The 144,179-nt window shown below is 39.7% G+C and overlaps 2 protein-coding genes and 1 non-coding gene across 3 annotated transcripts; 1 reads left to right on the forward strand and 2 right to left on the reverse strand.

Moving 5' to 3' along the window:
- Window positions 1-36,068: 36,068 nt before the first annotated feature.
- LOC128133990 (small nucleolar RNA R71) lies at window positions 36,069-36,175 on the reverse strand. The gene has a single exon (XR_008232315.1). It is a non-coding gene; the product is annotated as a small nucleolar RNA R71 (small nucleolar RNA).
- A 14,536-nt stretch (window positions 36,176-50,711) lies between these two features.
- On the reverse strand, window positions 50,712-54,185 carry LOC111879879 (probable LRR receptor-like serine/threonine-protein kinase At1g14390). The gene is made up of 6 exons (XM_023876315.3): window positions 52,645-54,185; window positions 52,076-52,209; window positions 51,750-51,993; window positions 51,425-51,674; window positions 51,226-51,337; window positions 50,712-51,125 (listed from the first exon to the last, which is right to left on the reverse strand). The coding sequence occupies exons 1-6, from the start codon at window positions 53,849-53,851 to the stop codon at window positions 50,892-50,894; spliced, it is 2,181 nt and encodes a 726-aa protein (XP_023732083.1). The 5' UTR covers window positions 53,852-54,185; the 3' UTR covers window positions 50,712-50,891.
- Window positions 54,186-61,104: 6,919 nt separating this feature from the next.
- LOC111880315 (uncharacterized) lies at window positions 61,105-62,340 on the forward strand. The gene is made up of 3 exons (XM_023876738.1): window positions 61,105-61,253; window positions 61,387-61,684; window positions 61,834-62,340. The coding sequence occupies exons 1-3, from the start codon at window positions 61,105-61,107 to the stop codon at window positions 62,338-62,340; spliced, it is 954 nt and encodes a 317-aa protein (XP_023732506.1).
- The last annotated feature ends 81,839 nt before the right edge of the window (window positions 62,341-144,179 follow it).

Below are 144,179 nucleotides of genomic sequence, written 5' to 3' on the forward strand. Positions count from 1 at the left end.
CGGGCTCGAGTCTTGATACCGAGGCTTTAGGGGTTGTATATGAGCTTATGGAAGTGGAAAATATGAAAGAGGGTGAAAAGTGTAAAAAAAAATTGGAACCCTCGCATGCCTTATATAGGCCGAAGCCTCGGATCCGAGGCTTATGCGAGGCTATGCGAGGCTGATAGCTTGCGAAGGGAGGCAGCTTCCGTTTGGAGGTGGTAGGCTCAGATTGGACCAGACCTCGGTCCAATGGGAAGAAGACACGTGCGAAGGGGGCATCCGAGGGTGAGGTCCGGTGTGTCTCATGCGAGGTTGTCCGAGTGGGATTGGTCCGCGGAGTTGGTCGAATTAGGAGGTGACACGCGAGGCTGTTGTCCAATCAGAAGATGCCACGTGGAGGCTCGCATGCGAGGGTGACATGGCAGTTACTGTTCATGCGAAATTTCCCGGTTTTTTCTTATTTTTCTTTATTTTTGTGCCAAAAACTTGTAAAATTCATAACTTTTGCATACGAACTTCATTTTTGACGTTCTTTATATGCACGCGTAGGTAAAATTATACTCTACGACTTTCGTTTAGACTTCGTTAGCTAATTTCGAATTTATTTTTAATATTATTATTTTTAACAGACCGGGACACGAAAATCCGTTAAAAATTCAAAACTTCTTCATCCGACGTCCATTTTGTCTGTCTTTTTACCGTTGTACTACTAATGACGAGACCTTCATTTCTCGTTTAGGTTGTGTCGGCTAAAAACCACTCGATCTTTATTTCGAGTTGTTAGTTGTACACTGCTATACTGTAACTTAGAGAAATCATAATTTCCTCATACGAAGTCAGATTTTGGCGTTCATTTTATGAAAGTTCTCAGTTTAACATAAACTACAACTTTCATTTAGATTGTTAAGGCTAAAAAGTCTTTTATTAAAAATTCAGTTTTTACACTGAATAGTGTTTTGCCGGTTTTGTCACGGATTTTCGATTGGTCATAACTTCTTCGTTATAACTCGGATTTTAGTGTTCTTTATATTTTTGGAAACCTTGTTACAATCTCTATCACTTGGTTCATCCCAATTGAGATTATTTTATAATTTATTTTTGAGGGTCAATTATGTAAATATACACAGTATGCCAAAATTTCTCTTTATTAATTTAAAAAGAAGTATAAATTGACCTACACTATTACATAGGTTTGAAATAACAATTTGTTACATTATCCCCCCGTTAGAGAGAATTTCGTCCCGAAATTTACATTACAGATAGACTAGGGAAAAAGATGTGGGTATTTCTGTTGCATTTGATCCTCCCGCTCCCAAGTGAATTCAGGTACCCGCTTTGCATTCCAACGAACCTTCATTATCGGGATGCGGCTTTGTTTGGTTTTCTTAACTTCCTTGTCTAGTATCTCTATGGGTTCTTCCAAAAAATTGAGGCTCTCGTTTAACTCGATTTCCTCGAGTGGTATCACAAGAGTCTCGTCGGATAGACACTTTTTCAAGTTCGAAACGTAGAAGGTAGGATGAATGTTACTTAGTTCTTGGGGTAATCGAAGTTTGTAAGCTACATGGCCGATTCGGGCAAGAATCTCGAATGGTCCTATGTACCTTAGATTTAGTTTGTCATGCTTTCCAAAGCGTATCATGCCATTCCAGGGAGAGACCTTTAACAAAACGCGGTCACCAACCTGGAATTCCAAGGGTTTTCTCCTTTTGTCTGCATAGGTTTTCTGTCTATCTCTGGAAGCTTTTAGTCGCTCCCAAATTTGTACGATCCTATCAGTAGTTTCTCGAATAATTTCTGGACCAGTGAGAGCGCTGTCAGGAGTTTGACCTTTAGCTAGCTGCGTGTCACCCACTTCAGCCCAGCACAGAGGGGATCTGCACTTGCGGCCATAGAGGGCTTCGAATGGAGCAGCTTTTATGCTAGTGTGATAATTGTTGTTATAAGAGAACTCAACAAGGGGTAAATGAATATTCCATGCCTTTCCAAAGTCTATCACGCAAGCTCGTAACATATCTTCTAACGTTTGAATCTTCCTCTCACTTTGTCCATCGGTTTGCGGATTGTAGGCTGTACTCATGTCTAGCCTAGTTCCCAGAGAGTTTTGTAAAGACTGCCAAAAACGAGAGGTGAATCTACTATCTCGGTCCGAAATAATAGATATTGGCACACCATGCAGTCTAACAATCTCCTTGAGGTATGTTCTTGTTAGCTTCTCCATCTTGTCAGTCTCCTTGATTGGTAAGAAGTGTGCAGATTTGGTTAATCTATCGACGATTACCCAAATAGTATCATAACCACTTGATGTCTTGGGTAACTTGGTTTTGAAATCCATTGTAATCCACTCCCACTTCCATTCAAGGATTTCAGGTTGTTGTAATAAACCTGAAGGTTTCTGGTACTCTACCTTAACTTTGGCGCAAGTAAGGAACTTGCCCACAAAGGTAGCGATTTCGGCCTTCATGTTAGGCCACCAATATAGTTTCTTAAGGTCCAGATACATCTTGTATGAACTTGGGTGGATGGGGTATCGGGTTTTGTGTGCTTCATTCATAACTACATCTCTGTAACCACCAAACTTTGGTGTCCAGATTCGGTTCATGAAATAATAGACTCCATCATCCCTGACTTCGAAGTTCTTATCCATTCCTCTCAGGGTTTCACCTGCCACGTTTTCGGGTTTCAAGGCTTCAAGTTGAGCTTCCTTGATCTGCGTGGACAAATGCGAATGGATTGTCATGGTCAACGACTTTACCCGGCGTCCCGAGTATTCTTTTCTACTAAGGGCATCTGCTACTACGTTTGCTTTACCAGGGTGATAAAGAATTTCACACTTGTAATCGTTCAGTAGCTCCACCCATCGTCTTTGTCTCATATTTAGTTCTTTCTGATCGAAGATGTGTTGGAGACTTTTATGGTCCGTGAATATTGTGCATTTCATGCCATATAAGTAATGTCTCCAGATTTTCAGAGCAAACACCACTGCTCCTAGTTCAAGGTCATGTGTTGTATAGTTGACTTCATGTGTCTTTAGCTGTCTTGAGGCATAGGATATAACCTTTCCTCTTTGCATAATAACACATCCAAGCCCTTGATTAGAAGCATCACAGTACTCTACGAAATCCTCTGTCCCTTCAGGGAGAGACATGATCGGTGCACTGCACAAGGCTCGCTTCAGTGTTTGGAACATTGTTTCTTGCTTTTGTCCCCAGCTAAAGGTTACACCCTTGATGAGTTTATAAAACTCTTGATCGATTAGATCTTATAACAGGTGAATCAAGAAAGTAATAACAGTTAGACAAAAACACAAGAATGGATCTGAATGAGTCGAATGATTTGATTAACTCAATCCTCAGCAGAGCTCGATGAAGAACTTCCGCTGTAGAGGATTCTAGGGTTACAAAAGATAAGAACTTGAACGCTTATAAAAATCTATATCAAATCTTTTCTAATATTACGTTAAAGAATGCATGCAAGCATCTATATATAATAACCCTACAAAGAACTCACGGATGGACAGGCCCATACCGGAGACAAAACTGGACTAGCTAACGAGCCCAAAGACGCAACCCTAATCTGGACCTAACAATCTCCCCCTTTGCGTCAATTGGAGCGAGACTATCACTTCTTCTTGCTGGGTCCAGCTGCCGGAACCTTCTTGGTGGTATCAAACAGACGAGGGATAAGAGCGAGGATTGTGTGTCTGAAGCGAATATACCACTGGATCATATCATCAAAGTACTTCTTGTCATCAGCTGAGTTCTGCTTGCAACGATGAATAATCCCTAAGACATGTTCCAGGCATGCAGTGGTGTAGAGATGTTTGTCTGCCAAAGCGAACAGACATTTTTGGCCTTCGTTTCTGGTAAACATAACAGAATTTCTCTTCGGATCTATCTTCCCCATCTGCATCATGTTGAGATCACTTGCCGAGCCAACAGGAGAAATAGTAGGTTTTTTCTTGAAGACACTAGCTATCTCCTGATCCATCTTGGCGACTTCCATGATGTAGCAGACAAGCATCCTCTTGAAGTGGTCAATGATCGGACCATATTCTGCTTCATTTGTAAGAAGGATGTTGTGCAAAATAATCCATTCGTGTGGATTCAAGTTGGGAAGATCGGCAAGCGAAATGGCATGTTCGGTCTTGGCAGAACCTCTCAGCACCTTAAACCGAACGTTGGTGAAGTTCCCTTCCCGATACGGCTTGAGGACCCGAACATTGACTATCTTCTGAGTGCTCCATGTTTGATATTGTGGTTGAGCAGCCCTCAGATAGAATTCGACCAAATCCCTGTCAACCTTTGGATAAGGATAAGGGAACTCAACAATGTTGTCAAAGGCATGGAAGACGAACGCCTTTCGGGTCAGTGGCATGTCGAACTGATAATTGACAGAATTAACGCGATCTAGTGAGATCACTAGTTCGAGCCACAAGATGCTTGGAGTTTTAATTGCTTCTTTCAGCAACTTCTCAAGAGTCCAAGGAGGAAAAAGAGTTTTCCTACTCTCAAGAAGGTCGTGAGCTTCTTTCTGTTTTCTTTCAGCTTCTTCAGCCTCTCTAGCAACTCGAGCACTTATATCAGCATCCTTGTCGCGACCTTTCTTTTTCAAGAGATCAGCAATCGTCTCTTTGTCGTCGTCACTATCTTCAGCAATTTGTTTCCCTTTGTCTTTTACACCCGAACCTCAGGATTGGCCTGTTGGAGGAGGTTCGGTTGTTTTGGTTGCTGTAGAAGTGGGAGGCGGTTGAGATACATTCTCTCCCCCTTGTTTCGGAATGGACACGAAGTCAAGGAGTCCTTCAATATTGCTCAAGAGAGAAATGGCAGGAGCAAGCCTTTCTGCAAGATCACGCCTCACAGAGTAGTTCAGTATCGGGTCATGTGCTTCCAGGATGTTTGAAATGGCTATGTGGACATCTGAAACACACGAAGACACAATCTCTCGTTCAGATAGAAGAGATTCAATCTCCTTTTGAGAATTGGAGAGTTGAAGACTCTTGACCTTAAGAGCAGTGGTCTTTCTAGAAAGAGCGTCCATGAGGGAGTTCTCAGCAGCTAGATCTTCTTGAAGCTTGGTGAGGCGCTCCTCAATGGTCGCCTTAAAAGCGGAGTTGTCGTCGGAGAGAGTTTGATGAAGAGCGGAAAATGACTTCAGTTCAGAGGCAACTGAGGTAGCCAGCGTGTTGACGATGGGGTCAAGCTTCATTTTGGTGGCTTCGGCAGTTTCCTGTAAAGACTTCAATGGAGAGGAAGCATTAGTAAATAGTTTTTCAACTTTTTCGGTCGCAGCCACACAGGCTTTGGTGGATGCATCAATGGCGGCAGTAGCTGAGTTTAGAGAGACTTCATGAGCTTTTTGAAAAAGCATCAACAATCTTCTGAATGGCAGCTTCAAAAATGGTGGACTGTGATGAAGAAGAGGAGGCAATGAGCGAATCTATCTTCTCGTGATGCTCCCGGTGAAGCTCCTTTAGATGCTTTTTGGTGACGGGAGCATCATCATCGTCTTCACTATGCACTTGATGCAGACTGTAATAGACCGAATCAAATGTCATGTCCTCCCCACCAAGAAACGGTTCTTCGTCCTCTGCTGCCTGAGCAGGAGATAAGGGTGGAGGTGAGGGTGGAGGCTCGGTAGTGGAAGTAGGTTCGGGTTGTGATGTAGGTTCGGTAGTGGGAGTGGGTTCAGGTGCTTTAGTAGGAGCCCCCGTATCAGATACGTTGGTTCTTACTTCATCGGTTGTGGTGGTAGCTTCTGTAAAAATGGGAAGGGGTACTGGGATAGAGGTATGTGGTATTTGAGTGGTGGAGGTTATGGGGGGAATGGAAATGGGAATGGTGACGGGTGGAGAAGAGATAGGTGAACTGGAAAAATGTACTTCTGGGGTAGGCGATCGTGGAGGAGTGTTACCACGAGGAGACTCGTCAGAGTCTGAATTGTCTTCCTCAGATTCACTTGAGGAGGAAGCTAATATCAGCTTTCGCCTGGGTTGGGTTTTTCTCTTCTTCAGCGGAGGGGATTGGGCAGCCTTGGTGGTTTTACGTTTCTTGGGAGAAGGGCCTTTCACTCCCTTGCCAACCTGCTTGTCTTTACCTTTTTCATTCTTCTTTCCCCTTGCGGCAGGCTTGTCAGCTTCGTGAATGGATTTGATCATCTCAGGAGTTAGCTCTCTAGGACCAGAGCGACGAAACTTCTTGTAGGTTCGGATGATACGACTGTCAGCGGGAACGTCTCCATACATTGACTCAGGGATGGAGCCAATAAACTGAAATTTTGATGCATCAGAGACGATGATCTTCGTGGTATGGAAAGTACCAATCGAAGATAGTGGAGAACCAGCAACAATGGGGATGTGATACTTGTCCATCACCCATTTTGTGACCAACGTCCAGAATCAAGTGTAGGAGATCTCAAAGTGTCGAGATGTAGAGGCCAGACTCTGAATCAGTTGCTGCCATAACACCGGCCCATAATCCAGGTTGATACCATTGTAAACCCCATACAGAATCGTGATAAACAGACAACTCGCTCCGTCCGACCCAACACTGCGTTCAGATAACCCCTTGAACAGCACAGTAAATAACCCATTCCACTGAGGAGGCAGGCACGATTTCTTGAACTTAGTGACCGTTGTCAGCACCTCAGTATACCCCATATTGTAGAACATAGAAAACATGTGACCCACTGGAATGGATTCAGGGTTAACCCTAGATGAATCGGGTTCAAACCTTAAAAGTGAGCAGAACCGCTGCTTGGAGATTGACGCCTTGTGATCAAGAATGTTGAAGAAAATCCTGTCGACAGACTTGTCGTAATGAGCAGTGGCAAAGATTTGGGATAAAAACTTCATTGGAACAGCCTCTGCTTTAGTGAGAGCAGGAGCAAGCGGCGAGTATTTGAGGCATTCGATGATCGGGAACATGAAGGCATCATAAACCTGAGCAGTAAGATCGATGATCAAACTCTGTTGGGGACGAATCGGCAGGATGTGGGAAGTGGCATGAACAGATGAAGAATCCGCCATTGAAGTGAAGAAGTTGGGAGAGATGATGAACTGTAGAATACTTGAAGCTTTTCTTGCTCTCTGAATTTTGGGTGCAGTAAAGAGGTAAATAATTGTGAAGATTACCTTTTATACTATGGCTAAAGGAGAGAGAAGAATCCGGTACCAAATCTTCGAGGGAAATACGAAGGGTTTTTCGGAGGTGATTGATAGGTGACAGTTGGTATCCCCGATGATTACGCATGAGAGAGAAAACTGTCCCAATTCACATGCTTTCCCATCAGGCGCCGTTTTTAAACGAAACGGTTCCACTTCGCACGCCTGTCATTTAAGCGCCATTTGAAAATCAAATCGATTGGACTCCTGCCTGAGTTAGCATCTTATCCCTTTAGAGTTAACGTCATTTTAAAGCAAAAATTTCCACGTGGATCAATATGAGCCACAACTCTTTTATAACTTCAAATCCCATTAAAAATGGCTTGTAACAAATGAAATCAGAATTTTGGAAAATCAAAAAAAAGATTTTCGTGCTTAGTGTGTAAAAGATAAGGAAATAAAGCAACACATATAAGGGAATTTGTGATGTCAGTAAAGACACGAAACAATGGATCCCGGGCACGAATCTCTTCCTTCAAAGTCAAGAGAGACTTTAAAGTGTTTGTATGGTTTCCCGTTTAATAACGATCAGACACTTATTGAGAAGTGTTGAAAGGCTTCTTTTAATTAGGCTTATTTGGGTGGCTTTCGATTCAGTTCAGAATTCCTGATCTTGATATAAGACAGAAATCGAACGAAGTACTTGTGAGACCAATGTAGTCTGTTGAACAAGTAGGTTTGAAATATTTTAAGTGGCAATGTAAAATAGTTTATTGTAAACTCTCAAAAAAAAATTAAAACTGGATTTCAAGGGAAGAAATGTTATGGGATTTAACAATTTCATAGGAATCACACAAAAGGAAATTAGAGATTTCACTTTCCATCCCCATGGATAAGTCCGTCAATTCGTTAGTGAAAGCTAGAGCAAAGTTGATCGTTCACCGTCAATGCATAGTAGGTATTGAATTGTGGGTTTCACTTAGTACGTAGTGGCACGAAGCTAAGATCATAAACACAAAAATTGTGTAACCATAAACCTCAGTGGTAATTTCTGAGAGTCTCAAGGGTTACGTTTATGAAGCGAATGAGATGGAGAAAAGTAGTGTGGATGGTGTAAAGAAACCAAAGTACCTCTGCTATAAAATAAGGACCAAGCAGAAAACTCTTATCTCATGTGAGAAGAGAGTTAGGTAGCTCCTGATCAGAATAAATTTGAAAGCCTAATTGGGAAGACAAGGTTTGTATGTACCAAGTCAGTAAGGCTATTATTCAGAATCAGGTGAGGCTTTGGACACATACAGCAACATGCTTCTAGGGACACTTAACTAATGAAAGAATTTCCACATCAATAGCCACACAAAAATATGAGATAAAAAAAACAAAAACAAAAAAATATCGAATAAAAAAATAAAAAAAAATGTTTTTGGAGTTTTTGATTTCAAAAAAATAAGAAAAAGGTTTTGGAATTTATGATTTAAAAAAAATGAGACACAAAAAATTTGGAACCGAACCCGAGCGTTCGGTCTATTTCGGTTAAAAAAAATTTGAACCGAACCCGAGCGTTCGGTTTATTTCGGTTGCAAAAAAAATAAGTTTGAAAAAGAAAAGAACTTTGAAAATAAGAGAGATGAATTTGAGAAAATGATACAAAAGGTTTATAACCAAAGAAACTACCTTTGAGTGATAGGCGAAGATAAGAGAATAGGACCGAACCCGAGCGTTCGGTTCATTTCGGTACACATGTGAACCGAACCCGAACATTCGGTTTATTTCGCCTCCAACTTTTAGTTTTGAGAAGTAGTTTTTGGTACTGACTCCGATTCCATCATTCCAAGCCCTTGTAGAATTTTATTGAAACTCGCTTCAGGAAGAGCTTTGGTGAAGATGTCAGCCAGTTGATTAGTGGTTCGAACAAAGTGAATTTCGACGTTCCCATCTTCCACATGATCCTTAATAAAGTGATACCTCAGTGCTATATGCTTGGTCTTGGAATGTTGCACTAGGTTATGACAGATCCTAATTGCACTTTCTGAATCGCAATATAGTGGGATCTTTTTCATATTGAGTCCGTAGTCCCGGAGCTGGCTTTGGATCCAAATCACTTGAGATGTACAGGAGGCAGCTGCGATGTACTCTGCTTCAGCTGTAGACAAAGAAACACATGTCTGTTTCTTTGATTGCCAGCTAACCAACTTCCCGTATAGGAATTGGCAGCCTCCAGTAGTGCTTTTCCTGTCTAAACCACATCCTCCAAGGTCTGCATCTGAGTAGGCTTGAACGAAGAAACCTGAGTTTGATGGATACCATAGACCGAGAGAGGTGGTTCATTTCAGATACCGAAGTATGTTTTTCACTGCAAGCATATGTGCTTCACGAGGATTTGCTTGAAACCTAGCACAGTAACACACAGAAAACATTATATCAGGCATGCTAGCAGTAAGGTACATTAAAGACCCAATCATCTGGCGGTATAACGTAATATCGACTGCCGGTTTTTCCAAGGATGGTGTGAGCTTGGTGCCGAACGCCATTGGAACTTTGACCTTTGAGTCTCCCATCATGCCAAATTTAGCAAGAAGAGTCTTGGTGTATGCTTCCTGGTTGATAAAGATGTCATCGGGTCCCTGTCTAATATTTAAACCAAGGAAAAATTTAATCGGACCCATTGAGCTCATTTCAAATTGAGTCTCCATCAACTTTCTGAATTCAGCTGTTAAGCTAGGATTCGTTGAGCCAAAGATGATATCATCGACATAGATTTGAACTATCATAAGGTGGTTACCTCCTGTCACACCCCCGAACCAGACGGCGGAAACGTCCGAGGGCTGTCGTGACTTAATTGAATACCATAACATTGAATATATATGAAACATAACATCATTCGTCACCATGCATTAATATAGTACAACTGATAAGGTTTACACTGAGTACATTGTTTAGCATTACATTCCCAAAAATAAATTGTTCGGTTCATAGATAAACAAACGGCAAGCCATCACTGAGTACGTTTTTCCTTTGGTTCACTTGTTACCTGAGAATACAAGTATTTTGAAAAACGTCAACATATGAAATGTTGGTGAGTTCATAAGCGGTATTTGAAAAGCAATGTTTTGTGTTGTTTTGAAAAACTACCAGAAAATCCGATATTTTCTGAAAAGAGTTTATGAAAAAGTTTGTGAAGATCCATAAGTATGCTTGTTTGTTTCTATAGTTGTAAAAATTGTTCATTAAACTTGTGTACATTTCGAAACCGTATGTATTGAAAAACCCTAGGAAAACCCGATGTTTTCCTAACACTTTGAATTCCATGTAGTCGTTGTACTATCGCGGCGTGTGAAGTCATTGATTCCAGGCGACGTCGGATTATTGCGCATGGTGAATTGCTATAAACACGCGTTACACAAACGACCAGTTTACAACTATACTAACGATCCCATAGGCGTCGTCCGTACTATTCACGTAATCCAACCGCCCTGACTTCTTGTAGTCCCACATCCGAAGAGAAAGAGGGCACGAAGACCTCGATAACTCCGTTAGTCGGTTGGGGATAACTAAAGAGTGCGAAGGGCCCTTGACCCGACTTGCATTAGAATAACCGACTTTACTAGCAGTACCAAAGGACCCTTGGGGACCAATAGTATAAAAGCCATTGAAAGTCCTTTTACGTTGTGTTGGATCATGTAAGACCCAACAACTCGTAAGGTTGAAGTCTTCGGGCCTAAAGATCAAGCCATTGGGCTAGCTAGGCCCAACAAACAAGATTTTACACTTTTGGGCCCAAAGGTGGTGCGTCGACGTCTGTGCACTCTCACGTGTGTATTGAATTCCCAAATTTTTCGTGTACGAATCGAGTTGTCGTCGTGTTAGTAGTTTCGGGTTTGTTATTGATTCGAGACCGAATCAATTCGTTAGATAACGATTTTTGGTGTTGATGTGTATTGTAATTCGTCGGTAGTCGCAGTGCCAATATTTGATCACAACGGATGTATCGAATTGCCATTGAAAATTTTCTGTTTTCAGCCCCTCTTTATTTTGTAAATTTACTTTTTCAACCCTTTGCGTAAATAAATTTCCGGTTTAGTCCTTAAACTATTTTTCTTGGCATTTTAACATCAAAACTTATTGGAATTGATATTTTTCAGCACATTTTTAGTTGAAAACAGTTTTAGTCCTTGAAAATACAGTTTTCTCGGTTGAAACCTTCCTTTTTCGCAATTTTACACTTTTGGCCCAAGTTGGAAAATTTTTGCAACTTTGGTCCTTTTTGATTATGAAAAGCATTTTTAACCATAGAAAAGGACTTGGGACACTAGTAGTCCACTGTTTTACAGAAAAACACAGTTTTGGCCCTTCAAAACAGAAAATTTCGCATATTGGGCCCTATTGGGCCAAAAATGTCATTTTTAGCCCATTAAGCTTGAAATTTATATTTTTAACCCTCCAAAAGAGTATATTTCTAGAAAATACTTAATTGAAACTGTTTTGACTCTCCTCATCCATCAGAATTCGTAATATGTCATTTTGGGCCCTTTAACTTTATTTTTTTAACATTTTGTGTAAAAAAAAATGAGTTTTTAGCCCAAAGGAGATGTTATTAAGCCACTTAGCAATTTTTCTTGGAATACTTTGTATGTAATAATAAAGTTTATGCTAGTATCATTTAACATAAAATATATCTCGATTTTTAGGAGATTATGGCTAGATCCAACATCATAAACACACAAAAACGCACATATAAGCATAGAAATCATACAAGGCATACAAAACACATATAGATCTACACTTTCACTTGTATTCCCCCCCCCCCCCCACAAAACTTATAAAACAGAAAAATAGGGAGTATGAAGCTCACCTTAGGGTGTGGTTTCGGTTTTTGAAGAAAAGATGGAAGAAAGCTTGGTGATTTTTGGCCTTAGCACCCTTTTATTGAAGATCTCGAGTTTGAGGTGGTTCTAGGATGCAAGATCATGATTTTTGCATGGATTAGGAAGAGATTTTTGATAAAACAAAGAATCTAAGTCATAGATCCAAGCATAACCTTACCTTAGATGAAGAGTTTGTGGAAATATCCTCTTGAAAACCTCCTAATTTTTCAAGATCTTGATGAAAGATGGAGGGAGTTTTCTTGAGAGAGAGTTGTGAGAGAATTGTGTGTGTGTGTGTGTTTCGGCCGAGAGTGAGAGAGGGAGAGAAGAAATGGACCTTGAGTTGATGTATTCATAGAAGTATGAGATGTTGCATGGAGATATGTGGGATATTAGTGAGGTGGCATGCATTAAGTCAACCCCTCCTATTTTCTTCTTGGATTTGGGCCTTGGGCCGAGAGTGTGAAAGGAAAAAGGAAAATTTGGGCTTTTATGCCCTCTAGCCCATGTAGAAGTTAGGTTGGATGAGTTTTAATCTAAAAGAAATATAATATGATTTTTACACTTTGTTGGACTAGTTTAGGTTATTCATGGTTCAAAACTCTTAATTTATTTCATTCTAGGCCCAATATGGCCCATAATGTTGAAATAAATTAATGTGGGTCCAATTAGAGCCCATTTAAGGGTTCTAAGCCCATGATAGTCAAATTGGAAGCTTATTGGTCCATTGAGTCCAATAAGGAAGTCCTAGTCCAAAATGGACCTAAACAAGAACTTCTAGGATTTCCAATTGCTTGATGACCATTTGTAGTATTTGTATGATGTATTTGATTGAAGTTTTTGATGTCACAATAATAGGTATCACACATGCTCTTAAGTTTCTGATTCAACATTTACTTGAGTATAGTGATTACAAGACACAAAATTTCTAGTTGTGACATCATCCCCCCATTAGAGGGAATTTCGTCCCGAAATTCTGTTTGAAAGCTAGATTTGAGAATGCTAAAATAGGTGAGGGTACTTTAGCTTCATTTGGTCTTTGCGTTCCCACGTGAATTCTGGCTCACGCTTTGCGTTCCACCGTACTTTCACGATCGGGATGCGACTTTGCTTAGTACGCTTCACCTCCCTGTCCATGATTTCAGTTGGTTCTTCAATGAACAGGAGATTCTCGTTGATTTCAATTTCGTCAAGAGGAATGACGAGGGTTTCATCTGATAGGCACTTTTTCAGATTAGAGACATGAAACACGGGGTGTACACCGTTTAGCTCCGTGGGTAGTTGCAGTCTGTATGCTACCGGACCTATTCGGGCGATGATCTCGAAAGGTCCAATGTATCGTGGGTTCAATTTTCCCCGCTTCCCAAAACGAATAACTCCTTTCCAGGGCGAGATTTTTAACAGTACTCGATCTCCGACTTGAAATTCTAAGGGCTTTCGCCGTTTATCGGCATAGCTCTTTTGTCGGTCGCGCGATGCTTGCAATCGAGCTCTGATTTGAATGATCTTTTCCGTGGTTTCACGAATGATCTCCGGTCCCGTTAGCGCCTGATCCGACGTGAGTGCTTTTGCTAGCTGGGTGTCACCTACTTCAGCCCAACATAACGGTGATCTACACTTATGCCCGTACAGTGCTTCGAAAGGAGCGATCTTAATGCTTGAATGATAACTGTTGTTATACGAGAATTCGACTAAAGGTAGATGGGTTTCCCATGACTTCCCAAAGTCTATCACACATGCGCGAAGCATGTCTTCAAGCGTTTGAATGGTTCGTTCACTTTGACCATCTGTTTGCGGATGATAGGCGGTGCTCATGTCGAGATGAGTTCCTAGTGCCTTATGGAGAGATTTCCAAAAACGCGAAGTGAATCTACTGTCCCTATCCGAGATAATAGACACTGGTACTCCGTGGAGTCTCACGATCTCTCGAATGTACAAACGTGTCAATCTTTCCATCTTGTAGGATTCTTTTATGGGCAGGAAATGGGCAGACTTCGTCAGTCGGTCGACTATTACCCATATGGTGTCCAGTCCGTCTGACGTCTTGGGTAGCTTGGTCACGAAGTCCATAGAAATCCCCTCCCATTTCCACTCAGGGATTACCGGTTGTTGTAACAATCCTGAGGGTTTCTGGTACTCCACCTTTACCTTGGCGCACGTAAGGCACTTACTAACATAGGTCGCAATTTCCGCCTTCATGTTAGGCCACCAATAGTGTTGTTTAATGTCCAAATACATCTTTTCTGAACCGGGATGAATGAAGTATCGTGTCTTGTGGGCTTCCTTCATAACAACCTCCCTAAATCCTCCGATTTTTGGGACCCAAATACGGTTCATGAAGTAGTATACTCCATTCTCCTTTGCCTCTAGGTTCTTCTCCATCCCGCGTAATGCTTCGCTTGCTCTATTTTCCGTCTTCATGGCCTCTGACTGGACTGCTGCAATTTGAGTGGCCAGATGAGATTGAATGGTTATCGAGAGGGTTTTCGCACGACAATTAGAGTACTCCTTCCGACTTAATGCGTCAGCTACCACGTTGGCCTTGCCTGGGTGGTACTTGATCTCGCACTCATAATCGTTTAGCAATTCAACCCATCTTCGTTGCCTCATGTTCAGCTCCTTCTGGTCCAGGATGTGTTGGAGACTCTTGTGATCCATGAATACGGTGCACTTCGTACCATACAGGTAGTGCCTCCAAATTTTCAGAGCGAAGACCACGGTTCCCAATTCCAAATCATGGGTCGTATAATTTACTTCGTGCGTCTTTAGTTGGAGAGATGCGTAAGCTATCACCCTTCCACGCTGCATGAGAATGCAACCTAAACCTTGGTTTGACGCGTCACAGTAGACTACAAAGTTATCCGTGCCTTCTGGTAGAGATAGTACAGGAGCACTACAGAGAGCTTGCTTCAAGGTCCGAAACGCAATTTCTTGTTTGTCCGTCCATTTGAATGGTACGCCCTTCTGCGTAAGCGAGGTAAGTGGCTTGGCGATCTTAGAGAAGTTTTGAATGAATCTCCTATAGTAGCCTGCTAGACCTAAGAATTGACGAATTTCTGTGGGCGTTGTCGGGGTTGCCCATCCTTCAACAGCTTTGACCTTAGAGGGATCCACATGAATTCCATCTTGGCTAACTACGTGACCTAGGAAGTTCACACTCCGGAGCCAGAACTCACACTTGGAGAGTTTTGCGTATAGCTTCTCCGATCGCAGCGTTTCTAGGATTTGTCGGAGGTGTTGGCCATGCTCTTCTTTGCTTCTAGAATAAACGAGAATGTCGTCAATGAAGACAATGACAAAGTTGTCGAGGAATGGTAGACAGATTCGGTTCATTAGGTCCATAAATGCTGCAGGGGCATTTGTCAGACCGAAGGGCATTACAACAAATTCATAATGTCCGTAGCGGGTTCGGAAAGCGGTTTTTGGAATATCCTCTTCCCGGACTTTGAGTTGGTGGTATCCGGACCGTAGATCTATTTTAGAAAAATAACTAGCTCCTTGGAGCTGGTCGAATAGATCATCGATTCATGGGAGTGGGTAGCGATTCTTGACAGTGAGTTTATTTAAATCTCTGTAATCGATGCACATTCTAAAAGATCCATCCTTCTTTTTGACAAAAAGGACTGGAGCTCCCCATGGCGAGTAACTAGGTCGGATAAATCCCTTGTCCAGAAGCTCACTGAGTTGGCTGGACAATTCCTGCATTTCAGCAGGAGCCAGCCGATAGGGTGATTTAGCGAGAGGAGTTGCTCCTGGAACGAGGTCGATTCGAAACTCAACCTGTCTCTTTGGGGGTACTCCCGGAAGATCTTCAGGAAACACGTCTGGAAATTCACACGCTACCGGAATATCTTGAATGTTAGTTTCTTCCTTGGTTTTATCCACTATGTGAGCCAGAAATGCTGAATCCTTCTTTCGTAGGTTCTTTTGTGCCTTGATGCACGAGATGAGGCGAAGGTTCATGCTAGGTTTGTCTCTGTAAATTACTAGGATTTCGTGATTTGGGAGACGAAGGTGAACGGCCTTCTCGTGACACATAATTTCAGCATGGTGGGGGCTTAACCAGTCCATGCCAATAATCACATCGAAACTCCTAATTGATACAGGCATTAAGTCTATTCGAAAGACGTGTTGATTAAGGGTTAGGGTACATCCGATGTAGATTTCCCCAGTGGATTCGGTTTTCCCATTGGCCATTTCCACCGTAAAGGTTTCATTTAGCTTTTGGGGCTGTTGTTTTAATAAATGCTTAAATTTATCGCTTACGAAACTTCGCTCCGCTCCGGTGTCAAATAAGATGCATGCATAAGTGTTGTTTAGGGGAAACGTACCGGTAACAACAGAGGGGTCCGGAATAGCCTCACCCTGACCCATGGTCAGCATCCTTCCTGTCCCTCCGTTTCCTGAATTGTTGTTGTTAGGGCAGTCTCGGCGGAAATGCCCCGTCCTTCCACACCCATAGCAGGTGTGGCTAGGTCCTGCATTGCTACTGCCGGTGATGATGTTGCTGTTGTTGCGATGGTTGTTATTGTTGTTTCCCTGATTTTGGTTCTGGGAAGGGTAAGTCCTGCAGTACCTTGCAGTGTGTCCCCTTCGATTGCAACTGGTGCACTGAAAATCCTTGCATTCTCTATTATGATGGAGACCGCACTTATTGCACTTGGGAAGATTACCGGAATAAGGTCTTGAAGCATTTGAAGTAGCTGAGGCTGGAGCATGTGGTGCGGCTGGAACTGGTGTGGTGACAGCGTTAACCGCCACTGTTTGCTGCTTTTTAGAGGTCTCGGGGCCCTGGCACCCCTTCCTCTTATTATTCTTTCCCTTCTTGCCATCACCTTCCTTCTTTTTCTCAGCCTCCACTGGCTTCTCGCCCTTCTTGTTGTTATGGTCATACAGCTTCTTTGCCAATCTTTTTGCACTATCAAACGTTTCAGGGTTCGTAGCTATCACATTCCCTTGAATTGGTGCTGTTAGTCCCCAGATGAATCGCTCAATCTTCTTTCCTTCCGAGGTGATCATACCCGGGCACAACAGAGATAGTTCACTAAATCTCGATATGTAGGCATCGATATTCACATTCTGCACAGTGAGGTTCCATAGCTCTTGCTCCATCTTCTGTATCTCCCCTCGTGGGCAGTACTCAGCCATTAACATTTCTTTCATCTCTGCCCACGGCATAGAGTTGGCTACAGGGAGCGTCATGGCTTCCACATGTCCGTTCCACCAAGTGAGTGCTTGATCCACAAAAGTGCAGGCCGCGAACTTCACTTTCATCTGCTCAGGGCAATCGCATATCTCGAATACCGACTCCACCTTCTCGATCCATCGCTTCAGGGCGATCACTCCTCCAGTGTCGTTAAAAGTTCGTGGTTTGGCGTTCGTAAAGTCCTTGTAGGTACATGTTTTGGTAGGTCCTTGATTCATCCCGTTGTTCGAACTCCCTGCCCCTTGCCCCTTGCCTCCTCCATTATTCCCCTGATGGAGTTGTGCCATAGCTGCGGTGACCGCAGCAGACACGGCTGCCTGGAATGCAGTGGAGTCAACTCCGAGTGGAGTTGGTCCTGGGTTTCCGCGAGTAGGTCGAAGAGGCATCTTTCTGTCACGAAACGGAAAGATGTTGAGTGTATGTGGCTTCTGTGAGGTTGTGATCCTACTAACTAGGTGCATGGTACGAACTTAAACACTACTACCATTGAACATACATTCATAACTTCTCAACACATAGAATTTGTAATATCATAACAAAGCACATAAAAGTTTATTAATATTATCCGCATTTGATACAAGAAAATTTTGCTCGTAAGAGCATACATGAGTGACACTAATTCGACAGCATAACGGCTCTATGAGTAGTGTAGTCACTTAAACATAGAGTCGGGGTACATAGCATAGTTCCTAATGATCTGCTAAGATAAGCCTAACCCTAGTCGCGATGAGATGCGTCCGGAGGTGGTGCCGAGGATGTGGATGCTCCCTGAAGACGGGCCACCAATCGTTCAGCGTCCTGAAGTCGAGACTCCCACCTTACCTGCCTCATGTGAAACTCCCGAATGACGTCACGTGTCTCCTGTTCCGCACACTCGACCCTAGTCCACAGCTGGCGTACCTGATCAGCAGTGCCCTGAGCAAGATCGCCGGTGTCCCGTAATCGTCTCACGATGACCGGTAGGGCTCGGTCGGCCGGTCCTCCATCCCTCAGGTCAAAGAACTCACGTGACATGCCGAACGGAGGTCGCTGTCCCTGATGTCTGCTCCATCTCCAAAGATCAATACCCCAAGGAGGGGTAGGACCAGTGGGGCCCACACGATAAGCAGGCACCCTGATCGGGTAAGGGGGTTGATGACTTCAGACTCTGCGTCCGAATCACCCCCTTCGCTGTCATCGGGTTCCTCTTCGAAATTCTCTTCGTCTTCTTCGGGTTCGGCAGGCTCGCCTTCATCTCCAGCCTCCGGTTCCCCGTTAGATTCCTCTTCGGGGTCTTCCTCAGGCTCTTCCTCTAACCATCCGTTATTCCCCTGATTAGGGAAATAAGGGTCTCCAGGGTGATGAAAACCAGCCATGCTGTCTGCGCGAGTATGTGAATATGCTAACATTATTCCTAGGAGGCTACAACTATTGTACAGACTAAACAAGCGTTCTCTTTTTGGTGATAAAGGGGTATAGTTTTAGGTTCCCTAGCTATCCCGATCTCACCAAAACGTGTGTTAGTTGTACTTTGGAGAGAATGTAGTTGATCAGGCTACATCCACTCCTTGGTACCACTAAGAACAACCCTGAATTAACCGAGATACTAGCATTATTTTGTTTGGTTCGGCGTTATGTTCTTATTCCTAATGCAAGCAAGGGTGTTTTATTTACTCGTTTTGTTCAGAGTTATGTTAGTCCCTCTTTTTGGTTTATAGTTGCATATCAATGTGTGGCTAGATATGCTAGTTCACTATAAAGAAAGCTCTGATACCAACCTGTCACACCCCCGAACCAGACGGCGGAAACGTCCGAGGGCTGTCGTGACTTAATTGAATACCATAACATTGAATATATATGAAACATAACATCATTCGTCACCATGCATTAATATAGTACAACTGATAAGGTTTACACTGAGTACATTGTTTAGCATTACATTCCCAAAAATAAATTGTTCGGTTCATAGATAAACAAACGGCAAGCCATCACTGAGTACGTTTTTCCTTTGGTTCACTTGTTACCTGAGAATACAAGTATTTTGAAAAACGTCAACATATGAAATGTTGGTGAGTTCATAAGCGGTATTTGAAAAGCAATGTTTTGTGTTGTTTTGAAAAACTACCAGAAAATCCGATATTTTCTGAAAAGAGTTTATGAAAAAGTTTGTGAAGATCCATAAGTATGCTTGTTTGTTTCTATAGTTGTAAAAATTGTTCATTAAACTTGTGTACATTTCGAAACCGTATGTATTGAAAAACCCTAGGAAAACCCGATGTTTTCCTAACACTTTGAATTCCATGTAGTCGTTGTACTATCGCGGCGTGTGAAGTCATTGATTCCAGGCGACGTCGGATTATTGCGCATGGTGAATTGCTATAAACACGCGTTACACAAACGACCAGTTTACAACTATACTAACGATCCCATAGGCGTCGTCCGTACTATTCACGTAATCCAACCGCCCTGACTTCTTGTAGTCCCACATCCGAAGAGAAAGAGGGCACGAAGACCTCGATAACTCCGTTAGTCGGTTGGGGATAAATAAAGAGTGCGAAGGGCCCTTGACCCGACTCGCATTCGAATAACCGACTTTACTAGCAGTACCAAAGGACCCTTGGGGACCAATAGTATAAAAGCCATTGAAAGTCCTTTTACGCTGTGTTGGATCATGTAAGACCCAACAACTCGTAAGGTTGAAGTCTTCGGGCCTAAAGATCAAGCCATTGGGCTAGCTAGGCCCAACAAACAAGATTTTACACTTTTGGGCCCAAAGGTGGTGCGTCGACGTCTGTGCACTCTCATGTGTGTATTGAATTCCCAAATTTTTCGTGTACGAATCGAGTTGTCGTCGTGTTATTAGTTTCGGGTTTGTTATTGATTCGAGACCGAATCAATTCGTTAGATAACGATTTTTGGTGTTGATGTGTATTGTAATTCGTCGGTAGTCACAGTGCCAATATTTGATCACAACGGATGTATCGAATTGCCATTGAAATTTTTCTGTTTTCAGCCCCTCTTTATTTTGTAAATTTACTTTTTCAACCCTTTGCGTAAATAAATTTCCGGTTTAGTCCTTAAACTATTTTTCTTGGCATTTTAACATCAAAACTTATTGGAATTGATATTTTTCAGCACATTTTTAGTTGAAAACAGTTTTAGTCCCTGAAAATACAGTTTTCTCGATTGAAACCTTCCTTTTTCGCAATTTTACACTTTTGGCCCAAGTTGGAAAATTTTTGCAACTTTGGTCCTTTTTTATTATGAAAAGCATTTTTAACCATAGAAAAGGACTTGGGACACTAGTAGTCCACTGTTTTACAGAAAAACACAGTTTTGGCCCTTCAAAACAGAAAATTTCGCATATTGGGCCCTATTGGGCCAAAAATGTTATTTTTAGCCCATTAAGCTTGAAATTTATATTTTTAACCCTCCAAAAGAGTATATTTCCAGAAAATACTTAATTGAAACTGTTTTGACTCTCCTCATCCATCAGAATTCATAATATGTCATTTTGGGCCCTTTAACTTTATTTTTTTAACATTTTGTGTCAAAAAAAAAAAATGAGTTTTTAGCCCAAAAGAGATGTTATTAAGCCACTTAGCAATTTTTCTTGGAATACTTTGTATGTAATAATAAAGTTTATGCTAGTATCATTTAACATAAAATATATCTCGATTTTTAGGAGATTATGGCTAGATCCAACATCATAAACACACAAAAACACACATATAAGCATATAAATCATACAAGGCATACAAAACACATATAGATCTACACTTTCACTTATATTCCCCCCCCCCCCCCCCACAAAACTTATAAAACAGAAAAATAGGGAGTATGAAGCTCACCTTAGGGTGTGGTTTCGGTTTCTGAAGAAAAGATGGAAGAAAGCTTGGTGATTTTTGGCCTTAGCACCCTTTTCTTGAAGATCTTGAGTTTGAGGTGGTTCTAGGATGCAAGATCACGATTTTTGCATGGATTAGGAAGAGATTTTTGAAAAAACAAAGAATCTAAGTCATAGATCCAAGCATAACCTTACCTTAGATGAAGAGTTTGTGGAAATATCCTCTTGAAAACCTCCTAATTTTTCGAGATGTTGATGAAAGATGGAGGGAGTTTTCTTGAGAGAGAGTTGTGAGAGAATTGTGTGTGTGTGTGTTTCGGCCGAGAGTGAGAGAGGGAGAGAAGAAATGGACCTTGAGTTGATGTATTCATATAAGTATGAGATGTTGCATGGAGATATGTGGGATATTAGTGAGGTGGCATGCATTAAGTTAACCCCTCCTCTTTTCTTCTTGGATTTGGGCCTTGGGCCGAGAATGTGAAAGGAAAAAAGGAAAATTTGGGCTTTTATGCCCTCTAGCCCATGTAGAAGTTAGGTTGGATGAGTTTTAATCTAAAAGAAATATAATATGATTTTTACACTTTGTTGGACTAGTTTAGGTTATTCATGGTTCAAAACTCTTAATTTATTTCATTCTAGGCCCAATATGGCCCATAATGTTGAAATAAATTAATGTGGGTCCAATTAGAGCCCATTTAAGGGTTCTAAGCCCATGATAGTCAAATTGGACTTATTGGTCCATTGAGTCCAATAAGGAAGTCCTAGTCCAAAATGGACCTAAACAAGAACTTCTAGGATTTCCAATTGCTTGATGACCATTTGTAGTATTTGTATGATGTATTTGATTGAAGTTTTTGATGTCACAATAATAGGTATCACACATGCTCTTAAGTTTCTGATTCAACATTTACTTGACTATAGTGATTACAAGACGCAAAATTTCTAGTTGTGACACCTTCCTTCTTACGAAAGAAGGTTGGGTCAACTGAACCTTGTTTGAATTTTGACATCTTTAAAAATTTAGTTAGCATTTCATACCATGCCCTAGGTGCTTGTTTCAGACCATAAACTGCTTTGTCCAGAATATAACAGTGATTTGGGTACTTTTCATTGACAAAACCAGGAGGTTGCTCCACGTAAACCGTTTCTTCAAGTTCTCCATTCAGAAAGGCGCATTTCACGTCCATTTGGTAGACCTCAAAGTTCTTGTGTGCAGCATAGGCTAGAAATATTCGAACAGATTCCAGCCTCGCTACCGGAGCAAAAGTTTCCTCATAATCAATTCCTTCTTCCTGGCAGTATCCTTTCACCAAGAGACGAGCTTTGTTTCGAATTACGTTGCCTTCCTTGTCCATCTTGTTTCTGAATACCCATTTGAGACCAACAACTGAGGCATCTTTAGGAGTTGGAATGAGGCGCCATACCTTGTTTCTTTCGAACTCGTTGAGTTCATCTTGCATAGCTTGAACCCAATCAAAATGATCAAGAGCAGTATTTACTGTCTTCGGTTCAACTTTTGATACGAAAGAATTATATATGCAGAACTCTACTTTGGAGAATAGAGATGATTGCTTTGCCTTTAGTTGAGATCGGGTGAGGACCTTTTCAGAGACATTACCCACTATCTGAGATACAGGATGATCTCTGGTCCATTTAACAAGAGGAGGTAATTTGGATCATAGGATGGATCCAATTCAGCATTGACCATTTCTTCCAATTCAGATTGACTATTGTCACCGTAGAACATGTCGTAGTTCTCCCCCTCGACTGATGAGCTTTCAGGTGTAGCTGGACTTTCTGGTGCTACAGGACTTTCGGGTGTTGTTGAGCTTTCGGGTGCTACATGTCTTGCGGGTGCTAGTGAGCTTTCGGGTGGAACTGGAATAGAATTCTCCCCCTGAAAGTGTGAGCTCGGTTGTTTTGAAGAAAGTGGATTCTCCCCCTCAGATGAAGCGCCTTGCTGAGGAGGTTCGTTTGGAACTTGTTCTCCTTCACCCATTCGTTTGGCTGTAACTGCGACAATTTGCTTCAGATGATCGACTTTGTTGTGTGCTGCCTTGGCTTCCGAAAGAGTAGCTTTCTCAGGTTCATCGAATAATTCCACAAACTGATCGAACAGATTAGCAATTGAGGCCGTGACTTGACCTGTTTGAGAGAAAATCTCTCCAATTGCTTCTTCAGTAGCCTTTAGCTTTTTGACGAAGTTATCATCGAAAGTCACATAATATGTTTCTTCGATTTTTCTGGAACGCTTATTTAAAACCCGGTAAGCTTTTGAAATAAGAGAATATCCTAGAAAAATTCCTTCATCAGCCTTAACGTCAAACTTGTTATGATGGTCTTTGGAGTTGAAGATGAAACATCGTGAGCCGAACACATGGAAGAATTTTACGTTCGACTTCCTATTGTTGATGATCTCATAAGGAGTAAGAGAGAAACATTTGTTGAGATAAGACCTGTTCTGCGTAAAACATGTTGCAGCAATAGCATCAGCCCAGAAATATAAAGGAAGAGAAGCGAAACTTAGCATCGTTCGGGCCGCCTCACACAAGGATCGGTTTCGTCTTTCGACAATTCCGTTCTGTTGAGGTGTGTAGGGGGCTGAGAAATTGTGACTGGTTCCTTTTTCTGCCAAAAAGTCTTCAAATTCTTTGTTCTTGAACTCCAGTCCAATATCGCTCCTCATGTTGCGAACGACTTTTCTCAGTTGCACTTCAACCTGCTTAATAAACATCTTTAGCTTAAGAGTAGCCTCAAATTTATGCTTCAGAAAGAACACCCATGTAAAATGAGAGAAATCATCAACAATAACAAGAATATACTTGCTACCGCCAATGCTTTCGATTGATGATGGACCACACAAGTCAATGTGAAGCAAATCAAGTGGTTCAACAACTTTTGTGTTTATAATGGATGGGTGACTTTGACGACTTTGCTTCCCCATTTCACACGCAGCACACAAATGTTCTCGATCAAACTTGAGCAATGGGAGACCCCTAACATGACCTCCTGTGACAAGCTTGTTGATGTCTTTGAAGTTGAGATGTGAGAGCCTTCGGTGCCACAACCAGCTTTCGTCAGAATGAGCTTTGGATAAAAGACATATAGCTGGATTTCTTTTGATCGGTTTGATATTGAGAGGAAACATTTCGCCTTTGCGTTCTGATTTGAGAATCACCCTTTTTGATTTCTTCTCTATGATTTCTAAACCTTCATCGTCGAATGAAACTTTAAGACCGGTACCTCCTACCAGTTGAGACACACTGATGAGATTATGTTGTAGCCCTTCAACGTACGCGACCTTTCTTATTGTGAAGTCTCCATTAGTTATCATACCATAACCCTTTATCGTTCCATAAGAGTTGTTGCCGAACTTGACATTCCCACCATTCTGAAGAGATCGAAACTCCCTTAGCTCTTCCTTCCTCCCTGTCATGTGACGTGAGCAGCCACTGTCAATGTACCATTCTTCGTCGAACTTCTCGTCACTAATAACCTGCAAAAATTAAGCAGATTTAGGAACCCAAAGTTTCTTGGGTCCACGTGAGCCTTTCACAGGAACAGGAATAGTAAGAGAAACATCAACAAGATATGTTCTTTTTATTAATGTTGTTTCATCTTTTCTCTTAATAGTGAAAACTTTGATTTTGTTAGGGTTAGTTACAGAACTTTTGGTTTCAGATTTTGGTGGTTGGGCATTAGTCTGCTTTCGGTTTTCCTGGACTGAGGAAATCTTCGATTTTCCTTTCAAGTTCGTTGAAGAATTTGAATTTTGTGCACGAACGGAATTGGGTTTAGAAGAGAATTGAGAATGAGAAGAATTAGAATGGGAATTTCTTCTGACTTGTGGTTCGAAATGACCCTTTTGTTTATGGTCATTGGAGGGACCGAACCTGGACATTCGGTAGCTATTGCTTTCGGGACCGAACTTGTCCTTTCGGTTGCTATTGCTTTCTGAACCGACCCTGTCCTTTCGGTTCTTGTTGCTTTCATGACCGAACCTAACCTTTCGGTTTTGTTCCTCATGTGGCCCGAAAGCCTTTTTCTCTGACTTTGAATTTGTATCATGATAAGAGAAATGATTGTTTTGAGAGCGCCAAAACTGCTTTCGCTCAGAGAGATTCTTTTTGTATCTCAGATTCCTCTGCTGCTTTTGATCTTTCACTTGTTTCGGCTGTCTGTGGATGTTAGCCTTTTGTTTCAGCTTCTTGAGAGCCGGTTCACTTTTCACAGATGATGTTTCGCTTGTGGAAGGGACTTCTTCTACAGCTATTTCTTTTGTGCCACTTGTGCTTGGCACGTCAAAGTTGTCAGGCTTATTCAGCGGCTTTGGTACATATCTTCCTTTTGTTTTCCAGGACGTTCGCTCTGACAAACCAACTGTTTCGTCGGCATTATCTATAGGAGCTGACCAGAAGAACTCATCACAGCCATCTGCGTTATCTTCGTTCACTATGGCAGTGAGTTCGGCTGTTTGATGTTCGGTTACTCTTGTGACTTTGTACACCTGATTTGGAGTAGTTCTAACCTTCTGGTACACAACAACCTTTTCTTCAAGAATCGGGGACTTATTTTGGGTCAAACGAGCAAACTCCACAGAATTTTCAGAAATCAGATTTTTGTGGTTTTCGGGTTCGCTCTTGACAAACTCAGAACAGTCAACTACATCCTTTACAGAAATTTCACTCATATCATCGTCCTCATTAAGTTCAAATGCGTTTTCAACATCAATTTTATTTTCTGAACTTAAATTAGAACTCAATGAGTCGAATTTTTGTATGGTTTCGGTCCTTAGTTTCAGCTTATCGTTTTCATCCAAAAGATTTTTCAGCATGTCCTTATGGTCTTTGGACTTTATAAAAGATTCTATTTTGTCTAGACCGTACATGTAAGTGGGATTCACATCATCAGACGATACAACACTTTCACAGTTGTATGCTTCAGCATCGATTTCATCCTCCTTAAACTCAAGGAAGGTAAAACCGTGAGATGTATTTTCTGCCCTATCTCACAATTCAGATGCAGTTGAGTAATGTTAGCATAAAGTCTTTTAGCAATCAAACAAAAAACATTTCTTTGTTTTAAAAGTTTCAAATTGTCTCTTTGCAAATAATGTTTTCATCCTTAGACTTTATCAGCTCTGACTCCTTCTGCTCAATCCACATCCTTCGCTCCTCACTCTTGGATGACACCCTGCTTATTTGGTCGGTTAGGTTAGAATTGGTGACCCGCGTTTGAGTTAAACAACTATCCAGATTTGAGATTCTTGAATTTAAGTTATTTAATTCCTTTTCATATGATTTCTGTGGAACTTTGAACGAGATAAAAAGAGATTGTACCTTCTTGATCAATTCATCAAGCTCATTGATCTGCACACTGAGAGGTTTTGCTGTGAAGCATAAGTCCTCTCGCTCCTTGGTGTCCTCATTTCCACCATCTGTATTGTATCCTCTCATGTGAGATACGTCAGTCACCATCAGACACTTTCCACTGCTTTCACCACCTCTTGCGACATACGTCTTTCCATGCGAAGGCTTTCTCACCTCATCATCTTCTGAGTCGGTTGACCACACCTGCACGCCACCGAACTCGTCATCTTCTGCCGAATCCTATACAATAAGAGCATTCATAGAAGGATTAGTAGCAGCTTTCTTCCTCTTAATCTCTTCCAGCTTTTTCATCAAGATAGCCTCTTCATCTTTCTCTGCCATTTTCTTCAGAACACAAACTTTGGCATAATGATTCTTTCCTTCACAGTAGTATCAGTTGACACCAGAATCTCCTTCAACCTTCGCCTCTTTCTTTGGTTCCTCAGTCTTCGGCTCCTCCCTTACTTTTTCTAAGCTGTAGCTTCCCTGCCAATTTCGGTTCTTATTGGTGGGAAACCTCTTCTTGATGAACCTTTTTGGATTGGACACCATCATAGCATAATCTTCTGAAGTAAGATCGTAGTCCTCCAGGTTCAGATCTTCATCTTCTACTACATTCTTGCTTTTGGACAGGAGGGCCAAGGACCCCAAGTTTGAGACCACACTCTTCTCTTGCATCACAATCTTTTCTTGGGATTTCAGAATTCCCACCAGTTTCGCCAGCGAATATGACTTGAACTGCTCGTGAGCTTTAACTGTAGACACAACAGCTCTCCATTCAGATCTTAAGTCATTCAAAAAGGTGACCTTCTGTTCAATCAACTTCCTTTCGATATCATGTTTGATCATCTTGCTAAGAAGATTATTGAAGCGATCAAACGTCTGAGTGACGGATTCATCGGAATTTTGCTTAAATTCTCCAAACTCAGACAAAAGCAAAGTCTGAATAGAGTGCTCCAAATCTTCATCTGTAGAATACAGCTCTCGTAGCCGATCCCAGATTTCTTTAGCTGTACTGCAGGAACTCACCAACCTAAACGTGTCAGACTGAAGAGCGAATCGGATCACTCTCAATGCTTTGATGTTGCACTGAAACTTCTCCTTTTCGTCTTGAGCCACATCTTTCACATCTTTTAACAGATCATTATACTCTTTCTGAGTTTTAATGATTCTGGATGTTCCTGAATGAGCAAATGGTCCAGACACAATAGCTTCCCATATAAGATACCCATTATCTTCATATCCGATGACATAGTCTTCAAAATGATGCGCCCAAACTTCGTAATCCTGAGTGTAAAGAATAGGAATCTTTGTTGTTGATCCAATACTGTTTGAGATGTTGATAGGATTAGATTGAGAATCGTCCATGCTTGATCGGTTTACCTGTTTGAAAGATTAGACTTGTAATATGTAATATTAGGGCAAAACGAATAAATACTAAGATACGTCAATTATGGAGTGACGGCTCAATAAATATCAGTTAATGCGGAATAAACCCTAATCACTTCTTTCACAGAAGAGATGTGTATGAATTACAAAGCCTCCTGCTCTGATACCAATTGATGAGTTTATAAAACTCTTGATCAATTAGATCTTATAACAGGCGAATCAAGAAAGTAATAACAGTTAGACAAAAACACAAGAATGGATCTGAATGAGTCGAATGATTTGATTAACTCAATCCTCAACAAAGCTCGATGAAGAACTTCCGCTGTAGAGGATTCTAAGGTTACAAAAGATAAGAACTTGAACGCTTATAAAAATCTATATAAAATCTTTTCTAATCTTACGTTAAAGAATGCATGCAAGCATCTATATATAATAACCCTACAAAGAACTCACGGATGGACAGGCCCATACCGGAGACAAAACTGGACTAGCTAACGAGCCCAAAGACGCAACCCTAATCTGGACCTAACAACCCTTTTAGGTCAGGGTAGTAAGAGGCTTAGCTATTCGAGAGAAATTTTGAATGAATCTGCGATAATAGCCAACAAGACCTAAGAATTGACGGATTTATGTAGGTGTTTTGGGTGCTGACCAGTTTTCATTTGCCTTTATTTTGGAAGGGTCGACGTGTATGCCTTCTGAACTGACCACGTGACCTAGGAAATCTACCTTCCTGATCCAAAATTCACACTTTGAAAACTTCACATAGAGCTTCTCCGATCTAAGAGTTTGTAATATTTGACGAAGATGTTGGCCATGTTCCTCTTTGCTTTTTGAGTAGATAAGGATATCGTCAATGAAGACTATAACGAATTTGTCCAAGAATGGACTACACACTCTGTTCATTAGGTCCATGAACACTACAGGTGCATTCGTCAATCCGAATGGCATCACTATAAACTCGTAATGACCATAACGAGTTCTGAACGCGGTTTTGGGAACGTCTTCCTCCAAAATTCGTAATTGGTGATACCCGGATCTTAAGTCTATCTTCGAGAAGTAGTTCGCCCCTTGAAGTTGGTCGATAGATCGTCAATGCGAGGCAGAGGGTATCGATTCTTGATGGTAAGTTTATTCAGCTCGCGGTAGTCTATACACATGCAGAATGATCCATCCTTCTTCTTTACGAACAAAAACGAGTGCTCCCCAAGGTGAGAAGCTTGGTCTTATGAAACCTTTGCTTAGGAGTTTGTTAAGCTGGCTGGATAATTCCTGCATTTCAGAAGGTGCAAGATGATAGGGGGATTTGGCTACGGGGGTAGCTCCAGGGATTAAGTCGATTCGGAATTCGACTTGTCGTTCAGGAGGCACCCCTGGAAGATCATCGGGAAATACATCGGGAAAGTTGCAAACCTCGGGAATGCTCGCGATGTCTTTTACTTCTTGCTTTTTGTCTACCACGTGAGCTAAGAATGCACAGTACTCATTGCGAAGGTATTTCTGTGCCTTGATGCAAGAAATGATCTGAAGGTTCGTTCCGGGTTTGTCGCCATAGATAATAAGAGTTTCGTTAGTTGGCAAGTTCAAACGAATAGCTCTTTCATAACATAGGATGTCGGCATGGTTGGGGCACAACCAATCCATACCTATTATGATGTCAAAACTTTTGATAGAGATAGGCATAAAGTCTATTGGGAAAGACAAGTCATTTAAGGTAAGGGTACATCCTATGTATATATCGTTGGTGGATTCGGATTTCCCATTAGCCATTTCTACTGTGAAAGTTTCATTTAGTGGTTGAGAGTTTTGATTTAGTAGATGTTTAAAGTTATGGATCACGAAGCTCCTCTCAGCACCACAATCAAAAAGAATGCATGCATAAGTGTTGTTGCGAAGGAACGTACCCGTGACCACTGCAGGGTCTGCCACCGCTTCTTCGTGACCCAGTGCTAGAATTCTCCTAACCCCACCAGAATTTCCAGCTTTTGGACAATCTCTCTTGAAATGCCCCACATCACCGCAATGGTAGCATGCTCGACCTACTCCAGCGGCAGGTACTTGGTTAAGGGGTTGAGGTGGTGTTCTATAGAATTGGGCAGTATGCCCTTTCCTGTTATAGTTACGGCACTGCATCTATGGGCAATTTCCAGTGTGGTGAAAATTTCACTTGCTGCATTTAGGGAGGTTACCAGCATATGGTTTAGTTGGTGTTGGGTTGTTAGGGGCAACAGCAGGCACATTAGTAGGTATGGTAGCAGGTACAGTAGTAGCATGGACTGCTACTATTTGTTGCTTCTTTGAAGGTTCCAGAGGAGATTTGCCCTTCCTTTTGTTCCAACCCTTCTTCTTGTTGTTGTTGTTGTTCTCCCTAGGTTGTTCTGGGGCAGTAACCACAGAGTTTTGACGGTTTCCGTGGTCAATAAGCGACTGTGCCAGTTCCTTGGCACTGTCAAAGGTGACAGGCCTAAATGCAATGAAACTTGCCTGTATCTGGGGCGACAGTCCCCAAATATACCTTTCAATCTTTTTGCTCTCTAGAGCAACCATTTTCGGACACAGAATCGCCAAGTCACAGAACCGATTTGTGTAAGTTGTTATGTCTGCACCGGCCATGGTAAGACCCCAGAGTTCTTGTTCTAGTTTCTGAATTTCCCCTCACGGGCAATATTCCTGCATCAACATGGTTTTTAGGTTCTCCCAGCTTATAGTATTAGCCACTATCAAAGTCAGTGACTTAACATGGCCATTCCACCATGTTAGGGCCCTATCTGAGAAAGTACATGCAGCAAATTTAACTTTGCTACCATCTGAAAAGGAGCAATTTTCAAAGATTGCTTATGTCTTCTCAATCCACTGCCTTAAAACCATCACTCCTCCAGTTCCATTAAAGGTCTTGGGATTGGCATTCGAGAAGTCTGTATAAGTGCACTCTCGCGAGTGCTCATGACCCTCGATATGGTTAGATGGATGTGCACCAGCTCCCGACCCACTAGCACCAGGATCATTGATATGAGATAAGGCAGCCGCTACAACTGTCGTGACTGTTGCTTGGAACAAAGCAGCATCGAATTGAGGAGGTGGTGGTGGAGGTGGCGTCGTTGCTTCAGTTTAATTGTTACGTCTTGGATTTCTACGAGGGGGCATCTTTTTCTATAAAAGTCAATAAAAAGATATTGAGATATCAAGAGTGAATATGAATTTGATATCTCTGAACTTAAACACTTAATTCAGAAGAAGCTTGTAAAGAATTGGAAATAGATGTCCAGTGCAAGTACAACTTGCAATAGGATAATATAAAATGGAGTGGTTATTTTTCAAAGAGTATGAAAATACATGTCGATTGTGTTGGTATATATGTAATCTGTATACTTGACCTTAAAGCAGGTCTACAATATACCACAATATTGCGACGAAAGTATCGACATCAAACTGACCTACCGAAAATAAAAATTTTCGCGGTCGTATTGAAAAGTATGAAAAATAACACTGGAACATATCCATAATCCCAAAACTTTGGAATGGAATGTTTTTGAAAATTGTAATAACTCTTGTTGAAGTAAAGTGCTTATTATTTTATTGATACTTGATTTTGTACATATCCTGAAAGTAGTCTATACATTTAGTATATTAAACTAGAAAGTAGTGTAAACATTACTTGCGGCGGTTGCTACGATGGTTACTGGGTTCTGCTTCGTCTTGCGATTTCCAGCGCCTTTCTTGGGCATCTTGATGCTCCCTTAGTTCTCTGATCTCTGAGGTGCCGACCTACCCGTGCTGCCATTCTGGGGTGCCGACCTACCCGTGCGGCCATTCTGGGGTGCCGTCCTACCCGTGTCAAGCCATTCTGGGGTGCTGACCTACCCATGTCAGGCTATTCTGGGGTGCTGACCTACCCGTCGGTCCTAACAACCGCACTTGGGGACTATTCCCCTCCTAATACCCCTATCACATATAACATATCATGCCAACATACAAACATACCATCACATACTGTCAGACATATCTGGGGTGCCTGACCTACCCTTCGGTCCTAACAACCGAACTCTATTACTATCACATATAACATATCAGGCCAGCATATAACACATCAGGTAGTAGCAAACCTAGATGATATCACAAACACAATCATCTAACATACAACTCCTACTGGTGGGCCATTGTGGTCGTAGACCCACCGCTACTGGAAGGTAACTCACCTCGAAAAGTAGCTGCTGAAAGTCTGCTTGCTAGACGACTGACTGCTGCACCGACAATCCTCCAGCTATAAATCCATAAACATAGATTATTCACTCCTAAATACCCTTAGGTCAAATGACTGACCTACCCCTGGCCAAAGGTTAACTCCTTGGTCAAAGTCAACTTCCAGTTGACTGGACTCGCCGAGTCATGGCACAGACTCGCCGAGTCCCTCTCCTACTCGCTTCCAAATCCTCACCAGAGCATCCATCTTGAGGATTTGGAGTTTCTGGGACTATTGCTACATGTTAAATTGCTCATCCCGCGTGCAGCTATGAAGGGTTGGACCTTCTACACTTAAACCCCTCTTAACTTAGTAACAGTTCATATGACTTGCCGAGTTTGAAGAACAACTCGTCGAGTTCCAGGCAATATTCAAAGGACTCACCGAGTTGTTCATCCAACTCGTCGAGTCTAAGACCATCTTCATAGAACTCGTCGAGTCCACTTTGGAACTCGCCGAGTCCCTACAACCCTTCTCCCATACAGACCAAGTCTGAGACATGCAACGGTTCCAAACCATAGATCTAAGCTCCTAGGGTATGCTTATCACGTAAAGTTGCAAACTTTACGTGCATGCGGCCCTAAGAGCTCTAAAATGCAATTCAAAGCTCTTTAGGAGGTCATACACTCAATAGGGACCTCAATCACTTCAACCACATAAACTTTACACTTCTAAGGTGTCCATAAGGTCCAGATCTGAAGTCCTTTCAGAACATAGAGCATAACTACATGGAGTTTGTGGTTTTAGGGATTGAAACCATCAATTAGGAACAAAAGGGGACCTAATGAACTAGTGATCAAGGTAGGAACTTTTCTACCTGAATGGAAGCTTCTCACAGTGTAGATTTTGGATCTAATTCCCTCCTTGCACTCTTCAACCTCCTCCTCCTTCTTCTAAGCTCCAAACTTGCTTTACCAAGCCAAAAATCACTCACAAGAACAATATGGGGGCTAGGGTTTCGCTCTACAACTCTCTGGAAGTGTTAGGGAAAAGGGAGGCCGAGTTAGAGTGTTTAAATAGGGTGCAAACACTCGGGTTAGGGTTTTACTCGTCCAGCATGACTCGTCGAGTTTGGGACCCGAGTCGTCGAGTCCCTCACTTAAATCCCATGCAAAAATCGCTCCTACTCGGCAAGTCGGGCCTCCAACTCGCCGAGTCCAAGGCAAAATGAGAAAAATACCTAAACAGGAATCGTACCAGGAATCCGGTGTTACAAATCTCCCCCACTTATCTTAGACTTCGTCCTCGAAGTTTGTTGCCCGTTCCCGAAACAATTTCGGGTAATGCTCCATCATTTCATCCACCGGCTCCCAAGTCCATTCCGAGCCCTTCTGGTACTGCCATTGCACCTTCACCAGCTACACTCTCTTGTTCCTCAGATCCTTCGACTTCCTGTCGAGGATAGCCACAGGCCGCTCGATGTAATTCAGGCTGTCATCAACCTAAATGTCCTCCAAGGGTATCACCGCTGAGTCGTCCACCAAGCACTTCCGCAGCTGGGAGACGTGGAAAGTGTTGTGGATCTGACTGAGTTCGGCTGGAAGATCCAGTCGGTACGCCACCTTGCCCACCCGGGCTATAACCCTAAATGGTCCAATAAACCTAGGAACCAACTTGCGCCGCTTCCTGAATCGGATGACGCCCTTCCAAGGTGACACTTTCAGGAGAACCATATCCCCAACCTGGAACTCCAGGTCTAATCGGCGCTTATCGGCATAACTTTTCTGTCGACTCTGAGCAATCTGAAGCCTGCTCCGGACCTGTTGAATCTTCTTTGTCTTCTTGAGCATTACTTCAGTGCTCCCCGTGACCCTCTGGTCAACCTCGCCCCAGCATATCGGGGTCCTGCACCTCCTCCCATACAACATCTCGAAGGGAGGACGGTCGATACTCACATGATAGTTGTTATTATACCAAAACTCCGCCAATGGAAGGTAGGTATCCCAACTACCTCTAAAGTCTAAAACACTTGCCCGCAGCATGTCCTCCAGAGTCTGGATGGTCCGCTCACTCTGACCATTCGTCTGCGGGTAAAAGGCGGTGTTGAAATGCATATGAGTACCCAACTCGTCGTGGAATTTCTTCCAAAACCTGGATGTGAACCGCACATCCCTATCTGAAATCACCGAAACTCGCACTCCGTGTCGTGCCACCACCTCCCTGATATAGATATCGGCCAATTTCTCGGCCGAGATGCTCTCCTGAATCGGGATAAAGTGGGCACTCTTGGTCAATCGATCGACGATGACCCAGATCGAATCCACCCCCTGCGCGGTCCTAGGAAGCTTGGTGATAAAATCCATCGTGATGTCTTCTCATTTCCAAAGCGGAATATCCAACGGCTGCATCTTGTCATGAGCAGCTGAATCTAGCTACTCTTGTTTAGCTAGATGAAGCTTTGAACTTATGAATAGTTATATGATTATGGATTAAGCTTAGTTGGTGAAAATTTGCTTGTGTTTGATTTGTATGACCTAGCATGTTAATATTTGTTTATCTAATTGTTTAATTACATGTTCTGTGTAGCTTAGTGACCATTAAACTGCATGAACCTGTTTACCTAATAATTTAGTGAACATTGAATTGTTAGAGCTAGGATTGACCAATCTTAGTTAATAATTAGAATAAATAAAGTTTAGCTGTGCTAGAGAACGAGAATTGTGATCATAATTGCGTTTACACAACAAATCTTATATAGCATATTTTCAACTATAATTAGTTCTGTGTTTAATTATGTGTGAACATACATGGTTTAACATGAATTAGTTAAATATTAGTAAGATAGAACTAAATTACTAATATAATTAAAAACCAACTTAGTAATCCGTAATTGTTAGCTAACCATAAGGGAAAAGTGGATTCAATCTAAACAAGAGTGTGTGTTTTTACTTATTGAATTGGATTTAAGTTCATCTGATCTTGTAAAATCAGATAAAACCCTTTATTAAATCTGTTAATAAATTAGGTTAATTTAATAGTAAGTAAATTAATTAGAACACCGTTCCCTGTGATCGACACCCAACTTACCTAAGCTATACTGTAATCTGACTAGGTACACTGCCTATAAGTGCATAGATAGTCTAAGTTTGTTAGGTTATAAATATTAAAATTAGTGGGTACTTTTGTGCACATCAAGTTTTTGGCGCCGTTGCCGGGGAACGGCTTAGTTTGTAGTTTAATTATTTGCATTAAATTAATCGATCCTTCTTGTGGAATCACAGCCACAAAAAGTTAATTTTTCAGCAAAAAATAAAAAAAATAAAAAAATAAAAAATAAAAAAATAAAAAAATAAAAAAAAAATTTTATAGAATCCACGACGTGGCCGCATACTTGCCACGACGTGGACAGGCAAAATTTTTAAATTTTTATTTGGTAGTTAGTTTTTCTTATTTTAGTTCAGTTTTACGTTTTAGTTTAGCAAGTTGCAGGAGTTCATGACCAGAAGCTCAAACACACACTTGGTGCCACCACTGGAAGACCCCGAATCTGCACTTCACAAGAAAAAGACACCCTTGCAAGAATTGAAGTCAGCCTTTTCTAGGAAGTCGGGAAAGAAGACAGGAGAGTCCAGCTCATCAGCGAAGCACAAGAGCAATTTTGAGCATTTGGAACACACACCCGTGCAAACCGAGTCCGAAAGCGATACCGAGCCAGAATTTGAAGAACACACAAGTGAACCCGAGCACGAGCCAAGGAACGAGATGGCAGCGATTGAAGAAATGTCCATGGGAGCATACAAAAAGCGGATCCGAGATGACATGGGTCCTGGGTTAGTCCAACCCGCAATTCCTGCCACTGCCACATTCGAACTAAAGGGACACATATTGACAGCACTAAAGGACATCCCATTTTTCGGGAAGGATCATGAGGATGCTTTTAAGCATCTGGACGAAGTCAACGACATTGCTGATTACTTCAATGTCCCAAATGTCACAAGAAATACAGTCTTGCTTAGGATGCTTCCTATCACTTTCAAAGGAGCTGCTAAGGAGTGGTTAAAAGCACTCCCACCAGGTACAATCACCACTTGGGCTCAAATGCGTGAGCAATTCCTGGACCAGTTCTGCCCGCCATCCAAGATAGCCAAACTCAAGAAGGCGATAGCCAACTTTGAGCAACAAACGGGGGAGTCACTATACGAAGCATGGGAGCGGTACAAGGGCCTACTCAGAAATTGCCCTCAACATGACCTAAATGTGCAACAAGAGATGTCAATTTTTTATGATGGGGTCAATGTAATGACAAGACAACTCCTTGATTCTCAAGGACCGTTGACAAAGAAAAATCCAAGGGAGGTCAAGGAGCTCATCGAAGAATTCGCGAAACACTCTCGCGAGTACCATAACCCGAGGCAAGACGGAAGTAAAGGCGGTGGAGGGACCCAAACTGAAGAAATTGCAGCTGTCATGGCCATGCTAAATAACATGGATCGCCGGATAACACAAATGGACCAGTCGATACATGCCCTAAGAGTGGGGTGCGAGCGATGCAGTGGTCCACACTTGACCAAGGACTGCAATATGGATGAGTCTGGGAACAGAAAAGCTCAAGTGTGCTACTCTAGTGGGGATAAGTTTGATGACGACTGGAGGAAACCAAAGAAGGAGTGGCTGCCCTATGAAGAGTATAAAAAGCAAAAAGAAGAGAAGTATAGGCAGACAGGTCGAGGCTTTTACCAAAAGGAGCAGCCATCAATCGAGAAGAAACCCGACCTAGAGACCATTTTGATGAAGTTTATGGAGGCTTCGGAAAAGAGACATGATGCCATGGATTCCGCTATCATGGAACAACAAACCTTGATGAAGAACCAGCAAGCCTCCATCCACAACCTTGAAGTACAACTTGGTCAACTAGCCACTTTAGTCCATGAAAAATTGTCCCCGAAAAATCCCGAAGTAAAAGCCCAATCTCACGTAATGGCCATCGATACTGAAGAAGATACAATATCCGAGTTCCTAGAGGCGTTGGAAGAACAACCGCAGCAGCCCAAGAAATCAAGGATCGAAAATGGAAAGAATGCTGAACCAGGCTCGCCACGACGTGGCACGCCTCTGGCCACGACGTGGCGCAAGTCTGAGCAAAAATCTTTGGAGCCTATTCCAGATTATCATCCACCTATGCCATTCCCCACCCGTGCAGCACTTAGTCAACTGGAGAAGGAACATTTAGAGTTTGTGAAGCATGTGAAAGGGATTCCAATTAATACTCCCTTTGTTGACTCCTTATCCAAAGCTTCCGAGAACCAGAGATTACTGCAAGACTTGATAGATACGCGAAGGCAATTAAAGAAACAGTCTACAGTGATTCTAAGTGAGCAAATTTCAAAAGTTGTGTTGGGAGAAACACCAGAAAAGATGGGGGATCCTGGACGCCTCACTCTTCCATGCGAGTTTGGGAATAAAATGAAGGTTAATGCTTTAGCCGATTTCGGGGCTAGCATTAATCTAATGCCTTTTTCATTTTATCAAAAATTGGAGATTCAGAAGATGAAGGCTACAAAGATGAAGATTCACATGACGAACCGTTCAGTGACACAACCCCGAGGCATAGTGGAGGATATTTTGGTGAAAATCGGAAAATTTGTTTTTCCAATAGATTTTGTAGTCTTGGATATGAAAGAAGACACGGATGTTCCGATAATCCTTGGTCGGCCATTTCTTAACACTGCGGGTGCCCTGGTTGATATCCGCGAGTCCAAGCTCACTTTGAGGGTTGAAAATGAACAAGAAGTCTTCGGGATAAGAAATGATTTTCAAGAAGATAAAGAAGAAGTGTTCACGATTAATGAGGAGAATGAACTAGAAGAGTTGGAAAAGCTTATGGAAGAAGAGATAAAGGTAGTTCATCAAGCCAAGAGGACAAAACCCAGGGCATCTGTGCCGTATTTGATTGAAGTCATAGCTTACTAGAACCCACCTTCTTGGGTGAGCGAAGAGGACGAGGAAATGAAAAGTGATGAAGAGGAAGTCACTTCAAAAGAAACAAGGCCGGAGGTGAAAAAAGAGGGGAACGCTATGGAGAGCAAGGAACACACAAAGGGCACAAAACGAAAGCATGAAGAAGATGGAAAAACTAAAAAAGAAAATTCAAAGAAGGCGTATAAAAAGAGAGTTCAAGCTTATAAACGGCGGTTCAAGGAACAAAAGATCCTGGTGGTAGACTCTTCCGAGGAATCAACGTAGAAGGCACGGAGTCCAGCTCAAGACTCCAAGAAAAAGAAGCGCTTCTCGGGAGGCAACCCGAGTTTGGTTTGCAATTTTCTTTTTTCTATTTATTTTCTTTTTAAGACATCAATTCATCATCTAAAAACCGGTAATAAGCAGAGAAATAGTTGTAGGGGACTTTAAATAATGAAATATTTGCAAAGAAATTAGTCAATTAGATGAATATTATTAAAATTTGGCATCTGACAGGTCTCACGACGTGGGCATAGCCAGCCACGTCGTGGGCTTAATTATAATTCGCGATCTGAGGAAATTTAAGGTCCACGACGTGGGAAAAGCCCGCCACGTCGTGGCCTTTAAAAATCAGGGGGGGGACCAATCGCTTAAAACCCTTTGACCGAGAAACCCCTTATCCCCATTTGGAAGACTGCCGCACTCACGGGAACATCACGACCCTACTGCCAATTTCTTATTATACTTCTAAATTCGTTGCAAGATCTTGCTAATTACTCCATTTGGTACGTGTTTTATTTATTATTTTGCAATTATTTCTTCCAATTTCAAGTTGTCGTGATTAGGGTTTGAATGATTCACGAAATTGGTTGAATCTAGTGTCCGATTTTAGTTTCCATGTTATTTAAAAGTCCATAGAAACAAACCCCAAGAATTATTTTTATGGAAATCACACGTAAACAAGTCCGATTCAGCATCTGGGTTCGACAAGCTCCACGACGTGGCGCAGCCTGGCCACGTCGTGACTTCTGGCAGGCCCTATTTTATATGTTTTAATATGTTATTTGTTTGCTGCTTTGCTTTGCTCTTGTTTGCAGAAATGAGACCACGACGAGCTGTCCAGCAGGAAGAGGGCCCGATAGATGTAGCAAGCATACATCCTCTATATCAATTCCCTCAAAACATTCCCCGACCGTTGCTAACAACCTACGAGAATCGACTTGGATGGTTATACAATAGGGAGTTTGCAATAGCCCCAATTATTGATTGGGGATGGCTGGGTAGAGTGGGAATGGTAGTGGAACTGGAACGTTATTGGTCGAAGACTTATGTTGGAGATCAATTTTCGTTCACTTGTCACGGGTGGAGGAATCTATTCGCCATTCAAGAACCCGTGTTCCGGGAATTGTCGGTAGAATTTTTTTCTACCGTTTGTTTTGAAGAACGCACCCTTGATGTCACTTACAATAGGGCACTTGTGTTTCGTCTTGGAGGTGTATATCGTGAGTGTAGTCTTCGGGAGTTTGCTTGGCGTATGGGACTCTATACGGAAGTGGAGACGCAATCTCCATTTTTTATTCCTTTCTTGCTTGGATGTGTGCGGGATTTTACTCCAGGTACTTTGGATGTGCAGTTTTGGCGGGGCATTTCTAACCATGAGTACAACACTCGTGACTCGAGTGAGTCACAAATACGGAATCCTGTGTTCCGATTTTTGCACCGCCTTATCACGTTTTCAATCAATCACAAGCATCATGGTGATAAGGTCCCCATCCAGAATCTATTTTATTTATGGACGCTTATTACCCCGGGGGTTTGTTGTGATCTGCCTTATATGTTGGCAAGGTTTATGGGGAAGAAAGCGGCCAATTCTAGGCCTGGGAGCCCGATTACTGGGGGGCATTTGGTTACTCGCCTGGCTAGGTCATATCAAATTTTGAACCCTGACTTTGTGAGGAATCTCACTCGATTCCCGGACACAGACTTGACCATTCAAGTCTTGGGTGTGATGCGCGCGGTGGTGAATATCGGGGGTCGTTTTGTTATACCACCGACCGATGACGAACAGGAGGAAGTGCAGCCGGGACAGCAGCCACCAGCTAGGCCGAGGCGTCGGAATGTGCGGGCTAGAGGTGAGGTCAAACGAGAGCGTGCTGCTTCGCAGTATGTGCAAGGAGTGCCCACCGACCCTTTTCAGAGTCGGGTGGGAACATATTTGGATAATCTACGAGGTCATGCTATTTACCATACCCAGCTTACTGAGGGTATCTATTCACATTTGGGTGTGACCCGACCACCTTCTATGCCACCACAATATCCCTATTTTCCGACATGGGAGGAGCTATGGCGTTCACAAGATGATAGAGCAGGGCCGAGTGGAGCACAAGATCATGATGATGATTGATTTGACTTTATTTGTTCTGTTTTTGAGTAGTTTTTTTTTAAACTTTAGTATGTGATGTAAAACTTTATTAAGACTATTATGTTACTTTATTTTTCTTTTGGGTTGATCTCATTTTTTCAGATTAGCGTTGGAATTCTAAGGAGCATAGAAGGTTAACTTTCGAGTCGTGTTTGTCTAGTCAAAGAAGCTAAGAGTCGTGAGTCGGAACCACAATTCAAGATAAGTGTGGGGTCTATTAGGAGAGAGGTTATAGTTGGGAAATATATTTGCATAGAAGCGTCGGAAACCAGTTAGTCATTGGTCAAAGCTGCTAGAGTAAATACAGCAAACAACTCATTTTATGCTGAGGTTCAGTTACCACGACGTGGACTCCTTGTGCCACGTCGTGGTGCTCTCGCAATTTTTGGTAGTTTAGTTTTTTGGTGTTTGCGGTGTCAACCCATATCACGATGAGATCTAGTTTACCATTGCCACATTTTTCCTTACAAATACACACTTTGACGAATTGAAGTTTCGAGTGCGGTTCGTGGTTTATTTACGTATTTAACCAGTTTTCCACCGGGTTTCGATTTTTGAAAGTCCAATTGTACTTTGTCCACGCTTTTGGAGATGCTCACGCCACTATCCCAGGGGAGTCTGTTCCTTTTTCTCCCTTGTCTTTAATTTTGATTTGTTTTATACATACAATGAGGGCATTGTATGAAATAAGTGTGGGGTAGGGGTAGAAACAGTAAATTGCTAGTAAATTGCCAGAAAATTTGGAAATTGAAATTAATTAAATCTAGTACTAATAATTTGAGCTATAATTGCTAGTATTATGCGGGATGATCCGATGAAAGTTCAAATGTTTAGTTGAGTCAATACACGTTATAGTGCATTTGTGGCTTCCCTTATTTTAGTGAAATCATGGAACAAAAACATAACCCCGCTTGGTTTGAGGGATGCAATATGTTTAGCAGCCTAAACCTGAAATGTATCCAGGAAAATTATTATCATTAACCAATAAAGGTTGAGGTTGAGCGCCTCTGCTTAAGCATGTAGGGTTTTGAGTGAAAAAAAAAAAGTGAGTTACATGTGAAAAAAAAAGGAAAGAGAGAATTACGAAAAAGTTTGAAGAATTTTGGAGCAAATAAAGTGAAGATCAAAAGATCAAAATTCTGAAGAAATCCAAAAAGTTGAAGATACCAGAAATCAATTCAAATAAGGTGTTGAATTCAAAGAAACTAAAGATCAAATGTCAAAGAAATGAAGAATTCAAATAGAGCTCCATAGTGGTATCGAAAAATTGTAATTCTAGTTTATGTACGCTTAGGTTGCTCAACTAAAAATACCTTGAGGTTGGGAGGTTTTCTGCGGATGGATTCGGAGGGTTGCATAAAATGAGCATTGTTCGGAAAAAGTGGGTGAGTGTTTATGAAGATTGTGAGTATTTAAAATATGGGGGGTACTTTAGGAGAATTTTAGACACAAATGCATGCGTTGAGGTTTTGGCATAATGGCTGAACTAGAGTCGGATTGTTCTGTGTAGTTTTAGTAATTAAGAATTAAGTTGAAATTTGCTTGAGGGCAAGCAAAACCTAAGTGTGGGGTATTTTGATATTGCCATATTTACACTTATTTTTAGGCAGTATTTAAGTACATTTTTATTAATAAATTGATAATATGTTTAGAATAAAGATACTTATGAGTTTAAATTGTTATTTTCAGTCAATACAAAGGATTTTCGAAGAAAGGGACCAAAGGTGACAAAATGGGGAACATGGGAGGCTTGGAAGACAAGAAAATAATAAATTCACGATAAGAGCTAATTTCACGACGTGGCGATGAAGCCCACGACGTGGCATGGGTGTTCAGAAGATAAGCATAGCGACGCGGAGGATTTCCTTGAAGGATACGGATTGCTTGAAGCCCACGACGTGGCGCAACCTGGCCACGACGTGGCGCGAGTTTTTAAGCATTATATAAGTTCTGATGATTATTACGAAAAGGGAGACTGGTGGCAGAAGAGAAAGAGTTCCAGGAGACGAATAAGAACAAAAGAAAGGCTCTGGAAGAGGGTTTTCAACACCAAAAGAAGTAAAGGTTTATTTTTAGAACATGTCTTTCATTAGTTTTAGCTGTGTTAGTTTAATTACTATAATGAGCAGCTGAATCTAGCTACTCTTGTTTAGCTAGATGAAGCTTTGAACTTATGAATAGTTATATGATTATGGATTAAGCTTAGTTGGTGAAAATTTGCTTGTGTTTGATTTGTATGACCTAGCATGTTAATATTTGTTTATCTAATTGTTTAATTACATGTTCTGTGTAGCTTAGTGACCATTAAACTGCATGAACCTGTTTACCTAATAATTTAGTGAACATTGAATTGTTAGAGCTAGGATTGACCAATCTTAGTTAATAATTAGAATAAATAAAGTTTAGCTGTGCTAGAGAACGAGAATTGTGATCATAATTGCGTTTACACAACAAATCTTATATAGCATATTTTCAACTATAATTAGTTCTGTGTTTAATTATGTGTGAACATACATGGTTTAACATGAATTAGTTAAATATTAGTAAGATAGAACTAAATTACTAATATAATTAAAAACCAACTTAGTAATCCGTAATTGTTAGCTAACCATAAGGGAAAAGTGGATTCAATCTAAACAAGAGTGTGTGTTTTTACTTATTGAATTGGATTTAAGTTCATCTGATCTTGTAAAATCAGATAAAACCCTTTATTAAATCTGTTAATAAATTAGGTTAATTTAATAGTAAGTAAATTAATTAGAACACCGTTCCCTGTGATCGACACCCAACTTACCTAAGCTATACTGTAATCTGACTAGGTACACTGCCTATAAGTGCATAGATAGTCTAAGTTTGTTAGGTTATAAATATTAAAATTAGTGGGTACTTTTGTGCACATCACCCATACCCTATGGTGAAGAGTCAATAACCCTCGGCTATCATAGTCGAAGGATGAAACCTGCCCCACAATCCGCTCACTCTTCCGATGTTCCTCCTTCATAGCCTCCTGTTGAGCCTCCCGAATCCGCTCCAACAGTGGAGTCACCACTGTCATCCTCAGGCAGATATCTCGGATCGGCGCTGCCTTATGGCTAAGCGCGTCAGCCACCACATTAGCTTTCCCTGGATGGTAAAGGATCTCACAATCATAATCCTTTACCACATCAAGCCACCGACGTTGTCTCAAGTTCAGATTCGGCTGATCCATAAGGCACCTCAAGTTCTTGTGGTCCGTGTAAATCGTAAAACAAACCCCATAGAGGTAATGATGCCAAATCTTGAGGGCGAACACCACAGCCCCCAGCTCCAAATCATGCGTCGGGTAATTCGCCTCGTGAGGCTTCAGCTGCCTCGATGCGTAAGCAATAACGTGCCCTCTCTGCATCAACACTGCACCCAAACCCGAGATGGATGCATCGCAGTACACAACAAAATCCTCTATGCCCTCTGGCAGGGCTAAGATTAGCGCCTCACACAATCTCTGTCTCAACATCTCAAACGCCGCCTGCTGCTCAGGCCCCCATCGGAAGACTACGGCCTTCCTCGTTAGTCGCGTCAAGGGTACAACTATCTTGGAGAAATCCTAGATGAATCTCCGATAGTACCCTGCTAACCCCAGAAAACTCTGAATCTCAGATGGATACTTCGGAACCTCCCACCTCATCACGGCCTCTACCTTGGTTGGATCCACTGAAATCCCGTCCTAGTTGACAAGGTGCCCAAGAAACTGCACCTCGCACAACCAGAACTCACACTTGGAGAACTTAGCATATAAGCTCTCCCTCCTCAGGGTCTCAGCCTTCACTCTGCGATAGGTTAAGCACCTCTCTACGAACCATGCGACATCCCTCTTCATATAGGGCCACCAATACTCTTTCTTCAGATCTAAATACATCTTAGTGGCCCCCGGATGGATCGAGAACCTCGACCTATGTGCTTCCTCCATCAAGATGGTACGTGCCCCGCCCTCATACAGCACCCATATCCGACCCTGAAAGGTCATAAACCCTCGGATATCGGTGACGAACTCTGATACCTGTCCAATAACCCGTTCTCTCTTGCGGTTCTCTAGTCTCACGGTCTCAGCCTGGGCCCCTCGAATGGTGTCCAACACCGGAGTCATCACAGTCAATCTCATACAAACGTCTCATATCGGGGCGCTCTCCGCCCTACGACTCAGGGCATAAGCTACAACGTTAGCTTTGCCCGGGTGGTACAGGATCTCACACTCATAGTCCTTAACCACATCCAACCATCTCCTCTGGCGCATGTTCGGGTTGGGCTAATCCATCGGATACTTCAAACTCTAGTGGTCCGTGTATATTGTACACCGAACCCCATACAAATAGTGACGCCAAATCTTGAGGGCGAACACCACATCCCCAAACTCCAGATCATGCATAGGATATCTCGTCTCGTAAGGCTTCAGCTGCCTCGATGCATATGCTATAACATGCCCTCTTTGCATCAGCACCGCGCCCAGACCTGATATCGACGCGTCACAATATACCACAAAGTCCTCCATTCCCTCCGGAAGGGCCAACACTGGGGCTTCGTACAACCTCCGGCGAAGTGTCTCGAATGAGGCTTGCTGCTCCGGGCCCCAACTGAAAGTCACGCCCCTTCCGGGTCAGCCTGGTGAGAGGAACCGCAATCCTAGAGAAATCCTGAATGAATCTCTGATAATATCCGGCCAACCCCAAGAAACTCCTAATCTCCGAAGGGGATCTCGATACTTCCCAGCTCATCACCGTCTCAATCTTAGCCGGATCGACCAATATCCCATTCTGGTTGACGAGGTGCCCTAGAAACTGGACCTCCCGTAACCAGAAATCACACTTGGAGAATTTGGCGTACAGCCTCTCCTATCTCAGAACTCCGAGGATCTCCCTCAAATGCTCCTCATGCTGCTCTATGGACCTCAAATACACCAATATATCATCAATGAACACGATAACTGAACGATCCAACATCGGCTTGCACACCCAGTTCATGAGATCCATAAACGCCGCCGGTGCATTGGTGAGCTCGAAGGGCATCACCACGAACTCGTAATGCCCATAACGAGTCCTGAACGCTGTCTTCTGGATATCCTCATCACGCACCCTCATCTGATGATATCCAGACCTCAAATCAATCTTGGAGAACCAAGACGCTCCCTGCAACTGATCGAACAAATCGTCGATCCTCGGTAAGGGGTAACGGTTCTTGACCGTCAGCTTGTTCAACTCCCGATAATCAATACACATCCGGTGTGAGCCATCCTTTTTCTTGACAAAAAGGATCGGTGTTCCCCACGGCGAGCTACTCGGCCATATAAACCCCTTTCCCAGCAGCTCCTGGAGCTGCGAGGATAACTCCTGCATCTCTGGAGGTGCAAGGCGATAGGCGCTGCCCCCAGAACCAAATCGATACGAAATTCCACTTGCCTCTCGGGAGGCACACCCGACAATTCTTCGGGGAAAACATCCGGGAACTCACGCACTATCGGAACCTCATCGACCGACCTCGGTCTCTCTGCACCTACCCTCGTATCCACCACATAAGCCACATACCCACTACAGCCCTGATGTAGACTCTGCCTCGCCCTCGCGGCTGAACAAAACGCCGACCCAGAACGGGTACCCTCACCATAAACCGTAAGAACTCCCCCACTAGAGTCTCGTACGGTCACCAGCTACTGCTCGCAGTCGATAACCACTCCAAATCTGCTCAACCAGTCCATGCCCACGATGACACATACATCTCCCAAGGCAATTGGGACCAAATCAATAGGAAACCCCACGCCGAAAATCTCGAGTACACATCCTCGAATCACATCAGTGGCATACACTGCTCTCTCGTCAGCTATGGAAACTCGCAAAGGTCGACTCAACGCCTCACGACAAATACTGATGTGCTGACTAAAGGCTAACGACACAAAAGACCGAATCGCACCCGAGTCAAATAACACCAAAGCAGGCACAGAACACACTAGAAATGTACCTACGCATATCACAATATAAGCATACACCAAAAAATCAGAATAAACATAAGAAAGAATACATACCAGCCACAACATTGGGTGTTGCACGGACCTCCTCTGTTGTCAACCGGAAGGCTCTCCCGCGAGCCTTCGGCACCTCGACCTTCACCGGGCGACTCTCTGTAGCTCGAACAGCAGCAGGGACAGACCCCTGAGAAGCTCCCTGAGCTGACCCTCGCAACTGCGGACACTCGGCCTTCCGGTGTCCGGTCTGGTTGCAGTGAAAACATACTGCAAACCCCTTGGGGCAATCATTAGCCATATGCCCCTCCTTGCCACACTTGTATCAAGATCCTGCCCTACAAACCCCATCATGACCCTTGCCGCACTTGCCACAAGTGCGGCCCTTCTGGTTCCCAGTCTTCGGATCGGCGGGCTTGGCCCGCTTGGCTGCCGGCTGGGACTGTGTCGGTCGCCGATCCCTCCCTTTAGACTCCGCCTCCTCCCTGGCCTGAGTCTCCAGCTCTATCTCTCTCTTCCGAACATTTTCCTGAAGCTCAGAAAATGCCCGGTATGATGAGTTCACCACGAACTCCCGTATTTCCCTCCTCAGAATACTCAAATATCGTCTCATACTTGCCTGCTCGGTAGACACGTGCTCAGGGCAGAACATTGCCCTTTCGTGGAACATCCGTGTAATCACTGTAACGGACTCAGTACCCTGCTTGAGGGTCAGAAACTTCTGTGCCAAACACTCCTTCTCCACCGGGGGAATCTACTCCTCATGGAACATAGCGGTGAACCTCTCCCAGGTCACCGCAGCAAGCTCAACAGACGAAAAATGTGTCGTCACAAACTTCCACCAGTCCTTCGCTCCCAAGCAAAGTTGGTTCAACGCGAACCTGATCCTCAAATGCTCTGAACACGAACACGTGTAGAAACACCCCTCAATATCAGAAACCCATCTCATCGCAACAATCGGATCCTGCGTTCCATCAAACTCTGGTGGCTTCGTGTTGCTGAACTCCCGGAACAGCAACGAGTCACCCCCTTGCAGCCTAGCAGCAGCGACGGCTGCGGTGGCCGTAGCAACAACAGCATCAGAAAGAGCAGCATAACGCTCGTCAAAAGTCTCGATCAGAGTGGTCTTGATAGAACCAAACATCTCCGGTATCTCAGCTCGGATGGCCGCAACCACATCCACATGAATCATCCTGCAAATCTCCTCATCACTAGTACCACTGCTCTCAGGTGTGTGGCGTGTCCCAACCATGATGTCTCTCGAAATACAACACAACAAAATATCAGAGACCCGCTCAAGCATACTCGCACTCGATAACTCAACCCTACTTGATCTCTGGTACTCCAAAGATTCTTACTTGGACTGCGCACAGCTCCAGTGTCTTCAGTAGTACATGCCCAATACTACCGTCCACACCGCATCGGTATACACCCCAAGTCCTCCTCCCAGGATCCTAAATTCCAAGTACTCTTCTCTCACTATGCATAGGCTACTCTCTAGCAGACCTCTCATAAGCTCCTCGCCGCTATCTATTCCCTCTCAAGCATCTCCTAGTAGCAATCTCCTAGACTAAGGCATCACAAATCAGGCCACTCTAGTCCTAATGAGAATACCTAGTCTACTCTAGCATGCATAATATACCACATCATATCTCATAATCACATAAAATAAGGGTATTTTCTGTTTGTTTCATAAGAAGGATGTTTTAGGGTTTTTGTCCCCCAAGTTTATGAGAATACCTAGTCTACTCTAGCATGCATAATATACCACATCATATCTCATAATCACATAAAATAAGGGTATTTTGGGAAATCATCGTTCGGGCGCTGGCTAATCGTACACACGGCTCTGCTCTGCTCTTTTCAAAACCTTTTACTTCTTTTGAAAAATTTTGTTTTTATTCAGAAGATTCCTCAAATCCTCAGTTTGATTTCAAATGCGCCCGAGGGTGCATCCGAATCCCTCAAACCAAGGCTCTGATACCAACTTGTAACACCGTAAAAATTTAAACAATTTTTTCATATTTCCAAAGCACATTTCCATTCATAATTATTATAAGAATCTCAATGTATCACATCTCAATTCATAAAACATATCCCAAGATCAAAAGAACATATAAAACTCCGCGTGTGTGTACGGATCATGTTGGCGCATTTCCACGATCGTCACTAGTACCTGGAACACATAACACAAAACACTATAAACATAAAGGCTTAGTGAGTTTCCCAAAATACCACATATAACACATATTAGCCACTCGAGGCTATAACTATGTGGGCCCTTGGGCCCTAACTCTGTGGACCCTCTGGTCCTAGCTCTGTGGACCTTCCGGTCCTAACTCTGATATACACACAACATAAATCACATAGAAATAATGCAGTGCAACACATCACATAGATAGCATACAATAACTCCATCATATGGCTCTAATTACCACTCAAGGCAAAGTATAGTGAGAAGACTCACCTCGGGTGTCTCAGTAAATCTCTGACTCGGATAAAATCTGGTCTAGCCTCCGCCTAATCACATGGAATAAACACCCTAATCAATACCACTCTCAAAGGCTAGACTAAACTCTCTCTCTTGGCACTCTCGGAAGGGTAAAAGACCATTATACCCCTCTCATGGCTCAACGTCCCAAATATTGACCAAACCCTAAAAGTCAACAAAAGTCAACCCTCTCCAGGTTACGCTGCGCGTACCAAACATGTACGTTGGGCGTACCCGACAACCTCACAGAAACGGGGGAACACGACCCCTACGCTCCGCATACTGGGATTAGGCCCGACGTAACTCCCAGTTTCAGTCTTCTTTGATTTTTGGGTCTTAATCAGTTAAGACTTGCGTCCAAATTCTAGATCTGACTTCTCTAATACGACTTAATCCATAAAGGCGGTGACTTTAAGCCTTTGCATGGCTGTGGAAGTCACCAACACCCAACCCACTCCATTTCCAACCTTTAAAGGTCCATATCTCATGCATGAACAACTTTTGACAACCAAGACTGGATTTTTATCACATATCGACCCTAAATGAGCTAGCATGGGACATATCTCGGCTTCCAAGAACTCAACAACTCATAAAGCCATAAACTTGGGGGACAAAAACCCTAAAACATCCTTCTTATGAAACAAACAGAAAAGATGGAAAGCATGAAGCTTTATACCTCAAACTGGAGCTTTTCCCACTGCTAAACTCGGATCTACAAGCTTGAGCTCTAACTCTTCCTCTTCCAAAGCTTTCACTTTACTCCAATGGCTAAGAACACACCAACAAGCTCTCCAAGGCACTTCCTTGCTATATGAACGAGATCTAGGGTTTTGAGAAGATAAGGCTCTGGAGAAAGGTGGCCAACAAAGGGCCATAAGGTTCTTTAAATAGGGAGACTTAAAGGATTAGGGTTCTTTTTCTGGGCCGGGTACGCCCCGCGTACACATTGGTACACCCTGCGTACATGGCAATCCTTCATGATCAGAACGCGGACAAGTACGCTGAGCGTACACCCCAGTACGCCCCGCGTACCTGTCAACCAAGCATCTTTTTATCAAGGGCTGAATATGACAATTACTCGAAGAAGAAGGTTCACAAGGTATACCTGATTTTTGAGATGTTATAAATTTCCTTAACAAAATTAATTTGCGGTTCGAGGCCCTGCCCCACACCTTGTGAGGACAGCCCCCTTGACCTCGTCATTTGCTCGAACCAAGATCAAACTTGTTTTATACAAGCATACATTTTGCACCTTCTAACTTGTCTAAAATCCAGACATGAGGATGTGACACTAAAATCACCGATAAACATTAGCGATGATGTCATCGCCGCAACTTCTTTTGGTGTCTGAACGACCCAAAATTAGCATGGTCGATCAAAAACGGACCAATGAGCAAAACTCATAACTTTGCCATTGACCTACAATGTTTTCGGCTATTCATAGTCGTTAAGGGGACAAAAATGGCGCTTTTTTATTTTTTGAGTAGTATTTAACATTATTTGAGTTTTTGTAGTTTTGGATTTCAATAGCTTTTTGTTAGGATATACTTTCCTAATCTATTTCGAATTCTAGATTAGTTTTTTTTTTTTTTGGCTGTTACGTTTCGTTTTCCTAGAAAGATCGTCTTCGACGTTATTAAAACCAAACCCTAATTGGGATTCTTTGGTCAGTATTGTGTTTGTGGCTATTTAAGTGTGTCGATCTCTGCATCATATTATAATTCATGAAAATTATTATTTTGATTCTTATTATATATAATTGGAGACGATAAATTGGCTTAATTATGCTTAATAATGTTCTAAATTTAATTTTCCAACAAATTGGCTTAATTATGCTTAATAATGTTCTAAATTTAATTTTCCATTGTCTTTTCGCATACTAATTGAGTGTGTTTGAAATATAGAGTGAATCAAATACCAATAATTCAATACTGATAGCAACTTTAAAGATTGATAATGATATATCATAACTTAAAAAAAAATCTTTATTCCATGGCCCACCCTACACAATATACCAAAACTACTTCAATCACCATGTTTTTTTTTCCACAAGAAAGTGGATCGAGTGTTCCCATTTTTGTCAAAAACACATTGGCATCAAGTAAAACATCTTTACAAATTTGTACTTAGATTACCACTGCTATTCCATCCTTCTTGAACTTGAACTGAATACTGCATATTCCAAAGAACATCTTCAATCGATGGACGCACATTAACATCTTCATTAAGACAATTTATTGCTATTTGAACAGCTGTTTTCATGGACTCATAAGCAAATGTTCCTCTTATCGATGAATCCGCTGCCTCTTTAAGTTTTGTTGGAGACTCCATTAACCCAATCTCTAGCTGAAAAGTTTTTTTTTTTAAAAAAAAACGCAATATAAAAATCTGTTTGCTTATTCCATTCCACCCAATCAAACAAACACTAGAGTGGGAATAAGATTACCTCGTTCTTGAGCTCAGTTATCTCATCCTCTGAGTCGACCGGTTTTCCTGTAATGAGTTGGAGGATGATGACTCCAAATTGATATATGTCATCTTTTTCTAGATTCATAGGCCTAAAAAAATAAAGAAACGATTACTAAATCGATAACAATCGAAATGTTTTTAAAAAAAATATATAAACGAAAAAGCGGATGTTGTACCTTTGAGAAACTTGGGAAGATGTATCATGGCCATGTAAAGGGCTTTCAGAACCAACCTTTGATGACAATGAAATATTATAACTACTGATTTTAGCAGTTAAATTATCATCCAACAACACACTTTGAATGCTCAAATCATTCCCAAAAATCCCATGTTGAGTTCCCGTATGCAAGAATTGAATTCCTCTTGCAATTCCCATTGTGATTCCCATTCTATGTGGCCATTTCAAGATTTCTTTCTTTCTCCAATCTATCAAAGTAATCGAAACAATATGAGTTATGATTTATTCTATAATATATGTTAGTATTATATTATATTATATACCTGTAAGATGATCTCTCAAAGATCCGTTTGAAACATTTTCAAGAACAACAAACACGGTACTACCCGAATTAGGATGATCAACATATGACACGATGCAATGACCAAGAACACTCACGAGATGTCGATGTCTAAGCTTAGAAATCACTTCCATATGTTGTTGCAAGTTTTGAGTCGAATGTTTTTGTTTTAACTTTAAACATTTGATCAACACTATTGTTCCATCCCTTAGCCACCCTTTATAAAGCTACCATAAAAATAAATTATAAATAAGTTTTACAAAAATAAAACGAATCGGATCAAAAGAACAGGAGAATTAAGTAGTTTACTTGTGCTTGAGATCCTTCTCCCATTAAATTTGAAGAATCAAAGTTGTTTGTTGCATCTTCGATTTCTTCGAGTGTAAATATGGTGTATGGTGGTAGACCTAGCGCCGCTGTCCTCATCGTTTGGGGTCTACGCCCTGTAGAATACATACAGATACAGATACAGATATGTTATATAGATAAAGTGTTGTCTGAATAAATGATGATTAAAAACTATGAGGACACATTTGGGTTTAAATGAAAGTAAAAGAATAAATTTAAATTACTAAAAGGGAAAAAGCTTCTCTATTTGTTTTTAGGACTTGATTCTAAAGACGATTATAACCTTTTTCTCATGATAGAAGATTCTTGGAAAAAACCTTTACTCATAATATTATGCCACAATCCCACACTTACTATTTTACCTTTTTGTGCCCATTAAACTAAAAGGTGACCAACACCTAAGTCATCTTTTATTATGTCCACATAATTCATATAAAGATAAAATGTAAAATTTTTGATAAAAAAAAAAAAAAAAAAAAGTTATAAAACAAGTACAAAGTATAACACGCATAACAAGGAGAGAGTTTTACCATCTTTTGGCACTGAAGAAGGAGTACGAACAGCATTCTTGTCGAGAGCGAAACTATCAGATCGGAATTGTTTTGCCCTTTTAGCAACTCGTCTTCTATAAATACCCAAAATCAACAACCCAATCAATCCCAAAATTCCCACAATGCCCCCAATGATACCAAGAACAACCCCAAGCTTCAAAGTAGTCTCCTCTTTCTTATTTTCACCATTTCTCTTTGGAGGCAAAACAGCTATCGCTTCTTTTTGACAGAATTTTTTGGGATGTTGATACTTTGAAGTTGAATTCGTTAAACAATTCCATGTGCTAATAACTGTTCGATTCGTTGATCCAATACAAGATGGTAATTTCCCAATCAAAAGATTATTAGAAAGATCTACAAACCCTAGATTTTTGGTACATGTTAAGTTCGCAGGCAATGCTCCACTGAATTGATTGTTGCCTAAATTGAGATACTGAATCGAAGAGAGTGAAAACAAAGAGGAAGGAATGGGACCCACAACTTTATTTGAGGAAATATCAAGTCTTTCAAGATGAACAAATTTCACAAAATCCGAAGGGATTTCGATCCTGATTGAATTGTTTCTCAATGTGATCGACACAAGATTGTAACTCAAAGAAGGGTATTTTGGACCTAAACGATTACTACCCAAATCAATAACTTCAAGATTCTGCAATCCCTTTAGATCTGGTACACTCCCATTAAACAAATTATTTGACAAATTAACAACAGTGAGATTTTTAATTGTCGAAATGGTAGATGGGATCTCACCATTAATGAAGTTGGAACTAAAGTTCATAACTTCAAGACTCCAAAATCTATCAACCTTAGGGGGTAGGGTACCCCACAAACCTAGGGATACAAGTGTCAATTTCTTTAAAGTTGAAAGCTTTGTAAGATCAGTAAAGAAAGAATCGATCGAAAAACTGGGAGAAAGTGGTTTTGTTTTGTTTCCAACGATGGTTAATTCAGTGATGCGATTACCTGAACAAACAATCATTAGACTGGGATTTGAAGGCAGAAAGCAGAAATTTGTCCAGTTTCCCCATTCTTGAAGAACTTGTGGGTACTCGAGTTTTTGTTGAACTTGAAAAAGGATTCTTGAATCTCCTGTATTCAGTTGTGAAAACAAAGACGGAAGCGAAATGAGAGAAAAGAAAGCTAGAAACACTAAATTACTTGAAATCCTGATGAAGGTTTCCTTCATTTTTGGTCGATCAAAGATTAAAAGTTGAACTCCATGGATCTTGTTTTGAGCTTTGTGCAATGAACGAAGCAGTGGAATCAGTGTCAACTGAAAAGCCAAAAAATTGAACTCTTTTGAGGAATTTATTGTTTCTGGATATGGTTTACAGCTAAAATGAAGATTTTTTTTTCCTTTTTCTTTTTTGCAAAGATTTAAACTTTTTGCATGTAACTATGGTGAGGAAATCGATTGGCGAATAGAAGGAAATGATTGAAAAGCAAGAGCTTTTGGAAGAATGATGATATAAGAGAGAGAGAGAGAGAGAGAGAGAGAGAGAGAGAGAGAGAGAGAGAGAGAGTTTTGTACGTGTTGGAGATTCTATAGCCAACATGGCTTGTTCCAAAGTCTATCTGTCAATTGATGTATTATAATTTTTAAAGACAAAAAGGAATATATTTAGTCGGTCCAGAAAAAAAGAAATTGAATAAAGTGAATTACATATGTTTTTAAAATATCATATTTGTTTTGGTATGGTTTCAATTAATGCATATAATGATATAAAACGACACTGATGTAATATATTCATGTGAATATAAATTAATTTGAATTCTATTTATTATTATTATGTCAAATTTTAAAAGTGTATTAAGCTTTTCTCGAAATATATTAGGAAGAATGGGTTCAAAGTGAAATATTTAATTGACTGTTTATAACTTATTAATTAGTTTTCATTTGATGAAATGAATTTTATTTTAATAACAAGGTCTACTAACATAAAAGTTCTTAAGTTTTGTAGTTTGTGTTGTTTTTGTCCCTATAACGATTTTAGATGTGTTTATACCTAATATTTAGGAGAAATTGTTCAATTTTTTGCCCTTCAAGCACATTTAACCTTGTACAACATGTCATATTAGCTTATAGCAGGTCACCACCACCACCACAATCTACCCTCCTGTCACCACCAAAAGCAACCACAACCCCTAGGTCGGTTACCTACTTGCTCCACAGTCCTTCATCGTCGGATCACGACAAACCAACACCATTTTCGAATCTACAAAATTGTTTGAACCGCCATCCCTCAGCCACCAAACAACATGTATTTTGACCACCGGGGGTACCTAAGACACCCTCCCTCCACAGGAAAAATGAAACCCCCTAATCTATCCCTTCGTCGGAAAATGAAACTCCTTTTCGATTTCACCACAGCCCCTACCACCACCAAAAGAAACCACCACAACCCCTTCATCTCTCCCTTACGACAAACACAAAAGAGGCAACACCACCACCACCATTTAGAGATCAAAACAAGCAACAAAGGCACCGACTAGAGGTGGTATTGGCAGCAGAAATGGCTAGGGTTTAAGATGAAGATGTTGGCAGTAACAGCTAGAGGCGGCAACGACTATGGGTCACGATAACAGCCGGAGGTGTGGTTTTCGGGTTTCCGAAGGATGGATGAGGGTAGCATAGGTAGCTCCGGTGGTCGAAAGAAAATCATGGTTGGTGGGGTTTGATGACGGAGCGAAGGCGGTTCCATCGGTGTGTGCAGATCCGAAAATGGGTTTTTGGTTTTCCAGCAGTGGAGGACAGTGATGGTACCACTGGTTTCTTGAAAAGGATATATATATATATATATATATATATATATATATATATATATATATATATATATATATATATATATATATATATATATAGAGAGAGAGAGAGAGAGAGAGAGAAAGGAGTACGGAGGTAGAAGGTAACCGACTAAGGGGGTGGTGACCTGTTGTAAGAGGTCAAATATGCCCGAAGGAAAAAAAATGAACAAGTTCTCTCAAATATTAGGCATTAACGCACCTAAATCGACGTAGGGACAAAATGATTGAGAGTTACCCAAAAAATAATCAATGTTTTTGTTAATCTATCATTTCATAAGAATTTGGTAATGATAGATGAATAAAATAATTTTGTAATCTTAAATGCATAAAACATATGTGTAATCAGATATGAATACTATCGTAATTCTAAACTAATAAAACACAATTTAAAGATAATATTCATATCATTACATTATAAACATGAACTTATAAAATGCATTGCATAAATAATTAGAATATGTATATCTATTTATAAATGGAATAACATAAAATAATTACAAGTTAATCATAAATGAATAACATATAATCACGCATAATTACAACCAAACATCATAATACAGATGACAAATGAATAAAACATATAATTATAAATGAATAACACATATAATCATCTATAAATACAATTGAACATCATACAATTTCCTAGTTTCCTACTATTTCTCCACCTCATAACTTCCCATGTAATCATCAATGAATAACACAAACATTCATCAATGACTACAACTTACGTGTGAATTCATCACCCTTTATCCTCTTCAGTAAGCTCTAATGCATATAATCATCGATGAATACGACTAAAGACCTTTAGTATTCCGGTCTTCTTTCCTAACTAGATAAGGACACTAATGATTATAACCAAGGTAATATATCGAACGTCAAAAGTTCTCTCGTCATCGATGAGTCCAAAAATATTAACTTCATGTAGGATATGCATGCCCACAGTCAAAAGCTCTTTTTCTTCTTTTGAAGTTGAATTGCATAAGATTAAACGTTGATGTTTAATGGACACCTTAAGCATGAATACAAAGCAGTAACGGTTTTCATTATTTCAAAGAATCGCGACCTAATAAGAAAAAAAAAATTAGTAGTATAAAAAATCATAAGTCTTTCACAAACAAAAAAAATCATAAACCTTATGTTCATGTATAAATATAAGGAACAAATAGATTGAATTTGCCATAAAATAATATATTCTTCAACAATATAATGTTCTATTAATGAAATTATAAAACAAAAGTCGGATTCATAAGTTTTGTTACTAAAATTTACGTAAAGTGGTTTAACGACATGTACAAGCTTTGGAACCGTGTAGCGACCATGAAAAAAAAATTAGAATCTTGAAATTTAGTATATAATTGTTTAAAGGTAATTTATAATTTTATTTTGTTTGAATGTGAGAACCCAAGTCGGGAAGCATTAAGTGTCTACCCAAACTACAAGATCAGTAATCAATTCTTTATTCCATCAAAGTTAATGTCATGAATTATTTTAGGGAAATGGACTTAATAAGGTAATTAACTTTTCGGTTTGTTCACATCTGGGTAACTATCTCTTTTTTGTACACATTTAGGTAACAAACTTTTTGTAAGTGTTCACATATGACCATTATGACCGGCTGTAGCAGGTTATATCCGGTCATAACCAGTCATAATGGTCATATGTGAACACTTCTAAAAAGTTCGTTACCTAGATGTGCTCAAAAAAAGATAGTTACCCAGATGTGAACAAACCGAAAAGGTAACAGTAAAATACACGAATGGTCCCTGTAGTTTGGGTAATTTGTGCGTTTGGTCCATAACTTATTTTTTAACTTAGGTGATCCTTACTATTTATTTTTGTTGTGTATTTGGTCCCTGTGCTACCTCAAAAGATTATTGTGGGACCCAATTTAAATTTCTCAAATGTGGTTTCAGATTTAGGGTGAAGAGATGCAGATATATGAGGTCTATTAATTTTTTTTAATATATAAAAAATAAATACATAAATAAGAAAAAAAAATAAAAAAGGGCACAATAGTCTTTTGAGGTAGGACAGGGACCAAATGCACAACAAAAATAAATAGTATGGATCATCTAAGTTTAAAAAATAAGTTATGGACCAAACACACAAATTACCCAAACTACAGAGATCATTCGTGTATTTGCCTGTTACCTTTTCGGTTTGTTCACATCTGGGTAACTATCTTTTTTTGTACACATCTAGGTAACGAACTTTTTGAAAATGTTCACATATGACCATTATGACTGGTTATGACCGGATATAACCTGCTACAGCCGGTCATAATGGTCATATGTGAACACTTCCAAAAAGTTCGTTACCTAGATGTGTACAAAAAAAAGATAGTTACCCAGATATGAACATATTGAAAAGTTAATTACCTTGTTAAGTCCGTTTCCCATTATTTTACTTAATGAATGTAGATTTTAGTTTAATATATATTCTTAATAGACAACTTTTAGTTACCTATTTCATGCCTACAATAAATTAATCCTCAAGATAAAAATAAAATAAAAAATTAAAAAATATTATCAACATTAATATGAGAGAGAGAGAGTCTGCACAAATATACCAAGATTGACATTTTTTTGACCTTGTCGTTGTAGTGGATTGGTGTGCTTGCAATCAGATGGTAATTATGAAATTAGATAGAATTGTTTTGTGCCTATGAAAGTAAATATCTTTATTTGGCGGCAATCTTTTAAAAACCAATTTTTGGTTGAACTAGTATGATAATTGGTTTTCGATTCGACCGCCGGATCAATCGATTTCTATAATCTTTATATTTTTTTTCCCTACACATACATACATATATAAATCAATAATTTTACGTTCACAAATTCATATATTAAAAATATACATAAAAACAAGTTTTAAATCAATCCACATACATTAAAATAACACATAACTATAAGTTTTACATCAATCCATATAAATCAAAAAACAAAAAAAAAGTATAACACCGAAACAAAATATAATCCACATATATAAAAAAAAATAAAGTATAATACTGAAACAAAATATAGCTTTAGATGAATAAAACGCATAAAAAAACTTCATAACATTTACCATATGTTTTTATTTAGAAATCTAAATAGACGTGAAAAGACCACCAATATTTATATTGCAAAATGGTTATTTTTCATGTGTTTTTATTCAATTTAACTGGTTCAACCAGTTTAGTTCAACCAATTTAGTTTAACCGGCTCAACCATGTTTTTGTAAAAACCGGCTGCTTCGTTCCAGTTAAGAAATAGACATAAAACCGGTGATAGTTGAACCGTTTTCTTCCCCAATTTTCGGTTCAATCGGTTTGACCGACCTTTTGAAATCGATTTTTAAGTCTAAGCCTAAAAGGTTTGGATATTCATTCTTTTCTCTTTATTTTACGTTTAAAATAGTAGAAACAATTGATCATGTCTTGCTTTTGTGCGAAGATGCTTCTTTTATTTGGCAAAAGGACGTTTAGATGAGTGGATTTGGTTTTACCATGTATGACTCCTACTCGAGAATTATTTGTATGGATGGAAACGATCTCTCTTTCTTCTAAAAGAAGGCGCTTTGGAATCATTATTCAGACGATTCTATGAGTGATTTGGAGGTTCCGTAATGGTGTTATTTTTGGGGAGCCGCTCCCGACAATTTTTTATTTTTTATTTTGATGGTATAGTTGATTTCTCGTTTAATAGGTTTGCGATTATAAACAATAAAAAAAATGTTAGTTGGGTTGATTGGTTTAAAATCTAATTCTAGTTATTACTTCGTAATTTCTAACTTCTTGTTAGTTTCGATTATAAAATTCAACTGTTAAAAAAAAATGGTGCTCTACCCCGCATAGTCTAAGTTATAAGGTTACACAGAATGTAGCAGGAAGTTGATACAGGAACCAAACTTGTACCTCGGAACACAACACCGAGGGTGCAGGATAGCGAGTGCGAGAACCGGATGGAAGGAAAAGACATCACGTTCTCTCTCCCGATTTCATTAACCGATTTTTTTTTCTTTTTTCTTTCAAACGGTTTTATTTCAATATATATATATATATATATATATATATATATATATATATATATATATATATATATATATATATAGGGTGAGCAAAAACCGCACCGCAACCAAAATTAACCGCATAAACCGCAACCGCAATAAAAATCGATGGTGAGGTTTTCTGTTTTTCAAAAACTGCAAATTTGCGGTGCGGTGCGGTTATTAGTTTCCAGAAACCGCAAAAAAACCACACCGCATATATTATATACAATTTTTTTTTATCAATTATTAATTTATTAAATATTAAAAATAAGACATGTTTCATGAATGAAAGACGGATAAAATACTAGAAGACAAAAGTGTTGGTTTTTTCTTATGTTTAACTTTATAAAAAGGATGAAATTAGACAATTTTAAGATATTTATTGTTAATTACTATTGATTTGACGTTTTTAAGATATTAGTTGTTTGTGGTTTAAGTTAAATACTTAATTGTCTTATACATTATGGTTTTTTTTATTATTATTACAAGTAATATGTTTGAACTCTTAAAACTATTTGAGCTCTAAATTGTGGTTAAAAACCGCACCAAATCCATGCGGTTAATAACCGCAACATAGAAAAAACAAAACCGCACCGCAAAAATAACCGTCTAACCGCACCGCAAAAATAACCACACCATGCGGTTTTGAAAATGGATTAACCGCATTTGCGGTTAGTGGTGAGGTTTTGGCTAATAACCGCATCGAACCACACCACGCTCACCTCTAATATATACACCAAACCGGTCCAACTTTATCACACAATTATTTTTATTAACAAAATAATGAACTTGAAAAATAATGAAAAATGATTATTTTCTGTTTTGGTGGGAACACATCCTCGAGTCTAAGTATTCTAGCAAAACTATTATTAAATTATATAAAAATTTACTCGTGGTTTCTTTTATAAAAAGTAAAATATAATAAACAATCGAAAATCAAAAGTTTTGTATTTTAAAAAATATGAACCCCAACTTATCTAGTTTTATTCATTATTGATCATCGTATGCATTCGATTATAATTAATAAAAAATACCTTGTCTCTTAAATAATAATTTACATATTCTCTCAAGTAATCATAACGTTGTATTAAAATATGTCTAATATTACCAAATCATTAACAAAGTTTTTTTTGGTGCATATAACTCTATAAACCAAAATTCTCAATTTAAGTCTATTAGAGTAATCGGTACGAGCCAAACGAGATGTAACGCCGGTGACGTGGCGTATGGCGACGACGTCTTAACAGGGGGAACACGGCCCCCCTGTTCGTTGCAACTCGTCGAGATTGGATCTCGTTGGTGTCACGACCAGATGAAACGAAGAAAATGTTGTCGTTTGCAAACGTTTTAATTGCAACGGGTTTAAAAAAAGTAACTATTAAAAAAAATAATTTACCCTATAAATACCTACCATTTTATAAAAAAAATTCACGCACTTTCTCTTCTCCTTTCTACATACTTTCAATTATCTTCAAAAAAAAAAATATGGATCCTTTCGGCTCGTCCGATGATTCAGATGACGATATTTTCTTTAGGATGATGTATCATTATTACACTACCGACCTGCTACAACCAGACCCAGCCCCGCTACTAACAAGACGTGCAATGTTAAACAGAAATCGCGAGGAAGGACACGAACATCTATACCGCGATTACTTTGCGGATAATTGTGTATACGGGGCGAAGGACTTCAAAAGAAGATTTCGTTTGAGTAGGAATGTGTTCTTACGAATCACCAACGCCTTGCAAAGCCGGTATCGTTTGTTTACTATACTTTTATACAAAATAAATAAAAATGTGCTACATGTTTCTTTAATTTTACAACATATGCAATATATTTTTAAACGGTAGTTAATTTATGTTTATGTACGAATTTTTCCAATTAAGATATGATGCTAGAGGTAGACAAGGGTTTACAACGTTGCAGAAATATGCTGCGGGCATTCGTTTGATGGCTATGAGGGAGTTACCTGACACCATGGACGACTATATGAGAATGTCCGAAAGAACCGCAAGAGAGAGTTTGTATACATTGTCAAGGGGTGTTGTTGAAACTTTTGGAGACGTGTATTTGCGGAAACCTTCGTTGCATGATTTGCAAGAATTGTATGCGACGCATGAAGAACGCCATGAGTTTCCCGGAATGATAGGAAGCATTGTTGCACACACTGGAAATGGAAAAATTGTCCGGTAGCATGGAAAGGGCAATGCGCAAGTGGTCATCACGGATCACCTTTGTTGGTGTTAGAGGCTGTCGCTTCTCAAGATTTATGGATTTGACATGCATTTTTTGCGGTTGCGGGTTCCAACAACGACGTCAACGTTCTTGATCAGTCGCCAATATTCAACGATCTTTTGAATGGAAAAGCCTTGGATGCTCCTTTCACGGTGAATGGAAACGAATACAAATATGGGTATTACCTTACAGATGGAATATATCCTCAGTATTCCACATTCGTGAAGGCATTCTGCCACCCGGTTGAAGAACGAGACAATTTTTTTAAGAGAAGACAAGAAGGATCACGTAAGGATGTGGAACGTGCTTTTGGAGTGCTGAAGGCGAAGTGGCATATAGTCGAACATGCAGCACGACCATCGGATTTAGAAACTCTACGATATATCATGTATGCATGTATCATAATACATAACATGGTAGTAGAAGATAAAGGGCGAAATATTGCACACTATATCCCAACGAAGCCCAGACACGTTCAGTTTCAACCAGGAACAACAGATTATTTGCATCGCGTTGTTGAAATTCAGGACGCAACTAAACACAAACAACTTCGAGAGGACTTAGCGGATTATATATTCTATGGTAACAATAACGATAACGGATAGCGTTGTATTTTTTATTTTTATTTTTTAATTTGGATGTTATTTCTTTTTTTTTTGTTTTTGGATATTATGTGTAACTTAGTCTTTATGTTAATTTTAATCTTTAAAAATTTTTAATTGTTATTTATAATTTTTAAACATTATGTTTTATTTATTATTTATATTTAAAAAATATTTGTCTAAATTTAAAAAAAAAATCGAATTAAATAAAAAATAAATTATAAAATGGAAAAAAAATTTGGTGTCATAACAAGATACAACATGTTGCCCATTTCTCCATTTGGTGGTATAACACCATTGATGATGTGACATGTGATGTGGCACCAAAATGGTGTTACATCTAGTTGTCCACACCTTATGGTCTTACAGTATTTTTTTTTTCAAAAAGGTTAATTATGGGTTACATAGAATCGAAAAACTATTTAAATGAATGAATTATTATTATTATATAAAAAATTACTCGTAATTTCTTTTTATAAAAACTAAAAATATAATAAATAATCGAAAATCAAAAGTTTTTTATATTAAAAAATATGAAACGCAACTTATCTAGTTTTAATGTTTTATTCTTTGTTGATCATCATATGCATTCGATTATAATTAATAAAAAAATACCTTGTCCCTTGAATAATAATTTACATATTATCTCAAGTAATCATCACATTGTATTAAAATATGTCTAATTGACACCTAGGATTTGATTATGCAAGTTTAGAAAGCCTTGCAAATAGAGGACATGTTCTTTTTATTATATATTCACATTAGAAAATTTCTAATGCCTACACACAAATATATATATATATTTTAAGATATTTAAAACATTTTTTAGTTTTTAATGGGAACATTTTAAAAAAATATATATATTAATATTATAATAATTAACTTTATGTTTATTTATTATTGAATAAATGTTTATATATATATATATATATATATATATATATATATATATATATATATATATATATATATATATATATGAGTTAGATTATTTTGTTTTCACTATCTATTGTGTATATTATGATTGATTCTGGACCAATCATATTTACTTATTTTAATAAAGTAATTAATGCATATTCCATGTTGAAGATATAATGGATATTAATTACATCTTCAGCATTTAATATGAATTAATTACTTTCTTAAAATAACTAAAATGATTGGTCCAGAATCAATTATACATGCACACAATAGATAGTGAAAACATTTGAACCTAACTCTCTCTCTGTCTCTCTCTCTCTCTCTCTCTCTCTATATATATATATATATATATATATATATATATATATATATATATATATATATATATATATATATAAAGTAATTGTTGATCTGGCAGTGGGATCATTTTTGAAAGACGAATGTTATTGTAATAATGTGAATAGTCATTGTAAAGTTGATGTAACACAGTTAAAAGATTAGTAGCATTGTATTTATATGGATGGTCTAATATGACCAAATCATTGACAATGTTTTTTTGGCGCATATAAATGCCCAACTTTAGAACCAAAAATCTCAATTTGAGTCTATTATATTGATTTTTTTCAAAAATGTTAATTATGGGTTACGTAGAATGGAAAAACTATGTAAATAAAGAGTTGTTATTATTATTATTATAATTAAATATGTCGATCATTGGAAAGAATGTCCCTACCATTTTATGTCTTATATGCGAGTTGGGGTTGAGCAACTTGAACATTTGTTTGTGAAATGTGAGTTTGCACCTAGGATTTGAAATATGATTTTTTACTGATCGGATATCCTTCAAAAGCAATTAATTTCGGTTGTGGAAGTGTTTTTATTCGTGGGTCACTTGCTTATCTCCTCTAAAAGGTCTTGGCGGATGTAGTCATTTCTACTACAATTTGGTATATCTAGAGATTTATAAACGATATAGTCTTTGTGAAAATGTAACAACTTTATTTACTAAAATAAAAGAAGAATAAAGTATAGGAAATAATTGTAGACCAATATAGAAGACTATGAATCTGAATTTCTAAATAACAAACCTAAAAACCGGTGACGAAGAATCTCTACTTAAGATAATGAACAAACTTTTCAATATTCTACTCAATGAATACAAACCTATTCAATTATACGATTAATAGGGCACAACTTCGTAATAGAGAAGTTCATAACACTTTAAAATTAATTTGATTGAACATATATTTAAATTTTTTGGAGTTGATGAATAATTATATAGTTTGCATATAATAGGAGTCGAAATGAGCCATTTTTCTCAATAGAAACGTTTCTGACCTCGCGTCCCCAACATTCCGAGTTTCCGACCATTTTAACGAAGTGCTACGACATCAGAGAACCCGACGAAATGAAGTATTCAACGTCGGAGTTCTGCCCGCGACTTTCCAAACTTTTTCCAGAAACTCTTGTAAGCTAAGTTGCACTTCCTACAATTTTAAGTGCAACTTATATTTATATTCATAGTTGTTATATAAACCTATAAATAAGATTTATCGGTAATTCCAATCAAAATACTGATCGATCTACTTACGGGTGTGATGTATAGGCTTGATCTAGTGATGTGTTTAAAGTGAATTTTCCAAACACTATATTTTGTATACCAAATAGATCCTACATTGATATGATCTTACAAGGTTATTCCTTATTTTATAGAACTCAATATTTCTTTTTGAAAGTTTCGGAAATGATTAAAATAACCTTATAAATATGAACGAATACTAAAGTATAGTAATATTTGTATTTAGGTCGTTTGGAAAGGGAAAACTGAAGTGTTAGTATAGGAGCTAACTTTCCTATTAATCTTCCACCTCAATTAGGTGAGCGCGTAGTTACTTTCATGAGTACAATTTAATATAATTATTGAATACTTAAAAGATTAAATATATGTTAAAAGTTGGTTATTTGTATTTTATGTTGATAATTTACTTTATATGTGAATTAAATGTCTATTATTTGGAATATGATTATATAAGTGTTAAAAGTATATATAGTTATACACATGACAATCTTTTTACAAGTATTATTATTTACAAATTTAAGGTATAGCGAATACTTACCGGTTAAATTATATGTTGAATATTGTAACATCCCTAAAATTCAACAAATTTAAAACTTTTCAAAACAACCATTTTGTCTTATAGAAGTGTTACAAAACCATTGTTTCAAAACATTATTTAAAATCAGAGTCTCCCAAGATCTAGTTAGTTGTAAAACCAAGCATGTGTACGGTCACGCCTTCGCCTTGCCACGGTCCACTCAAGTACCTAAAACCATAAACTAAAACTATAAGCACAAAGCTCAGTGAGCTCCCCCAAAATACCAACACAAATACAATAACAACATACTATGGGCCCAATAAACCATCAAATTGGAATACCCAAGGCTCTCAACCATCGGGTTGGAATGCCAACATACTATGGGTCCAATCAACCATCGGGTTGGAATACCCCAGGCCTTCAGTCATCGGGTTGGAATGCCAACATACTATGGGTCCAATCAACCATCGGCTTGGAATACCCCAGACCCTGAACCATCAGGTTGGAATCCCAACATACTATGGGTCCAATCAACCTCGTGATGGAATACCCTCGGGTCCATTCAACCATCGGGTTGGTACGCCTCGGCCTGTTGGCTTACGTACAAAGCAGTAAAGCCTCAGCCACCGACCAAACTTGTGCACATATAATAGATAATCATATAACAGTCTATAGCCAGTCAGACAGATCTACTGATCACTAAGTATAGCATCATCCTATATAGCCGGATACCAATCTATCAGGTCACTACAACACAAAAGCATACATAACATGATATCAAATCCAATAGGCCGACATTGGTGCCTTCGACCCGCAAGTACAGTGAGGAAAACTCACCTTGCAGACTGAACATAATTGATGAGGACCGACTCCGAATCTCAGCTCCAACCAACACTTATTCACCGAATAGAGACCAAACCTTATATACCACTCAAAATACCTAAAATACCCCCTTAGGTCAAACTTGGTCAAAGTCAACGGTCAAGGTCAACAGTCCATGTTGACCCAACAGGCCGTGTTGACTTGGAAACACGTCGTGTTCTGCCTGCATCCAAACAGTCGGAAAAACCTCAACCAACACGCAGTGTTGACTTGCAAACTTGTCGTGTTCGCCCAAGTTCCAGCAACTTAATACATTCAGCTGCCTTTTTGACTCCAAGAGCTTCAAAGCTCAGATATAGACCAAATGTGATTAAGAAGGATAAATTTTCCAACTTTATCCATTAAGGACTACCAAAAAGGTCCAAAATCCAAACCATAAAGCTCTATAATGCAAGGGCTTAACCAATACACACTTAATCCTTAAAGTCTGAAGTCCATCCTTTCTAGAAGTGCTTCTAACACCTAAACCATCCTAAAGGTTGGTGCTTTTTAGACATGCATGTCCAATGCATGTCTTGAACCCATATTAGGTCAAAATGAGGATTTATGACCTAATCTTTATGCATGGCATCAAAACTTGATTATAGACCAGATCCAAGACACTACTAGGTCACCTTGACCTGGAGATTCATAAAGATGCAAACCTAATGAGATCTAACCATTCCAACATTCAAGAACAAGAAGCAAAAGGGACAAAACCCAATATCTAACAACTTTGAATGATAAAAATCGAGTCTTGGACACTTACAAAGGTCCAGAAGAGTGCCAAGATGAAGAATGGGGGCTTGCTTGCTGGATCTTTTCTTCCTTCTTCCACCTTCTTCCTTCTTTAACTTCAAAAACACCAAACTAGCTCAAAATGGGAGGGAAAGATGATTAGGGTTTCTTTTAAGGCTTGAGGGGCTAATGGGGGCTGAGGGTGAACAAACCATAGTCTCCACATTCCCTTAAATAGGGAGCAAAATCCAAAATATTAGGTTTTCATTCTAGCCATCAACACGCTATGTTCCAAGAGGCAACACGTCGTGTTGTCCTTAATAAGATTCGGGTTTCCTCATATTTAGACACGCCGTGTTGGTGCCTCCAACACGCCGTGTCAAATCCTCAAAAGGTGATTCATTCCCAAAATTGCTCCTCAAATTTCCAGGTGTTACGACTCTCCCCCACTTAAATTATATTTCGTCCTCGAAATCATTCCTTAGTATCTCCTTTACCGAACTAAACGATCATGACTGGACTCTGTGAATCCTAAAAATGACTGGGGAAGTCACACCGCTTTGATGACCGCCCACCCTTATTGATGTCGAATCCAAAATAGAAGATATCATGAGCCCTAACGAAGAATGAATCTCAACTTTTCCTTAAGCCAACGAGTATCCAACCGCCATACCTGAAATTGAAAACCCTGAACAATGTCGGACTCCAAGACAGACAAAACCAATAAAAACTGCTCCCTCAAAGACTCATCTTCACAACCCAAACCTAACAACCTATACGGCCTGAACGAATTTACAGATACCTGAGAACATATACCCCAACCACTTGCAATATTCTCGATAAAAGTCGAACCCGATACACGATGGCCTTCCATAATCGAGCCCATTCTAAGCCGAATTCTCATACTGATGACGGACGAATCCTCGCTCCTGCTGAAGTTAAATGATAAAGGACAACCATCACTACTCAGCTCCAAAACCAGGAATCCTATACCTTATCTGAAAAGAACCAAAACACATCAGTTACGAATTTTCCACTAATCCCAATTCCATAAGATGCACCAAAATCCTTTAATTAACCTGTGACTCCCTAACACACCATTCCAACCACTGCTCTTATGAGCAAGGATGAGAATTCCAGGAATTCGACATTTTCCTCCAATCCTTAACAATTCAGGTGTACACCCATCAAGCAAAACAATCGATACATTAATGAAGAACTTTTGATTTGAGACCTCATGACCGGTTCCCAAACTTGATAATCAACCCCTCATAATAGTGTGCGAGCAAATGGGGTTATAATACGCAGATTCTGAGAGATTTTATGATATACGGCTGATACTCCCAACAACCTTTAATTGTTCTCTCTATCCAAACCAGCTGATTGTGTGTCTCCCGATTTCCATCAATGCACCAAAACCGAAAGTACAATACTTATATGAAATCAACAATCATGATCAATGGGCCCATAGCCTATGTCTGGTATGCTCCCGATATTACACTGATCCTGTCGACATTACATCATTCACCCAACGCCCCATGCCTAAAGATACTTACCTCATTCCATTGCCTTGCAGGGACCTAAACAACGTCCTTCTCAATGCCAACCGAGCACAATAATGCCAAAATCTTACCATGCATAATTCCTTTCACAGAACAACCTGCTACCAATGCACAACCCTGCGAAATCATGGTTACCCACGACCCGAGAAAAGGATAATGGTTGCACCCTTGATCTAATTCAAAGGCTATCACCTAGAATAACCATGTGAATAATTCGATCCAAGCCCCAATGCTATCTTGTCCAACCCACATACACACAATGAATTACCACAATGCGTATCCTTCGGGAACCCATAACCTCATCCAAAAAGGGCAGAAATACAAAAGTTCTATCGAACAACGAACCTCAATCATTAACAAAAGACATCCTCATGATTGATCGAAAAAGGATTCCATACGTGATTGAGAGTAAACAGGCTCCATTAATATGCAACCAACTTGAGAAGACTTCTGAAGTAATCCTAAATGCCACCCAACCCAAGCCTGCTATGAACCAAAATTCCACATCGTCATTGAGGGTAAGCATACCCAAAGGCCAAAGGAACATAAAACATACTAAATTTGATGATATGTTGACACATCCATAGGACTTCAACTGCCACACTCAAAACCTTCAGAGAACCTTTGCTGAAAGACAAACGATGTGACCAATAATCGTGAACACATGACATTAAATCGAATGAACCAAAACCCATGCGGGGCTGAACGCACCAAATTTTGAAACTAATGCCTTGATCGATCTCTGCCCAAGATAGACTATAATTAGAAATTCTTACACCAACTGACAATTTCCTTATTATTTCATTGGCACCCCCAACAGGAATCAATACTTGCAACGAGCTCCATGATTACCCACTTCCTGATGAGCGACAAACCAGGTGTCTCATGTACCCATGCATATGATTACCACCTACTTTATCCCCCTTCCTTGACCAAACCCTGAACCGAGGTCCCACATACTCGCACCGCGGGTCCCTAAAAACAATCCCTCGATACCACGAACGCGAACAAATCGATGATCCTCCAAGCATAATACCCAGTTCTCCCCTACGTAGGGTTTGAGTTACCACCCACTAGTGTTAAAACTAACTATAACTCAAACCGGCTTAGCCAGGTACAACCATCCCTAACCTCGGGAATGAATAATACACGTAGGATGATCTTCCAGATAAGGATTAAATAAATCCAAAGAGAATCCGGAATTTTAATTGAAGTTCTCCAGAATTCCCAACCATGACCACTTAACATTAAAGATCCCTTACAAGAGCATAAACCAATACCAGATTATGATCCAAAACATACACTCCTTTCCTGCAATTCCAACCGCCAATCCGATACCTGGCCTACTATCACTCAAGAACACAGACCCTTGATCACATCACCAACATCCATATCACATCAACCCACATGCGCACTATCGTGCTGACAATCTGTCTCCAAACACCGCAACCAACAGTCCCCATACTAGGTTACATCCCAACACTGAAATTCACAAGCTCGATCACTCCTCCTCCGAACCCAGAAGACTGAAAGGGAAAAATTTCTGCTATTTATAGTGACATACCCAAAAAACTATTATTTAGTCAAAATAATTAATCAATTCACAAGCTCGATCACTCCTTATCAATTTAGTCAAAATAATTAATCAATTATCTTATAAGGAAACAATTATCTTATTAATTGATAAGTGTCTTCAATTAGATCAAAATTATAGTCAAATATATCATATAATCGGATTAATATTGATCTAACATGATAAGGTAACTATCCCAATGCAAAAACAGCAAGAAATCCCGAGATAACCTCCATCTGACGAGTTGAGTCGTTGAGTCAAGCCTGGACTCGTCGAGTCACCTTGGACTCGGCGAGTTCAGCTATGGACTCGGCGAGTCCAGCCTCCAGAAACCCAAAAAACGAATTTTCCAGATATGCAATGCATCAATACAATTGAAACCAAGCTAGGCTCTGATACCACTGATGGGTTTTGGTCATAAGACATCCTATGTGCTCATACAAACCCTAATGCTTGGATCTAGGTTTCTCTATTGTACATGCAAGTTATCCAAGGCTATAAACCCTAATTCTAGCATATGGAAATCAATATTAACATATAATTAGGTTTAAGATAGTACCTTGATTGTTATGTAGCAATAACAATCCCAATTCCTCCTTGAATTGACTTTGGAAGGCTTAGAGTCACAAGTGTCACTCCTCTAATGGCTCACAAACACCATAAGCAAGAGGATGAAGAGGAGAGAGGTTAGAGGCTGCCCAAAACGTGTTCTAACCCTAGAAAAGAAGTTCCCCACGTTTTTGAGCCTTAAGGGTTATATTTATAGTGAGGCTATTAGGGTTATCTAACAAGGAAACCCTAATTTGGTTGCTTAAGCCCTAAGCAACCCATAGACTCCTTTAATCAAGCCCTTGGACGATTTCCTTATGGGCTTCCCATAAGAATTCGTCCACCTCTTGATTTAAGACAATCCATGGCCCAAATTGCAATTATCTTATAATTACAATTCCAGTCCCTTAAGTTTAATTAATCTCTTTTAGTCACAAAACTAATTACCAATTAATTATTGACTAATATTAATTAAACAATATGATTTCTCCTTTAATATATCATTCCCATAATATATTAATAAATCATATTTAATCCTTTCTCTCCATAATTCATCCTATCAAGTTGCTTTGGTGAAGGCAACCCAAAAGGACCATGCACCATCGGGTCAAGTACATACCAAAATAGTTATGGACTTAGACACTAATCCAACAGTCTCCCACTTGGATAAGTCTAATAACTATTATGCGTATGACTTCAGATCCTGATCTGCAATCGTAGCTTTCCAAAGCCGCTGTCAACTCTGATCCTATCAGATACGCGTGTCCTTAGATAAGGGATCATATATTCCTCCATTCTAGATATCATATGAGATATGATTTCAAATCATTCTCTTTGTACTATATCTCGATTCCCGATTTATGACGACTGACTAATTGAACAAATCAAATTAGCCCTAGCCCGGCCGAGCATTTACGTTTGTCATCACAAAATCATCGAGGGGCCCAAAGATATCGCTTTTATCCTACTTTGGATAAAAGGAACGGATAAACTTTGATACAATGCTTGCTTGCACTCACTCACCGAATCACACACAACAATATGTTTTATAACACCAAGTTACTAGTGCGTTTACATATTATCAATGTGCAACCGATTTGCAAGATACAACTCACACATCTCGGTTTCAAGAATATAAGATGTTATCGTCTCACTGATCACTCGTGATACAATTCATGGAGTGATCCAAGTGAGCGTGGGTTTAATCCAATGCTCAGATCATATTCATAAGCACTCATGAACGTTGCAGCAAACCTTTGCTATGTCTAATACGCTCTAGACAATCTACAAACCAATTCATGACAGTCTTCATTCATACTTACTTCCAACGTATGACTAACTGTGGTCCGTTTGAATAATTCGATTATTCTTAATAAACTTAATTATTCTGGAAGTCAAAACATACAAAGTGAAACACAAGAATAATACTAATCCCATATGGCCTCAAACCTTTGAGTATAAATAAAACTCCTTTTATTTATCACCATATCAATTACTCATTATTTGTTGTTTCGGGTAATCAACTTCTTACTTGAATTATTACACTTGTCCCATGCTCCTAGCATGCACACAATGTTTACCTATGGTTCTTACTTTGTGAAATAGATCACATTGAACACATTCCAATCATTCTCATTTCACAACTCCAAATCCTTTTCATAAGTGTAAGAATATCAAATTCTTGCCACTTATAGAATATGCTAGATTCTAACATTTTATGCAACGATCCATTTGTAATATCACTACACCAAAGTCACAAAGACTATTGCCAATGAAATTACAAAGTCCTCTATCAGAGATTGTTACAATACAATTCCTTAGATATGATGTCTCTCACTCAAAGAACATTCCTTTGAACATCATTTTGCATAAAAGTTTCTAATCTAGTCATAGATTTTCAATATTCAATTCCCAATATGGATACATTTCCATATTTCCATATGACAACTCATTTTTAATAGAATCTTTTCTATTCATAATAATGTCGATATGGTCCATCCAATATGGAAACATTTCCATATTTTCCAATACTATACTTCCAACTACTCACAAGCGACCAATCCTCGTCGAACTTTGGATTGTCCTTTGATAGTTGTTTAATTATTTTAGTCAAACCGATTCTAGTCCTTTTTCCCTCTAAATGTGCTTGACATTTGGAAAATTTTAGAATGGTCAAACATTAAAGCATTTGCAATCGATCCTATACCCAAAGCGTATGGGACACGACGTATAATGTTTTATTTGGTATGTTCTCAAAATTCGAATTGTGAAGAGGAATGCCGTAATCATAATCGAAATTTTAAGAACACACTATGTACCCTTGACTAAATTTATTAACATTTCTCAACCTAATCCTTTAGATTTGAAATGAAGCATAATATTCTCTCCCTTAATTATAGCAAAACAACTATTCCATCCTTACAACTTTGCAAAGAATGACTCTTGTTTTCTATAATTAATATTGCCAACTTGCAATACTTTCCTTAATAATCATACAATCATAACATTTATGCTCCCACTATCATGATGATTATTATAAAACATAACACTTATGCTCCCACTAGCTTCGACATGTATTCATAAACATCTTAACTGTCAGAAAAACAATACCTATTGAATTTCTTAAGTCCATGTTTCTAATACTTAATGCTTTGATAATCTTTTATCAAGGCCTCTTAAACTTATACACCTTTGCCTTAGATAGCTCATATGTGTGTCTAAAAAATTAAGACTAATTGCCAAACTTCACAATTCAAATCATGGAAAGGGATACCGTAACCATAATCGAATTCGAGAATGCAATTTTACAATCACTATCTTCTTAAAATCTTTCTTAGTGAAAGCATTTCCTCACAATCATTTTCATGAAGAAGGAAATCTTATGGCACTTAGATTTAAACGGTGTATGTGTTCCTATCCATGTGAATTTGTTAAAACCAAAGTTTACGACAAATTCAAACTCATATGGACCGAACTTTCTTAATCTTGATTTCTTGCCTTATGGTAGCACAGCTGCCCACCATGTCTTCCAAGTAGTTAAGCAGCTCACCCTTTCCTATCAATGTACCTTTCATTGATTAAGGTGCTTTGCCTTTTATGCGTTCAAAATGAGAACTCATAGAACTCTCATGCATAATTAACTCGATTGGATTGGCACAGAACCAAAATAATGTCATCACGATAGGTTGTAAACCTCAACTTGTGTGCTAGTGATGATCGATAAGGTTTATTTGATTTGTTCTTGAAACCTTTCAAGACCATTAAGACTCCCACTTACTCCTTGACATATAAGATTCTCTTGTCAAAACATTTCTTGACAAACAAATATTCAAGAGTTAGTGTAGTTTTTATCAAAAAACTTCATAAATTGGTCTTAGTTGGTCTTTGTCTTATCTAAGACATCACAACTTTCCACATTTGATGAATGTTACAAACCTTCTTAATACTTTTCACTCAATGTCACAATCTTGACTTTAAGACTTGTTTTGGAACGAAGTATGATTGACCTCTTGATTTAACCATTTCTTTAATTCTTGATCCCTCTTCTTAGACATACAATTGTACTAAGACTCACTTAGAGGATCAATTGAGATATGGTTCTTAATCATTAAGACCTATCATAAAGCATAAAAGCTACTCTCCCTTCTTCTTAGAATGGAGAAACTTTTATCATTCTGCCTACTTGATTCTTCTTATTCGTTCTGCTTATTGATTTAAACCTTTTTCAATCAATTCATAATCACACTTAATCTTGTAAGTATAATCATATTTACTAAACCTTTAGTAAATCATGACGAATATCATTGTTACTCTTATGGTGGGCTTGATCAACACACACCTTTGTGTACTCGATCTCCTAGTCTTTCACTTGACACTTTGTCAATGAATTAGTCTAATTTCCAAATATAAAATTTCTCATTCATCGTACAACCAAGTTGCATGATTCCAAGTTTCTGTCCAATTGAAACTTGGGTGATGAGAAACTCTCCCTATTTGGTAAATTCTCGACTTTTCCATAAACACCATAAATAAGAATCATATCCATTTGTTGTAGAAATATGCAAACACCAATTTTCATAACGATTTCATTGCAAGGAAATAAACAAATAAATAAATAAATAAGTCAAACGAAAATTTACTTTATTTATAAAAGCAGCGGAAAACATTTGTCCTTACAATGCAAAATCCATTGAAAACTATGTATTTCAAAAGAAAATTTTCTAACAACTCTATCATAACTATATAAGCTCAAAATCTAATCTTCAAGTCCATGCGATCAAGATCCATTCCTTGTGATTAGATTCATCTTGCTCTTTAACCAAGCTTCCTTTCTTTTCACGGATCCTGTAAAACATTCAAATGCAATCTTATCACATTATGTATTAAGAATTAATGAATAGGAACTTAATGGAGTTAGATAGTGGATTTTACTTGAAGTGCAGCCATACTCTTTGACTCTCCCATCTTCTGGACTCTTCAGGCTCTTTGGGCAGACTTGTACCAACGCCCTTTCTTTTGGCAGTAAACGCAGGTCGGTTCTCCTAGAACGTCCTCGGAAGCATGGTCGGTTGACTTTTCCAACAAATACGCTCCATTGCTTCGCCAAATCATTTCTGATTCAGCAGCAATGAGCATGTAAGTTAGATCAATGAGGTTGTCGTCATGATCCATCATATAATACTTTCTTTTGAACTCATTATATGATTTAGGAAGTGACTGCAAAACCCAATTTCCATCCAACTCATCTGGGAATGACACACCCAACATTATCAACCTATCAATGTGTGATTTCATTCCTAGAACGTGGGCACACACGGGTTTACCATCTTCATGTTTCATTTCTAATAGGGCCTTAGTGATATTGAACCTTTCAATTCTTCGATCTTGTGGGTTGGGGAGAGCAATAGGAGGAGGAGGAAGTGAAGCATGATTTCTCATTCCTCGATTGAATCGTGGAATACCATCTTCATGTGGAATGCTTGTTCCACGGGATTTGGGAAGACCATAGTTGTCGAACTTTGACATCTACAAAACGGGAGAAAAACAAATTCAAGTTAGTTGATTGATTGAGTCCTTAGTAAATCACCCAAATGAGATACTAAGGCTAGGACCCAACACAATATTCTACAACTCGGGAGAGGGATGTCGTAACCCTAATTGCAGAATATTTGAAGGTAAGTGAATGATGATTCACTAATTTCCACCACGAAAAACGAAAAGGAATTTAAGTTTTAAATCTATGAAAACTCCTAGATTCTTTGAGATTCATTGAACTTTCAATGGCATGTTTAAATCTCGATATGCCCCTCTTGTTTGTGACTGGGATGCCGAGGATCACAAAGCGGGTGTGAATAACCATGCAAACTTACATGGTGCCCTCACATGTTACAGTCACCTATTCGATGTGCCGGTAAACCACACACGCTCCACCGAACTATGAGAAACATTGAGTCACCCTTTGCTACCTTTGCTTAGAACCATTTAGTGTGCCGGTAAACCACACACGCTCCACTAACGTCTTCACAAGGGCACAAAGTGTAATTTCATGGAATTGCATCAATTCACTTTTGCCTAAGTAACTAAGATTGGGAATTTTATAAAAACATTTAGTTACTTTGATAATTCATTATGCTTATAATGGAAGGTTTCGTCCTATCCTAACCGTTCGGCTAACGACCCTCCACTAGTCAAGAGTGCGGTGGGTAAGAGTGGATACCCATTCAATCGCCATTTTATAGGCAATTTCCTTAAACACCCCTCATAGACCAGCTTCGTGAATGAGGCCTACTAACGGTAAGACTGACTTTTACTCATACATATATATAATGTTAGACTTTTAATGTTATATATAGTATAGGGTGTATTTTATACTTTTAAAATATTAGGTGGTCAAATTTAACAATTATACCTTTAATTCAATTAAATTGTAAACCAAAACTTTTATGGATTTATTAAACCTCTTTTAATTATACACCTTAATTAATTAATAAAACCATAAGGGCGTGATTTGAACTTTTTCAAAACAATACTAGGGTTTTAGAATTTAACATTCCTAATTAAACTTTTAATCAACTTTTAAATTCCAAAACTTGAGGACAAGTTTTGAAATATTTCAAACATTAGAGTTTAGAATTTAAATACACATCAAAATTAAACTATTAATCCAAATTTAAATTCCAAAACTTGAGGGCAAGTTTTGAAACCTTTTTCAAAACATAAGGGTTTCAACTATTTAAATTTCAAAACTTTTGGGTTCAAATTTAAACTATAAAACCTAAAGGGCAAAATATGGAACTTTTCATAACAACAAGGATCAAATAACAAATAATTTAAATTAACATTTAATCACATAATTATCCATATTTGATTTGTTTAATGATTTCTTGCAAAACAATTTATCAATTTAGTCAAAATAATTAATCAATTATCTTATAAGGAAACAATTATCTTATTAATTGATAAATATCTTCAATTAGATCAAAATTATAGTCAAATATATCATATAATCGGATTAATATTGATCTAACATGATAAGGTAACTATCCCAATGCAAAAACAGCAAGAAATCCCGAGATAACCTCCATCTGACGAGTTGAATTGTTGAGTCAAGCCTGGACTCGTCGAGTCACCTTGGACTCGGCGAGTTCAGCTATGGACTCGGCGAGTCCAGCCTCCAGAAACCCAAAAAACGAATTTTCCAGATATGCAATGCATCAATACAATTGAAACCAAGCCAGGCTCTGATACCACTGATGGGTTTTGGTCATAAGACATCCTATGTGCTCATACAAACCCTAATGCTTGGATATAGGTTTCTCTATTGTACATGCAAGTTATCCAAGGCTATAAACCCTAATTCTAGCATATGGAAATCAATATTAACATATAATTAGGTTTAAGATAGTACCTTGATTGTTATGTAGCAATAACAATCCCAATTCCTCCTTGAATTGACTTTGGAAGGCTTAGAGTCACAAGTGTCACTCCTCTAATGGCTCACAAACACCATAAGCAAGAGGATGAAGAGTAGAGAGGTTAGAGGCTGCCCAAAACGTGTTCTAACCCTAGAAAAGAAGTTCCCCACGTTTTTTAGCCTTAAGGGTTATATTTATAGTGAGGCTATTAGGGTTATCTAACAAGGAAACCCTAATTTGGTTGCTTAAGCCCTAAGCAACCCATAGACTCCTTTAATCAAACCCTTGGACGATTTCCTTATGGGCTTCCCATAAAAATTCGTCCACCTCTTGATTTAAGACAATCCATGGCCTAAATTGCAATTATCTTATAATTACAATTCCAGTCCCTTAAGTTTAATTAATCTCTTTTAGTCACAAAACTAATTATCAATTAATTATTGACTAATATTAATTAAACAATATGATTTCTCCTTTAATATATCATTCCCATAATATATTAATAAATCATATTTAATCCTTTATCTCCATAATTCATCCTATCAAGTTGCTTTGGTGAAGGCAACCCAAAAGGACCATGCACCATCGGGTCAAGTACATACCAAAATAGTTATGGACTTAGACACTAATCCAACATACTTTCCGTAGTACGGGCCTAATACTACCTTTCACACCTATCCATACTTTCCTCAAGAATCATCTCGAGTCCTCTAAGACCTATTCAGAATAATACTTCCGATACCTGATCAACAGCGGACAATCACGCTTAAATACTTCCTCTAAGACCTATTCAAAATAATAACCCGCTCAACAGTGGACAATCGCGTTAAAATACTTCCTAGGATCCCCCACCTCCCCTGCCATCAGTTGTTGAAAAACTCCTCATAATGTCAGTTAGCTACTTCGTAAACATAATCACATGTAATAAAGCTCAGATAATCCTTCAAGTAAAAGACTCATCCCTACAAAGGTCAGACTCATACGAGAGTTGCGTAATAGGGTCTGTGACAACCCGATATTTCCATTCTGAACAAATCATATCAAGTCAATAGAAGTTAGAACAGTTACAGTGAATTTCCAGACTTTTAGGTATAAGTTTGAGTGTTTCGGGATTTACACTTAAGGAGATATCAGGAGAGTGGATGCACTAGGGTTTTGTGCAACTCTGTTATTCCAAAACTCTATGATATTAGAGTACACTTCGTGAATAAAATATTTTCTGCAAAAAATCCTAGGACTATATATAGGATTTTGAACCATATTTATTCATTAGTTACATTTTCAACTAGAGAAAAGCCGAATTCTCTCTCACGGATCTTCGGGTTTTCATCCCAAATCATGAGTACTTCTATCTAGTTGTATTATATAGCTTAGATTGTGCTTAATAACATCAAAATCATATCAAAACAGCAAGATTTGAGAGTTTACCGCCCAAGAACACCTTGGGGAGTAAACTCTTTTATAAGGGTCAAATGGTGCCTATTCCCTTCCTTAAGCAATGAAACTAGTTTGGACATGTACCCTAATGTGTTTAGGGCTAGAAAACAACCTCAAAACACCAAGGAAATGGTGTTCACGGCCCAAGATCTTCTTGGACCGTGAACACTAAATTTAGGGCCAAAGTGTGCCCAATGACCCTCCAAACTTTGGAACTGAACCTAGAGACTACCCATGGCTTGTTTAGACATCAAAAACATTAAGAATCAATGGCTAAAAGTGAGTTCATGGCCAAGGATGTTCTTGGGCCGTGAACTCCATTTTAAGTTGCCAAAATGCCCTAAATGCCTTCATTGAGCCAAGAGACTAGCATAACACTTTATCTTGATGTGTCCAGGACCCAAAACAATCAAAATACAACCACCCATAGGTGTTCACGGCCGCAAACACATGACCAAATGGTCCATGGGCCGTAAACTCAAGTTAGGGGTGTTTTGATGCCACAAACACTTCCTAAGGCTTAGGCTTGAGTTTACAATGCTTCCTTATGACCTTTAGGACCCTCATAAACATAAATGGCCATGAATTTATGGTAGTAAACTCATAAGGGCTGTGAACTCCTCAAAAACTCCAAAGAAGGTGGTCTTTTTCATCCTAGGTTAGAGCTAATGTCCCTAAATCATTCCCTAGCCTTCAAACTTGCATTCCCACATGAGTAGCCCTGATTTTACGGCCTTAAATTCCCTTGGACCGTGAACTCATGGTAGTAAGCTCATGTGAGTGCCTTTATACCTTCCTATGTTGAATCACATGTGATTCCAACACTTGGTCAAGGTGTTTCCTAGTCCCGGAAAGTGTTTCCTTTCATATAGATGTTATAAACACTATATTCATGTCAGTGTGTATCCTTATATGTCATTTAGGACTTATTGTGTCTCAGGACTTCATTCGTGGAACTTCTCATCCCTACACGCATACCCGTTAGAACCACTCACTACAGGTGAGTTCATACCCCTTAATCAATGTTTTAAATGAGTTTAAATGCTTTAATGGGGGGAGGGGGGGATACAAGTAGAAACAACATGTTATTGGATCACTCATATGTTTTTATAACTGTGTTTTCATCCAGTAGATTTCACATACTTCAAAATGTGATGCATGAAATGGTTTTCTATCTTAAAAATACCATGTTATCAAAAATATTACGTTTGAAATGTTTATTAAAATGACATCAAGTCATTGTTAATTATTGTTAAAAACTCTTAGATGTCTTACAAAACCATTTCTTTTACCTTCTTGAACAAAACTATATCTATATACTTATGTTCTTATATATGTATTGATATTATAGTTTTCATCCTTCATTCAGTTTTCCCACACTCTTGTGTAGCAAGAGTGTATAAACCTGCTTGGACAATCAATTGCCTTCCAGTTAACTATTATAGGGATAGTTAGGAGACAGAAAACATTATTCCTATTACAAGGAATTACACCAGAGTCAGTTCATCCATGAGTCTATACTATACATTACATGTTACATGAATACGTCTACATAGATACGCTTACATGAATACCTTTACATAGATACATTTAACTGTATACACTTACATGGATACTTGTACCTAGATTCACTAGGATGATTTACTAGTACATTATGTGTAGATTGTCCTGCCTATCCCAATTCAACAGGATATCTAGACGTGACTAACCATTCCGGAACCCACCTGTTAGCAACAGTGGTAGATGAACATCTATGGATGCCTACGGTTATTACTTATATTAGGGGTACCTTTATGGGACTAACCATTCCTTTGGCCTACTGTTCGCTACAGAGGTAAATGACCATCTATGGATGCCTACGGTTAATACTTATACTAGGAGTACCTTTACAGGATTAACCATTCCTTAAACCTGCTGCAGCTACAGAGGATAACACTTACATGCTTATATTTTTCCTTACATGGTTATATTTTTCCTATTACCTTATTTTGTGATACATTCACCTAAATGATGAGTTAGACTAAGTACTGTTAGTAATTGTCAAAAAGAAGGAAAACCATCTTTGTTATAGCAAAACACACGAGTCTTGGTAGAAGACTACTTACAAAACACACGAGTCTAGGTAGAAGACTACTTACATAACACACGAGTCTTGGTAGAAGACTACTTACAAAACACATGAGTCTTGGTAGAAGACTACCTTCAAAACATTTAGGTCTTGGTAGAAGGCTACTCGTTATACTAATAGAAATCATAGGGATTTGCTAGAGTATTCTAACGCTTTCAACTGCTTTCAAACAATTCACACTTATACAGTCTTTTTCCAAAGGTTTACAAGTCATTACTTTACAATTTTACAAATCAAAGACACATTAATACTTATGAATTCACCAGATTTACGCTGATACTCGCTTTCAAAATAACTTGTATTCTCAGGTCACCAGTTAGACAGGTACGATGGCCAGGTTTTGAGAAGACGGAGCACAGACAAGACTCGTCTTTTATTTTGATTACATATTTTGATGTCTTATTACAATGAAAGAACATACATGTATTAAAACTTTAATTTTAATGCAATGGATGATGTTGTTGCTTGTTTACTACTTTACACTATTATGATACTTCACATGACGTCCTCCACCCCGGAACGTTTTCGCCGTTCTTGGTTTTGGGGTGTGACAGATTGGTATCAGAGCATTGTTTATAGTGAATATAGTATATCAACCCATAAAAGATATACTAACAATAAATACATTGGGATTAAAACACTTTGTCTAAGAGTCTATACCTTTAAATAATAAAATATTTAGCAAAGTATACGTGCCTGCATTCATACTAAAATCCGTGTTACAACGACAAGAACAAAAGTATTACGATTGTTGAATATCACAAGTAAGCCTGGGGATGTATGGTCTTTATTGGGAGTAGCATAGCCTGATCAACTATGTTGGTCCGAGGAGTGATTAGCATATGCCGAAGAATGGTTGTGATATGGCAACAAGTCTAAAAACTTACCAACATTGCCACAATGAGAACATTATAACAGAACCTAAGTCTAAAATACCATAGGGGTGTTTTGTGTTACCATAATTACTTACTTGAGAACTAAAAAGGATCTTCATTACTAAGTTGATAGTTGCTAAGTGGATACACTAAGGCTATATGTAACTAGGATGTTATAGACTTAGAATCGGTGAAATTTTTGCTTTACCGCTATTCCTTGTGAATTTGGAGTTAAGGTCACTTATTCGAAGGCCTATCCTGTGTTGATTACATATAACTGGTATGCACTTTACAAATAGCGATATAACTAATGAAGATTTTCTAATAATTATCTAGATAGTTCGTATAATAATTATTTCCTTACCCAAATTCTCGCGTAGATAACATGGTTGGACTCCATCCCCACGGCAACTCGTACCTTTCAAACGAGGTCATTGCTGGATGGTTTGGAGAAGAATTGGAGAATGATCATCCTATCCTTTTGAATGATCACCATGATGAAGACCTTTCAGATGGTGCTAACTCCGAACCTGAGGTTGAGAACCTACCCTAGGCAGCCCCCTTTCCAATTCCTAACCCTCGTCCGGATTTTCATGGCCCGGCGCCTGAGTGGGTGGAATGCTTGGAAACATGGAGCCAAGGACAAGATCAGCCCATGCCATTTAATGGTGACCGAAGCTTCTATGACCTGAGCAATGGAGGCTCAGCAGACAGAATCTTGCCAATCTTGGTCCGCAGAGTGGTCTGAAATGAGATTCAAGGCAGGAAAGCCCTACATCAGATCACTGAAGTAGTCGCCGATATGAGAATGCATACCCTCCGCACCATTCGTCTAGAAGATGCTCGTGAGAGATATGAGAGAAACCATGAAACCCTGCTGCAAGCACTAGCTGAATCACGAGCCGAAGTCATAGAACTTCGAGTATGCCAGAGGGTGTACGAAAGACACCTACTTGATGTGGAACGCCAACTGGCTGAACTGAGATTTCACCAGAGGGATGACCGTCGCCAGTAGTAGATGCTTTACTTTATTTTCCTTGTTAGAAAGGAATCATTTTCTGTCTATACCCGATGTGGCATTTTCTATGAAACTATCTTGTACTGTAAGTACTTTTGGTTAGGTCTTTATGCTGTCAAGAACTATCTTCTCTGGATATGATGTAAGACCTTTTTACAAGGTCATTTTCCCTAACTTGTATGTCGTGAATATCAAAGATATTGACAGTCGGCTAACTTCTGTGTCATTTTCCTTATTCAAGTACTATTATCATACTTCCATTAGAGTTTATCTGAAACATGCTCCAGTCAAGTCATTGGACTACAACAATTTAACTCCGGAGACATCTCCAAGTCTCTTTTAATGGTTGGATCATGTTATTCATCAACCAACGATACCTCGGCTAGAACGACAAACATCTTGAGACCATTGTACGAACTTACTTCTAATCGTTGCTAGGACTGCATCATAGGGATGTAGGTCAAACCTTCGTGAACATACTTCCATTTCGTACTAGGACTGCATCATAGGGATGTAGGTCAAACCTCAGAGAGCACATTTCTATTCTTTACATGAGCGATCGAACTACGTCTAGGTTCAACCATACTCGTTCACAAATTCATTTTCTTTCCATGAAACAGAATCATGTCGCCAAAGAAAAACAATCAATCCCTCAAACAAACACCAACTCTTCAAATTGATGCAGCTACCTTTCAAGCTGCAGTCTCGGCTGCCGTGTAAGCTATTCTGACCCACCTTAATGCTAACAACGCAAATGTTAGCGGGATTGTTAACAACAATTCCAATCCGGGTAACAATCAAGCACCTCAACGAGCAACAAACTATCACGACACCCCGAGTCCCAAGCCCAAGAGTAACAAATGGAAGTCTTGGGCTAAATCTAAGGACAAATCGCTTTGAAGGGCGAACAGGAAACAACCACCAGTAACAACCTTCACAGCCACGACATCGGTACCTCCTACTACCATCCTTTCGGATATCCCAATTGTTCCTAACCCAGCCAGACAATATGCTGGAAATCTCCCAAAATGCATCAAATGCAGTTATCACCACCATGGACCTTGTCGGAAGATGGAGTGCTCAAACTGCAACAAAAAGGGGCACACCATACGTTACTGCAAGAGCCTAACAAGGCCGATCAACCAAGTGCCCAGCACCAGTGTGAACCAGGCTTGCTACGGCTGTGGCAAGGTGGGTCACTACAAAAGGAACTGCCCAGAGGCAGCAAATGCTGGCACAGACGGAAGTATGCTACCGACCACCGCCACAGGAGAGACTAATCCGGACCCACGTTAATGTAATTTAGGCGTTTCGTTGTAACAGAATTATAAACTATCCAAAACTAGTGCAACCAGAGTCTTATTTTTGCGAGATCTCGTCCGTTAAGGGATGCCCGTGCTGCGTATACTTGTCTTTGGTAGTATACCTTGTTCGTAGCAATAGTCTTGTAGTAAATCTTAAGTACAGTAACTCTGTTAAAGGTTGCACTGTTGTGTTTTGTCTGTAACGTCTTATGTTCAAATCTAATGTCTTTAGTTTCTATATGATTTTGAATTTATCATACGACTCGAGTAAATTCGATCCTCGCATTACCAACTTCATAAGTACATCTCTTTCTTTGAGATCGCTTTTCCAGCGAAGCCGTCATATCAGAACACCAAAGTACTCATGCATGGAGTACATTATAGTTCTTTTCCTTTCCGAAGGAATCCCCGTAGTATCACTCGTGCAGTACGTCAAGTTCAATCCAAAGATTCATTCGATTGATCTATCACTGAAGAATGTATACATGGGGGTGATATATAATCAAGGTTCTACAGGTTTAGAATTGATGATTCCACTTTTAACTTCTTTTCCATCGATGGGATGTGAGCTTAAAGAAGAATCAGTTATTCGACTACCTTTTCAATCTTAATTATATACGACTCGTATACACGAGATTGCGATCGTTGAACCATGTATGAATTCTAATATGAACTTCAGGACGGAGACTGCCAAGACTACGAGTAATTACATTGGCATGGGAACAACCTTAGAACCTAGTATGACTCTTATAACTAGATCGCCTTATAGTCTAGACACCTACGGAGATACAAGAACAACCCAGACAACTCAGCGAACTACGCAGCAATAGAATTGGAAGACCAGGCTTCTCACCCTTGAGAGCTCCGGTCTTATTCTTCCAGAAGTCGACGGATTGCATCATATGTACCTCGGCTATCGAGGACTCCGTCAAGATTTCCATTAGAAATCATAGGAAATAATTACTTTTAGAAATGGACCTGAAATCCGAATATCACCAGTTCGAGTGTTAAGGGAAGGATGTCCTGGGGACTACCCTCCGAACTCGATGCGGACACTTCGAGTCTGTAGTGATACCCCTCGGATAGGACCAATACGCCCGTAGCATTCATGAATTTAATGAATAGAGTATGCCATTCTTACTTAGATCAGCTCGTCATTCTCCTGTAATGACTTACTTATCTACCCTCGAAGTAAGAAGGAACCCATGGAAACTTTACCTTCAGAGGAACTTTCACGAAGTTCTCTAAACACGAGTTTTGAAATTGAAGAGTCAGATTCCTAAGATACACTGTTCGTGATGTGGGAATTTTTGAGTACTCTTTCAATTTGTCAAAACCGTTGAGAATTTGTTGACACCAGAGACGCCGACAGAAATTCGCCAAATTCTAGGTCTTACAGACTTACTATCGTAGTCCATTCAGAACTCCTCGCAAATTACAGAAACCCTTTCGACTTTGACCTAGCAAGGGGTGGCCCTTGACTGGGAAGTTAAGCAAGAGAAAGAACCTTTGGAATTCCAAGTGAGAGACTAAATTCTTTAGGAAATCCCACCCTGGGAATGGCTTAATACACTTCGTAAAGCGTGGAAAGCTAAATCCAATATAGTTAGGACCTCCGAGATTCTTACCAGAATCAGTCCTGTATCTCACAAACTAGACCTACTCCGCGAACTCAGTAACGTACATGTTACCCTTCGTGTCTCGATTTTTAAACTGTACCTTTCCGTTAGGACTCTCGTAAGCCACTCGACGAGATCGAGATTAACGAGATCCTCGCCTTCGTATTAGAACCGTAGTGACCCTTGACCGAGTGGTCAAGCGGATGAAGCAACGCCGTTTCCCGTTAGTGAAGGTTCGTTGGAATACCAACCGAGGACCCGGTTTCACTTATGAGCGTGGGGACCAATCGATTAGGAAGTTTCTACCTCACGACTCGATCACTTCTACCTACTTCCTTACATGGATTCTAATTTCGGGATGAAATTCCCTCTAACAGGGGGATGATGTGACAACCCTAAATTTCCATTCTGAACAAACCATATCAAGTCAATAGAAGTTAGAACAGTTACAGTGAATTTCTAGACTTTTGGGTATAAGTTTGAGTATTTTAGGATTTACACTTAATGATATATCAGGAGAGTGGATGCACTAGGGTTTTGTGCAACTCTGTTATTCCAAAACTCTATGATATTAGAGTTAATTTCGTGAATAAAATATTTTCTGCCAAAAATCCTAGGACTATATATAGGATTCTGAACCATATTTATTCATTAGTTACATTTCCAACTAGAGAAAAGTCGAATTCTCTCTCACGGATCTTCGGGTTTTCATCCCAAATCGTGAGTACTTCTATCTAGTTGTATTATATAGCTTAGATTGTGCTTAATAACATCAAAATCATATCAAAACAACAAGATTTGAGAGTTTACCGCCCAAGAACACCTTGGGGAGTAAACTCTTTTATAAGGGTCAAATGGTGCCTATTCCCTTCCTTAAGAAATGAAACTAGTTTGGACATGTACCCTAATGTGTTTAGGGCTAGAAAACAACCTCAAAACACCAAGGAAATGGTGTTCACGACCCAAGACCTTCTTGGACCGTGAACACTAAATTTAGGGCCAAAGTGTGCCCAATGTCCCTCCAAACTTTGGAACTGAACCTAGAGACTAACCGTGGCTTGTTTAGACATCAAAAACATTAAGAATCAAGGGCTAAAAGTGAGTTCACGGCCAAGGATGTTCTTGGGCCGTGAACTCCATTTTAGGTTGCCAAAGTACCCTAAATGCCTTCATTGAGCCAAGAGACTAGCATAGCACTTTACCTTGATGTGTCTAGGACCCAAAACAATCAAAATACCAACACCCATAGGTGTTCACGACGGCAAACACATGACCAAATGGTCCATGGGCCGTAAACTCAAGTTAGGGGTGTTTTAACGGCACAAACACTTCCTAAGGCTTAGGCTTGAGTTTAGAATGCTTCCTTATGACCTTTAGGACCCTCATAAACATAAATGGCCATGAGTTTACGGCAGTAAACTCATAAGGGCCGTGAACTCCTCAAAAACTCCAAAGAAGGTGGTCTTTTTCATCCTAGGTTAGAGCTAATGTCCCTAAATCATTCCCTAGCCTTCAAACTTGCATTCCCACATGAGTAGCCATGAGTTTACGGCCGTAAACTCCCTTGGGCCGTGAACTCATGGTAGTAAACTCATGTGAGTGCCTTTATACCTTCCTATGTTGAATCACATGTGATTCCAACACTTGGTCAAGGTGTTTCTTAGTCCCGGAAAGTGTTTCCTTTCATATAGATGTTATAAACACTATATTCATGTCAATATGTATCCTTATATGTCATTTAGGACTTATTGTGTCTCGAGACTTCATTCGTGGAACTTCTCATCCCTACACGCATACCCGTTAGAACCACTCACAACAGGTGAGTTCATACCCCTTAATCAATGTTTTAAATGATTTTAAATGCTTTAATGGGGGGAATACAAGTAGAAAACAACATGTTATTAGATCACTCATATGTTTTTATAACTGTGTTTTCATCCAGTAGACTTCACATACTTCAAAATGTGATGCATGAAATGGTTTTCTATCTTAAAAATACCATGTTATCAAAAGTATTACGTTTGAAATGTTTATTAAAATGACATCAAGTCATTGTTAATTATTGTTCAAACTCTTAGATGTCTTACAAAACCATTTCTTTTACCTTCTTGAACAAAACTATATCTATATACTTATGTTCTTATATATGTATTGATGTTATAGTTTTCATCCTTCATTCAGTTTTCCCACACTCTTGTGTAGCAAGGGTGTATAAACCTGCTTGGACAATCAATTGCCTTCCAGTTAACTATTATAGGGATAGTTAGGAGACACAAAACATTATTCCTATTACAATGAATTACACCAAAGTCAGTTCATTCATGAGTCTATACTATACATTACATGTTACATGAATACGTCTACATAGATACGCTTACATGAATACCTTACATGAATACCTTTACATAGATACATTTAACTGTATACACTTACATGGATACCTGTACCTAGATTCACTAGGATGATTTACTAGTACATTATGTGTAGATTGTCCTGCCTATCCCAATTCAACGGGATATCTAGACGGGACTAACCATTATGGAACAGTGGTAGATGAACATCTACGGATGCCTACGGTTATTACTTATATTAGGGGTACCTTTACGGGACTAACCATTCCTTTGGCCTATTGTTCGCTACAGAGGTAAATGACCATCTACGGATGCCTACGATTAATACTTATACTAGGAGTACCTTTACATGATTAACCATTCCTTAAACCTGCTGCAGCTACAGAGGAAAATTGAACAATCTACGGATGTTCAAAGGTTATACATGTCGCTATTCGCGATGTCGTGTTAATCCTAATACAAAAGGATAACACTTACATGGTTATATTTTTCCTATTACCTTATTTTGTGATACATTCACATAAACGATGAGTTAGACTAAGAACTGTTAGTAATTGTCAAAAAGAAGGAAAACCATCTTTGTTATAGCAAAACACACGAGTCTTGGTAGAAGACTACTTACAAAACACACGAGTCTTGGTAGAAGACTACTTACATAACACACGAGTCTTGGTAGAAGACTACTTACAAAACACACGATTCTTGGTAGAAGACTACTTACAAAACACACGAGTCTTGGTAGAAGACTACCTTCAAAAGATTTAGGTCTTGGTAGAAGGCTACTCGTTATACTAATAGAAATCATAGGGATTTGCTAGAGTATTCTAACGCTTTCAACTACTTTCAAATATTTCACACTTATACAGTCTTTTTCCAAAGGTTTACAAGTCATTACTTTACAGTTTTACAAATCAAAGACACATTAATACTTATGAATTCACCAGCTTTACGCTGATACTCGCTTTCAAAATAACTTGTATTCTCAGGTCACCAGTTAGACAGGTACGATGGCCAGGTTTTGAGAAGACGGAGCACAGACAAGACTCGTCTTTTATTTTGATTACATATTTTGATGTCTTATTACAATGAAAGAACATACATGTATTAAAACTTTACTTTTAATGCAATGGATGATGTTGTTGCTTGTTTACTACTTTACACTGTTATGATACTTCACATGACGTCCTCCACCCCGGAACGTTTCCGCTGTTCTTGGTTTTGGGGTGTGACAGGGTCAAACCAATCACACTGAGATTATTCAATATTTATTACATGTGACTTAACATATTCACTGTAATGCTAAATCACATCAATTAAGAGTCCCATAAAGCACAAAGCAAGCAACATTTGAGCAGTGAAGTCGACTAGCTCTAAAACATAATAAAATCAAACGGATTCTCATAAGAAATTCCAATCTCTATCTCCCAGCATCTCAGATACACACTAGCATGCTCATACACTCTATCCTCACTCCCTAGAGGAAGATTAAACATATCGTGACTGGCTGGATGACCTCACATAACTCATCCTACCACTATTCGTTGGTGGCATATAACTATTGCATGAACATTATCACATACTAAACAACTTAAACAATCATAGGCTAAAAGATTCAATCCTACAACTGTTGGACTTAGACAAGAGCTATGTAGCAGTATCAAATCCCTTACCCTAAGACCATTTAACTAATGCAATATGTGACTTAGCGCAATCACTCACTAGTTAGCTCACACCTGAAATAATCATACAACAATCAATAAGGTATTATACAAGAGATAAGGCATCATACATCAGGCAATTATATCATACGATTCTTGAATATCCCTATCCTATTACTAGCATGCTGTTCTAACATAACATAACATAATCTGAAACAACCCAAAATACGTCCCAAAATTTTTTGTTTTAATATTACTAAAAATCACATCATCCAATGTCATATATAACAAGAAACATGGAATGAGTACTCAAAAGTCATAGTAATTGTGTCAAAACAAGACTGTATCAATCATAACAAAATGTCTGAATAAAACACCCATGATGAAATTGAAGCTATGGTGGGTGTGAAGCCATCAAACGGAACTCTTCCCTTTGCTAGCGGAAGTACCTGAAACCAAAACTGAAACTGTAAGCACGAAGCTTAGTGAGCTTCCCCAAACTACCACATACTATAAAATAACACATAACAACTATTGGGCCTTGTCCACTGCATTATACCGAAGTCCAGAAACTGCATCGGACCGAAGTTCGGAACTAACCGGGGCCTTTCCCTCTGCATCAGACCGAAGTCTGAAACTGATTGGGACCATGTCTCCTGCACCGGACCGGAGTCCGGAACTAACTGCATCAGACCGAAATCCGGAACTGACCGGGATCGTGTCCCCTACATCAGACTGAAGTCCGGAAACTGACTGACCATAACATAGCATAGCATAACATATCAACTAGCATAAACACATATACTGCATACTGCATCGAACCCAAGTGGAACACATAACACAAAGACATGCTCGAATCACAAAGACATCAAGCTCACTGAATTACTGCATCGGACCAAAGTCCGGAACTACTGCTAACTAGTCGGGCCGGCATTGTGGCCGTAGACCCGTTCCTAATGGAAGAAAAACTCACCTCATAACGCAGGCTGCCGGGATGCTAAATCTGAAACTGTCTGACTGCTGCTCCGTAACTCCCCGGCTACAAATCCCATGAACACTAATGAAATACTGAATACTAATCTCAGGGTAAAAATGACTATTTATCCCTGGTCAGGTCAGCTTCCTGGTCAAAGTCAACTTCCAGTTGACCGGACTCGCCGAGTTGGGCCGTCAACTCGTCGAGTCCCTATCATCCATTCTAGTCCTCTACCCGCTTCTACTCGTTGAGTTTGGCAAAGACTCGACGAGTTCTTCTTCGATGCTAACATCGAGGCTAACTTCATCCGACTCGCCGAGTTGTATAAACAACTCGTCGAGTTCTCCTTCAACATATGAACACGTCCAGTCTGTGACTCGCCGAGTCGTATGAACAACTCGTCGAGTCTAAAGAACAACTCGTCGAGTCCCAAGCATGCTATTACTATACAGTCGATTCTAATCGATTTCAATGCTTCCAAATCATAGATCTGAGCTTCTAGGACTGGTTTTACATGTAAAGTTTCCAACTTTACGTGCATGCACAAGAGCATGAGGCTAAAATACCCAAAATCAACCAATACTAAGCACTTAGGGTTTAGAACAAGGCCAAGATTGCACAAAGGTGGCTATAATGAGCTTCTGGAGTTCAATAACGTCAAGATCTAAGGTTTCCATCCAAAGGAGAGTCCATATATCAAGTTTTGAATCATAAAGGCTCCAAAGAAGACATAACAAGCATAAAAGAGGGTTTAATGGAGGAATACACAAGGTAATAACTTCATTACCTGAATGAGAAACAAATGGAAGCTAACTCCTGGATCTCCTTTCTCTTCTATGGACCTTCTTCCTTCCTTCTCTTCCAAAACTTCCAAACTAGCACAAACACACTCAAACTGAACAATGGGGGCTAGAGTTTACATGGGAAATGCTCTAAAGGTGCTGGAGGCTGGGGTGGGAGGCTATAATGATGTTTAAATATGGTACAAACCCTTGAAATTAGGGCTTCATCCAGACAGGCAGACTCGCCGAGTCCCAACATATGGACTCACTGAGTAGCCAACTTAAGTCGCGAGCTCATCTCGCTTCTAATCGACGAGTTGGGCTACAGACTTGTCGAGTACCCCTTAAGAAATGGATATACTTTAATTAAAATTGCATACCAGAAATGGGGCATTACATAATCTCAAATAACTGTGCAGTAATTTGGGGTCTACTTACTGGCTCCAAAACTCAGATCTAGACCAAAATGTGATTAGGAAGGATAAATTTTCCAACTTTATCCATTGGGGACTACTAAAAAGGTACAAAATCTAAGCCATAAAGCTTGATAATGCAAGGGCTTAACCAATACACACTTAATCCTTAAAGTTTGAAGTCCATCCTTTTCAGAAGTGCTTCTAACACCTAAACCATCCCAAAGGTTGGTGCTTTTTAGACATGCATGTCTTGAACCCATATTAGGTCAAAATGAGGATTTACGACCTAATCTTTATGCATGGCATCAAAACTTGATTATAGACTAGATCCAAGACACTACTAGCTCACCTTGACCTGGAGATTCATAAAGTTGCAAACTTTATGAGATGTAACCATTCCAACATTTAAGAACAAGAAGAAAAGGGAACAAAACCCAAAACCAATATCTAACAGTTTTTAATGATAAAAATCGAGTCTTGGACACTTACAATGGTACAAAAGAGTGCCAAACTGAAGAATGGGGCTTGCTTGCTGGATCTTTTCTTTCTTCTTGCACCTTCTTCCTTCTTTAACTTCAAAAACACCAAAATAGCTCAAAAATGGGAGGGAAATATAATTAGGGTTTCTTTCAGGGATTGAGGGGTTGATGGGGGCTGAGGGTGAACAAACCCTAGCCTCCACACCTTTAAATAGGGAGAAAAACCTGAAAGATTACGGTTTCATTCCAGCCATCAACACGTCGTGTTCCAAAAGGCAACACGTCGTGTTGTCCTTAATGAAATCCGCGATTCCTCATATTTGGATACGCAGTGTTGGTGCCTCCAACACGCCATGTCAAATCCTCAAAAAGTGATTCATTCCTTAAGTTGCTCCTCAACTTTCCGAGTGTTACAAATATAAATACCTTTAGAATGGAAAATATTTCATAAAGCAAGAAAAAGGTATTGGGAGTTAATTACATGCATCATAGTCTTGTTTAGTGATAAAGTAAGACTTATAAAGGATGATTAGCTCGAAGTAAATCGCTTAGTTATAGCATGTGTCGCAATGATATTGCATTTACAGGAAATCCGTATTGAAAGTTGACTATTTATATTATAGTTTCTCTTGTTATAAACTAAGACTTACAAGGGACGTATGCAAGATTGGATCCATTTAGGTTGCATATTCCCTTAAGAGTGAAGTGAAATTCCGCATGTACAATGTAATTGTAACCTAAAAACCCTCAATATTGGTATCATAGCAATGCCTTTTCAATTACTAGTGCATAAAAGATGAAACCATAAAATCAAAAAATTTGAAAATATGTTCTGGCCACGACGTGGGTAGCCATCTGCCATGTCGTGGGAACTGCCTGAAATTCGGTTTCGAGATTATCTTGTCTTATTTAAAAGATAGGATAATTATTAGTTATCTAATATTATTTTAAATGTTTAAAATCAAAATATAATAACTAGATAATTAGAAATCCTAATTTGAATAAAAAAAAAGTTTTAAATCAGGTAATTATCTATTATAAGATAATATAATTATCCTTTAGTAATATTTATATTAATTAATTAGAAGTTTAATTAAAAGATAATTCTTAAATATTATTTAGTTCAAATATTAATTATTAAAAGTTAATTAAATTAATATGATTTAAACATTGTAATCTAAAATGTTTTAAAATACACCCTATACATATGTATATGAGTATATTACTACAAGTATCATTAAAAGCCAGTCGAATAAATAGTAGACGTCATTCAAGAATCCACACTATAATAGAGGTATAAGGAAATGACCTATAAAATGACCGTTGAATGGGTGTCCTTTTCAACCACCGCTTCTTTGTGTGGTGAATGGTCATTAGCCGAACGGGTTTAATAGGACACTAGTCACATTACAAGTATAATGTATAAAGTACTAGAACCTTTTATAAAATCCTAATCTAGTCACTTTAGGAAAAATGTGAAATTGTATGCTAATCCATTAACACACACATCATTTCTTTGCAAGTTGTTAGTGGAGCGTGTGCGGGTTACCGAAACACTAATATGAGACTACAAAGATGAAATGATGGCACATACTCGAATTTATGGTTGTTGATGGAGCGTGTATGGTTAACCGACACATCAATGTGAGATCATAAACGATCTTGAGGTTGTCACGCGGGTTTGCATGGTTATTCACATCTTGTTTGTGATCATCGACATTCCAGTCACATATTAAAGAGCATAATTGTTACATTTGCATTCAGGTATTTTTCCTTTTTGCCCTTCATTTAATAACTATTTCATTTTGGTCATGTATCACTCTATATTTTCAAATAAAATTTTCATTTTTAATTTCACGAAAACACAGTTTAACATCTCATACTCAGTTTATAATTGTTTCAAAACACAACTACATAAAAACTTTTTGTCACATATCCCAAAATCCTCAAAAAAAAAATCAACAAGCTAGTGTGTACAATTATGTTGGCGCCTTCCCACGATCCTGAGATGTACCTGAAACACATTTCACACAAGACTGTAAGCACAAAGCTTAGTGAGTTCCCCAAAATACCACACACAATAATTAGCCTCTCATTGTTATAACTCGATAAGGACCCTCCGGTCATGTATCTCAGTGAAGACCCTCTTGTCTCACGGCTCGGGTTGGACCCTCCAGTCCTGTATCTTAGTGAGGACCCTCCAGTCTCACAACTCGGGTTGGACCTTCTGGTCCTATCTTAATAAATGCACAAAATAATAAACAACATGAATCACAAAGATAAAATGCATAATACCACATATCTCAGTATAAACACATAAGACCCTCTAGTCAATAACACATGTAAGACCCTCCGGTCGCATAGTAATTACCACTCAGGTAAGTATAGTGAGAAGACTCATCTCGTAAAGTAAAGCAGTATATACCGTACCTGAACTGTCGGTCTAGACTCTGCCTAACATATATCACGTATTACTCTAATTAATAATTGATATTAACAACCCCCAAAAGATTTTAGGCTAAGTTCCCTAACTAAATCTCAGAAGGGTAAAAGACCATTTTACCCCTCCATGGCCTCCAAAGTCCACAACATAACCAAAACCCTAAAATTCAACGAAACTCAACACCCAACGCGTATGCTGGGAATTCAGTCAGTCAAGCATGCATCGGGGTGGCTCAGCGGTACGCTGCACGTATCTGGGAGTATGCATGATATACTCCCCAAGTTTCATTTTTTTTCACTCTTTTATCCTTAGCATGGCTGTACATGTCTTTAAGCCTTAGCATGGTTGTACATGTCTAAATCTCATAAACTTTCATCCTTTACTCACAAGGGTCCTCATATCTCATGCATAGAGAGATCTTGACATCCAAGATCTCATTTCTTATGAATCCAAACAACTAGAAACACCTAAATGGACATGTATGATGCTCTGGAGTTCATAAAACTCATAAAGCTTCAAGATTGGGACATAAAACCCTAAAAAAGGATCAAAACATGAACTAATCCAACAATGAGAAAGCTTTGAGCTTGATACCTCTGAATGATGCACCAACCACAGAGAAACTCTTATCTAATAGCTTGGACACCAACTCTTCTTCCTTCAAATCTCCTTCTTCACAAAAGAATCACACAAAATCACTCAAGAAGCCTCAAATGCTCATACAAGCTACAAGAACGAAATTTAGGGTTTGAGGGAAGTTGAAGGATGGAAATGGTGGCTGGAAATGAGGCCATCATGTTGCTTAAATAGGGACGCACCACACAATTAGTGTTTTCACTCTGAGCCTAAGGAGTACGCGGTCTTGTGGGCCTCTTTCGATTTTGGGCCACTTTTAGGCCTTTTAGGATTTTTTGGGATTTTTGGGCTTTCATATTTAGGCCTAGTAACCGAAGGGTAAAATGGTCTTTTACCCTAAGAGTCGAAATTAAAGACCTAGACTCTTGGATTTGGTATTTGAACTAATTATTAATTAGGATGTTATTTGATCATATTTAGTGCGAGATTTCTCGAATTAGTAGCCCGAGCATTTATCTGATTTTTCAGCAGTTTGGGGTGAGTCTCCTCCTAGCGTTTCGTAGGTCGAAGGCACCAATGTCAACCGATGGATTATGGTTATTATTATACTAGTTGTCTGCATGACCTTGCATGTGTGTATGTATCGTATGCATGTCGGGCGGGGCCCGATGCCAGGCGAGGCCTGATGGGTGTGTTGGGAGGGGCCCACCATATAATACAAATAAATTTGTTCCGAGCGGGGCTATAAGTCGGGTCGAGCCCGATGGTTGTTAGGCATGGACCATTATATGTTTGATATGTATGGTATGAGGTACTTTGGGGAACTCACTAAGCTTTGTGCTTACGATTTTCAGTTTGTGTTACAGGTACTTCCGCTCCGAAAGGGAAGAGCTCGGAATGATCACATCGTACACACCACGTCGTCTCGTCAAGAATGACATCCTCTTCTCGCGATGAAAACTCCCCCACAACATAGGAAAGCGTCAACCATGTCGTGGCAGCCGGGATGATACTTCTTCCTCGCGTCGAAATAAAACTCTATGGTGTGGGAACAGCTCATCCATATCATAAGAGTCAAAATATCGTAAAAATGCCAATCTTCTAAATAATCTCTCACGAAATCAATATGCACCCCACACTTATGACAAATTGTGGGTCTTGACTATAATCCTCGAACTCACACACGGCTCTCTCTAGCAACAGTCGGACCTAGCTGCTGAACTTACTGCCAGCTTTCTAAGGGCGAAAATTCTACAGAGATCTAAACAACCAAAGAGCATCAACATGGAAAACAAAAGTAAAACACCCTAAATTAAACTTAATTACATACCAAATAAAAATACTAATACTAAGCAACACAAAAATAAACTAAAAATAACACAAAAATAAAAATAAAAAGGATAACTAAATCACCCATCATCTCCGTCATCATCCTGCTGTGTCCCAGAAGTACCGGCTCCATCATGTCGTGACTGGAATGGTGGAGGGAAAGGAACCGAGTACTGAAACCCCTGGTGGGCAAAGAATGCGGTCAACGCATCCTCATACCACTGCTGTTGTCTCTCCATGTGTGCAGCATACTCACCAAGGTTATGAACCCCCACATCAATACGGTCAATGCGCTGAGCTAGGTAACGCATATCAATCCCCGGCTCAGGTCCCTGCTGCGCTCCCCGAGGAGCAGGTCTACGCCGCTGGACCAGTCTCGGTTGTGGCTCGACGGCACCCTCCTCGTCCTCCACGTCATCTGGTCGTACCCGCAAGACACCATCTCCGCCCCGCTCAAGTACACGCATCGACTCCAACAACTGAAGGCTCATTGGCCTCATATAATGAAACACCATCGATCTCGTGATCTCACGCGTCAACAACTGATATGATCGTGCTAATCGCGTGATAAAATGCCCCCCCCCCCCCCCCCCCCGCAAATCGGGATATCCTCCCGAAGTCCCCTGTCCCTCCTACCCAAATATGCGGCTAAAGCAACTGGAAGGTTCAGGTGCCTCCCTGGAGTAACAAGTGCCCATAAGAAATAGAAGTCTGTCGAAGGCACTCTCTCACTGTTCTTATGGTGCGTGAGAGATATGGAAATCAAACGGTGCAGCAGTCTGTATGTGGTCGAACGAATCATCCTCCCCCGTGCAGTAGATGGCGTATATACTCCCCCTGTAATCTCGGCCCAAAAAGTGTTTTCATTATAGTCATCTGGCCGGTACGTGAGACAATCAGCAAGGAATGCCGGGAAGTGGACACTCCTCGTCTCATCTGTTGTATATATCCCCACTCGAGTGGCGAGCTCTATCACACTGCACTCCCGGATCACACCCCCCAGTCTGAAGGAAAAGGTTGTCCTATCATCGGGTGTCTTCCTAGGGTCATAGGAAACTGTAGCGTAAAACTCTAGCAAAAATTCCCGTTAAACAGGCTCCTGGATCCTGAACAATCGTGCCCATCCCTGAAATACGAACAAATGCACTCCACTCGCGTCCGAGTGCGTGTGTTGAAAAAAATCCTAGATCAGCGCAGCAAGTCCAGTCTGGGTCGCCAATTCCCAGTCGAATGAGGGCTCTATGTCGATCTCCTTAGTGAGAAGTAGACTCAGATTGTTGACATATCGTGCCCGGGTTGCATTGTTTAGAGTTTGCGGAAATTGTAAGAACCGGTGATCGGTCACGTCCTCGGGTGGGTTGGTCCTTTGAGTTCTTCGGGCCATAATCTTAGTGTCGATTTCTGTCGCCGATTTACGTTGGGCGTAAAGCTAAGTTATGCTGGGCGTAACCCAAACTCCGAGAAGAAGTCATCCACGATCAGAGGTTGAGTACGCTTGGCATAAATACATTTACGCTGGGCGTAATTGAACTGAAATATCTCCTTTTCCTTATTTGAAATTCCATTTTCCACTAATTAATTTGGGAGCTTCTAAATATAATTATTTTTTTTTCTTTTAATTGCTTCAACACAGTCATGACTTTCCGACGAGTGACATATTAAAAAAAAATGTGACGTCATGATCACTTGTTTTTGTTGAGATCAAACAACAACGGTTGATCAAAACCTTTGCACGCAAGAATTGGTTTGCGAAAACAACAACTTTCGGGACTCGTTAGAATATTTCCTTTGTTTTCTTCGTACCTTTAACTAAAAGTAGAACAAGAAGTGACCTAACTAGTCAAGAGCAGCAAGAGCTCGGTCTTCCACTTAACCACCATAATACGCCTTGCTATACTACGCCTCATGGATTGAGTTGGACAAATCAAGAAAGTAGTAGGCTAAGCAGGTCAAGAATTCCCTAATTGCTTGCATTCTCGAAACCCATGCAAAAAGTAAAGTCAAGCAATGTGCACAATCCCAAATTCCTGCAATTAACAACAAGAACCTTCCCGACAAGTGAAATGATATCAACAAGAACCTTCCCGACAAATGAAATGATATCAACAAAAATCAAACTAAAAATAAAAACTAACTAAAAACAAATAATGAATAATCAAATAAACTAAATTAATGACAAGCCGTTCCCCGGCAACGGCGCCAAAAACTTGATGTGCACAAAAGTACCCACTAATTTTAATATGTATAACCTAAAAAACTTAGACTAACTAAGCACTTATAGGCAGTGTACCTAGTCAAATTACAGTATAGCTTAGGTAAGTCGGGTGTCGATCACAGGGAACGGTGGTGAATTAATTTAGAATATTTGATTATAGGTTACAGGACACACGAAAGGACTAAAGAAAGTGTTACTGAATCTTACACAGATAACTTCCACCTTCCCATATTCCCATTTTGACTATCACTTCTGAACAAGAGTTGCCTCTTTTCAGAATATGTGAATATGGTCCTTCCAAAATTAATACCATACTTCCAAGTGTCCCTGATCAACCATTCTTTGGTAAACCTTAGATTGTCCTCGACAATTGCTTAATCCTTTTAGTCATATCCAGTTCTAGAACTTTTCCCTTCTTAATGCCCCAGGCATTTGGAAAATTTTAGAAAGGATGAGTATAGCACATGTAATCGATCCTATATCTGAAGCATATGGGACACGATTCATAATGTCTCACATAAAGACTAAACCGGTCTTTTGCTATAATATTTCCATTTCAATTTGCCAAGTTCTCATAATTCAGATAATGAAAAGGGATGTGATGTGCACAAAAGTATGCACTAATTTTAATATTTAAAACCTAACAAACTTAGACTAACTATGCACTTATAGGCAGTGTACCTATTAAGATTACAGTATAGCTTAGGTAAGTCGGGTGTCGATCACAGGGAACGGTGGTGAATTAATTTAGAATATTTGATTATAGGTTACAGGACACACGAAAGGACTAAAGAAAGTGTTATTGAATCTCAAACGAACAATTAATTAACAACTCTTCGATAAACTAACAGGAAAGCAAATCTCTTCAGGTACTTTGGTTTAGATAAATTACACCTTAAAAACATAGACAATTGCATACACAAATTCATTTATTCATGTTCACCGATTCCTAAAATGATGAGATTTGCGTTCACTATAACTAATCCTTTAGCAAACAAGTCAATTCAAACAGTGATCAGTTGATTAAACTAACATGCTTCCTAGTGTTCAGTTCGTATCAAGCAAGACTTGTAAATATAGTTAATCAAATTGGTCGTTCAATTAACCTCTTGTTGATGGTCATCAGACAAGGCTCGCACATTAACTTACTTATTCCCAAGTTAATCCTAGTTTCACATTCGTTATTCCTAGATTTATAATCTCGATGGTCATCAAAATCATAAGAGACAAGCAATCAAGCAGATGTTCATACAACTCAATTCACTTAATAATTAACAGCAAATAATTATCATTAACACATAAGGATCTTTTAACAAGCTTGGCAAGATAAATTAAACATAAACAAACAATTTAATATAGCAATTAGTCTAATAATCAAGATTTCATTCAATCATAAACAAAAACTAAAAGGTTTTTACACCCAAATCAGAAACTAAATACATAATAGTAACACAGTGGAATGCTAAACATGGTCACGTTAAAAACCCATATGATTACAGACATGTATCCGCTCTCCAATCCTTCCGCTCTCCGCTCCCGTTAGCTTAACGGCCTTCCGGCCGCCTTCTAGACCCTCAAAACGGCTTAAAAAAAGCTAATTATCGACTAAATTAGGTTAGAAGTCGAATCCTCCCTCTGGTTAGCTGATAATCGCCTTTGATAACCCTTGTAACCGACTTACGTACGCTGGGCGTAGTGAGGATTAATACGCGATGGAGTTATCTGGATGCCAGCCGTTACGCGGGGCGTAAACATATATTACGTTGGGCGTAACTCTTATTTGGCTATTACGCTTGGCGTACATGTCTATTACGTGGGGCGTAATCGGCTCCTCCAGCATTTTTCCTTTCTTTTAGCCTCTAAGCCCGATTTCCGCTTCAGTCTTTTATTTTGTGCTCCATCGACAACGAATAGCTGCAAATCATAATTTCAAACCATTATAAGTACTTTTTAGTTCTAAAAGAGAATAATAAATGCTAAAATATTAAGATATAATGTATAAAAATATATATAAAAATACACATATCAGGATGTCGTAATCATAATCGAATTTTAGAACGCAAATAATAGACCCATATATATAATTTCCTTATGTTGAGCCATTCCAACACGAAATTCATATATATATATATATATATATATATATATATATATATATATATATATATATCCTTGACTAAATACGATTAAAACCTCAATCTAACCTTTTAGATTTGAGATGAAGTATAATTTCCTCTCCTTTAATTATAGCAAAACAAATTTTTCCCAATTGAAACATTTTGTTTTCTATAATTAACATTGCTAACTTGCAACCTTTATCATAATTATCATGCTCCCACTAACATGATGATTATTAGCATAACACTTATGCTCCCACTAGCTTTGACATGTATTCAGAAATCAACTGAACTTCTAGGAAAAACAATACTTTATTGACTTTCTTACCAAAGTTTAGATTTCTGATACTAGATTTCTTTGATAAAACTTTATCAATATCATACACCTTATCTTAGATAGCTCACTGGTGTGTCTAAACAACTTTAAGAACTATGAAAAGGTGTAACGCCCGAAGATTAGGGCTAGTCAATTTAGAGATGATAAGCGTCAAAAATGACTTTTTGATAGAATATTATTTGGGATGACTAATCTTAACTAAGTTGTAGTATATGTTACAAGGATTACGTACATATAAAGAACGCTGAAATCCGAGTTATAACGAAGAAGTTATGACTTGTCGAAGTTTCGCGACAGAACCGGCACAACGTTGAATGACGTAAAAAGTGAATTTACGTTAGATCGATATTTAGCCTTAAAGATCTAATAAAAATTCGTAGATTTCGTTAAACCGAGAGCGTGCATAAAAAGAACGCCCAAATCTGACTTCGCATAAAGAAGTTATGATTTTCCGAAGTTTCAGCTTAGCGGTATGCAGCCCGAATACTCGATTTGAGATCGAGAGATTTCTAGCCGAAAAAATCTAAACAAGAATCGAAGATCTCATTGATAGTAGTCCAAAGGTAAAAAGACAGACAAAAACGGACGTCGGAGGAGGAAGTTATGAATTTTTAACGGACATTTCCTGTCTCGGCCTGTTAAAAATATAATAATAAAAATAAATTCAAAATTAGCCGATGGAGTCTAAACGAAAGGTTTAGATCTTAGTCTCACCTACGCGTGGATATAAAGAACGTAAAAAACAGAGCTCGTATGCGAAAGTTACGCAAGTTTGAAGTCTCCTTAATCGAGTACGCCCAGCGTACTCGGAACCGCCTCAGCTACGCATGTAATCACGTCACTCGAGTAAATACGCATGTAATGATGTCGCGTACGCCCAGCATAATCCCAGACCTAACAGCCTATAAATAGAACCCGAGATCAGCCATTTTCCTTGCTAATTTTTTTCCTTTCTCTCTAAGTTTTGCATCGTTTTGCATGCCAATTATATCTCGAAGCCCCGGTATCATTCCCGAGTCCCAAAGCAAGTTCCGAAGTCCTGAATATCCCGAGGATCGTTATTCCTGAGCCAAAGCCCTGCCCGCGAGGATCCCAGTTTTTGTGAAGATCTTCCAGATCTACCGAAGAATACTACTTCTACAAGTCGTAATGCGGTCCGATTATCTTCTAATCAAGTGAGTGTATAGTTACTTTCTTCTAACACATAAATATAAAGTATTAGCTATGAAATACGTGCTATGTATTATATATTATTTGTCTATTTGAGATAGGCTTGGAGTTGATGTTTTTATACGGGTGTTAAATGATTTAAACTGTGTTTGTATTTATATCTACACAAATGGTGGATGGAACATGGGTAGATGGAGTAGTTGGTGATGATGCGACTTCGTACCTATTAGATGGATCATGGGTAGATGGTGTAGCACCTGGTTCTTGGTAGGTATTCTGTTATTTAATCTTCAATTATTTTGCATTTTTGGCCTTGGACTCGACGATTCGAAGGACTGACTTGCCGAGTTGAAGCGGGACGAGACGCGGAGTTTAAGTTGCGAACTCGGCGAGTCGGGTCCCGGACTCGGCGAGTAGCTGATGTCTGAAAAAAAACCCTAATGTAGGGGTTTGCACCCTATTTAAACGACCTTATGCAGCCTCCATTCCCCCTTTATGCTCCCAAACACTTCTCATAGCAAACCCTAGCCGTTCTTGAGAAAATCTAAGGCTTTTGAGTGATTCTTGTGTGTTTTGACCTCAAGGAAGAAGGAAGAGCATAGAAGGATCAAGAGGAGACTGAAGGATTCGAGTTTGGTTCATCATTTGCAGCCTACAGAAGGTATAAAGCATGAACCTTGCTCATTCATTTGTTAGATCCCTCTTTGAGGTGATTTAGGGCTTTCATAAGCCATTTTTGGTGGCCAACCATGTTTGCAAACATGGTTGGGGGTTTGAGCTTCTGGATCATGTCATTATTGGAGTCACAAGACAGATTTGGGCTGATTTTACACCCAAGAAAGGCCCCATGCAACAAAAGAACCATTTTAGAGCCTTTTAAGCTCAAAAGTCCCATGCATGCACGTAAAGTTTGTAACTTTACGTGCTAGATCGAGTTTAGGGGCTTGGATCTATCTTTTGGACATGTGTTGTACATCAGAAATCAAAGTTTTAAGGAGGGGATGTGACTGACTCGGCGAGTCCATTCCTGGACTCGGTGACTCCAAGGGTTCTGTCCCATATATGTGAGGGTCAAAAGGACCAGTTGAGTGTAGAAAGGTTTTAGGGAGTCCCGGGGAGTGGCCCAACGTTCTGGACTAAGCAAATTGTTTTGGAAATTCATGGTACTCGGCGAGTGCATGAACGGACTCGGCGAGTCCAAGGCAATCTTCATCGAACTCGACGAGATGTTCATCAACTCGGCGAGTCGAGGACAGAACATGTTCATTGGATGAAGATTAACTCGACGAGTTGTTCATACAACTCGGCGAGTTGGATGAAGGACCATTGAGTATCAGTTAGGAAGTGAACTCATTGAGCCAATTCCTAACTCGATGAGTAGAGACGGGAGTAAAGACAATCGACTGGATATGGACTCGACGAGTTGGCAAGCCAACTCGACGAGTCGGGTCAACTGGAAGTTGACTTTGAATTTTATTTGACTTTGGTTTGGAATCGGTCAGGGGCAAAATAGTCATTTTACCCTGGGAATAGTATCAATGTCTGATTAAGTGTTTTACGGAAATATAGCCGGGGGATCACCGGAGCAGTTGTCAGACATTTGCGGATCAGCTTTTCAGCAGCCAGCCTTTTGAGGTGAGTTACCTTCCAGTAGGGGTGGGTCTAAGGCCACAATGTCGGCCCACCAATGAGGAGTATTTAGAAGATGATTGTCTTTGTGATAATTATCTTGGTCTAATATGTGTTTGGTTATGAGTTATATCTGTATGATATGTTACGTGCACGATAGGGATAGTTTCCCTGATAGTGGTCCTTAGGACCAAAGGGTAGGTCAGTACCTGGATATGCCTGATTGTATGCTTATATCTTGTTATTTTATGCTAGTGGTAAGGGGTGGAATAGCCCCAGTTACCAGTTGAAAGATACCGATGATGATTATCTGTTGAAAGATGCCGATGACGATTACCGGTTGAAAGATACTGATGATGTTTATCGGTTGAAAGATACTGATGGTATTGTATGGTATGTGGTATGTTGGGGGAACTCACTAAGCTTTATGCTTACGGTTTCAGTTTTTGGTTTCAGGTACCTTTTCGTCTAAGGGGAAAGAGCCGGCGGCATAGCATGGCATCACACACACACATCTGATTTTCCGCACGGTGGTTTTTGGGATTGTACTCTGATATGATATTTGTTTATGTCGTGGGTTTCAAACATGATACTTGATTTTATGAGATGACGTGTTTATACAATATTTTCTAGTGAATGTTTTGTGATTAAATTAATTAAAAATGAAATTTTTGGACTTGAATTCTTGGATGTTACAAGTTGGTATTAATGCCCTGGTTTGAGGGATTCGGACACACCCTCGAGGGTGTCTAGACTCAAACCGAGGGACTAAAAGATTTTTTTTAGAAAAATGGTTTTCTAAAATCTAAAATGGGAAGTTTTAAGAAGACGAAGTGTGTGATGTGTGCGACCGGCCGAGCTTACGTAAGTTTTCCCCAAGATACCCATACTTTTTATGTTATGTTGTATGGTTTTGATTCAGAAAATTGCATGCTAGAATAGGACTAATAATCAAGGAGGATGCCTTATGTGCCTGATATATGATTTTGAGAATTGCATGCTAGCTAGGGTTAAGGATATAGGAAGGATGCCTTATATGCCTGTTGTATGAGCTATATGCTAGGACTTTTTAGTCAGTAGGATAGCATGTATAGGTTATGCCTGGTTTGGTTACTCAATGCACGAATACTGCTTGCTTTGCGCTATAGGGGTTTCTGGCCAACTTTGACTAACTAGTGAACGGATATGTAACGGTATCCGCAAGCTAGTTAGGGGGACGCGGTAAGGACTCCTAATGCAGCTGATGACAGGGAGTACGTCTGAGAGTGTCCTAGGGAAGCCTAGGATGTGATTAGTGGAAAGAGCATCGGTGAAAGGGACCTGGTGAAGTCGAGGCAATCATTGGGGAAAGTACAGATAGATGTGGAAGGTAGTATGGGCCCGTACTACTGAAAGCAGAGGATCCGTACTCGAATCAAGGAGGCTGAGATGGAACCTGGAACTTGGAGAGTGTGTGAGACCCTTCGGGGGTATATGTGACCCTGACAATTGTATTATTATTTTTCAAAATGGTGGTCACACGTCATGGAGCAGGGGGATCAGGACCTGGTTCGGGATCGGGTTCGGGACCGGGACCCAAGCATGTTGATGATGGGTTACGCGAGTTCATCGCGTCTGAGATTACGAGAGGTATCCTTGAGGCGAACCCAGTCATTTTCGGGTCGATCAAGGAACGGATTATCGAGCTGATGGAGGATCGCCTCCGGGCATTCAGGAGTGATCTGGCGTCTAGCCAGGTCGGTACCCGTACGCTGTCCTTTAAGGACTTCCGCGTGAGTGGTGCACCGGATTTTCATGGGGTGAAGGACCCCATCGCTACTAGGAGATGGATCGAAGACATCGAGTCTGTGCAGCTGACGAGCTTCTGCTCGGAAGGGTCGAAGGTCCGTTTCGCTGCAGGTTGTTTGAGGGATAGAGCCAGGGATTGGTGGGAGTTGATTGGCGATACGTAGGGAGTCCCAGCCATTAAGGCTATGACATGGTCAGATTTCGTGACCCAATTCAGGGCTGAGTTTGCACTAGTTGTGGAGCTTCAGCAGCTGGCCAGAGAGTTTTTGGATATGACACAGACTACGGAGACTGTGGCGAAGATCACCGCCAAGTTCCGGGAGAGGGCCTTGTTGGTACCCCAGTATGCGGGGGATGAGGATATGAGGAGGACCTCGATACCATGACATGCTACAGGCTGATATTCGGGAGCATGTTAGTTTCTCTGCTTGCCTCACCTTGGAGTCCATGATTGTTAGGGCTAGGGAGAGAGAGATTGATTTGGAGCACATACGGAAGAAGAAGGCCGTTGAGGGGCAGACGTTGGGGGCTGCGGGGAAGAAGCCCAAGGGACCCGATGGTAGGCCAAAAGGCCAGACGGGGCTGGACCGCTGCGGGAAATGCGGTCGGGCACATGAGGGAGTTTGTCGCACTGGGCCGGGTTCAGGATGCTATAAGTGCGGCAAGGTTGAGCATTTTGGCAGAGATTGTACTGCCCCTGCTTCTGCGATTCAAACATCAAACCTGATTTGCTTCCATTGCAATCAGAGGGGCCATAAAAAGGCCAATTATCCTAGGTTGACAGCACCAGCACCAGCACCAGCAGCATCGACAGTGGCGCCAGCGTTAGCGACAGCACGGGTTATGGATGGCCGGAAGGTCAAGTCGGAGGCTCCAGTGGTTCGGAGCCGAGCATTTCAGCTGACAGCCGAGGAGGCACGCGCTGCACCCGATGTGGTGATGGGTATGATTCTTTCCCTCTGATTTATTTGTGTGATGTTATGATATTGATATATGCCCTGTGTATATGTGTTTAGGATCGTTCCATGTGAACGGTATCCCAGTTCAGGTATTGTTTGATTCGGGCGCTACCCAATCATTTGTCTCTCTTGCGCATAGCAAGAAGTTTCCTGAGTCTTCGGGCATGTTGGACTGCCCTCTAGAGGTCGAGATTGCAGACGACCGATCAGTGCGAGCATCGGAGGTCTACCGAGATTGTGTTTTGAGATTGTTCGAGGAACGTTACCTGGTAGACCTGGTTCCCATACCATTGCAGGGGAACATGGTTATTATAGGCATGGATTGGTTGAGCCCCAATGGGGCAGTGATAGATTGTGCACATCAGTTGGTACGGATCAGGACCCCAAGTGGGGGAGAGTTGGTAGTTCAGGGCGAGAGGCCACAGCAAGGACCAGCTGTATGTTTAGCAGCGAGAGCCAGGCGCTACCTTCAGTAGGGTTGCGCAGGGTGTATCGCTTATGTTATGAACACCCGGGAGACGGGTAAGGCGATAGTGGGCGATGTACCCGTGGTGCGGGAGTTTATGGATGTATTCCCCGAGAAGTTTCCTGGGATACCTCCGGAGAGGCAGGTGGAGTTTAGGATCGACCTGGTCCCTGGCGCGGCTCCGATAGCAAAGGCGTCGTACCGTTTGGCTCCTCCTGAGATGCAGTATCTGTTGGACAAGGGATTCATTAGACCGACCAGTTCACCCTGGGGAGCCCCGATTCTGTTTGTAAAGAAGAAGGACGGGTCACATCGGATGTGTATAAGCTACCGAGAGCTGAACAAGGTAACGGTGAAGAACCGTTACCCACTCCCGAGGATCGATGGCCTCTTCGACCAGCTTCAGGGAGCATCTTGGCTCTGCAAGATTGATTTGCGATCAGGGTATCATCAGATGAGGGTCAGAGAGGAGGATGTGCAGAAGACTGCTTTTCGTACACGCTATGGTCATTACGAGTTTGTGGTGATGCCTTTCGGGCTCACCAATGCTCCTGCCACGTTCATCGATCTCATGAATCGCGTGTGTCGGACGGTGTTGGATCGGTCCGTGATTGTTTTCATTAACGATATCTTGGTTTATTCCAAGACGCGAGAGTAGCATGAGGAGCACTTGCGTGAGGTTCTGAGTACTTTTAGGAGGGAGCGCTTATATGCTAAGTTCTCCAAGTGTGAGTTCTAGTTGCGCGAGGTGCAGTTTCTGGGGCACCTTGTCAACCAGGATGGGATATCAGTGGATCCGGCCAAGGTGGAGGTCGTGATGAGATGGGAGGTCCTGAGGTCTCCATCCGAGATTCGGAGCTTCCTAGGATTGGCGGGCTACTATCGGATATTTATTCAGGACTTCTCCAAGATAGTCGTACCTCTGACCAGGCTGACGAGGAAAGCCGTGGTTTTTCGTTGGGGGCCGAGCAGCAGGCCGCGTTCGAGACGTTGAGACAGAGATTGTGCAAGGCACCAATCTTAGCCCTGCCAGAGGGCATGGAGGATTTTGTTGTGTACTGTGATGCATCCATCTCGAGTTTGGGTGCAGTATTGATGCAGAGAGGGCACGTTATTGCTTACGCTTCGAGGCAGCTGAAACCTTACGAGGCGAACTACTCGACGCATGATTTGGAGCTGGGGGCTGTTGTGTTCGCCCTCAAGATTTGGCGTCATTACCTCTATGGGGTTCGTTGTACCATTTACACGGACCACAAGAGCCTGAGGTATCTTATGGACCAACCGAATCTAAACATGAGGCAGCGTCGGTGGCTTGACGTGGTAAAGGATTATGATTGTGAGATTATTTATCATCTGGGGAAAGCCAATGTGGTGGCTGACGCGCTTAGCTACAAGGCAGCACCAACCCGAGATATCTGCCTGAGGATGACAGTGGTGACACCGCTTTTGGAGCGGATTCGGGAGGCCCAGCAGGAGGCTATGAAGGAGGAACATCGGAATAGTGAGCGGATTGTGGGGCAGGTTTCCTCCTTCGACTATGATAGCCGAGGGTTGTTGACTCTTCACCGTAGGGTGTGGGTCCGTTATCATGGAGGCGTGCGCCAGGTTCTGATGGAGGAGGCGCACAAATCCCGGTTCTCCATTCATCCCGGGGCGACGAAGATGTATAGGGATCTTCGTCTGGACTATTGGTGGCCCTGCATGAAGCGGGATATAGTTTGGTACGTGGAGCGGTGCTTGACCTGCAGGAAGGTCAAGGCTGAGCACCAGAGGCCCCACAGAAAGATGCAGCCATTGGAGATTCCTTTGTGGAAACGGGAAGACATCACGATGGATTTTATCACCAAGCTTCCCAGGACCGCGCGGGGAGTGGATTCGATCTGGGTCATCGTCGATCGATTGACCAAGAGTGCCCATTTTATCCCGATTCAGGAGAGCATCTCGGCCGAGAAATTGGCCGATATGTATATCAGGGAGGTGGTGGCACGGCACGGAGTGCCAGTTTCGGTGATTTCGGACAGAGATGTACGGTTTACTTCCAGGTTCTAGAAGAAGTTCCATGACGAGCTGGGTACTCGTCCACATTTTAGCACTGCTTTTCACCCGCAGACAGATTGTCAGAGTGAGAGGACCATCCAGACTCTGGAGGATATGTTGAGGGCATGTGTGCTAGACTTCGGTGGTAGCTGGGATACCTATCTTCCTTTGGCTGAGTTCTCATACAACAACAGCTACCACACGAGTATTGACCGTCCTCCTTTTGAGATGTTATACGGAAGGAGGTGCAGAACCCCGATATGTTGGGGCGAGGTTGGCTAGAGGGTCATGGGGAGCATCGAAGTAGTGCTCAATACGACAGAGAAGATTCAGCAGGTCCGAAGCAGACTTCAGACTGCTCAGAGTCGGCAGAAAAGTTATGCCGATAGACGCCGATCAGACCTAGAGTTCCAGGTGTGGGATATGGTTCTCCTGAAGGTGTCGCCTTGGAAGGGCGTCATCCGATTCAGGAAACGGGGCAAGTTGGGTCCCAGGTATATTGGACCGTTTAGGCTTGTAGCCCGGGAGGGAAAGGTGGCATACCGGCTGGATCTGCCAGCCGAACTCAGTCAGATCCACAACACTTTCCACGTCTCTCAGCTGCGGAAGTGCCTGGTGGACGACTCAACAGTGGTACCCTTGGAGGACATTCAGGTTGATGACAGCCTGAATTACATCGAGCGGCCACTAGCGATCCTCGACCGGAAGTCGAAGGATCTGAGGAAAAAGAGGGTTGAGCTGGTAAAGGTGCAATGGCAGCAACGGAAGGGCTCGGAATGGACATGGGAGCCGATGGATGAGATGATGGAGCATTACCCAGAGCTGTTCCAGGATCGAGCAGCAGACTTCGAGGACGAAGTCTAAAATAAGTGGGGGAGATTTGTAGCACCTGGTTCTTGGTACGTATTCTGTTATTTAATCTTCAATTATTTTGCATTTTTGGCTTTGGACTCGACGAGTCGAAGGACTGACTCGCCGAGTAGAAGCAAGATGAGACGCGGAGTTTAAGTTGTGGACTCGGCGAGTAGCCACTGTCTGGACAAAAAAAAAAACCTAATCCAGAGGTTTGCACCCTTTTTAAACGACCTTCTGCAGCCTCCATTCCCCCTATATGCTCCCAAACACTTCTCATAGCAAACCCTAGCCGTTCTTTAGAAAATATAAGGCTTTTGAGTGATTCTTATGAGTTTTGACCTCAAGGAACAAGGAAGAGCATAGAAGGATCAAGAGGAGACTGAAGGATTCGAGTTTGGTTCATTATTTGCAGCCTACAGAAGGTATAAAGCCTGAAACTTGCTCATTCATTTGTTAGATCCCTCTTTGAGGTGATTTAGGGCTTTTATAAGCCATTTTTGGTGGCCAACCATGTTTGCAAACATGGTTGGGGGTTTGAGCTTCTGGATCATGTCATTATTGGAGTCACAAGACAGATTTGGGCTGATTTTGCACCCAAGGAAATCCCCATGCAATAAAAGAACCATTTTAGAGCCTTTTAAGCTCAAAAGTCCCATGCATGCACGTATAGTTTGTAACTTTACGTGCTAGATCGAGTTTAGGGGCTTGGATCTATCTTTTGGACATGTGTTGTACATCAGAAATCAAAGTTTTAAGGAGGGGATGTGACCGACTCGGCGAGTCCATTCCTGGACTCGGTGACTCCAAGGGGTCTGTCCCATATATGTGAGGGTCAAAAGGACCAGTTGAGTGTGGAAAGGTTTTAGGGAGTCCCGGGGAGTGACCCAACGTTCTGGACTAAGCAAATTGTTCTGGAAATTCATGGTACTCGGCGAGTGCATGAACGGACTCGGCGAGTCCAAGGCAATCTTCATAGAACTCGACGAGATGTTCATCAACTCGGCTAGTCGAGGACAGAACATGTTCATCGGATGAAGATTAACTCGACGAGTTGTTCATACAACTCGGCGAGTTGGATGAAGGACCATTGAGTATCAGTTAGGAAGTGAACTCGTCAAGTCAATGCCTAACTCGACAGGTAGAGACGGGAGTAAAGACAATCGACTGGATATGGACTCGACGAGTTGGGAAGCCAACTCGACGAGTCGGGTCAACTGGAAGTTGACTTTGACTTTGATTTGACTTTGATTTGGAATCGTTCAGGGGTAAAATAGTCATTTTACCCTGGGAATAGTATCAATGTCTGATTAAGTGTTTTATGGAAATATAGCCGGGGGATCACTGGAGCAGTTGTCAGACATTTGCGGATCAACTTTTCAGCATCCAACCTTTTGAGGTGAGTTACTTTCTAGTTGGGGTGGGTCTAAGGCCACAATGTCGACCCACCAATGAGGAGTATTTAGAAGATGATTGTCTCTATGATAATTATCTTGGTCTGATATGTGTTTGGTTATGAGTTATATCTGTATGATATGTTACGTGCACGATAGGGATAGTTTCCCTGATAGTGGTCCTTAGGACCAAAGGGTAGGTCAGTACCCGGATATGCCTGATTGTATGCTTATATCTTGTTATTTTATGCTAGTGGTAAGGGGTGGAATAGCCCCCAGTTACCAGTTGAAAGATACCGATGATGATTACCGGTTGAAAGATGCCGATGACGATTACCGGTTGAAAGATACTGATGATGTTTACCGGTTGGAAGATACCGATGGTATTGTATGGTATGTGGTATGTTGGGGGAACTCACTAAGCTTTGTGCTTACGGTTTCAGTTCTTGGTTTCAGGTACCTCTTCGTCTAAGGGGAAAGAGCCAGTGGCGTAGCATGGCATCACACACACACATCTGATTTTCCGCACGGTGTTTTCTGGGATTGTACTCTGATATGATATTTATTTATGTCGTGGGTTTCAAACATGATACTTGATTTTATGAGATGACGTGTTTATAAAATATTTTCTAGTGAATGTTTTGTGGGTAAATTAATTAAAAATAAAATTTTTGGACTTGAATTCTGGGATGTTACACTTAGGGTAAACCCTTGAGAAAACAAAGGAGATATGGGGATGGGTATTTGAATTGATTGTTTGATAATTGAATATAATAATTATATTATTGTGGGTCGAAAACCCTATATGCTCACCAAGCTCTCAAGCCTGACCCACTCAGTTTTCTTTGTATCACAGGTATCGATATGAAGATATATTTTACGGAGAGATTAAAGGAGATGTAAAATCTTTAGTGTAAATAATGTAAGTTCTGTTTATGCTTATGTGTCTGTATCGGAACATGACATCTCGAGATTTTGTTATATAATGAAAATACATTTCTTTAAAGAAATGCTTTGATAAATCTTTATCATATTTTAGGAACAAATTCCGTAACTGTTTTCTGTAAAAGATTACTCTGATTTTAAAAACAAAGCATAAACAAATCGGTCTTTTCTGGCCGTGAAATTGGGGATGTCACAGTTGGTATCAGAGCATTAGTTTAAGCGAAATAGGAATTTGTAGGAAATTTCTAGACTTAAACTTAGAATGCTAAGTAATGATTGTGAGGAGTGTGTCAAATGAATTTAGGTAGTACACCTAAATAGACACGAGCACTTGTTTATTTTAGGAATAATGCCTAAGATGCTTTTATGCGCTAAAAGTTTTGTGTGATAGCTATATCGATGCTATTCTTTGTTCGGATCTATGGTCTGTTGCCTAACGGATCTGGAAACCTTATGTGTGTAGGATTCTAAGCGTATGACTACGATATTAGAACTAGCATGTAAACGTTTCGGGGTGATAAGGATATTTATACGTTTATCGTAATTAAAACTTTCTTATCTTAAAAATTCTCGGTTGGTACACCGAATGTCTGCTTGGATGTACAAGAGGTCATGGTGAAGACTCGTAGGGAAATTGAGTAAATGGAAGAAATGAAGAAGGCTTATGATAGTGGATGACACCTATCAGAAGATATTGTAAGAAGTGGTATCTTTCCTTTAGAGTATGTCTTATGCAATAACAGTACGTTTAGAGGAGTACGGTACGTCTGAAGTACACCATCGAGTGGAAGGATGATGGAGAGATTGGTGTAATTCTTGAGGTTGTCTGATCAACCGAAATTTCCATCACCAATCGAGTTAAAGCATAATTAATGATTGAAGATATGCAACAAAGAAGCCCTAGTAGAGTCTAGGGAAATTGTCTATGATTATTTGGATGCATTCGTATGTGTTAAATTGTTTTGTGGTTTTAGGACTTGGGGACTACGAGACAATACTTGGGACGAGTATGAGTAGGTGTGAAAGGTAGTAGATGCATATACTACCAGAAGCACAGGACTCGCACTTGGATCGGAGAAAGTCACAAGGTTACCAAGAAGCTAGTAATTGATTCTGTTTTATTTTGGTATGTCATTACCATTGTTTCGGTAGTGACTAGTAAGATGGTTGTTGTTCCGACCCTAGTGGTCATATCTAATTGGAGTCCGGCTACGGTGAGTATGTTATGTGGTTCGGAGAACCAAGTTCGAAGTAACATCTGACGTAAGTCAGAAGATTGAAATCAATGCGATCGATAGCATCGCGCCCGTTGTTAAGGATGCTTGTATCTAGAAATGCTACATGTAAAAATGTGATTATATCACATTAGGATATGAAGGAAGGTATATTCCATTCCGGAATTTGACTCTATGAGACTTGAGTCTAAGCGTTGCATCATACGATGAAAGGTCGTTAGAGCACGACCCATCGGTCTGTTACAATAGATAAAAGAAAGTATTTATCCTAAGAAGAAGAAGGAGCCCACAATAAGGACTTATTTGGTAACTCGGAAGTTAAAATTGAAAGTACGGCATAGTAAGAAAAGCAGATGCAAGATTTGAGCATCGTTTGCAGTCAAGAAAGCCATAGAGTTAAATACGCTTTCGAGGAAACATAGAAGTTACTGTTATTACCTAGGATGAAGAATTAACGTGTGGCATCATTATGCAAGTCCTATTTCGTTGATGATTCCGGGACGTAATCATCCTAAGGGGGAGATAATTGTAATGCCCGTAGATTAGGGCTAGTCAATTTAGAGACGATAAGCGTCAAAAATGACTTTTTGATAGAATATTATTTGGGATGACTAATCTTAACTAATTTGTAGTATATGTTACAAGGATTCCGTACATATAAAGAACGCTGAAATTCGAGTTATAACGAAGAATTTATGACCTGTCGAAGTTTTGCGAAAGAACCGACACGACGTTGAATGACGTAAAAAGTGAATTTACGTTAGATCGATATTTAGCCTTAAAGATCTAAACAAAAGTCGTAGATTTCGTTAAACCGAGAGCGTGCATAAAAAGAATGCCTAAATCTGACTTCGCATAAAGAAGTTATGATTTTTCGAAGTTTCAGCTTAGCGGTATGCAACCCGAATACTCGATTTGAGATCGAGAGATTTCTAGCCGAAACAATCTAAGCGAGAATCGAAGATCTCGTTGATAGTAGTCCAAAGGTAAAAAGACAGATGAAAACGGACGTCGGAGGAGGAAGTTATGAATTTTTAACGGACATTTCCTGTCCCGACCTGTTAAAAATATAATAATAAAAATAAAGTCAAAATTAGCCGATGGAGTCTAAAAGAAAGTTGTAGATCTTAGTCTCACCTACGCGTGGATATAAAGAACGTAAAAAACAGAGCTCGTATGCGAAAGTTACGCAAGTTTGAAGTCTCCTTAATCGAGTACGCCCAACGTAATTTTGGAGTACGCCCAGCGTACTCGGAATCGCCTCAGCTACGCATGCAATGACGTCGCGTACGCCCAGCGTACCAAGATTTACGCCCAGCTTAATCCCAGAACCGACAGCCTATAAATAGAACCCGAGATCAGCCATTTTCCTTGCAAATTTTCTTCCTTTCTCTCTAAGTTTTGCATTGTTTTGCGTTCCAATTATATCTTGAAGCCACGGTATCATTCCCGAGTCCCGAAGCAAGTTCTGATGTCCCGAAGATCCCGAGGAGCGTTATTCCCAAGCCGAAGCCCTACCCGCGAGGAGCCCGGTTTTTGTGAAGATCTTCCAGATCTACCGAAGAATACTACTTCTACAAGTCGTAGTGCGGTCCGATCATCTTCTAATAAAGTGAGTGTATAGTTAAATTATTCTAACACATAAATATAGAGTATTAGCTATGAAATACGTGCTATGTGTTATATATTATTTGTCTATTTGAGATAGGCTTGGTGTTGATGTTTTTATACGGGTGTTAAATGATTTAAACTGTGTTTGTATTTATATCTACAAAAATGTTGGGTAGAACATGGGTAGATGGAGTAGTTGGTGATGATGCGACTTCGTACCTATTGAGTAAACCCTGGCGATTATGTGACTTAGTGCCTATCGAGTAAACCTTGGTGGCGATGTGACTTCGTGCCTATTCAGTAAACCCTGGCGATTATGTGACTTAGTGCCTATCGAGTAAACCTTGGCGACGATGTGACTTCGTGCCTATTGATAAACTTTGGTGACAATGTGACTTCGTGCCTATTGTATAAATCCTGGTGACTACAGAGTTAGCGCCTATTGTATGAACCTTGGTGACTATGGAATTAGCGCCTATTGTATAAACCCTAGTGACTATGGAGTTAGTGTCTGATAAAGTGAACCTTGGTGACTATGGAGTTAGCACTTGTTGAGTAAACCTTGGCGACTATGGAGTTAGAGCTTGTTACATAAACCTTGATGACTATGGATTTAGCGCCTGATAGTTATGGAATTAGTGTCTGATAGATAAACTTTGGCAGCAATGGATTTCGTGCCAATTCCTTAGGTAAATCCTTAGGAATGAATGAATGAAGGATAGTGGATTCTTAGGGTAAACCCTTGAGAAAATAAAGGAGATATGGGAAAGGGTATTTGAATTGATTGTTTGATAATTGAATATAATAATTATATTATTGTGGGTTGAAAACCCTATATGCTCACCAGGCTCCCAAGCCTGACCCACTCGGTTTTCTTTGTACACAGGTATCGATACAAAGATATATTTCACGGAGAGATTAAAAGAGATGTAAAATCTTTAGTGTAAATAATGTAAGTTTTGTTTATGCTTATGTGTCTGTATCGGAACATGACATCCCGAGATTTTGTTATATAATGAAAATACATTTCTTTAAAGAAATGCTTTGATAAATCTTTATCATATTTTGGGAACAAATTCCGCAACTGTTTTCTTTAAAAGATTACTCTGATTTTAAAAACAAAGCATAAACAAATCGGTCTTTTCTGGCCGTGAAATTAGGGATGTCACAAAAGGGATGCCGTAATCATTCTCGATTGTTTAGAGCTTAGCCACTTCTCACAAGTCCATGTTAGTGTGCCGGTTAACCACACATGCTCCACTAACAACTTTGAGAATGCAAATATCACAATTGCTATCTAGCTAAAATCTACTTAGTGAAAGTGTTTCCTCACCATCATTTTCATGAATCAGAGAGAAACCTTATGACACTTAGATTTAATGGTGTATGTGTTCTTATCAATGTGAATTGTCAAAACCATAGTCACAAGACAAGGATAATGACAACTCCAAACTCATATGGACTGAACTCAATCTTAATTTCTTGCCATCTGGCAGCTCAAGGACCTGCCATTGCTTCCAAGTTGTTGTGCAACCAATTGAGAACTCTAAGAACTCATATGCACAACCAACTTTAATTGGAATGGGCACGGAATATGTCAATACGATAGGTTGTAAACCTCACGTCGTGTGCCAGTGTTAAACTCCAGGGTTTTATTCTTGATTAGATCTTGAAATTCTTTCCAGGATCTTTAAGACTCCCACTGTCCTCTTGACATATAAGACTATCTTGTCAGATATTCAAGAGATAGTGTGGATTCTAATCAAGACAAACACTTCACACAATTGGCCTTAGTTGATATTTGTTTTATCAAAAACATCACAACTTACCAATTTCAAATGTACAAGAGTAGAAAACTTTTACTCTTACATTTGACAAGTGATTTAAACCTTCTTTCAGACATGTCACTCAAGTTACAATCTTAGAGTGTAACTCTAAGAATTGTTTTTGGAACGAAGTATGAATCATCTTCTTGATTTAACCACTTCAACAATTCATAACTCCTCTTCTTAACTATCAGAATGCACTTAGATGATGAATTGTGATAAAGTCTCAAAATCATTAAGATGGTCTTAAAACATGATACTAAAGTACTCTCCCATCTTTTCAGATTTGAGAAGCTTTTATCTTTCTGCCTAATTTAATTCTTCTTATTCGTTCTGTCATACATTGAAACTTTTCCAATGTCTCAGAATTATACTTAAGCTTGTAAGTATAATCATATTTACTAAACCTTAGTAAATCATGATGAATAGTCTTATCCATATTTTGTGGTGGACTTAATCAGTGCACAAAAATGTGTACTCGATCCCTTAGTCCTCTACTTGACTCACACATCCATGTGAACAAGTAATTAGTCTTAATTTTCCAATGCTTGAAAGTTCTCATTCATCATGCTATACAACTTGCATGATTCCAAGTTTCTATCCAACTGAAACTTGTGTGATGAGAATCTTTCCTTATTTGGTAAATTTAGACACTACCACAAATGGAAGAATCAAATTCATATTTCCACTCTTGCTCTTAATGGAATCTTATAAGCAAAAAAAATTTCACAAATGCCATTGTAAGAATATTTTAAAATAAATAAAATCAAAATTTTTTCTTTTATTTTAAAAACTTTGCGGAAAAAACTATCCTTACAGTGAAAAAGCACATGAAAACTTTGTTGTTATCTATTCCTAAGCAATATACCATAACTCCTAAGATGTAGCTCAATAATCCGATCTTCAAACTTTGCGATAGAAATCCATCTACGCCATCAGATTCAGCATATTCTTTCTTTAAGTTTCTTCACTTTTTCTTTGATTCATAACCACCAACATGTGACCCAGTCACATCATGTAATAAGAATCTCCAAGTAGGAACTTAATAGAGTTAGACAATGGACTTTACCTAAAGTAGAGTCAAACTTATTGACTTTAACATCCTTAGGTAAATTTGGCAACTTCACAACCAATGACCCTTTCATTGGCAATGGGCCCTTTATAATGGGACTATCTTAGACTTAGCCTCTCTCTTTACCATTTGGTCAACCGAGTTGACTATGGACGATCCCTTTCCATTGGGAAGAGAATGTTTTTTCTGGATTTCCAGTGTCATCATTGTCAATGTCCATAAAGTTTTAGGAAGTTGATCATAGCAAATAGATAAGATCATTAAGGGTCTTGTCATAGTATGTTTCATAGGAGTCCCAATGGAACTCATTATGTGACTTAGAAAGTGATTGAACCACCAACTTTCTCAAGACTTTGACATCCAACTCTCCCGGCTTGTCAATATGTGACTACATCTCCAAGATGTGATCACATATAGACCTTTACTTGCCAATAGGGCTTGAGTGACCTTAAACTTTTCAGGAACTTGTGGGTTAGGGATAATAATTAGAGGAGGTGAAAGAAGTATGATTTCCATGGGACATCATCTTCATTTAGGAAAGCTAGTTTCAAGAGATTTGGGAAGATCATAAATGTCTAAACCAGACATCTTTTAGGAGATATTCAAGATAGTTGATTTAAACTCCTTAATATAACACCCAATATGAAATATTAAGGCTAGGACCCAACACAATACTTTTATAACTTGGAAGAGGGATGTCGTAATCCAAGCTATAAAATATTTGAAGGTAGGTGAATGACGACTCACCAATTTCCACTAAGATAAGCAAAATTTATTATTAGGCTTTAATTGGTTTTGAAACTCCTAGATTCTTTTGAGATTCATTGAAATTTTCAATGACATGTTTCAATCTCGAGTGTGCCCTTCAGGTTTTGTGACTGGGATGCCGACGATCACAAAACAAGGTGTGAAGTAACCATGCTTAATTACTTGGTACTCATAAGTGTTTACCCCTCAATCGATGTGCCAGTTAACCACACACGCTCCATCAATACTATGATAAACATTAAGTTACCATTTTCCTACCTTGTTAAATACGAGTTAGTGTGCCGGTTAACCACACACGCTCCACTAACGGCTTAAACAAAGTGCAAAGTGTAATTTCATGGATTAGCACCTTATTCACATTTTCCTAAGTAGCTAAGATTGGGTATTAATAAGAGTTTAGTTACTTCGTATTTATCATTAATACTTTTAATGAAGGGAGAATTATAGTCCTTGTCCTACCCGTTCGGCTAATGACCCTCCACCAGTAAAGGAAGCGGTGGGTGAGACTGGACACCCATTAAACTGCCATTTTATAGGCAGTAACCTTATACCCCCTTATAGACCGACTTCGTGAATGAGGCCTACTAACGGTAAGACTGACTTGCTCTTATATATATATATATATATATATATATATATATATATATATATATATATATATATATATATATATATATATATATATATATTATTAACTTATAATATTATAAAGTATAAGGGTTGAAGTTTAACTTTTAAAATTCTAAGGGCTTAACTTGGAATTAAAGTAATCATAAGAGAAAACTTTGAAAATTCCAAAACTTGAGGGCAAGTTTTGAAAATATTCAAAACTAATTAATTTCATAACTTATGTGTTTCAAGTAGTTTTAATTAAAAAAACTCTTCAAGTTCCATAACTTGAGGACAAGTTATGGAAGACTTTAAACTAATAAAAGAATGTAACTTTTCTTTATTTTGTAACTTGTGGAATTAATTAAGGCTACACATTTTATTACTTAATGAAGTGACTCTTGAACCTCCATAACTTGAGGACAAGTTATGGAGTCATAAAACCATTTAATGAGAACAAGACTCTTCATTTTGTAACATTTTCCATCTTTTATGAGTTTTAAGAAACTTTAATGTGACTTTTCATGTGACTTGAGGACAAGTTACACAAACACATTTTAGAATCATCTCTTAGATTAAAATGGATTGAAAACATATAATCAATTAGCTTATCTATTAATCTAAGCGACTCATATGAACAAAGATAATTCACATTAAACTTTTTCGTGTAATTAGCATAACTCTTAAACTAATATAAAACGTGAATCTATTGACAATTATCTTTGAAATTGGATTAGCATGAACATTGACATATCAAAAACAAGTTTATAAGGTCAAAAACGACTTAGGGTAATGTTCCTAGTCCAATTCCAGCCACGAAACACGAAAGAAAGCTGTCAGGGGACAAAACTCGTCGAGTTCTATAGAGAACTCGTTGATTTCATGCAATAAACCATGAACTCGTCGAGTTTATTGAAGAAACTCGTCGAGTTTTCTGTCTGGACAGCTTCTTGGCTTCGAAAAAGGTGTTTGCATCAAGTATAAGAGAAAGAAAACCTAGGCTTTGATACCACTGTTAGGTTTTGAGCATTCTAACACTCATAAGTGTACATGCAACCCTAAATACCTTGGATCTATGTTTTCTCTATTATACATGCAAATATGAACTTTCCAAGGTATTCATCCTAACTAGCATAATAACATTGATTCATATGAATATATCAAGTTAGAATTACATACCTCTTTGATGTAGAATGTCTTCATGAAGCTTGAGTGCCTAGAGCCCCAAGTGTGACACCTCAAATGGTTCACACAACACCAAATACACTTGGAATAGATTAGAGAGAAATCCACACTTCATAAAAATTGGCTAGCCCTTTCACATATACTCTAGTGCCAATTTTGTCAACAATAAGATGCTTATATAGTTAATGACAATTTGGGTGAACCCTAATTGTCATGGCTTTCCATTTCCTTGGATCCATGGGTTCAAATATACCATGGAGCATCCAAGGAGCATCTTATGGGTTTTAGCCCAACTTGACAATCCATGAAGCAATAGCCTACTATACAATTATGGATGATTTACACAATCAACCCATATATTTAATTAGTCTTCTTTTGATCACTTAATTAATCCTAGATTAAATCTTGATCAATACTAATTAAATAATCTTATTAATATATTAGAACTTATAATATATTAACAAACCTTAAGTGTTATTTCTCTCATTATAGTCTATCCAAATGCATGGTGCCATGCAACCCAAATGGACCATGCCGGGTCGGGTCAAGTCTTACCAATTATAGTTATGGACTTAGCCATTAATCAAACAGAAGAATGATGGGTTGCATCGGATGTATATCGATTACCGACAGTTGAATAAGCTAACGGTGAAGAACCGTTATCCGCTCCCGAGGATTGACGATTTAATTGACCAACTTCAGGGTGCATCTTGGTTCTCCAAGATTGATCTGCGTTCTGGTTATCATCATATGAGGGTTAGAGATGAGGATATGCAAAAGTAGGCCTTTCGGACTCGTTATGGTCATTACGAGTTCGTGGTGATGGCCTTCGGGCTCACCAATGCTCCAGCCATATTCATGGATCGCATGAATCGCGTTTGCAAACCGATGTTGGATCGGTATGTGATTGTGTTTATTGATGACATCCTTATCTATGCCAAGACCTAGGAGCAGCACGCGGAGCATCTGAGGGAGGTATTGGAGACTTTGAGGAGGGATAGGTTGTACTCGAATTTATCCAAGTGCGAGTTCTAGTTGCGCGAGGTGCAGTTTCTAGGGAACCTTGTCAAACAGAACGATATTCTGGTTGATTCGGCCAAGGTCGAGGCAGTGATAAGGTGGGAAGTTCTGAGGTCTCCATTTGAGATTCAGAGTTTCCTGGGATTGGCAGGTTACTATCGGAGATTCATTCAGGATTTCTCCAAAATAGCGGTTCCTTTGACCCGGTTGAAGAAGAAGACCATCATGTTTCATGGGGGTCTGAGCAGCATGTAACTTTTGAGACTCTGAGGCAGCAATTATGCAAGGCTCCAATTCTGACCCAGTCAGAGGATGTTGAGGATTTTGTGGTATACTGTGATGCGTCAATCACAGGTTTTGGGAGCAGCATTAATGCAGCGGGGTCGTGTTATTTCTTATACTTTGAGCCACCTGAAGCCTCATGAGGAGATTTACCCTACATATGATTTGGATCAGGAGGTTGTGATGTTTTCCCTCAAGATTTTGCGACAGTACCTTTATGGGTCCGTTGTACTTCTTCACGGATCACAAGAGCCTGAGATATTTAATGGATCAGCCGAATCTGAACATGAGGCGACGTAGGTGGTTGGACATGGTGAAGGATTATGATTGTGAGATCCTTTATCACCCGGGGAAAGCCAACGTGATGGCTAATGCTCTCAGTCGTAAGGCAGGCATGGCTTCGATTAGGGATATCTGTCTGAGGATGGTTATTATTTCGCTATTGTTTGACATGATCAAAAAGGCTCAGGTGGAGGGATTAAAAAAGGATAATTGGAAGGTTGCGTGAATCAGAGGACATATTCCTTCATTTGTCAAGGATAGTCGGGAGTTGTTGACTCATTGTGGTAGAGTTTGGGTTCCGTTTACTGGTGGGTGAGACATATGGCTCTAGAAGAGGCCCATAAGTCCAAGTTTTTGATTCATCTAGGAGCCATGAAGATGTATTGGGATCTGAGACTGAGTTATTGGTGGCGCTGTATAAAATGGGAGATAGCTTGGTTTGTGGAGCAGTGCTTGACTTGCAGAAAATTCAAGGCCGAACACCAGAGGCCCCACGTCAAGATGCAACCATTACCCATTTCCGTGTGGAAATAAGAAGATAATACCATGGATTTCATCACCAAATTGCCTCAGATGTCGTGTAGACTGGATTCGATGTTGGTCATCGTTGATAGATTGACCAAGAGCGCGCATTTTATTTCGATTCAGAAAGGTATCTCGGCGGAGAAATTGGCATATATCTACATTCGGGAGGTTGTGGCACGACATGGTGTGTCGGTTTCAGTAGTTTCTGATAGGTATGTTCGGTTTACTTCCAGGTTCTGAAAGAGATTCCATGAGGAGTTAGGGACTCATCTGCACTTCAGCACAACTTTCCACCCGCGGACTGACAGTCAGAGTAAGCGGACTATCCAGACATTCGAGGACGTGCTACGAGAATGTGTACTGGAATTTGGCGGGAGTTGGGACACGTATCTTCCTTTGGCAGAATTTCCACATAACAACAATTATCACGCCATATTTGATCGAACTTCTTTTGAGAATATCTATGGGAGGAAGTGAAGGACCCCGATATGTTATAGTGAGGTCGGTCAACGAGTCATGGGGAGTAGTGAGGTGGTACTCAAGACTACTGACTTGATTCAGCAGGTTCACGATAGACTTCAGACAACACAGATTCGGCAAAAGAGTTATGTCAACAAGTGCCGATCAGATCTAGAGTTCTAGGCTGGGGATATGGTTCTCTTGAAGGTGTCACCTTGGAAAGGTTTCATCCGAATCAAGAAGATTAGCAAGTTGGGCCCTAGGTATATCGGTCGTTTCAGGGTTTTGGCACGGGTAGGCAGGGTTGCTTATTACTTGGATCTTCCCAAGGAGCTTAATCAGATCCATAGCATGTTTCTTGTCTCTCAGCTACAAAAATGTTTGGTTGATGATTCTGCATTGGTTCCATTGGAGGATATTTAGGTGGATGATCGCCTAAATTATATCGAGAGACCAATTTCCATCCTTGACAGGAAGAAGAAGGCTCTACGGAACAAGTCAGTAGATCTGGTAAAGGTGTAGTAGCAGCACCGCAAGGGTTCAAAATGGACATGGGAGACTGAGGATGGGAGCATTACCCAGAGTTATTTGCGGCAGCACACTTTGAGGACGAAATCTAATTTAATTGGGGGAGAATTGTAACATCTACATTCAGGTATTTTTCCCTTTTGCCCTTAATTTGAAAACTATTGCATTTTGGTCCCTAGCCGAGTACGTTCGGTGTATGCTAGAGTATGCTCGGCATACTGGCTCGATGGAATGGTCGCAGAGGCATCCACATACGTTGGTCATATGGTTATCATGGTCAAACCCTAATTTTTAGGGTTTGTTCCCTATTTAAACACCTTAAGTTGCTCTTGGAACTTCATATGACTAGCCTCCACCTCTCCAAACCCTAAGAACGAAACCCTAATTTCAATTTGAGTGTTTTGAGCCTGGAAGTGACATTTAAGGGCGTTTTTGGCGATCTTGAAGGAAGAATAGCTCTTGGAAGTCGCATTGGTGTAGATGAAGCTTGTGGATCCAGAACCATCACCATCTTGGCAAGCTTTTTGAGGTATAAAGCTTCCACCTTGATAACTCCATTTGCTAGATCTAGTTTAGGGCTTTTTTTTTGGTATATTTTGGCCCCCATGAGTCCTCCTTGTGAGTTTGAGCTCATGCTAGATCTTATCTCCTCTAAGGTTCCTTATGCATAAAAATACTATCTTGATGTGTTATATTGGACCATGTATGAGTAAAGGCTCTTATTATAGGTCTTAATGGTAAAAAATGAGTAGTGGGTCCCATTAAGCCATGTAATTTGGTAAAGTTACCAACTTTATGGATTGAGACATAATTTAGTAATATATCTGAGGTTTGGACGTCAAGGTCTTAAGGGATTAAGACCCCATGTTAGCTTTTGGGACTCTTGCCAGTTTGTCGGGCATACTATAGAGTCTATGTATTGTAAAAGTCGAAGTGGTTGTTTCTTTTGGTTTCGCATATTAGTTATTTTACTAAGTCACAGTTTTATGCGAAGCGTATTGTAATAGACTTAGTATATTTTTTGTACACTCGGGTTTCCTATAAATAGGGACTGAGGATAGAAGTAGAAAGGACTTTTGAACTCGAGTATTCTTTCTGCTTATGCATTGTAATCAGTCTTCATCAATATAAGATCTGATTAATATTTACTCTTCGTGTTCTAACATTTCAATCATTCAAATCATAATTGCTTTCATAATCTCGATAACAATTCTTTTCAATTGGTATCAGAGCGGGTGTTCTTGATTTCATCAAGAATTGATCCTTGATGGCTATTTTGATTTGGTGATTCATTTTTTGATCATGGATCTTCGCATTTAGAGAGTGTTTTTTGTTCTAGAAATCGAATTTTTCTTTGATTTGATCCATAATTCGACTTTCTCTATCGTGAATACTTGTTTGTATCACTTTCTCTCACTAGAATTTGATTCATATTCACTTTCTCTCTCTAGAAAACCCAAGTTCATATCAATTGATCAAAGATGGAAGAAACAATTTGTGAAAGTTTTTTTATGGAGGATTATCCATGGTCATTTAGTTTTGAAGGAGTTCTCAATTGTTTTGTAACCGGGTATTTCAAACAAAATACACTCATTTCTAGTATGAAATGTGAATGTGGAAAATTCAATGGTTATCCTCTTGATCATGATCATCATAAGACGTTGCTTAATCGTTTGGTAACAACTTATCATGAAAGAAGAAAGAAGAAGAAAGATGATGAAGTAATTGAAGGAATTCGTCTTGATGAATGCATATATGGTGATAATGTTCTTGCTTCTTACCCGGATGTTCTTGATGTTCAAGAAAAAGGAGTTCAAGTTGATTTTCAAGATGAAAAAGTTTTTTGCTCGATTGGAGTTCAAACCGATGATATTGTGTGTTCTTGTAACTCGTTTAAAGGAATGATTCCGTATCGGAAGCCGGTGGTTCAAGAAATTCACAAATATCAAACTCCAAAAGATTTTATTCAAATTCACAAAGTTGATGTTGTGAAAAGTGGGTTTGTTCATGAAGCCAAGTCTTTAATATGCAAAAAGATGAGAAAGAAAAAGAAGAAGATGATGAATCGGAAGAATAAGCGGGTTTACTCACAAAAATCGTCATATGTTGTGAAGCCGGAATCCGTTAAGCAAATTTGGGTTCCAAAGCAACAATCTCCAAGTGTTGAATTAAATTTGAAGTCAAAACCCAAAAGTGTTGGTGGTTCTTTTGAAGATGTTTGTGGGTCATTGAAGAACACGAAGAACATGAAGAACGAGTTGTACATCTCGCATGGGGGGTGGTACAATGTTCGATTTGGAGATTTTCTCATTTCGACAAAAGAACCAAGATCTTCCAAATTTGATTCGTTCGTAGAAAGTGGATCTCGATTCGTCAAAAAGGTAACTCAAATTCTTCAATGGATTCCAAAACATTCATAAATTTGATTTGTGCGTTTGCGTTTTTTCAATATTGATCGTTTTGTTTCGTTGGATCTATTTTGTTCTAAGCCCCATTGTTGATCCAACATAATTTTTTTAAAGATCAAAACCATAATCAAATATTTTTTAATCTCGAGTACTACTCTTTGTTTTCAGCTAATTTGGAAATTTTTCATTTAATTCGAAGCCCAATTTTATTGATCTATTACCATTCACAACATGGTTGAGCCCAAATTCTCATATTCGATCTGCTTATTGCTCCTTTTGTGTGTGAATCCACAAATCTACTAATTCGATTGAATTTTCAATAGTTGTTCATCATTTTGACTTGTACAGACGCATCCTATTCTTGTACCATTGGCTCATAATTCTTCATGATCAGTTGTTCTTGTGTTCTTCATCTCGTTTTCTAATTTTTTTTCCAATCGACGATGAATGCTTAACTGAAAATGAGTTTCGATTTCTTGTAAATTTGGAATCAAAATTGAACGATGGATGGTTGATTCTAAATGAAGAACATCAATAACAGATTCGAATGGAAACGAAGAAGGATTTTCGATTCAAAGGTTTTCTCAAAGATTTCGATTTTGACTTTTGAGTATTGATTGCGGTTGGAAGGCTGTACAATCGAAACATTTGGAATCGATGTTTGATGATTTTGGAGTTGCGATTCCTTGGTTTTTCAATCAGTGAATTTTGTTTCGATTTTTAAGATTAAAGGATTGGTGTTAGATGTTGGACGAAGCATTGAGTATCATAGTCGTTGATTTTGGATTTGCAATTGATAATCAATTTTGATTAAAAATTTAGAATCGAATGGTTATGTGAATCATTTTCGCATATTTGGCTTGGATGATAACGAAGAAATTAGGAGTGATTTTGGTGTAGAATGGAGTTAAGAATCGATGGCTAAATTTGATGAATAGTCGGTTTTGGTTTCGAACATATTTTAACTGTGGTATTGGAATCGACTGGAACGATGGTCAACGATTGATAGCAGATAACGAAATTGTTGGGTTCGCATATGAAATCAATTGAGTTCGCATCTGAGAATGTGCTTTGTTCAATATTGGAGTCAAAAACAGTTCACATGTAAAAACAAAAATGTTCGCATTTGGTAATACAAATCAAAATTGGGTTTCGCATATGAGGTTGTATGGATTGGGGTTAAAGATGCGAAGGTGATTATGGTTCAAATTCAGTTCGCATTTGGTTAAATTGGGTTAAGATGCGAAGTCTTCTTATCCATGATTCGCATTCATGTTTCACGTGAGAAGAATCTGAGATGCGAAGTATTTCACTGGTTAGTGAATTGGGGAAGAAAACAGAAGTTTCGCAATTAGTCCCTGAAATTTCAAAAACATGGCAAAATTCGTAAATTGGAAAATTTTCATAAATTTTTCACCCAAAAAGTCAAAAATTTTCATAAATTGGAAATTTTTGTGGCTTTTTTGTGATTGTTTTTCCGTGCAAGATTTTTGGTGATTCATTTTTGGTACACATCACGGGGGAGTATCATGAAGACGATTCCTCGGGCGCTTCTCATCCTTAGTGGGTTTTATAATCATTTTTTGATTATAAAAATGGGGAGAATGATGGGTATTCGAAGCTTCTCGGGTTTGTCGAATATTTGTTTGCGGATTTGAAGACCGGTGTTACTTCGAGGGGGAGTTTGGTCTTGATTGCGCTAGCTCGTTGGAGATTAAAGTCGGACATCCAATCCTAACTTTGAGGGGGAGAATGTTAGGGTGAAAAGTCATGCTTGGATGTAGTGTTTTAGGCTTTCCTCTTTGTATGTGTAAATGGGTTGAGTCTTTCCTATAAATAGGAAGTGAGTGACTCCCATTATGTAAGAGTCCATTTGGAGTGTTAGACTAGAGAGAGAAATTGTATACAAACCCATTTGTATAATCTTTCTAGATCTAATAAGAGCTTACAAAGATTTATTTACTCCATGTGTTCTTGATTTTACATGATGATTCACTAGATCTTTCATATTCCACACATGCCATCATAATCAACACCACTACACATACTCCTTAGTACACTACGCGTTCTAAGTCAGCAACCCGTTTTTGGGTCAACGCACGTACGTGGGGCATACAGCCGGGTACGCAGTGATGATGGTCTCTTTCAATTTTGGCCACTTTTGGGCCTTTTGGGCTATATTGGGGTTTTTGGGCTTTCATATTTAGTCCCAATAAGGGAAGGGTAAAATGGTCTTTTACTGTAACATCTCAAAAATCACAACCAATTTAAACTTTTCAAATCAATCCATTTACTAATAAAAGTGTTTTCAAAACCGTTGTTTTCAAAGCATTGTTCAAAACAGAGTCTCCCAAGATCAACAACTTAAAAATCAGGATGTGTACGGTCATGCCTTCACCTTCCCACGATCCTCGAAAGTACCTAAACCATAACCAAAAAATTTAAGCTAATGCTTATCGAGCTTCCCCAAAGTACCACCACACAACATGTAATCAAACAAAGAACGGGCCCACAACCTCCTGGTTGGATTACCCCTGACCCACAATCTTATGGTTGGAATGCCCCAGATCACAACCTTACAGTTGGAATGCCCAATACATAACAAGTCCACAACCTCCTGGTTAGTTTAACCCCAACCCAAAACCCTCCGGTTGGAATGCCCTGACCCACAACCTTACAGTTGGAATGCCCCGGTTTGTTGACTTACCCCACAAAGCAATACAGTCTCAACCTCACCATACCATGTCGACATACACATAACAATAACATATATCCAATAATAGATAAAACATATAACCATTTACAGACTACCAGGCAGATCTACAGGTCACTATTGCATGATCACACCTATATACTAGGATACCGATCTAACTAATCGCTACAACATCATAACATACTATCATAAACAGGATATTAAATCCAATAGGCCGACCTTGGTGCCTTCAACCCACAAGTACAGTGAGGAAGACTCACCTCACAGTCTGAAGAAAGAGATGAATGATAAACTGCTCCAAATATTGGCTCTACAGGTCACATATTCAACAGATAGATACCAAGACTCAACTATTACACAAAATACCCAAAATACCCTTAAGTCAAACTTGGTCAACCTTGGTCAAAGTCAAAGTCAAAGGGTCAAGAAAGTCAGCCCAGAGTGAGTATTCCCCACGTACTCGGCTCGTACTCGCCGCATACTCGCAATCCTGATCAAGATCCTTTAGGCGTACGCCCGACGTTCGACACGTTACGCCCATCGTACGAGATGTCTTAACAACTTCATTTTGAGGTCTTATTTCCTTAAGCCACGGCATCCAAACCATAGTATTAGCCCCAAATGGTATCTTAAACCATAAAGTTTCCAACCTTATGGTTCTACATGTCTAAATCATGCCCAACAACAAAACCCTAACTCATCTTAACCACTAAAGCTCTTAATGGCTTGCATGAAAGAATCACATGGGCCAAGATCATATTTTTATGATTTAAGACATGGAAACATGTCCAAAAGGATAGCCCGAATGTTCTATAACTTTTCATACACAAGAAAGACCATATTTGGGGACAAAAGCTCGTATTTTCATCATGCAAGCTAGATCCATCAACTTAATCATCAAGGTGGGAACTTTTTACCTTCTGGAGAAGGAGAATAATGCAAGACTTCCAGATCCAAGATTGCTTCTAGCTTCATAGCTTCACCGCCACCTTCTTCATCCTTTATAACACACAAAAGCACAATCAAAGGTCTCAAAATGCAATAAAGGGAGTAGGGTTTGCAAGGAAACGTTTCAAATGATAAAGGTTGGAAATGGGCAGAGGGGATGGAACTTAACGATCAATAAATGGGGTCCAAACCCTTAAGATTAAGGTTTCCGTCCAAAAAGAGTACACCCATCGTACTCAAAACGACATTGTTTTCCACTAAGGGCCTTACGCACAGCGTACCATGCATGTACGCCCAACGTAAGTGGGCTTCTCCCAAAAATTACAACAATGCCACTACGGGCCATTTTGCAAACAGAGCTCATTCCATGGGTAAAAATGAAATATTTCTTCATACTAGGGTTGAAATTGAAATTACCTTGATTTCAAGATATCACAATTCTCCCACACTTAAACTAGACTTCGTCCTTGAAGTCGATTGCCGCGAATGTCTCAGGATAATTCTCCTGCATCTCAGCATGGGGCTCCTAACTCCACTCGGAGCCTCTCCGATGTTACCACTGAACGTTTACCAAATGTATCTCCTTGATGCTAAGGACTTTCATCTTTCTCTCCAATATAGCCACCGACCTTTCAATATAATTCAGGTGGTCATCGACTTAAATGTCATCCACAGGGACCACTTCCTCACCGTCCAATACGCACTTTTGCAGTTAAGAGACATGGAAAATGTTGTGGATCTAACTGAGCTCACTCATAAAATCCAACTGGTAGGCCACCCTGCCTACCCTGGCTATGACACGAAATAGTACAATATACTAGGGACCCAATTTCCCCTTATTTTTGAAGCGTATCACACCCTTCCAGGGTGAGACCTTCAGTAATACCATATCGTCAACCTGAAATTCCAACTCTGATCGGCATCGGTCGGTATAACTCTTCTGCCGACTCTGAGCTGTCTACAGTCTATGCCTGATCTGTTGAATAAGCTCCGTGGTCTAAAGGACTACTTCGGTCCTTCCCATGACCTTGTGACCAACCTCTCCCCAACAAATCGGGGTACGACATCTCCAACCATATAAGAGCTCAAAAGGTGGGGCACCAATGCTGGAGTGATAACTATTGTTGTAGGAGAACTCCATAAGAGGTAGGTAGGAATCCCAACTCCCACCAAAATATATGACACTAGCCCATAACATATCCTCAAATGTCTGGATGGTCCGCTCACTCTAACCGTCAGTCTGCGGATGATAAGCAATGCTGAAATGTAGCCTCATGCCCACTTCCTCATGGAACTTCTGACATAATTGGGAAGTGAACTGAACATCTCAGTCTGAAACAATGGAGACCGGAACCCCAAGACGAGCAACAATCTCCCGGACATACACATCGGTCAACTTTTTTGCCGAAATAGCTCTCCCGGATGGCCAAAAAGTGGGCACTCTTGGTCAATCAATCCATGATGACCCATACAGCATCAAAACCCTTGGCAGTCTTCGGCAACTTAGTGATAAAATCCATGGTGATCTATTCATATATCCACTGGGAACCTCCACAGGCTGCAACTTGCCATGCGGCCTCTGGTGCTTTGCCTTGACCATCCTACAGGTCAAGCACCTCTCGACATACCAGGCTATCTCCCCTTTCATACACAGCCAGCAATAACTCAATCTCAAATCCTGATACATCTTGGTGGCCCCAAGGTGTATAGAAAAGCAAGATTTATGAGCCTCCTCCAATACAATCTACCTGATCTCCCCAAAAACTGGAAACCAAACATGTCCACACCGGGTCAACAACCCCTAACTATCAGTGACAAACATGTCAATTTCGCCTCTGATCCTCTCCTGTTTCCAGTTCTCCTTCTTAACTCCCTCTTCCTAAGCCCCTCTGATCCAATCTATAAGTGGAGAATCAACATATATCCTTACACACATCTCTCCAACTGAAGATCCAGCCGACTTGCAGCTCAAGTCATCCGCTACCACATTTGCTTTACTCGGATGGTAAAGGATCTCATTGTCAAAATCCTTGAACACGTCCAGCCACCTGCACTGCCTCTGTTGGATTACGTGTATAAGCTCATAACTATAATTGGTATGTACTTGACCCGATAGTAGCATGGTCCTTTTGGGTTGCCTTCACCGAAGCAATTTGATAGGATGGATATTTGAGAAAGAGGTTATTTGTGATTTATTAATATATATTATATAAATAATATATCAATTGAGACATCATATTATTTAATTAATATTGATCAAGAGTTAATTTGGAATTAATTTAGTGATCAAAAGAGACTAAATAAATTTACGGGGACTGATTAAGTAATTCAGTAATACTTATAGTTTGGGCTAATGATCCAAGTTGATTAGGGATGGACTAAACCTATATGAGAGTCCATGAAGGTTTAGTCCAAAGGGCCTACCAAATGTGAAGATTCATGGTGAATTAGGGTTTACATGTAAGAAACCCTAGGAATTCGACACTATAAAAGTAACCCATAGCATCCCTAAAATAAGTCATATGAATTCCAAGGTGAAACCCTAGCTGATTTGTCCTTCCTGATCTCTCTCTAATAAGACTCCTTTTTCTTTTGGTGTTTGTGACTCATTTGAGGTGTCACACTTGAGGTACTAAGCTCTTGAAATGCCAAGAACTACAAGCTACAACTAAAAGGTATTCATCTAACTAGTTTTTATGTTGTATATCTCCAATTGCATGCTAGCTAGGGTATATGCTTTGGATAAAATGAAATTGCATGTATAACTTGAGAAAACTTAGATCCAAAGAATTAGGGTTGTATGTGCACCATAGGATTGTTATAGTGCTCAAAACCCATCAGCCTCTTGTTCAGGTTCGTCTGTTCCATAAGGTACCGCAAACTCTTGTGATATGTGTAAACTGTAAAACGGGCCCCATAAAGATAATGTCTCCAAATCTTTAGGTCAAACACGATATCCCCAAGTCCAGGTCATGGGTAGGATATCGCGCCTCATGCGGCTTCAGTTGACGCAAAGCATAAGCAATCACATTGTGTTGGAAGTTTTTTTTTTGGAAAATTACAAAGGGATTGTTCATATGCTTCTTAGCAAGGAGTTGAGCGAATCTCAAATGGTCCTTTGTTCTAATCATGAAAATAATAGGATGATTTGATTCCCATATGCTTCAAGATATAGTATCGATCAATGCTATGAATTGTGCTTATTCTGATGTCTTAGATGTTTTGAGCATCGTGAGATTGGATCATAAATTGGCATGATTGAATCGCTAGACAACTGTCAAGAACATTTTGAGTTATTCAAAGATACCAAGGTATGGTTGCTTGTAAACAGTAGAGAACATGATTGAGAAAATTTATAATGACATGAATTTTAGAGATGTTTTTTAGTCATAGTCTAAATGGATATTCGTTTTGAGTTATAACATGAAAAGTTTCATATAGGAGATTGTGGTAGATTCGACAATGTGGGTAACACCAGATTTGTGCAAGTGAAGTACCTAAGGAGTGTACGTGGACTGGAAAACTTCATAGTTGACCTTGGATTTGTTTTAAGTAACAATTTTCCATTAGAAATGTTTTGTGAAAGTGCAGTCATATTGACTGAGGATTCGTAATATCACAGAAGGTCAATGCATAAAAGGAGGATATTCCACTACATTCAAGAAAATGTTGAGGATGAAGATCTATTTGTGAAGTGAATATTTTTTTTCAATGATTCGTTCACAATAGTGATGACTGTAACGCCTGCAGATTCGGGTTAGTCAATTTAGAGACAATGAGCATCAAAAATGAGTTTTTGATGGAAGATTATTTAGAAGGATTAATCTTAACCAAGTTGTATTATATGTTAAAGGGTTTCCGTACATATAAAGAACACCGAAATCCGAGTTATAACGAAGAAGTTATGGCACGTCGAAGTTTCACGGCAAAATCGGCATGACACCAGGGAGCGTACAAAGTGAATTTATGGTAGAGCAATTTTTAGCCTTAGCAATCTAAACAAAAGTCATAGAATATGTTAAACCGAGAGCGTCCATAAAAAGAACGCCCAAATTTGACTTCGTATGAGGAAGTTATGGATTTTCTAACATTTGGCTTAGCAATGCACAACCCGAAATTCGAATTTTAGATCGGGCGGTTTTTGGCCAGCACGAACTAAATGAGAATTGAAGATCTCATTAATAGGAACTCAACGACAAAAAGACAGACGAAAACGGAGTCCATATGTAGATGTTATGAATTTTACACAGTCATTTAACAGTATAATCTCCTCATACTATTAAATTTAAAATTGGTCAAGAATTAGTTGATAGAGTCAAAATAAAAGTTGTAGATCTTGTTTTTACCTACGCGTGGATATAAAGAAAATTGAAAATGGAGCTCGTATGCGAAAGATATGGACGAAGCTTAGTCTCTACTTTTCGAGCGCGATGAATTCGATACAGTTTTGTAAATCCGAGATAGAATGAGAATTAGCCAACGGGGTCTAAATAAAAGGCTTAGTACTCGTAAATACCAACGCATGTATATAAATAACATCAAAAACAGAGCTCGTATGCGAAAGATATGGACGAAGCTTAGTCTCTACTCTTCGAGCGCGATAAATACGATAAAGTTTTTGTAAATCTGAGATAGAATGAGAATTAGCCAACAGGGTCTGAATGAAATTGTAGTACTCATAAATACCAACGCGTGGATATAAATAACATCAAAAACAGAGCTCGTATGCGAAAGATATGGACGAAGCTTAGTCTCTACTCTTCGAGCACGATAAATACGATACGGTTTTTGTAAATCTGAGATAGAATGAGAATTAGCCGATGAGGTCTAAATGAAAGTTGTAGTACTCGTAAATACCAATGCGTGGGTATAGTCAACATAGAAAATGGAGCTCGTACGCGAAAGATACGGACGAAACTTAAGGACTACTCTACGATAAAACTCCTATAAATAAGAGATGAACTCTTCATAATTTCTTCACACCATAAGCCTTTATTTCTCTCTCTAACTTCTCTCTTGCCTCCCTAAACCCCTCCCAAGTCTAGGGAGCCTCCCTAGCACGAAAAGGAAGCCCCGAAGCACCCGACGGCTCCGAGAAGAAAATCTTTCGGCTCGGAAACGCTGCTCCAGCGAAGCCCGATTTTTAATAAAAACCCGTTGTAAGTGAGCTACGCCTACGCTATTTCTAATATAGATTTTATTTAAATATAGTAATGTTATTAGGACCTTTTAATAATTATTTGGGCTATTATTATGAGTTATATAAGTGTAGTTATAATATTTTTTTAACCAATCGCGGTACGGGGAATATGGTTTAAAGGGCCGCATAAGGTTGTTGGATTTCAGAAGTGCTATATGCCAAAATGGTCCTGCCCTCCGGTGTTTTATGTCTGGCCCCTGTCTGTACATAGTAGGTGACGAGTATTGTTTAACACTTATATAATAGTAATAATAGCTAGACTATTAATTAGTCTCGTCGAACCTTAGACGAAACTCTAGTTGTAATGATACTAGGTTTTGTCAAGGGAAAATTGTTTTAAGAGTAACGAAGTGTTGTCCGAGTGCCAAGTCACCACCTTATCAAGTTAGTGCATGGTTACTTTCATATTACACATAGATATGAGGTATTTTATATAAATCACGTGCTATGTATGCATATTATCGGTATACTTGCTATCTATGTTGGATGAACGATGTTATACATGTCTTAATTGATTTAAATTGTATATGTATTTTATATCTACAAAATGTGTTGGGTAAAACATGGGTAGATGTAATAGTTGTTGTGTGATAAAATAAAATAATGAGAGGCCTCGATGTCATTGTTGATCTAGTCATCTAGCGGAGTATAGATGACGACCATGGACTATTCTAGACAGTCCGGTGGAACGCTAGCAGGCTCGCAACCTGTATGTGTTTATTTGAACTGTGTGCTCACCATCAGTACTCCATCCCCCACATGGTTGACTTATTTGATATAAATTGCTGAGGAATCCCCAAAGAAGTGTTGTCACCCCGATGAAAGTCCTTAAACTAGGTCCCTTGTGTTAGATGTTTTAGGGGCGTAAAACGAGGATAACGGGAACAGGTAATCGACTTTGTTTGGTTTGATAAAGTTAATAAACTTATTTATTGTGGGTTGAAAACCCTATGTGCTCACCAGGATCCCAAGCCTGACCCACTCAGTTTCTTGTATTACAGGCAGTGGCACTCGAGCATAGATGTGATGTTTGGATGAGGGATTATGTGACATCCCCAAATTTCACGGCCAGAAAAGACCGATTTGTTTATGCTTTGTTTTAAAATCAGAGTAATCTTTTAAAGAAAACTATTGCGGAATTTGTTCCCAGAAAACATGATAAATACTTTATCCGAGCATCTCCGAAGAGATGTATTTTATTCGTTTTAAAACATTTGGGATGTCCTAGTCAATACAAACACATAAGCATAAACCGAACTTACATTCATCTACACTAATGATATACATCTCTTTAATCTCTCATTATAATGTGTCTTTTATCGATACCTATGATACAAAAATATTGAGTGGGTCAGGTTTGGAAAACCTGGTGAGTACATAGGGATTTCAATCCCACACTGTTATAACATATATCTAATTTAGAATTCACACAATATAAAATTATATATATATAACCAACTCTTACCCCACCCCATCAATCCTCTCAACGAGACTAAAAACTAACCTCTCGACCTGATCCGTACTCCCGGATCTAAAACTAACCTCTCGACCTGATCCATACTCCCGGATCTAAAACTAACCTCTCGACCTGATCCATACTCCCGGATCTAATAACAAATAACTATGTCCTGTCCATACTCCCGGACTAAGGACAACTGACTATGTCTTAATCCATACTCCCGGATTAATGACAACTGACTAAGTCTTAATCCATACTCCCGGATTAATGACAATTGACTAAGTCTTAATCCATACTCCTGGATTAATGACAATTAACTAATTCTTAATCCATACTCCCGGATTAATGACAACTGACTAAGTCTTAGTCATACTCCTGGATTAATGACAATTAACTAAGTCTAATCCATACTCTCGGACTAGGGACAAATAACTATGTCTAATCCATGCTTTCGGATCAATGACATATTTTAAAGTTCTATTCTCCATATATATCTCACTCGTATTCATAAAGAGATACTACCCCATAACCATTATAACAAATCTTAGGTTTACTCTTTAACCTTAGTTATCATAAACAATTAGTTATGTTCTTTAACACTTAATTCATACATCATCAAATAACTCACACAAAACATATATTTAATACATTCAAACAATACTTGTACTAAAATCATGTTCATGAAAGGGACTATGCACTCACTTGATAAAATGATTATTGGACAGCACTACGGCTCTTCAAGCAGTATTCTTTGATGAAACCGGAATGTTTTCTTAGAAACCAGACTTCTCGCGGGCAGAGTTTCGGCTTGAAAACTCTTTCTCTGGGGATCTTCAGGGCTTCGGGACTCGCTTTGAGTGTCGGGATGATACCGGGGCTTCGGGGGCACTTTAAGAGGGCTAGATAAGGTGTAGAAAGTGAGAGAGTGAAGGAATTAGCAACCATGGTCGGCTGCCCTTCGGTTTCTATTTATAGGGTCATTTTTTGGATGCACGTCGTGAATCTCAAATATTCACGTCGTGAGTTCAATAGTCATCAGGTGCGTCATCGCAACTTGCGTCTGTTAGGCTCCAGAAGGCATAAATACTGAGTTCACGTCATGAACACTGTATTCATGTCGTGAACTCTGACATAGTGTCGGGGTTCGCTCCCCGAACTTCAGAAATTCATATCTTTCGTATACGAGCTCCATTTTCGACGTTCTTTATATCCACGTGTAGGTGATATTATACTCTACAACTCTCATTTAGATTCCGTCAGCTAATTTTGAATTTATTTTTTATTATATTATTTTTTATTAGGTCGTGACAGGAAAACTCCGTTAGGAATTCATAACTCCTTCATCTGACATCCGTTTTCGTCTGTCTTTTCACCGTTGGACTACTATCGACGAGATCTTCGATTCTCGTTTAAATTGTTTCGGCTAGAAATGACTCGATCTCATATTCGAACTTTGGGTTGCATACCGCTAAGTTGAAACTTCGAAAAATCATAACTTCCTCATACGAAGTCAGATTTAGACGTTCTTTTTATACACGCTCTCGGTTTAATGTATTCTACGACTTTCGCTTAGATCACTAAGGCTAAATATCGCTCTATCGTAACTTCACTATTTACGTCACATAGTGTCATGCCGATTCTGTCTCGAAACTTTGACAGGTCATAACTTCTTTGTTATAACTCGGATTTCGGCATTCTTCATATATCCGGAACCCTTGTCACGACCACTACAACTTAGTTAAGATTATTCATTCTAAATAACCTTTTATCAAAAAGTCACTTTTGATGCTTATCGTCTCTAAATTGACTAGCCTGGATCTACGGACATTACAGATTACGGATTATAGGCCTGTAGATATGAATAAATGTTGTAAGGCTTATATTGTATTGTTGGGTCAATATTTTGGTTTATACTTTGCTTTTCTAGGAAATTGTATTTTTATGTAATATCTCATGTGTTTACGGTCAAGTTTACGGCCAGGGAGGTGTTTACGGCCGTAAACCCTTTTTACGGCCCATGTTTCCTGTGTGTATATATATATATAGGGGTGAGGGGTGTGAGGAAAAATATTGATGAACACCAAGGAGCTTAAGTGTGTGTATTCTAAGATGAACTAAATAGAGAGAAACGGGAGCTTATGTGTGTGTGTGTGTGAATCTCATGTAAAGGAGCATCATTCCAATCTATTCAATACATTGAAGATTCATATTATTCTTCTTCTCATTCTCTTCTATTTGATCTGACATCATCCGTTTGATTGGGATTCCGCACCATCAAACGGATCTGATTGATACACAGGCAAATTAGGGACTTACAATTGGTATCAGAGATTGGTTGTATCAATCATTTTTTCAGATCTGGAGCTTATTTGATCTTATTTTGAAGAGATTCTTGCGTTTTTGGATAGATCTCGCAAAATTAAGGGGGGTTTGTTCTTCGCGTTTTTCCTAAAAACGAGTTTTTGATCGAGTTTTGGAGCAAAAAGGGTGAAAACACGTTGTTTTTCGTCAAGAACAGCGATTTCTGGAGAGTTTACGGTCTTTGAAGGAGAGTTTACAGCATTTGAAGGGTTTACTGGCCGGAGTTTACGGCCGGAAACGTGTTCACGGCCGGAGTTTATGGCCGGAAACGTGTTCACGACCGGAGGTGGTTTACGGCGGCGGCTCGGCAGAACGGTTCGGCGGCTTGCGGTTTGGCAGCTTGCGGCTCGGCTCGGCAGAACGGCTCGGCTCAGCACAGCAGAATGGCTCGGCTCAGCAAAGGCTTGCATCAGCGCAGTACATAAAAAAATTAGGAACGACTTTGCGTCTGGCAAGGATTGAACTTGCGACCTCCGGATCAACAACCCAAGCGACTAACCAATCCCTTGTGCATTCACTCCGAAATATTAAACTTAAACACTTCCAGTCGCACCAAACTTTCGCAATTTTGTCAAATTCAGCCCAAAAATCAATTTTTTTTTGTTTTTTTTTCGCAATTATATTTTATATTTTTATTTTTGTTTTTGTTCTTAATTTTAATTTTTTATTTTATTTTATTTTTTAATGATCCTCAAAAGGTTTTATTTTTTAAAAAAATTAAATTTTGGTTGGAAATTGGACTGGAAACCTTTCAGTGTATGCGGCTTTGAAAAGTCAATGAGGTATTAAAGGGAGAATTTACTCTAGCAAACCCTTTTTACTGCCTCTTTATTCAAGTACCGTAAATTGCTCTCCTTTTCCCTCTAATCTTCGAAAACCAACTGTGAGATTTCTCGAAATTGTTTAGTCCTCGTCAAAGGTATGTTAATTCCGACCCTGAACTTGTAGCTTTTTGATCGAATCGACTTAGGATCATAGGCGAATTTTGCGATTGAAGACTGTCGGAGTTTACGGTGTTTGAATATTCATACACCGTAAACTCATACACCGTAAACCCTTTTAATGTAAATTCATAGACCATGAACAGCCTTGGCTTCATAGACCGTAAACCTATTTTGACCTTTGCGACCGTAAACGGTCCCTTGGTCTTACGACCGTAAACTAGGTTTGACCTTACGGCCGTAAACCCTGTTTACGGTCCGTGGACCTAGTTTGACCGTAAACATCTGTTTGACCAGTGTTGATCGTAAACCTTTGCTGTCTTAGTTGTTTATGAATTTCAAATTTAAATATCATGTTTTCTTACTTGGCTTGTTTAGTGCAGATAATGGCATTTCTTAAGACAATTGAGATGCACAACCTTGCAATAGTGTTGGATGACCCACCAGAGGCTCACAAAGATTTCATGTCCATGATGTATCGCCTTCATGAATGCTGCTTGGCCTATGCTATCTCAGTAAATCCTGTCATATACGAAAGTCCGATTCAAGAATTTTGGAGGACAGCCAAGGTGATCGAGAAGAACAAAGAAATGAGTATTGAAGCGGTAGTGCAGAACTGCAATGTCAGAATCTCAGAACAATATATCAGAGACACATTGATGATTCTGACTATCCAACTGAAGCTGATGATGCGGAAATCTCAAAGATTCTTCAAAGAATGGCATATGAGGGCTCCTATCCTCCTACCGTGAAAAAGCTCGTGCCTCCTTACTGGCGCTTCTTGGCTCATGTTTTTATTAGTTGCGTGTCAGGACGGAGATCGGGAGCAGATGAGATCTCAATCAAAAACACAGGAGCGATAGTGTTCTTGGCATCCAGGAACAAATTCAACTTTTCAAAGTATATCTTTGATGAGTTCTTAGTAAACATCGGTGCCATGACTCAGGGAAACAGAGACTCCTTTCTGATGTATCCCTGATTCATTCAAGCTCTTATTGACGATGAATTTCCGAACATGTTCAAGTCTGGTGAAAAGATGGATACTAAGTCCCTGGGCCCTCAAACCGTTGGTCTTATTAAACAAAACAGAAAGGGCAAAGTGGTATTTCAAGGTCTTCATCCCTTGGTGAAGTTCGGACAATTTGCTAAGATAAATGAGTCTTCCGAATCCCATGAAACTTCTGAAAAGACTCTATCAGAACCAACTTCATCAGAAAAGGTGTCCACTGAGTTTATTATCACTGCTTCCGAACAAGAAGATGTTGAGACTCTTGTTTAAGAGACTCAAGTTGATGAAGAACTCGAATTGCAAGCTGTTCAGGTTCAGAGCGACTACAATGAGGAATCGAGAAAAGATGACGAAGAAGATAATGTTGATTTATTAGGATTTGATCAAGATGATATTCCACAGAACTTTGGTGGAAATCATGACACTCTATCTGAGATGAACCTCGAAAATTTGCTTGACAATGTCAATGAAGTGGTTCCTGTGAACACTGAGACAAGGATTGAAGAAGACGTTTTTGTAGTCTCTCCTCCTGCTTCAAATCCAGCGGCAGAAATTGTAATTCCTATGGTGACAGTGTAGAGATTCCTCCCCTTGACACTGGCCTACCTATATCATTGCCAATGGAAGAAGATCTTACCACCTCTCAAGCTACCCCTCCTCCTAACAAACATCGTAGACTTGTACTGAGGTTAGCAACTCATAGCACAACGACACAAGGTGCTACAGTTCCACCAACAATCACTCCAGCTATTGTCTCAACCGAGCCCATCAGTGAAGGCCCCAGTAATGTATTTGAAGCTGGTGGTCCCTCATCTCATGCAGATCCCTCATCTCCTAGACCAAACGAAGATGATGCCCCAGTCAAGATAGCTCATCTGTTAGCTGAAAATCAATTTTCGACACCACCTTCTCGCGGCAAGGGAATCTTTATCGGAGATGACAACACAAAAAATGACTCCCTCTCTCTCCATGGACTTCAAAGCCAGCCCAACGCCATCAAACAGAAAAATGTAGAACTTGATCAAAGAAATATTAAGCTTGTTATAAAGGTCGTAGATCTCCAATCAGAGAATAACGAGCTCAATATTCAAATGGCCGAACTTAATGAAGAAAATACTTTAAAGACCAAGCAAATTGCAGATCTTCGAACTTAATATGGTCTTCTGGCTGCAAGTTTCCTAGAGTTGCAGAAAAAGCTTGAAAGTAGGTTTGGTGATGATTTCAGTATAACTGCTGATGAACCTCATGTTGATTCCCCTGTTCCAGATACTCATCATGTTGATGCTCCAATCTCTTCTCAACCAATCAGATCCACTATTGTTGTAGATCGTTTTGAAGTGGATCCAGAACAGGCCTCCAGAGCTGCAAAGGAAAAAGGAGCCAAAAGAAAGAAAGCTGCTGATAAGTCGACTGACAAGAACAAATGGCTATTTAAAAGAAGTGTGGATCATAAATCTCCTTGGGATAGGCCTCGAGTAACTTTCACTGACCTAAGCACTCAAACTTTCAGAGACGTATATGGTGATAGGTCAGGAATTATATCGTGGTGATTTCATGATACGCTAGATATGTTTATGGTACGAAGGAAGAGTAGGAATAAGGAATTGTACAAGGATGCTCATGATTTCAACTCCTTTACCAAGGTTGATCTTATTGAGCTATCTAAAGCTCCTTTCTCAAATCCGTCAAAGAATTCCAAGGCTAGCCAATTCAAATCTTTCTTGGAAGATCAAGTGGCTAGGGGTTTTCCATCAATGAAAACTGCGGAGTCCTTTGTTGCAGTTCACAAGCATGTTTTGGATCAAGAAACCAGCGAGCCTATTCGGGCAGTGATGTGGCCTGCCACTACTCAAGTCAAACACATCCCTGTTCCTCAAAATTGTCCTGATGGATCCCTACACTCTATGCTTTATTGGGTGTATGATGAAACATCAGATGTAGCAATCATCAAGCTCAAAGAAGATTGCATTCGCTTGTATGACAAAAGGGATCTACTCAAGTTTGGCGAGCGGGACATTCATCAGCTTTCCAGTCATCAGATTATTGCTACTGATGAGTTATTTGAACCTGCTGCAAAGGAATATACAAGGATGGTGGCTACGATTATCGACAAGAGAATATGGAATGGAGCTATGGGGAGATCTGATGTGCTGGTTGTTGACAAAGACTAAATCCAAGCCTGCTCCAAACCAAGGGGGAGATTGAAGGGTCATGTGAATGGTTTGGGCTAGGCTTAGCATGTGATTTGTTTTGGTTTATGTCTACAATTGCATTTGTGTTAGTTTTGTGTTTTGTAGTTTTTACGACCGTAAACACGTTTACGGCCGTAAACGTGTTTACGGCAGCAAACTATGTTTGCGGTCTTTGTCTAGTATAAATAGTCTACGTGTTTGTCTTTTGAGGGGTTCGATGCTCTAGAGTTTACTGCTGGTATTTGAGTTGTATCTGACGATTTCAAGTGATTAATCGTATGCAAGCTCAATTCATTCATCTTATTTGTGCTATTCTTATTTCGGAATTGTTTGATTATTAGCATTAGATCAGGAATCGGGCCTAACATGTACTGTTTATGCTTTTGATCTGTATCGAACATGACATCGCCAGGTTTTTAATGAAATACATTTCTTCAAAAATGCTTTGATAAATATTTATCATATTTTATTTTGGGAACAAATTCCGCAACACTTTTATTTAAAATGTTACTCTGATTTTCAAACAAAGCATAAACAAAATCGGTCTTTTTTGGCCGTGAAAATGGGAATGTCACAATGACCAAAGGAAAACATGATATGCATGCTAAGAGCATTGTCATGATAAATGTTGACAAGTTTAGTTGTTAAGTTGACTAACTCGAAACATTTATACAATAGATAAATTTGTAACTGTT

Source organism: Lactuca sativa, chromosome 4 (genome assembly GCF_002870075.4).
Source record: "Lactuca sativa cultivar Salinas chromosome 4, Lsat_Salinas_v11, whole genome shotgun sequence".
Classification (NCBI taxonomy): Eukaryota; Viridiplantae; Streptophyta; class Magnoliopsida; order Asterales; family Asteraceae; genus Lactuca; species Lactuca sativa.

Excerpts from the sequence above, each read along its gene's own strand:
- LOC111879879 (XM_023876315.3), bottom strand. The coding sequence starts at position 53,851 with ATGAAGGAAACCTTCATCAGGATTTCAAGTAATTTAGTGTTTCTAGCT. Across the intron at positions 51,994-52,075 it reads GAGAAGGATCTCAAGCACAA|CTTTATAAAGGGTGGCTAAG; the intron begins GTAAACTACTTA and ends TTTTTATGGTAG. Across the intron at positions 51,338-51,424 it reads TCTTCCCAAGTTTCTCAAAG|GCCTATGAATCTAGAAAAAG; the intron begins GTACAACATCCG and ends TTATTTTTTTAG.
- LOC111880315 (XM_023876738.1), top strand. The coding sequence starts at position 61,105 with ATGTTAAACAGAAATCGCGAGGAAGGACACGAACATCTATACCGCGAT. Across the intron at positions 61,254-61,386 it reads ACCAACGCCTTGCAAAGCCG|ATATGATGCTAGAGGTAGAC; the intron begins GTATCGTTTGTT and ends TTTCCAATTAAG. Across the intron at positions 61,685-61,833 it reads ACACTGGAAATGGAAAAATT|TCGCCAATATTCAACGATCT; the intron begins GTCCGGTAGCAT and ends GTTCTTGATCAG.